At 46.4% G+C, this 123621-nt stretch overlaps 5 protein-coding genes across 9 annotated transcripts; 2 read left to right on the forward strand and 3 right to left on the reverse strand.

Moving 5' to 3' along the window:
* The first annotated feature begins 4660 nt into the window (after positions 1–4660).
* LOC8043607 (adenylate cyclase type 3) lies at positions 4661–82420 on the forward strand. The gene is made up of 17 exons (XM_029990129.4): positions 4661–4866; positions 16220–16673; positions 20219–20737; positions 22665–22951; positions 24164–24302; positions 27018–27160; positions 38755–38995; positions 40347–40463; positions 41278–41483; positions 45991–46069; positions 49809–49967; positions 55346–55492; positions 56007–56102; positions 74631–74754; positions 75887–76011; positions 79543–79797; positions 82035–82420. Exons 1-16 carry the CDS (start codon positions 4862–4864, stop codon positions 79759–79761), a joined length of 3060 nt encoding a protein of 1019 aa, XP_029845989.1. The 5' UTR covers positions 4661–4861; the 3' UTR covers positions 79762–79797; positions 82035–82420.
* Positions 82421–83762: 1342 nt separating this feature from the next.
* LOC8043596 (mediator of RNA polymerase II transcription subunit 30) lies at positions 83763–103907 on the reverse strand. Its single transcript, XM_029990128.4, has 6 exons — positions 103784–103907; positions 95161–95426; positions 89457–89621; positions 88396–88512; positions 87184–87278; positions 83763–83853 (listed from the first exon to the last, which is right to left on the reverse strand). The coding sequence occupies exons 2-6, from the start codon at positions 95404–95406 to the stop codon at positions 83805–83807; spliced, it is 672 nt and encodes a 223-aa protein (XP_029845988.1). The 5' UTR covers positions 95407–95426; positions 103784–103907; the 3' UTR covers positions 83763–83804.
* On the forward strand, positions 103845–107136 carry LOC115328740 (lysozyme-like protein 1). Of its 5 annotated transcripts, none has more exons than XM_042286577.1 (6): positions 103845–103967; positions 106072–106142; positions 106493–106581; positions 106689–106764; positions 106884–106959; positions 107019–107136. In XM_042286577.1, the coding sequence occupies exons 3-6, from the start codon at positions 106510–106512 to the stop codon at positions 107089–107091; spliced, it is 297 nt and encodes a 98-aa protein (XP_042142511.1). In that variant the 5' UTR covers positions 103845–103967; positions 106072–106142; positions 106493–106509; the 3' UTR covers positions 107092–107136. The 5 variants fall into 5 exon arrangements, with proteins under 5 accessions (XP_042142511.1, XP_042142512.1, XP_042142509.1 ...); XM_042286575.1 differs by lacking the exon at positions 103845–103967 and adding an exon at positions 105223–105347 and having other exon boundaries at positions 105835–106142; XM_042286576.1 differs by lacking the exon at positions 103845–103967 and adding an exon at positions 105312–105347.
* Positions 107137–107176: 40 nt separating this feature from the next.
* Positions 107177–113689, reverse strand: LOC8043597 (hydroxymethylglutaryl-CoA lyase, mitochondrial). The gene is made up of 9 exons (XM_002400208.5): positions 113415–113689; positions 112680–112751; positions 112458–112565; positions 111245–111340; positions 110799–110857; positions 110600–110689; positions 109660–109834; positions 108598–108801; positions 107177–107740 (listed from the first exon to the last, which is right to left on the reverse strand). The coding sequence occupies exons 1-9, from the start codon at positions 113493–113495 to the stop codon at positions 107639–107641; spliced, it is 987 nt and encodes a 328-aa protein (XP_002400252.4). The 5' UTR covers positions 113496–113689; the 3' UTR covers positions 107177–107638.
* Positions 113690–114278: 589 nt separating this feature from the next.
* Positions 114279–115948, reverse strand: LOC8043598. The gene has a single exon (XM_002400209.5). It carries the CDS (start codon positions 115836–115838, stop codon positions 114837–114839), a length of 1002 nt encoding a protein of 333 aa, XP_002400253.3. The 5' UTR covers positions 115839–115948; the 3' UTR covers positions 114279–114836.
* Positions 115949–123621: the final 7673 nt, after the last annotated feature.

Consider the following 123621-nt stretch of genomic DNA (forward strand, 5'->3'; position numbering starts at 1 on the left):
TTTAGAAAATTCATTATTTGAGAGTCGATGACGTCTTCCATGATTTTGCAGTGCACGCTTGTTAAAGATATGGGACGGTAATTTATTGGGGAATCTTTGTTACCTGATTTGAAGACTGGAACGACCTTTCCCATTTTCCAGTCCTCTGGGATGCTGCTTGTGGAAAGTGACTTAGAGAAAATTAAACACAAATATTCGTCAGCAACTTACTTTTCCTTTTAAGTTTTGAGTTGATCTCATCTACGCCGGCTGATGATGAAAAAATGTTTTAAATCACACAAGAATTACCATCTGCAACGAACGTGGTGGCAGGCATTGGTATCGGTATGTTAGACAGGTATATAGGAAGTGACACGCGAGTTGTGTGCACATTCAGCATCGCTGACGACTTTGAAGAATTCATTAGTGAGTGCAATGGTGTTCGTCTCCTTCGGGTTTAACACCTGCCAGAATTTTCCGGTGTTGTTTATTTATTTATTTGAACATACCCGGGCCTCAGAGCCCGAATGCATTATAGAGGGGGAGAGCAGATAAAAAAGGTGAGAGGAAAAATTGTAACAAATTAGCTATAGCAATAATATAACAAACAAACAATCAAACAGGTCGCGAATCATTAGATAAAACTGTTACCTTTCGAAACCTTTCGAAATAGATTAGTGTTTGTGATGGTAGCAATTAAACCGGGGAAGTTTTTTCATTCTTGTGCTGTGCGAAGAAGAAACGATGAGTGAAATGTTATTGACCTTGGGACTCCAACTTAATGCTGATGATTAACACGAGACGAAATGCAAAAGGGGAGAGTTATCATTTGATCGTGTAAGATGCGATTGTGAAAATTAATTTTCTGAAATAAACATAACCGTGAAATTTTACGGCGAAGAGAGAGAGAGAGATTATAAAGATAAACTACTTTTTATCGATGTGACACTAGCAGTGCGATGATTGTTCGACAGGATGAAACGAGCTGAGCGATTTTGAATAGCCTCTAGTGCCATGACGAGGGTATCGTGACCGGGATCCCCAGATAGAGGCTACATATTCCAGCTTTGGTCTGATTAATGTTTTATATAAAATCAATTTAAGTGAAAATGGAGGAGCGCAAACTATCACCAACTTATATGCTTTCGGGAGGAATGTTTGCGGGGTAGACAATGCTAAAATAAATAAAATAGTCAATATTTCTTCATTCATGCTTATTTGATGATGATAATAATAATAATAATAATAATAATAATAATAATAATAATAATAATAATAATGTTTTTATTCACTGTGCAAATACATATAAAAAATTCTGGCCTACAAAAGCAGTATCCTGCTTGTGCTTAGGACCAGACAATCCGGCGAAATGCATATCAATACATCATGATAAAAAATCGAACGAGTATAATGTGGCCATTGATACATATATTAATACAAAACAGAGCCAAAATTCGGCACAAAACAAAATGAACACAACTATCGAAATCATTAAGAGGCAAGTATACAGTGATGGGAGTAAAGCAGTGTTTATGGAGGTAATGAGAGGCACCGATTTTTTATTTATTTTTTTTAGTACTTTTATCGAATTTATTTTCATTAAAGGCTCAGTGAGCTCAATAAATAAGGTGGGAATAAAGTGATCTCTGCATCTTTTTGCGTATCGCGTGTAAATTCTGAGGATTTGAAACCTTTCTTTGCGCCTTAGGTCCCTAGGCTTGTCCCCTGGAACCTTGAACGTTGAATCGTAGAAATAATTTATAAACGTAACATATCTATGAACATTTTTAAAGACTAAAATTTGGAGCTTCTTTGCTTTATCTTTCATATCTAATGTTCCGTACGGAGTTCCGTATGTAATGTTTTTCACCATGTGTTTTAAAATTCTGGCTACTGCATTTGTCTTGTATGGAGAACAGTGCCCATATAAAGTGATTCCATATCGTAGAATTGATTCCGCTAACGACCTGTACACCAGTAGTCTTATCTTTACGCTGCACAAGCTTCTTATTCTGTACAGATATGCTGAAACGGCACGTAGGTCTTTTAGTCACAAATTCCACACGTTGATTCCATGATAAATGTTCGTCCACGTATAATCCGAGATATTTCACAGAATTATCGCATGGCAAAGGCTTACAAGTACAATTATTACACGGTGTCGAATGAGGTAATATTCTAGGTGACATATCAACACGTTTATGAGAATTTCGGAATGCGATTGGGATGCGGAATGGGATGCGGAACTTGATCCCAGACATATAGAGAACGGGTATTTCGAAACATTTATGGGGTGAAGAATAGCAATTTCAAGGCAAAGTATAACAAACTATCCTCACTAAAATACATATAATTAAATCAAACTAAAGTGGACATAATAAAACGCAAGGGAACTAGTGGAACATATGACGGCAGTGGAGTTTGCGGCGACTAGAAGAAGAATGCTTTGAAACATAACAAAAATGTTTTGGTCTTTTATCACTGCTGATATGAAGCAAAGATTTCCCTTATAAGAGGCCACATTCCTCGCTTTCACAAGAACTTTTTTTGGGGGTGTACCTTCGCACCTAATCAAGAAAGCTAAGAAAGTGCGCTTCCGAATCGGACGAAACATGAAGATCAAATATAATTTCAAGCTCATTGCCTTTTATTCATTTCTATTTTTTATTGAAACATCAATTTCAAGGCCCGTTTGGGGGACGGGGGCATATGCTTTCTTTTCAGCTTCTCACTAGCGTAGGTTAGGTAGGTTAGGTAGGTAGGTTAGGTAGGTTATCCCAGCACCCAGTGCAGCTGCACGTCCCACCTTCCTCAACGGGACACCTTAATTAATCACGCCAATTAAATCTTCTTTAAGAGTGTCTTCCCGTAAGAAACCCGCTCTGCCAACAAGTTGGCGAAGGCAGGTTACATTTTTAGCACTATATTTTTCCTTCGCTACAGAACGCCTGAAAAAGCGTCAGTTCGTTCTTGCCCTTGTCCAATTCTTCGCCGCTAGATCTTTTTTTTCTTCTCTCCTGCTGCCGACATCGGGTAGCGGGTTCAGAGGGACCACCTGATCACATGGCAAAATAAAAATTAAACATATGGCCGACAAGCGCGCACTGTTGAACTCTTACATTTTTGTAAACAGTGGAATGAATTACAAGGGTGCAATGTTCTTTGGCGCAGAAGAGCGGGGGGTGCGCGTCCACTGGCTCGAATTCGTCTGATCGGTGCTGTAGGAGCAAGTCTGCCTTTGAATGTTGAACCGAGTAGTGAATCTCCCCGCGGTGATGCCAGGGGATGGCAATATTCAGTATTTCTTCGGTTGGTCTATAAAGCGGTTCTTTTCGGGGGGTTCACAAATCAACAGAATGAATAAGGAGAAACTTGAGGCGAAATATGCCTCGATATCACGTAGATTTAGCATGGTAAGAAAATTCCCAGTTAGGAGCTAGAAGCTTACTTGCATAGCATCTCTCGAACACTGGACTTGTATGGCTTGTAGAGTTTGTCTTTATCTTATAACAAAATTATTAAAATATGTTGTCCTGAGGCCGGTTTTGTACACTGAGAGAAAAAAACAAAAACATTTATTGGCATCAAGTAAAAAAGAAAAGACGAGGTTTTACGGTACATCACTACAGGCGGTCCAGGAGACGGCAGGCACTGGGTCACTCGTATATGGAACTTGCGAAAAGCAAAGGAAACAAGACAGCTAGCAGCCAAGCGACGCAGACACAAAACAAGCTTGGCCCGAAATTTAGTTCGATCAGAGTTTATTATTTCAGTCGAACGTGTTTTAAGATATATGTGGAAGAAAAGAGAACCGTCTGTGGAAGTCCCTTCGACGTCACATGACTGCGGTGGTGCTGATGTCGGCACTGGGCATGCGCAGACGCCACACTTCTCCCGGATCTGGGTCCTGCGCACGCGCAGTGCCCACAACCTGTGTGGGCAAACGGGGGTTTGTTTGTAAACACTCCGTTAATGTATATGTAGAAGATAAAAGAACCGTATGTGGATGACATGAGTGGAAGAGAAGAGAACCATGTTTTTCTCGCCGGAAAAATAAACTTCGCGTCGCCGAACGCCAGATTTTCTCGCAAATGTAGCGCTACTAAGTGGTTTGCAACAGTATGTTTAAGTTACAGAACTTTTCATTGTCTGATTTCAGTAACTGGCGCCATTTAGCATTCCAAAGCTCCGTCGGCCGCCATTCTCTCATTGAATAATGATAATTATAATCTTCCGTGTATGTTTATAATACAGCCGGAAGTTAGTGAGCCTCAATGGACGTCATGTCCGTCAGTTGTAAATCGAAAATTACCGAAAGTCACCTAACGTTTGAACAATATAACGATTGCTCCGAAACTTTGGCCTTTCGGACTGATAACGCTACATTTCTTCGGCATTGCGTAATTTATTTTAGAAATAGCTTCTTTTTTTTTATTATTATTATTTGAAGAGGGGGGGGGGGGGGGGCATTGTATTTTGGTTCCTTCAGGTATGCTCACCCAGTCAGAGGTGTTTTAACAAAATGGAAAACAGACCGCTCTGCCCTATAATTGAAAACAAAACCTGTTGAGCGCGGGCTCCTCCCCGGAGAAAACCTCCAAGGATACGACCATTCGTCGTCTCGTAGTCGTCAATGAGAGAACACAATACAGGGTGGCAAGTGATGACTGCTTCGCTGTCAGTCAGTCATCCATCACTGGAATTCGCCGCACCGCTGCTACGGAGAACGTTCGGTCCCTGACAAAGGTCGCCCAGACGCGTAGGTATTTCTTGCCGATGACTGCGCAGAAGGACTTGCTGCGAGCACCCATGGACTAAATTCAGTGACGCAAAGACTACCAGGGGCAGCTGGACTATCTGCTGGCCACCTGCATCGAGCGTGATGGGGTAAGTACATGGCACGTCTGAAGTCCTGAGCGAAAAATGTCAGCATAGTTTACAGGCTGCACTACGTGGAGCGAATATGCGACCAACAACCGACGAATTTCGCTTGGCGTTCGCTTTTGCGCGCAGCGCATGATGTAGTGCGAAGAGCAAACGTAGCCAGGCGAAATTCGTTGCTTGTTCGCAGCATGTTCGCTACATGGAGTGGTCTTTCTGCTCAAATGCGGTTAATGCGATGTAGGAGCGGCCACCAGGTTTTATGCTTTTTTTTCTCTTTAACGCTTACTACAACTACTTATAGTGCAGCCAATATAAATGCTCCCATTTTATCCCGACAAAGTTAATTAAAAATTAAACCTCGCAAAAAAAAATATATATATATTTTTGGTTGTGTTTTTTGTTATATATTTTTACATAATAGTGGTGGTGAACCGCTAGCAGTAATTACGTATACTGACCAAAAACGTGACTACGTCAGGTCGATATCACCTGGCAAAGTTGTGAACCGCCATCGCGCGATGATGACAGCTCGCACCCTCTATGTTCCACGGTGTCAGGTTCTAGGCCTCGTCTCTAAATGAAGGCCTACATCTGTCGTGTTTCCTCCTTTCTCGGCCAACAGCTCATAGGCAGCAAGGCCGAAGTACTGACGTCACATACAAGAGGCCGGGCCACAGACCGGGCGTCGGTGCTGAGTCAGCACGTTCGGGCTAAAACTCGCGTTCCCACAGATTGAACACGAGCCTCTGAGGAACACTGACGCGCAGCGTTGGGGTCGAATTTGTGCCCCGCGTCGGCCTTCCATAGGGAACTCAGGTCACTCACGACCACGGCCTTACAATCAAGGAGGTGTTGTCTCGGCAGCCCACAATAAACAAACAATGGCACTTTCAGTTAAAGTGATGCTGAACCAAACATTTCGGTGTCTGTAATAAGTGGCGCACTATCTTTCCATCAGTGAGCAGCCGCCGGTGTGCGCGAGCTGACGCAACGAAATTGACGTTATTAGACAATTTTAGTGGACCGCACGCTATAGCTTTGCGTACGCAAGAAGATTGCGAGTCGTGAGTGCGCATGCGCAGAACGCAATAGAAGGGTTAGCGTATTGCGTACGCACGCAACGCTGGGGATTTTGCGTTGCTGGCTAGCGGGCCTTGCGGGACGCTCTCGAGAGATCTCGGACCCAACGAGAGCACCAGTTTCAAGATGGCGGTTGCCTCGACTGGCGCAGCAAGGGCGACGTGGTGTTCTCGAAGTTCTATGTTACGTGAAATTGCGTGTTCAGCTCGGCGATTCTTTCTGGGACCTACCGCGGTCGAATCAGATCGCCCTGCAGCTGAAGGAGTGCACAGTGGAAATGTTCGCCGCTCGCAGTGTGCGTCGACGCTGCGATCTGCTCAACGCTAAGCCTATTCCCACAGTTCATCGCCGACGGACGAACAACTCTAAACGAAATCGCCGAAGTTCTCGCTATGCACTGGACATCAGGGTCATGAATTTCATTCCGCGATAGCATTGATAAAAGGTGCCGTTTCCACGGAACGACTGACGGAGGCTCCGTGATCGAACTTGGCTACGCACTCGTACTCGTAGCCTCTGTACCCCGCAGAAAAGCGCACTTGACGAGGCAGCTGTGGCTTGGTTTAATCTGAAATAAAATGATTGGACACTTTTCCTTTTTTCAATATTTCTTTTCAGGAGCATGGTTGCGCTATAAGCACGCGGAATTCTACGGCTCGAGCAAATTTAATTAAGATCATGCGCGGTGTTCACTAGAAAACGTAACGCACAACTAAATTCGGTCCGAACAGGTCATTTTTAGCGTACGCTATACTATTGCGTATTGCGTACGTAAGATCCAGCAACGCTATACTAAAACTGTCTATTATATCCCCCATTCGCGCTTAATAAGCTTGAATGGGGAATATAATGACGTCAATTTCGTTGCGTGTGCTCGCGCAGACCGGCGGCTGCTCACTCATGGAAAGATAGTGCGCCACTTTATAGACACCGAAATGTTTGCTTCAGCATCCCTTTAACGCTTTAGGCTGAACCGTTTGCGTACCCATGGCTCCCATTCAGCTGCCTGTGGTGTTAGCAGATTTACGTCATGCAGGCCTGTTGCCATAATCCTAACTTTTACCCCTCTATCCGTTTCACCCTTTCCCTCTCTAGTTATAAACATCATCACATCAGTTTTATTCTATTCTTCGTTTCAGCTTAAGTACAGTAATGTGACCAATTAAGCTGCGTCAAAAGCGCAAGTCACTGGGCCTTTTCTGTTTTATTCGTTCAGCGATGGTAGAACATGTACAGAAACATGATAATCACCCTGATGGTGCGCTCTTGACCATGTATGATTAGTGGTCTCGGCAGGTCTCTTGATACTCAAAAGCACAGACGGCGGTAGGCTAGCAGGCGCTCTGGCGTAAGGATTTTTACCTACCTGCTTTTCCTGGCACGGTGCCGTGTGCGCACCTGTTTCGTGCCAATAAAGCACTTATTACCTATGCAAAATTTTTAATGTTTTGTCGGGCAGACACGAGCCAGGGGAAGGCGCTGTCTGCCCCAGCAAAAAACAGAAGTTTAAAAATGGCGAAGCTTACGTGTTCGCTAGAAGCACAGGTAAGCCTCTTCCGCGTGCCCGCAAAAGAAAGGGAGACGAGAGCACGGGGGGTCTGAACTCCGGTTGGAGTGATTAGTGGGTAAACCCATAGCCTCCTTTATACAGACTAAGCCTGGCAGAACGCCACGAGAAGCGGCCGCCGAAATAGAAAAGGTGGGGCGGCAGACAACGGATGAGAGGAGAGCCACGTGACTGGCGCCCCGCTGCGGCGAGACACCGAAACACACTTCTCCCGAGCGAACAAGTGTGTTTTGGATCCTCGCACCTGCAAAAGCTGTGCGCTGACGTCCAGGTTCCCCGAGGAATGGCCCTTTGACGCTCTGTGCTACCAGATCCTCGCACTCCAAATGTGCGAAGGGGCACTCTATGGCTCCGTCGTCGAACTGCCAGGCTTTGTGAGTATAGAGGAGGCTATGGTAGGCCTAAATCTATTGCTGGCCACTGCACTTGTCGAACGCGTTCGAATGCAGAGGCAAACGCCGGACGCCGGCGTTCGACGAGTCATTTCAAGCAGCTAGAGGTCATCGCGCTCTAGAGTCTCGCCTTTTTCTTTCCCTCGGTTTATTCGGCGCATAGCCGTGTTGCGCATACCCTGTTACAGGTTAAAATAAGCAAGCCAAAGTGAAAAGAGTGGCAGGAGCTTGTCTCTCAATTATCCATTTGTTGGTTCCAGTTGTGTAGAAAAGAGAAAAGATACTTGGAAGTTCGAAATGGTTTCAACAATAACATTACGCACAACTAACATAGATCAATACGTAATTAAAAGAAATAATTTGACTTGCCTGTTTTAAAAAATACGTTTAAAAAAAACTAGAAAAACAAAAACATGCAGCGCTGGTCCACGCGAGCGCTGCATCACCAATCGCAATGGTTGGATGCGTTATAACTTCGAACTGTGGACGTTTGCAAGCAGCTCCGCGCTTCGAGAGCTAGTCTGGCCACAGTGTATGAAAAACGCTTTGTTTGGGCGCCAGTCTGCAAACCGTGTGTACGCCTCAGCAATGCTTGACTACAGCCCACTGAATCAGCATTTTTTCGCCTGGGTGGTAGGCGCTGGAAAGGTGTGGCGGCCGCCATGCTGAATTCTGACGTAGCTAAGTTGGGGGAAAATAGTAAGCCACCTCGTTTGCCGATTGGAAGGTGTTAGCATTCAAGAGGTTCGTGCCAATAGTTCTGCTTTTTTTCCTTGGCTCAACTTTTTTTTTATAGTAGTTATGATGAAACTATCTACTTTATTTTTCGTCGCCCAACCCAACCACGTCATATATTAACATGGCTATCGTAACACAAAACCGCTTTTTCCCTCACATCCAAATTTGTTATAGAAAGCCAACAACATAAGTAGTTTGTTTTATTCTTTTATTATATGGACATGACCTTTAATATTTTTTATATAATATATTTGAACTTGACAAAAATTATGTACTACATACGTAGCAGTAGCACATGGTATACGCATTTTGTTTGCACTTTTGTTATCACAATTTCACGCTGCTTCTCTTCCCTCGGTCTCTTAGCCCGCGGGAGCAAAGTGCAGGAGCGAGTTCCCGCCGAAATCGTTCTTGCAGCGAATGTCACTGTCAGCTAATGCCATTAAACGTTCCCGCGTGGCAGCGAACAAATGAGATTCGGACGCGGGTGCCATTCGGCGGAAGTGACATTAATTTTTGTTTTGCTGTCTGACAAGGGGAGATTATAGAGGACTGCAAAGAGTGCATAAGATGGCGGCTTTGAACCGCGAGCTTCCACGAAACGAGCGCTCGCACGCGTTTCGCGTCATAACAGCTCGTCATAACAGAATTATTTGCAGACGGGCCCCAGCCACGCCTGTAGCACGTTCGCTTCGTATACTCAAACATGTCTGCAAAAAGTGTTTTCTTCTTTTTTCTACTTTTATGTAGAATCAACTGAGAGTTTTAGGGAACCGTTTTCGCACATCCGATACGGTGAGATGGGCTCTCCGGTACTGACTGCGCGTATGCGAGTCTTCTGCTACAGCGCATGCGCAGTTCGTACCGGAGGGCTCATCGTATCGTATGGGATGTGCAAAAACGGTTCCCTAAAACTCCCTAGTGACTGCAGACTGACTTTTGTGTGGTGCATTGCAGCGTGCGTGGGGGAATCGGCAACGTGTTCGGCTTCCACGCGGAGGAACGCGGTTCGAACCCCGCTCGGCCCACTCACTCATTTCTGTTATCACTCTTCGCTATTCCGATTTAAAAAAAATCATCTGCTCGTTTTTGATTTGTGACAGTATTAGCAGCGCGACACGGTACAAAATGGTACACCGAGGTACACCGAGGTACAAAACATCCGTCTCACAAAATAACTTGCGTGCTTATGCGTGAGAACGGGCAGTCCACTCAAATATGCATAGATGTAAAAAAGCAGTAAAATAAAAAAAGAAGATAACGATACGTACGAATTTAGTTTGTGCTCGCCATTCAATCTAGAACAATAGTTATAAGCGGGTGCTTACTACTTATAATCCTACAAACATTTGCTCCAAACATCTATTCCTTAAGGACAAAAAAAGAAAAAAAAAGAAAGAAAGAAAATAACAACAACAAATCTACGTTTATTACACCTCAAACAACACGCGCAAAGTATAGTATAAAGGAAGCAGTGAGAAAAGCGTAGAAGAGATCCACACTCTAAAATTACCGCGCACGAACAAAAGAACAGTCATGATTCCCACAAACTACAAAAGCGAGCACGAGTTATCGCAAGGGATAACACACAATGGCAATCGATAAACCAACACGTTTGATCAATATCATAACAAGATAAACCGTACATAATTGTGCGATATTTGTACTAAATGAAGTTTGAAGAACGTGGTAATTCTTCAATTCCGTGTTAATCTGGTGATAGGCAGGAGAGACATAATAAATAAATAAAAAAAGATCGCGAAAACGACTAGTTATTGCCTTCAGTCACCTGTGTACATCATTTCCTCATTTCCTTTTTTAAGGAGTGGAGGGTATGTAGATTTCGAGGAAGTTGGTTGAAGTATCTGGGCCCATAAAATTTACGGAGCCTACCTTCGTAGAGTATATATTTTCAGAATCTGAAACTTCTCCGTATTTCTCAGTTGCCTTTGTTTGCTGGTCTATATTTTGAACTTAGAAGTGAAGTAATGAGTCGCTAAAATCACAATGTTGCGCAGTTTACTAACTTAAATTCGCGCACTTCTGCCAGCTGTTCTTCAAACGCCATGTTTTCTAGCTGGGTTCCGTACGCGATGTTTCGCATGCCATCGTTTGGGAGTGCGCCCGAAATTGGCCCGGATCAATGCTTCTCAAAACGGCCATCAAACTCGTCCCGGCAAGCTTTCTTAAAAAAAAACTCAACTGTTTCTTTTTTTTTTCCTTGAAAGGAGGAGGGGGCAAGGATGCTTCCTTCTTCTTCTTCCCCCCCCCCCCCCCCCCCCTCCCCGTTTTCCTCAAGCCCTACACAGTGGCACAAGTTCCAATGCAATCGCAAAAAGAAATGAGAAAAATATTGCAAGCGCAGCTGCCTTTGTCGTATGCATCGCGATTGCACCGGACGTTTGTGAGGTAGATCAAAGGAAAACCTTTCTATGATAGAGATGATCATGATCATGGCATATTTTACGTTCCGTTTGATGCCAATCGCAAAAAAAATAAACACGAAAGCAAAAAAAAAAAAAAGAACATTTATTTGCATGAGAGCATGAAAGACAATGCGACGGGTGTAGTTAAGAGCATCGTAACAACGTAAAAACAAAACAAAAAAGCGTCTCCTAGCAACAGCAGGTATATACATATTTATTTTTTAATTGTTAGGCAGGATTGTTGTTAGAGTAATCGACCTTGTACGCTCGCGATAAAAAAAAAAAAAAAAGAGAAAATGAAATAAATGTCTCAGGACATGTTTTCACGGAATATTTACGAGCCAGCGGGGGGAGGGGCGATGTGAAATTAAGCGAAGCGAATAGGTTCCTCCTGGCAAAAGAAAGAAACTGCCGATGCAAACAGCGAAACAATGCCGAACCGAAACCAGAAATGCTGCAATATAGGGGTAATTTCGCGCAATGCAGAGAAGGACCCGGTTTGGGACCGCGCTTCTTTGCGCACTGCATAGAATTCAATCTTGCGTTTGCTTCTTCGGGATATTTTTTTTCTTCTTTTATTCTTAGGACACAAGAGCAACAGAGGTGAAAGTGGTTAAAGAAGAGATGAAAATACGAATGCGTGTTATACGTTGTCTTTATTTTCACTGTCCAAATTACATTTTACATGCGACAAAAACGGAACAAATGAACGAAGCCGGTAGTAAATTAACTACCGCTCCTTTTCACCCAAAGCAAAAAAAAAAATGCATTTCGATTGAGAAATACGGAGGTAATTTTAAACATTTCAAATGATGCAATTGCAACACATAAAATAGGTACACAAAACAATACTCATCAGATGCAAACGGACCACTTCTTGCCCCCCAAATTGATTAACTATTGCCCAATCTTTTTGCCGTTTGTATTATAGAGCCACTACAAACAAGCCACGTTTACAGTATCGGCACGTCTATCGTTAAATGTGTTGAGGGCGCCGCCGTTTTCTTGCCTAGAAAATGCGACTCCAGCAACGATTCCTTTGCTTTCCAGTTTTTAAATGCTCTAACAAACGCCCTCAGCCTCACACACGGCATTAGTAAGTACAAGCGATATCCTGTTGCTGGGTCGCGGAATGTTTTAACGTTTCCGGAGAACAAAGAAGTGTTTCCCGGCATTTCGGATAAAGCTTTCGATAACATGCAAGAATGATTTTAAACCAAACTTGGGTGAGTTTATACGTGCCGAGCCAGCAAAAGAGCATATAACATGCACCAGCGGAAGATTGAGGATTCATTTCGGTCACCTGACCTTTTGGCGTGCAACCGAAATCTGGGTTACACGGCGCGCCTGCTCCGCAATAAGCCTCCGGGAGGCTGATTCCGCGAGCACCTCGGCCGGGATTCGACCCCGCCACCTGGGGATCCGTAGCACCACTACCCTCGTATATTTCTCAGCGCTAAAAGGTCGCGTGATAATACAATAAACGCGTAAACAATTGGATTAAACGATATAGCGCAGTAACAATTCGGAGCGAAGCAATAGTCCCACACATAAACGAGTAAAACCATTAAAAAATTTCTTTGAAATTGTGGTTAAATGATTGCTCGCTACCTTCCAGGATTACAAATAAAACTAAAAATATCACCAATTCAGCGACGTCACTACGTTCTGACTCCTTCGCGAGTTTATACACAACGTGACACTGCTAGTGCGAACAAGCATTTTTTTCCTCGTTTTTGTCCTCAAAGTGAGTAGCTGTCATAAAAATGGTGTTTTACACTTTCCACCAAAACGGGAACGAAAGCTCGTTCCTCGTTTCTTCTCAACCTTGGTACGAATTCCTGTTACGAGTTTTAGCGGCTTGAAAGGAAGGCGTTTCCAGGGGTTTTCCCAGGAATTGAAACTAGGGGAGGGGGGGGGGGGGGGGGGGGATTGAGAACAGTGGAGTCGTTGCAAATTAAGGGGGTGCCTTCAGAAAAACAAGGGGCGGGGGGGTGTACCCCCCCTTCCCCCCCCCCCCCCCCCCCCCCCGCCTAAGGGTTGTGTAGGGAAATCACTGCCCGTTTCCGTTACACTTTTAGAGCGCAGCTCTTAGGTGCCGGTTTCCGGGTTGCGCTAAATTGAGCAGGAAAATCGACGTCACGTGACCCCAATACTTCATTCCCCACTAAATACAGCGGGGATTTGAATTGCTGTTGAGGTCACGTGGCGTCCATTTTTCAGCTAAATTTAGCGGGGAAACTGTGGGAGAAGGGAAGGGTATGGAGGAGGAGGGGAGGGGAGGGAGAAGGATGGGAGGGTACGCTGGAGGAGGAGGGGAGGGTACGAAGGAGGAAGAGGGGACGGTACGGAGGAGGAAGAGGGGAGAGGAGGAGGGGGAGGAGGAGGAGGAAAGGACGGTAGGAGGAGAGGGTACGGAGCAGGAAGAGGGGCGTACCCTCCCCTCATCCTCAAGAGCTGCGCTCTAATTTCGCGTTACAGAGATTTGTAAACGTCTTTAATTTTTAGTGCATCTGTATCGGTTTAGCGTGTGCACTAGCATTTGACTGCGTCCGGACTTATGATAAAACGAGTTATGGGAAATGGGTGCGTCAAGCGATGTATATTTTCCCGCTAAATTTAGCTGGGAAACTGAACGGTCGTATAGGTCACGTGACGTCGGGTCGCGTGACGCCTATCTCCCCCGCTAAATATAGCGGGGAAGCTGGATTGGTGACGGGGTCGCAAGACGGGAATTTTTTCACTAAATTTAGCGGGTAACTGAATTGGTGTACAGGTCACGTGATGTCGATTCCCCTCTAAATTTAGCGGGAAAACTGAATTGATGTTTTGCAACACACGACTTGAATTTTCCCCTCTAAATTTAGCGGAGAAACTGAGTCGACGTATAGGTAGCGCGACGTCGGGTGACGCCGCGTGACGCCACTTTTCCCGCTAAATTTAGCGGAAAATGCGCGGACCGAAGTACGGACGGACGGACAAAGTTTCGGCACTGCGGGGTAGCGTTAAAAAGCATTTCACGCTTTGAAAGCGCCGGTGTCGCTTTCGAGTTAACAGTGACTCGCGGTGTATACGTGTTGCATGCAGCTCAATAGGCAGTTGGACGAACCTTCACGCGGGTTTTCTAATGTCGTCACGCAGGTCGTTTTGCCAAACTTTGCTTTCGTTTACTTCTCGTGCCATCGTCCTCCTCTTCGTCCTCCTCGGGGGAGCCTCGGCACAAGACGCGCGATCAATCTCTGTCGAGTCGCGTCCGAGTGTGCCATCCCCCCCAAAAAAACCTACACGACACGACTCTCGCTCGAATTCTCCGGAGAGTTTGCGAGGAGTTTATCAAATCCCCGACCAGCGCCGCCACCACTCCGGGAGGAGTCCGCAAGCCGAGAACGTTACGCCCTGCATGTTCTTTCTTTTTTCTTCTCTTTTTTTCTTCTTATTTTGGTGATTGTCCTCCGCTTCACCTTGCGATATGGACCGCAGCAGACGCTACGAGCCAACTCAGCCAATCATGCGCTGCGAACGTACGTCACGTGATCACGTGACCCCGCGCTTCGCTCCTCCCTTCCCCTCTCTCTCTCTCTCTCTAGCCAAAAGTGCAACGTCATGGCATTCGTCGGGGTTCTGTATACCTGTTGTACCATCCTCGCCGCTAAACCTACCGTGTACAGGGAAGGCGCAGTGAATTGCGCTTTTGGTAGGTGTGTTCGCTGTTGTATGTGTTCGCACCCTTGACTTGCGGTCAAACTTCCGAGCAAACGAAGTATAGGGAGCCCAGATTTAGGAGAGGAAGCAACGGAAACACGAAGAGAGAGAGTTTAAAATTCAACGTGGACGTGAGCTCCTGCCAGGTGACCCTCATCGAGAAGTTGGAAACACTCTGAAATCCAGGCACGCCAATGGTTTTTCGATGGATCGTAGCGTTCCCAGCGGTCCATCGTGAGGTGAAACCGCGGAGTATTGCGTGCTCGACCGTGCTTTGCGTTGCCTAGGCGTGTGCGTGCCGCGCCCAAGGTCCGTCGCCCGGCGAGCTCAAACCGCGCGTTTTCGGCCCCCCCCCCCCCCCCGAGTGCCGCAGCGCCGCCGCAATTGAGGTCCGGAGGGGGGCGTCAGCGCCGGCGAGCCGAACGGATTCCCGTAGGGAGGGGGAGGGGGGAGGGGGGGGGGGGGTGGAGACAGGCCGGGGACACTTCCGATGCTTCGTGGCGCGGGCGCTAATGGCGCTGTCGTCGATCCGACGGCAGCGCCGCCGTGGTGGGGAGTGTCGTTGAATTTGGCGTCTTGGTGATGTGTCGGTGAGCCTACCTCAGATTAGAAACTGCAGTACAACTCCAATACAATTTAATATATTTGTTTTCTTACTGCGCATATTAAAGCAATTTTTCCGCTGTTTGGAATGTTCGTCGGATAGTAACGCAAAGTAGAGAATTGGCGAATTCAGTATGACTAAGGTGCCTAATAAACGCATAGACACAAAACCCTTTTTTTCCCCCTAAAAGGAACATTTGTTAGAGCTTGTTTTATTATTTCTAACTGTCGAATTCATGTTAGTGTGGATTTAGAGGCGGTTTCTCTAAGAATAACGAGTTAGTTATAGCTGTCGTTCATTGAGAGAAGTTTGTGCATCAGGATCTGTCCATAAATCACAGTTCCATGCACAAATTTCGATTCGCTGAAGGCTCGACACATCCGTCGACGTTTATGTCCGCAGTGCTATCATTCATTTCGCAGTTTTCTAACAACACTCGTTTTGCGTCGAAATTCATACCCCCAGCGTTCCCATACCGAGGGCAAGAACTAATCAATCAGTTAATTAATTAACGCACGGAGAATAACGCTCACATTTCCCCGCGCGTACCTTTCTCCGATAACACCCCGTTCTCTCCGCAAACAAACATACGGGACAAATACAAAAAAGAAAAAAAGAAAAATATTTAAACCGCCTCTACCCGCCGACCCGAAAGCGGGCGCTGCACGTGACCCCATGCGCAGACCCCGGCGGCCTCCCCAAGGTCCGCGCCAGGCGGGGTAGACCCAGGGCTCCCAACCCAGGGTCCGCAGCGTCCCGCATCGCGCGCGTGGCCGCATCGATCCAGCCGCGCCGCGGGCGCCGCGCACGGCGAGCGCGCTAAAAGCGGCGCCCGCCTGCCCCACAGGCGACCGCGCAGGGCCCCGGGCTCAGGCCAGCACGCAGCCATGGCGGCAGGGCCCGTGCGCCCGCTGCTCAAGCGCACCGACACCGAGCTCAGCATCGACCAGAGCGGCCTGCAGAGGTTCCTGCCGCGCCGGTTCCGGTTTCTGTTCGCGGACGCCCAGGCCGAGAGCCTGTACAGGGACTACTACCGCACCCAGAAGTGGCTCGACTTCAAGGCATGGCAGGCGGCGGCCGTGCTGTGCTGTCTGGCGCTCGCTGCCGTCGCGCTGCCGTTCTGGCTGGTGAAGGCCCCGCACTGGAGCGGGCCGGCCCTGCTCGGAGGACAGGGGGTAGCCCTCGTTGTGCTTCAAGTGGTGGCTTGGAGGTGGCCGGGGGGACAGTGGGCAGCGCTGCCGGCGGTCTTGGTGCAGCTGCTGCAGGGCTGCTGCGCTGCCCTGCTCATACCGGAGGCGACGGTGAGCCGCCCGGCCCCGATGTCTCGCTCGAGACGTATAGGGGACCCCCATGCCGCTATCGGTGCCAGCCTATATACGTGGCTCGCGTTGATGTCGCGTCAGCTGTTGTTGTGGTGGAGGCCCTGCTGCTGAGAAGGTACACTGCCCGACACTGTAAGCACGAACGAGCCATCGCCGGTTCGCTCCATCTTTCTCTGAGTATCGAAGGACTGCCATCAAAACTACTATAGTGGTGGACAGTGCTCAGCTAGGGTACTGAATGTTGGTGCCCGCCAGTATATTTTTAAAGCAAAATGCGAAAAAGCGCTCCAGTCGTGTTCGCGCTAACAGTGTCCTCCCAGTGTGCATTTGGCAGCATGCATCTGTCGTTCTCGGCAAGAACAAGTCGAAATGACTACCAGCATGGTACGATAACGTGACATGCAAGCCATGTATAAGTCTCGTCACCCTGTTCGTCTGCTCGTCGATGTTCGGTTCAACACTGCGGTAGAACGATGACACAACACGACCGCCGCACTTGCTCTGCACGAAACAGCATGGTGTGTACCATTGTCCGTCATATAAGAGCTGTCAGATATGAGCGCCCAGCACGACCGAAGGTTTCCCCAGGAATTGAAATTAGGGGGAGGGGGGGAGGGGGGGGGGGGGCATAAGAATAGAGCAGTCGTTGCGAACTAAGGGGTGCCTTCAGATAAACAAGGGGTGTGTAGGGAAATCACTGAGCACGACGACAGCTCCGTATTATTTGTACATAAAATTATTCGCTTTTTGATGTCGTATTCCGACATTTGGATCGATGATCGCTACTGCGTGATGCACGTTATAAAGTCCCCAGGCGAGCAGAGGTACTGCACTGGCTAAATATCTCACATACAATGGAGGTAGCAGCCGGCCGTATAGTGACTGACTATATAGTTCCTGTTGTCTAAACTTATACAAACAATATCATTTCGAACTAAAACATCACGTGCGAACTACGTTCGATCAGTGTTTTCTTTTTTCTTTTTTTGTCTGGCTACAGTTTTTGTTAAGCACTCTCAATTATATGAGTGATTAAGTTTCTGACGGTAGTTGTTTATTTGTCGGTCGATGAGATGTTTGCTCGCAACGCCTACTAGCCTCATTCTCGCAAGAAACATCCCAGAAACATATATGTCAGTCTCCAGGATTGACTGACAGACCCTCGGGCGGTTACTCTTGTTGCGAAAGAAAAAGAAACGCAGGCAAGGAGAGCAAACATTCGTGCTCGGGCTTTTGTTTGTTCTATTGTTTATTCTTCGTAGCAGCTTGCCGACAACTCAAGTAACGTCCCCCCCCCCCCCCCCCCCCGCCCCCCATTTTTAGGCGCAGCCGACACTACAAGATGATGGGACCAATCGCAGAGCGTCAAAAGCGCACCATCGTGATCAGTCATGTTGCTGTACGCGTTCATCGTCGCTGAACCAATCACAAACAGAAAAGCTTCAGTGATTTGCACTTTTGAAGCTGCTTGGTTGGTCCACCTAGCTCGTAGCGTCGGCAAGTACATACCTGTTTGCCTTGCAGCTGTGAATACGGGCGCGCCGTTGGCGGGTATCGCGGTCACGCGTTCCTGACAGGACAAAACATCGTTTCGATCGGTCTATAGATAGAAAGTTATATTTTAATGTCAAGGATCGTGCTATATTAATGTCACGGAGTGCGGAGTGTTCGTTGACAAGAGCAAAAGCGCGCTCCCTCTGCGGCTCGACATCGAGTTACAAAAAGGAAACGGATCAAAGTTTACCGATTATTCTGCAGTTTTTGGAGATAACGGGATTTTACGCAGCTATTTGCGTGCGGTCTCGCTTGTAACGTGCATCCGTTCGTTGATTAGGTCGGTTAAAGGTCAAGCGGGAAAGGAGCAACTAACGAGGCACTCTAGCTCTTCAGAAATAATTATATACGCACTTATCCGTAAAATCCAGAATGCAACCCAATAACAACTCGATGCAAATGAAAGCAAAGAAAAAAAAGAAACATGAAAAAAAAAAATCCATTGTGAACGAAACATTGGCACGAAATAAACTCAAAACCGGTATGTAAAAAAATGTATTCCAGTCCATTCCAGTCGTCAAGAATCGTAGTTAAAAAGAGTCCGCCTCTACGCGGAGCATTACTCAATTTCTGTTTTATGTAAATAATTAAGATATATGTAGGTGCATTTTATATTAGAAATATCCTTTCTTATCAAGATGAAAACGCTTCAAACGCCAAAAGCATCTCTTCTTCCTCCGCCAATCAAATCCCGTAAGAACTACTTCGCACGGCGTATGAACAATGCGCAAAACTTCCTTTTTTCTTGAGGTGAAAGCGCACATAGAGATAGTGAAAGAAAAAAAAGCTTATAAAACTGATCGTCGAAATTCGATACCAACAACGTCGCCGTAAAATTCATTCTCTTTCCTAACTCGCACCTTGTTGATTTTCAATTTGTGGATGAATCGATTGAAAATATATTTTCAGTTCTGAAATACTTAATACGATCGCTAGTGCCTCACGAGCTTCTGGCAAAATTTCATATTAATTACGTAACGTTTCCCCCTACATTAAGTGGACTGTCACGGTCACCCTGTTCTGCGGTTTTGCTGTTTTGTCTCTTGCAGTAGTCGCAGCTCTTTTTACTGCAGTAGTCGTACGAAAAAGTGAACGAAAAGTTTTATTATTAAATGGTTTAAAAAAATTCTAATTTATCTACGTTATTTGATATCCAGGCAATCGCTGTCCTCGGGAAAATTATAATATTTTTTTTTAACAAAAAAAAAAAAACAATTAAAAATTTTTGTAAAAAAAAAAAATCGTATGCAAAAAAATAAATATTGTAGAGCAGTGGAAGAAATAATATACACGTCCAAAAGTTCAATTACTGCTTAATTGATATTTTATGATTGTCATCTAAACCCTTTCCGGGGAACATAGTGATAGTCCGTTGTTGTTCAGCTAAAATTCTAATTTTAGTGCACGCGCCGAGGCTTTGATGTCCAAGAAAATTGGGGATACTACAGGAGGAGAGGGAGAGGGAGTTTCCTGTGACGAGCAATAAGATGCTACAGCGATGCATGTAGGCAAGTGTTTCAGGGATGATTTCTGCAAATACGTGAATTTGTTCCCTATTATAAATTAGATTTTTTTTAGGGGGAGGGGCAGGTCTCCATATAAAACGAGAAATGACCGTAGCACATTCTGCGTTGGTACTGAACGAAGTGGGCTTAGTCACACATGCTCATACATCATGCAGAAGAAAATGTGTTTGCTGCAGACACGATGACAAGAGTATCTACGGACACGCCTGAAGCATGTTTTCAGCATGTTTTCTCCATGTATTCATGTATGCTTCGAACATGTCTAAAAACACTTTCTGCATGTCCAATGTGACCGTCATATACGAGGAAAAAACGCACCTCGGGCAGTGTCTGGAGCCTGTCTTTCGTGTGATGAATGAGCATTGTTCGTGACAGCGGCCTTAGGGTTAACTTAGGCGATGAACAGGAGCCAACCTCACTAACTTGGTGCGGTAACTTCGACAGCGCTCCGAAGATGCACTGCCTTGGCTACTGCTCTACTCATTCGCGGCCCACGCCATGCTTCCGTGGCGCGTGCTGCCAGCACTGGCGGCTTCCGGCACCCTGCTCATCGCCCAGCTGGCCTTGTGGCAGGGCCGGCCACCCCTCGCGTCCGTCGCCCTGCTGGTGGGCGCCAACCTGCTCGGCCTGCTTGCCTTCCTGTGGACGGAGCGTCTGCAGCGGCGAGCTTTTCTCGAGACGCGCCAGTCCCTCGAGGCCAAGCTGGTCGTCGAGGAAGAGTCTCAAGAGCAAGAGAGACTCCTGCTGTCCGTGCTCCCCAAGCACGTGGCGGCCGAGCTCAAGCAGGACCTGGACGCCGTCGTGCAGGGTCCCTTCAAGAAGATCTACATGAGTCGGCACGAAAACGTGAGCATCTTGTTCGCCGACATCGTGGGCTTCACGGCCTTCTCGTCCACCTGTCCCGCCCCGGAGCTGGTACGGACTCTCAACGAGCTGTTCGCCCGCTTCGACAAGCTCTCAGACGTGAGTGGGAGCACTTGGTATTGCTGTCACCGGAGAACGGGATTTCTAGCTCCGACTACTGCCGTCCTACGGACATCATTGAGTGCTTGGGGCAGCAGTTGCTGGGCGGAGGCCTCCACCGTCTAATGCGCTGTGGCGCGTTGAAAAGTGTACAGTACTCTTCACAACGCCACTTACTGGAACACTAAGATATTTGAGATCAAGTTGTGATATCAAGCTGTGCGGTCAGGTTGATAACTTTAAAAATCGAATATGTTGGGGAGCCAGAAACGCCCGACCTGGCACCTTCAGCAGGAGCCTTCTTGTTAGGCAGAAGATATACGTTGTTTCACTTTAAGAGGGAGCGTAGCAGAGGCCACAACAGCGAGCCCCGGGCTTCTACCACATGTAAACTAACGCTTCTGAAACACTTCAGACGACCCGAAAAAAAAAAAAAACGGTTTCTCAACGTATCGAGCTGTGATTTACTACAGAAGTGCAACCACATGGTTGAAGCATAGGATGAAAATATAAACAAATGAGCTTACCTTGTTAAACAAAAAGAAAGAAAGAAAGAAATAAAGAAAGAAAGAAAGAAAGACCTGTTTTCGGGATATATGCCGCGGTATTCGCAGACGACGTCATGACCGGGCTCGCCTAGTTAATTCTGCCGCTGACAGAAATCGGAAGCGACCAGCGCGCCGGCAGAGACGCGCGCCCACAAAGTGATAAGCTTCCGAAGATCGTCTGCTAAACTCGGCGCAGGCGTGCTCAACGCTTCCGACATCTGTCGGAGGCAGATTTAACTAGGCGAGCCCGGCCGGTTACGACGTCGTCTGCGAACGCCACGGCAGATAGCCCAAAACAGATTTTTCTTGTTTTCCTTTTTTGAACGAGGTAAACTTATCCACTGATACTATGTGTGTGTTCACCCCACGCTTCCACCACGTGGTTGCTCCTCTAACGGTCTAACCGATTTCTGTGGGACGTCTAAAGTGCCTTAGAAGCGTTATAGCCTACATTCCAAAAAAGCCCGCGCGTCTGCTTTCCCGCACAACACTCGGAGAGCCAATCACCGCAACTTACGGATGCTGCTCAGCGAATGACGATGCTGAAACATCTGTTTAGACCAAAAAACGCAGTCTGAGTTGTGACATTAAGCAATGCAAGCGTGACGTTTTGCATTGCTTAATGTCACAACTCAGGCTGCGTTTTTTGGTCTAAACATATGTTTCAGCATCGTCATTCGCTGAGCAGCATCCGTAAGTTGCGGTGATTGGCTCTCCCAGTGTTGTGCGGGAAAGCAGACGCACGGGTGTTTTTTAGAGTGCGTATATATATGGCGGCATTTGAAGCTTTAGATTCGCATTATGTGAAACTTAGACTTGTACGGCTTCAGTTTCGCATAAAGTAAAACAAATAATACGCTCTATTAATCACAATGTAACCCCCGAGACTGTTGCGCGTAAAGAATTAAGAAACTTTCCAGTCGAAGAGAAAGACAACAGCGTAGGGAACGTCTCCTATACTGTTGTATTTTTCTTCGACTCGACCGTTTGTTAATTTTTCCACACCAGAGTTTCAGGTCTTACATTACGATTAATTATCACCAGTTCGCCCGCACAATCACCGTTATTTCGTTATACGCTCCAAGAAACTGGAAACCTCTGCTCTCCCCAAATCACAGGAGAACTAATTGCTGCATTCATACGAAGGGAGTTCGGCGAATGACGGAACAATAATGTGTTTAAACCTCCAAAAAGAGAGAAAAAAAAAGTTGCCTGTGTTGTAGCATTGAGCACGACGTTTTACCATGCTCAGTGCCTCTGTAGATTCCAGGGATTGGCAGTCCCAAGTGCTTTGCAGGAGAGCAGACGCTCCCGATTTCTCAAGAGTGTGTAGGGTGGCCTCCACGGCACTGCATGTCAGCACGCGCTCGGCCACGCAGAAGTTCCACCAGCTCCGCATCAAGATCCTGGGCGACTGTTACTACTGCATCAGCGGGGCCCCAGAGGAACGTCCGGACCACGCCGTGCTCTGCGTGCACATGGGGCTGAGCATGGTCGAGGCCATCCGCTCCGTCCGGGAGCAGACCAAGTCCGGAGTGGACATGCGCGTGGGCATCCACACGGGCGCCATCTTGGCCGGCGTGCTGGGCCAGAGGCAGTGGCAGTTCGACGTCTACAGCAAGGACGTCGTGCTCGCAAACAAGATGGAGAGTGGTGGCCTGCCAGGGTATGATCTAAAGCCGCGCTGCTATTGCATCGTACAAAAGACAGTCTGCTGATCGTGTCTGTGAGGTGTGCTTCTTCCTCCTACGACAACTGCCTGGAGTCATGTTCCTCGGAGTACACATATGTATGGAGAAAGCATGCTTCGAAGATGCTTCTTCAGGCGGGTTCCGCAGATAATTCCGCCATCTTGTCTGTAGTGAGCGCCGTGTCTTTTGTTTAATGTATGAGCGGTGGGACTTGAGGCTTGATGGTTTTAGTACACCATTACGAAATCCGATGAAGTCATCTCCGCGATTTGAGACCCAAGGACATTTCAACTATGACACGACAATCAGTTCGCACGCAGCATTATCTCGCGAGACATACTTCCCAGTTTACGTCTATAGGAAATGTGCACGCAGTGAATACACTGCGGGAGTGGACGACTGTGCCATTCAAATGTCGTTGATTCTTCGTTCCTGAACTATATACAGTTAGGATAAAAAAGTACACAAATAAGAAAGTATAAAGCGAGTCTGCTTCGACTCTTAAAGACGAAATACGAGTTCTAACGTCGCGTCAATTCACAACACGAATCCTCTGGTAAGCTCCGAGCAAGCTATATGTCTCACTGAAATAACGTGGGCAGCAACCTGAGGTTTCCCAGGAGATGCGTTTGTCCAGTTCCATTACAGGAAACGTTAAACTAATTGCGGCACAGTCTCCAACGAGGCGATCGGACCCATTCGATGAGGCAGTTTCGTGGAGCTGTGCTGGATTCGCTTTGTCGTAGGTTCACATATTGCTCCTGGGATGAGAAAATAAACGAACTTTCCTTCTATTCGTTCTCTCTCTAGAAATAAAGCGCCCTGTCTCAAAAATGGGCTTAGCACCGCCACAAGAACTTCGTCGGCGAATGAACGTCTTTCAAGGTGTGAGAGAGTCTATATACACTGCGCGGCAATGTAAGCGCGCGAACAAACGATTGCAGGATTTCCTGTTTGCATCCCAGGATCAAAGGGCACTCATCTAAAGTATACTAGTGTGATGGAAAGTACTAATTCAGGACACTAGCCTAAGCGGTACAGTTTGGTGCCCGTCAATATACCCTTTCGAAGTAATAAAACGCGGAAAAGCGTCAATGTCGTCTTCGAGGGCTAACAAAGCAACGTACACGTACGCGCGCTCAAACCACGAGTCTGCGTGGTCCCAGTTCCGCGTCCTCGTTGCGCAGGCGGGTGCACATCTCGGAGAAGACCCTGGCCTTCCTCAACGGAGAGTTCCAGGTCGGCCCAGGAGACGGGGGATCCCGGGAGGAAGCCCTGCGCCTGGCAGGCATCCAGACCTACTTCATCACCGAGGTTCTCAAACCGGTGAGCACCGGGCCACGCACGCGGGCTCCATTTGTCAGCCCGCTTAATTCCGCCCACCCAATATACACGCGGGCACGCGCGTGCGCGCGGGGACGGATTTAGGGTCAGTCTCCGCGCGTCATACTGCTCGAACGAAGAACGTAAACGCCGTCCGGGGAGCGGAAATAAGGAACTACGCGTGGGAAAGTTGAAGTCGTGGGCTGTCTCTGCGGTATGGTGGTTCCGAGTACTATACCTATAATCAAAGACCGCGCACTAGCATTTTGACCTCACCAGAGTGAAATCAAGCGCAGACTCGTGTAATGCATCGAAAAAAACTCGGCGTTGGGCACGGGCCCAAATACTGAGTTGGAATCATTCGAGTGTGATCACGTCACGTGGAGGTAGAGGAGGCTGTTCGCAGGCTTTGATTATTCTAGGTGGTGTTGGCTATCACGTTATGTGCGAGCGAAGCCGAAGATACAATCAGGAGCATGCTGCTGTGAACGATTCTTGTGCATATAGCCTCATCTTCTCTATGCTCACAAAAGCCTGGCAGTTCGACGACGGAGCCATAGAGTGCCCCGTCGCAGATTTGGAGCGCGAGGATTTGGTAGCAAAGAGCATCAAAACCATTTCTCGGGGAACCTTGACGTTAGCGCACAGCTTTTGCAGCGGCGAGGACGCGAAACAGACTTGTTCGCATGGGAGAAGTGTGTTTCGGCGTCTCGCCACAGCGGGGCGCCAGTCACGTGGCTGGTTATCAGCCAGGCTTGTCAGTATATAGGAGGGTATGTTGTGCAGCACGAGCGCGCGTGTTTGGAGGGGATGCTGTGAGCCCGCAGCTCGCTCTTGAGAGATGGTTTGAGCTAAAGTCACTGAATCCTGGAAAAGTAGCGCCAAGGTCCCTGCATGGTCGCCATTTTGGTCTATGGAATGAGCAGTTTCTTCTTGACGTCTTCATTTTCGGTGAGCCGATCCAAATTCGCGGCGACATTTTTTTTATTAAGACATTTCTTATATACAGAGATCTTGTTATCGACACACCGGCGAAACTAAGATCGCACATCTTCGCAACCACGCGCGGCGTCGGTGCTTGGCGGCCCTGAAAAATAACTTTCGCCTCTTGAAAGTTGAAATACGCAAAAAACAATATCATTGTGAGAGATCCGTAGAGATAAGCCAGATGGGTTAGTTGATTGCGTGTACACTGCCAAAGACACTTATTTTGGCGAGGAACGCTTTCAGTACGATAACAACGCTCCACAGAGATCTCGGCTCGGCTGGTTCAGAACGACCCTTTCGAAACCCCGAAGATTTTAAAGGACCAAAATTGCGACTGATATGGCGGCAACAGAGATGGGTCAGCCAACCGCCTTGAGAGGTTTTGGTCGCCCTTATGTTAGCATCTGTTTGGGTCTGGCTAGCAGGCGGGGAAGCCAATGGCGATATATTCCCGTGGATCCGGGGACCTTAGTTGGGGTCCAAGCTGTGGGTGATATTCACATGATGGCCGTTGTGCTGTAGGGAGGTCTGTGGTTTGCTCAGCGCGAGCTAACGGCGAGCTTCCAAAATGCTTTTGTGACGTGTATTCTACTGCAACAAGATTGCAGGTCTTAGCAGCCTATAAATGTGAGCTAGTTCTGAGCATGTGATATGAGCACGGCACCAAAACACGGTGTCCCGTGTGTGCGCCCTGTATAATATACGCTTCCAGGCCGTCCATAAAACTTGAGGAGCCGGCGCGAACACGCAGCGCACAGCTTCGCGTCTTGGAAGCGTGTTATACAGTACTCAATCTAGTATAAATAAAAGGAAGGATGACAGATTGCCGCATGTGCTTCCAATAGATGAACCGCAGACTGGAAATAAACACAAAAGCGGAAACAACAAGGTAGCCTCAAGCCTATGACTGAGCGACTCAATACAATCGATACTGCCATCTGTACAGTTCTTCGATCATCTATAGCTGCCTCCGGTTAGAAATTATTGATGAACACTGCGATCAGTGAGGCAGCGAAGCGCCGTTCAAATAAGCAACCGCTCGTGTTCCATTGGAAAGTAAAACAAGCTTTCTATAGAGAAACATTCCTGCTATACTTCGTTTTACCTTAAATCCGGACGCAGCCATTACTACGAGCTGATGGGACCAGTCATACAGCATCAAAAACGCATCAACGTAATGTTCGTCATGTTTCTGTATACGAGTTCTATCATGGCTGACCCAATCATGTCCAGGGAAGACCTAGAGACTTGCGCTCTTGAGACTGCATGATTGGTTCCATCAGCTCGCGTACCGTCGGCTGCGTCCAGACGTAAGCTGAGAAGAAGCATACACCAATTCTCTGATGTCACGCTACTGCGGTGGCGCCACTGTCGGCATTGCGCACGCGCAGACGCTTCATCTCACGCGAATCTATACGGAGGGCAAGTTCGTCTGCATCTTGAGCAGGGGTTGCGGTGACGTCACAACGCCGAGCTCTGATTGGCTCCGACTGGAAGGATAGTGGGTAGACCTCGAGGCAGCTAGCATCGAGGTCTACCCACTATTCTGACATCAGTGCAATCCCTGCGCAAAAAGCAGACGAACTTGCGCTAGTTTATGCGCACGCGCTGCACCCACATCTGGTGTGAGCAAACACGGACTTGTTTTTTCAAGAGCGCGTCGGTGTATAGGGGACATGACCTCCGAAGAGGCCCGACGCCGGTACAGGTTCCTCCCTTTGTCTCGTGCAGTACCCTCAGGGCACGCTGGATCAGAACAGGAAGCTGGAAGACGGCACTGCCGGGGGAAATTCCTCGGGACCGCAGGGTGACTCCGACGAAGAGGAGTACCGTCGGAGGCTGCACCGAGAGCTGCTCGAAAGGGACACCGAAAAGTGAGTGCACAACGCAGACGTCCCTCCTGTGCAGTCGCATCGTCGTGGTTGCGTGATGACGTCAATCGCGTCTGTAAACATAGACGCCGTTCGTGTCGTCAGACATGTGGCCCGAAATAAGTCAGCGTGTCCTCAGAAGGCAGGAGAGTTGTGAGGCTCGTGTGCGCCAGCCAGGTCAGGGTCGGCTTGCTAGAAGCAGCGTCTCAGCCGAGACTGGGCGGAAGAAAGCATTGCCAAGGCCAGCGCACGAGCTGAGCGGGACCGAAACCTCGTTTCAATTGACACTCGCGCGCCCCGGCCTTTGCAGTGCTTTCTTTCGCCCAGTTTCAGCTAAGTTTCAGCAAGACGCTGTTCTAGCAAGCTGACCCAGGTGTTATAGAAAGTGCTCGATAACACACTTATGTTGTTTGTAGGCAGTTTATAACACAAACTGACTACAAACAAAACGAGTGTGATAAAATTAAAATTAGCGCGATAACACCATAAAGGTCTAAAAGGCGTCATCGTGACGAAGAAAATTCGTTTTCGGTAACTCAACTGAATAGAAGACTGCCATTATCTATTCCTTCCGTCGAGCAGAGCAGGTTAGAAGCAGAGCAGGTTATTACAATTAGTTATGGTATTCACCACCCACCATCCACAGTTGAGACCATGGTACTGAGAACAGATCCAGAGCGGGTTTCTGTTTATCGACTGACAGAACGACATCCTTGCTCGAATAGGAAACACACGTTGCTGACAAGTTACAGGACCAGCGCAATGTCAGGGGACGCGTCACCGACCAACGGGCACAGCTACGAAGACAGCAATTCACGTTAGCAGTGTCTCCGGCGGATCGAACCCGCCGTCAGACAGACATCGGTTCTGTCAGCGTCCTTGAGCAATGTCTGCGACGTGCAGACATCGTCCAACGACACAGCCCGCACGCATTTACTCGAATCGTCGTCTCGGCGTTCGCTCGCCGTCAGCGGAACCATTACTCCGCCCAATACGGGCACTGTAGGCTGCGTGACCGGGATCCTCTACGTCGGGAGATTCTAAATGGAGGGGCCTCTAGCGTGACCGGGTTACCATAACGGCCGGATCTTTTTTGTTCGTTTTTATACGCTGTTTTAACGAACCGATAAGCAAAATGGCCTATGTTAGATCACTGTTATACCGGTTGTTTCATCGAAGACTTCCAAAAAATTCCTACCAATAGGGCGATTGAAACAAAGAAGAAAGAAAAGATGAAACTCTTTTCAGGAACAAACTGCCTGCCATTTCATATGTCGAGAGGATGTCGGTGGTTGCGCAGAAGAAAAAAAAAACAACTAAATAGATAAATAATTATCTCAAACTTTCTAATTACTTTTTAACGATACAAGTACGAGAACAGAGAAAGAATTATTGGCAGACTTAAAGTCTCTAGGCAATCCGAAATCGGGTCACGCCGTCTAAAGGCGGCAATGATAAACTGTCGCCGCCCTGCGGCGACATCATCCATTTAAGTGGGGACCCTGAGATACCTGACTGGAGTTGTAAATGATGCCTTTTCCTTTTTGAACGGCCGTGCTTTCGGCCACCGCGGTAAAACACTGCCAGTACTGCGGATGCGGCGAAATTAAAGGATTCGGTCCTCATAGCCGAGCATTTCTTGATATAAGAATTCGCGTCTGTCTCGGGGACGTCTGAGGACTCGACGACACTACAGCGGGTTGCGGTATATAAAAATATATAATTCACACGAAAACAAGCAAATCCTGAGAATGCAAGTAGATGTTTTGTTTCAATGAAACACGTATGTTGTTCCGGCCTTCGTAGTGTGGATAATCTAAAGTTGACACTTTCGTCAGTAGACAGTTCTAGTCTCCTTTTTTAAATTTATTTCATCGATGAGAAGCAATGTCTAGTAAAATGAAAAGGACGAAACGCGGCCGCATGAACATATCCAGGCAACATACGATATTCCGAACGTTTCCGGAGAGCACGGAATGTATTTTAACTCGCAACTCTCGAACGATCTGGCGTTTCAGAATTAATAATAAAGTTTCCCGAGAAAATGAAAGAGGAGGGGGAAGGATCCAATGCGCACACTAATTAAAGCGCGCATAAAACCACGAAAAAAAAAAATCAGAGCAGGTCACCTCATTGCAGAATTATATGTAAACCAAAAGGGAAATTGAAAAAGAAAAAAAAAAAAAGAGACATGACAACAGCGAGAGCAAGTTTTAGGGAAACACGGATATTAATTCCATGTTTCCCTAAAACGTGCTCTTCCTGTTGTCATGTGTCGTTTTTTTTTTTAATTTTTATTTTGTTTTACATTTAATTCTGCAAGGAGCTGACCTGCTCAGCTTTTATTTTTTTTATTGTTTGTGTGGTTTTATGGGCGTTTTCATTAGTGTGTGCACTGGATCCTTTCCCCTTCTCTTTCATTTTTTCGGGAAACTATATATATATATATATATATATATATATATATATATATATATATATATATATATATATATATATATATATATATATATATATATATATATATATTATTTCTTTATTCTATTTTCCATTTAACAATTTATTTTTGTGAGTTCTTGTGTTTTAAGTTCCACTTTTATTCCGTCCTTTCTTAATTTCCTTTTCCGAGTGACCGGCATTTTTGTGCCTAGCCTTCATTATTCTTGTAAACTAATACAACTTTTTTTTTCTCACTTCACCCCTTTTTTTTTCTTGCGTGAATTTTATCGCCATTAAATTAGAATTTTATTTTTATCATCCTGCGGCTGCTGTGTTCGCGCACTTTACTTTTGCCTGTATATCAACGGAAGCATGTGTAAGCCTTCGCCACTTTATATATATATATATATATATATATATATATATATATATATATATATATATATATATGTGTGTGTGTGTGTGTGTGTGTGTGTGTGTGTGTGTGTGTGTGTGTTCCCTTTGACGCAATTACAACGCATAGACAAGTGACAGAAAACATAATGACGCCATTCTTATTCGCGTAATTTGGAACTGCTGTAAAACCCTTAGTGTTCGCGAACCCTTATTTTTCGCAAATTTCGGGAATTGAAAAATTCGCGAAATTTAAGGGCACGCGAAAATTTCGGTCCCCAGAAAGTTTCAGTGCAGGCGCCTGGAATTTATGCGAAAGTTAGTTGCCGCGAATATGTCTTCTGCGACCGATTCGCGAAAAATAGGGGCCGCAAAAATAAAAGTTGGGGGACCGCGCTTTCTGCGCCAACACGGTCAGGGCTACAGAACCGAAGCACGCGACGTTTCACTGCGCAGCTAAATGTTTTTAACCAAACATATAAAATAGCGCAAAATAGGACAAGGACAACAAGTATACAGGATAGCGCCTGTCCTGTATATACTTTTTGTCCTTGTCTTTTTTTGCGCTATTTTATATGTTTTACTATAGATGAACCAACTAAGCCCAACAACGTACCCTACTAAATGTTTTTGCTCGCGTGTCGCTGTCGCGCACTGCCAACACATTGTACAAACGACAGTCGGCCAACACCGTCTTCGGACATGTTGGAAACAAACACGCTCGGAACATTCACGAGGCGCGTTCGCATGTAAATCTGCCCTCATGTCTGGCGCGAACACAGTGTCGTTCGTATGACACGTATCATGAGCCGTGTGACATGCGGCTTAACTTCTAGAGTTCGCTCGCGGACACCTTCTCTTCTTTAACGCGATATATATGTGTGTATATACTCGAGCTCTTCGTTATATAATCTCTCGGGCTTTAGTCGAGAAATGGGTAATGCCTCCATCTAACACTGACCCACAACGCCTCGTTCATTTTGTTGCGCGTCTTTCCCGTGAACGCGGCGGTTGCAGCTATATATATCAGCGATCCGTCTCGTTAATTTTAACGAGGATTTTCGCTGTCACGGACGTCGTCAAAGAGGATTTGGATGTGGGATTATACTTGTAACGATACGAAGCTGCACTGCTTCCCTGTGGAGAGAAATAGAGCCTAAGATGTCGGATTTAAAGCACCAGAAAGAATAACAAAATGTTTAAAAATATATCCAAACGTTACGCACTAAAAAAAATATGCATATTGCATTTTTCATACCTAGTCGCACTCTGAGCTTCGTCGTTCGCTGGGATTCTTCTGTTGTTTTCCGTGACGTGGCTTTCTCCGCGTTCTGTAAAAAAGTAAACATGCGGTTTTACTTTTTTTTTTTTTAGTGTGTAAAGTGTTTGAATCGAAAGGGCTAAAAAAAGAGAGAGAAAAAAAAAAGGCCTCTCATTTTGCTCTCTGCTACCTTTGAGTCGTGTTTAACGTCCTCTACATTCAACAAAAAGAAAAGGAACTCACCATTATTTTTTATTTTTAACGTCGCCATTACCATCTCTTTTTTTTAATATAAATAAATACGTGTTTGATAAATGCGGCATAACGACGTCATTACTGGGAGAGTATGATTAAAACAAAATGAGATTAAGAAAAAATAAGCACTTCTCTAAAAGAACGTGGATTCCTCCGTCTGCAACGATTCGCGTTTCTGAAGCGCAAAATCAAAAGATACTCGTTTACTGCAATAAAAAATTTAAATCATTAATATTTTTTTTTTTGCCGGGATTGTTGTTTTGGTTTAGCATGAGAACGAAATAAGAAAGAAAAAGAAAAAGCTTACAACGCGCACGGGGAACGCACACACACTTTGAATTCTGAAGAGACGTGGCACGTTCGCAAAATATGGAATTCCCACTCGCTGCTTGGCGGGATCTGACGGGTATATTGAAGACTATGCAGGAAATGAAACGATATTATTAAACAACGCGGCATCGCACGTCGCACGTACGGTCGAGCTATAGCACGACGGTAATAATGATTTCTTTCGAGAAACGCGCGTGACGGTTCAAAATATCGGAAGCAAGACAATTTTGCAACTTCAGCGGGCGACTTCAAACGTTACACGTGTTCAGATTTCCAACGATATATTCCGGATTCATTTCGTAAATATATTTTAGTGTGTTTTTTTTTTTTCCCCGTAAACGTCTTTTTTTTTTTTAAGACTGGGGAATTGATTACCTTTCCGAAGTGTGGCCGTCGAGGTATGATTTAATTACATCAAAAGAAATTAAAAAAAAAAAAAAGGTTGGTCGGCATAGACGAACATTGAACGTTCTGTACACCTACGTAAATATCGACACTAGGCAGATTCGGGAAAAGTGGCGGTTCTGCGCATGCGCAGTGCCGACAGCAGCGCCACCACAGCGAGGCGACGTCAGAGTGCCGATTTGTTTACATTCTGTCTCAAATAGCGCCCAGGCTCTTTAGATCGACCGCAAAAATCGGTTTCTTAACCTATCGCGCTACGATTTTGCGAACCGTTGCCCACAGGTGGTGCATTTTTTCTCTAAAATTTGCAAAGAGCGAATTTACCTAAGGAAAGAGTAAAAAAAAAAAAGTGGGCTTAACTCTGATAGAAACGCAGCGGCGCCACCGGTCTTCAAACAATAGGACGTCCTATTGTTTGAAGACCGGTGGCTTCGCTGCGTTTCCATAGGGAGTGAAGCCATTTTTCTTTTTTTACTTTTTCCTCGGTATCTTTACGTTTCGGGCCGGGGGCCGGCTGCCAGATAGATTGTCTAAAAGCCAACGAATCTGGCGCAACCTTCGATCTATAACATGAAACGTGTTACTTCACATTACTAGCGCACTCGGCCACGCTCAAACGCAAATGTGTGCACTATACCCTAACTTAGTGGCGGCCATATGTGCAGCTCTTCGTGGCTCGAAATGCGACTCTCGGTTGGAAACTAAACGAGCCGATCGCATATAGCCTTTACACCGACCGCATCTCATGAGCTATTGCTTCGCTGGCGGCGCCTTGTTTCCGGCCCCGCCATCCATCCATCACCGCGGATGTTTAGACACGTAAAGCGGGTTGGATCTATAAGCGATGTCCCACTTTTTTCCCGAGAACTGCACGCGGATCGATCGGGACGGCGAAACGGTAATAGTATGGGAACGTTCGCACGTTCGGCCCATTCCTCGTGGCCACGCGGGCAAGTCCGAATCGCGCTCGGCGTTGCCCCAAGCTGCCTCCAGAGGCTTCATTTGGAAATGGGGACCGCGCGAGACGCTATATTTGGCACCGCGCCGAGTCTCGTCGGAACACGGAAGAACGCGAAGCCATAAACCCATATGCCGCTTGCAGATCTTTCGAACGACTCGTGTTTTCGAGGCGAGATGTATACTCCCTTTCAGCTTATATAGGATGGACCGCAGCGGGACGCTAAGGGCCATAGGAGCCAATGCGTTTTACGTGTGAGTTTCTCAGGTGACCTTACGGAGCTGCGCAAGCGTTGTGCGGGACGGGAAGTCACGTGATGTGCTCAGAGCGCACGACTGGCTGGGATGGCCAGTAGCTTCCCTTGCGGTCCATCGTAGTCGGGGTGCTGCTCCGGCGGACAGCCGTCCGCTCTAATTAGGGACCAAGCGTCCAGCAATCGCGACATATATATCGTGCCACGAGAATCTGCGGCAAATGCGCGGCATATTGGACTCGCGTAAACACGTACCGCCATTTACATCACCTACAAATTTAAGATTATTTCTTAATAACGGGGGTCCGCGTGTCGCGTGTCTGCATATTTGTTCGTTTAAAGCGGAATCTCGTGATGTGTCTTCTTCTGCCAGTTTGCAGATTGGTCCGTTCCACTCTGTATCAGGCTCAGTCCTAAGTCAACAGTGCGGTGGAGGCTACGCCCTCGTTGGACCAGTCACGTGATCACGCTACCGCCCATACTTATGCGCAGAGAGCCGGGCCAGGTGATGAAAGGGTGGCGGTTGATTGATTCGGCGAGCTCGTAGCTTCAACCTCACTGTCAGCTTAGGAAGGGGGGCGGGGGCGAACGGACATTAGGCGGATGTTCTTTCGTACTAGCGTCACCATCGACATGTCTGTGTTTACGTTTTCCTGGTAGGTCGCGTCGTTGTATTTGGTCGTGCCAGTACGAGCACCGCACGCTCATTTTTGCACACCAAATATAAGACTGGTGCTCGAGTATTAAATAAAGCCTGGGCGCATTGAAAGAGTTCGCGCAATTTCAATCGTGTCAGCCGAATTCCGAACGAAAGCTCTTCTCTTTTACGTTGCCTCTTCTCCAACGCTCACGGGCACGTTCGATGCCGTGGAGTGTTTCTGGGGGATTTACAGAAATGACTCTTATAAGGACAGTTTGAATGAATAATTCGGAAGATATAAAGGAAGAAAGCTTACGAACGTTGTTAATCATTGTAGATAGTGTCAGGTAACTCAAGTTTCAAGTCCTAAGAAAAATAAATTAATGTTAATGATTACTTGAAGTCCGTTTTATTTTCTTCAAAATTGCGTTTGAAAACTGTAGTAATTTTAACCTATCACAAAAGGGCGCGGCAGCCAAATCATTCTTCGTTTACAAAAAAAGGTTGAAGTCCTGTGACTTGATAATGAACGAGACATAAAATTCCTTTAAGCTTTCTTTTAATGAAATGAGAAGATGACAATAGAAGTTTTCTCGAGAAAGAAGTTAACAGCGTTTCTTAAAAAGAAACTCTGGCAGATTTTTTTTTTAGCTGCCCGAAATATATATATATATATATTATACTTGAACTTTTTTTTTTTTTTTTCGGTAGTATCTCCAGATTTGAAAATCTATCAAGAAAACGGCTGATGAAAGTCATATCAAAACCAGCATTCAAATTTTCCCGCGCTTTCCAGCGGTGTGACGTTGCACATTTTAAAACTCGCAGATCGAGCAGGTTATTCTGAAGAAACGAAAACAAAAAACAAGAAAAAACACAGTATACTCGCGGTCAGCTATCTGTGGCAATGCCGTCAATGCTAGGGAAGAGGGTGCACCTACCGGCGTACACGCGCTTTCCTCCGCATCTTGCTGTGATACTGGAGTAAACTTCACGGCATTCGTTAATGCAAATAGTACATTCCAGTTACATAACGTTAAAATATAATAAATTTGAGCATCCAGTTTCACGTTTTCCCTAAGTTGTAATGTTGTAATAAAATTGCAGTCCTTACTTTATATAGAAAACCAAGCTTTTGCCATTTGATTATGATCAATGACATTTTAAAAGCAGAAGTTCATGATAACGAAAATCATCACGTAAACAACACATATGCTTTCTTTAAAAAAAACATAAAAAACGTCTGTATTATTCTCAGGCTTGCATTGACCGCACCAACTAAGTTTTAATTCACTGCATTCACTGTGCCACCGAACGGATGGAACAATAAATAAAGGAGAGTTGACATACAGAATAAACTCATCGATTAGTCCATAAACGTTTTCTCGCTATACTGAAGTGTCGTTGATGAATCTCAAATGTATATATATATATATCGCCAGAATATCGAAGTCTATCATATGTACTATACCTGATTTCAGGTAGGAGAAGCTCCTCAGGCGAAGCCCCCCGCTCTTTGCACTTTTATAAGCGAACGCTGGAGAGGAGGCGACCGGATTTACAACACCTCTCACCTCCTCTCCAGCGTTCGCTCGTCAAAATGGGGAGAGCAGAGGGCTTTGAGGGAGGAGTTTGTCCTGCCTCTTTTAACACGCAACAGGGTATAACCGCAGGGTTAGTCGAGACCGGTTATAACGAAGTCGGTTATAACGAAATAGCGGCAACAGCGAAGCGATCACGATTTCCCATTTCCTTCTGCACTTCGTTAGCCGAAGTCGGTTATAACGAAATAGCGGATATAGCGAAGTGATTTCCAATTCCCATTGACTTCAATTAAAACCGGTCTCGACCTCCAGAAACCGTGCGTAAAGCGCCGTTCACACTCTTGCGACCGAGTAAGACCGAGAGAGACCAGACCGGTTTTTACGCCTTTTGCGACTTCTTAGGACCGGATGCGATGCAGCGGAGCTGGTCCTAAGAGATCGCGAGAGGCTTAAAAACCGGTCTGGTCTCTCTCAGTCTTACTCGGTCGCAAGATTGTGAACGGGCCTTAACGCCCCGCACTGAAGGACGGCTTTCCCCTCAGCACGTGGGTGCGCTGCGGCCGAGCAAGATATGCAAAAATTGCGACGCCTACCATGCGGTTGCTTCACTGCTGTACACCGTGGCGCGGTTACAAGCGCCCTCAACGATGTGGCCATCCAACCAAAAAACGAGCACGAGAAATATTGCGAAACTTCCGAGTATACTGTCAATGTTTGATACAGAGATCAAATCGGATAGCATGTTATTTGAGGCGATAACCGAACGTTTTGGAAATTCGCAAGGATTGCCGTAAAGACCTAGAAGTGTATCGGAGCCTGATGTATTATATATTCGGTGCTAATAAAGTGGAAACAAGATTTGGAGCAACGTTAGCGCAAATTCCTCACATTTTGGCAAAATGTAGCAAGATGTAGCGTGGTAATTAAGCGCTTTGGCACACTTTGGCGCCAACAGTGCATGCAGTTCGGCGCAAATGGCTCAGTTCCGGCACAAATGGCGCAGCAATTATATCTCAATAGTTCACCAGTGTATATTGGTGTGTTCAACTGTACTCGTAGTCAGATCAAGAAATATGTTCAGTTTTCTGCATTATTCACGCGCTGACGCGCTGAGCGGAGTAGTCTCTACGAGGTTTGGTTGTCGAAGGAAAATAGAACGCTGCTTTTAAGCGTTTGGAACGTGTACTTCTTGATAAAAATACACCTAGATAAACTAAGGTGCAGCTACGGTTTGCCGACCGCCAAAGCACGAACTACTTACGCACGAAGCGCTTCCCGCTTCGCGTCAGACTGACGTCACGGACGCGCTCTAGAAACAACACAGCTGATTTCGTTTCACGATTGCTGCTAACCGCTTCTTCGTGCGGGAGAACCGAGTGGGTCTGCTCACGGGCGGGCTATTTCCGGAGAAAATATTTGCGAGGAGAGTCAGCTTGGGCCGAAAACACACACGTTCTATAATGGCGTCCGTCTGCGTAAGGAAGACGAGAAAACAAACGCTCTATTTCACCGTACGATGGCCATCGAAGCTAATCCAATGCGGAGAGCAGGGGCCCTAAACTCGTCAAACACAAAGTTGGAGCCGAAAGTTCGCAGAGCGCGCTGATTGGACGTTGGCGAAAAAAGCGCGAAGTCATCGTCGTAATAGACCAATCGGTGCGCTCCGTCAATTTCGGCCCCAACTTCGTGTTTGACGAGTTTAGGGGCCCAAGTCGTCTGCTTCTTGCGCAGGTGTTGTAGTGACGTCAGAAGGACGCGGAGCTCTGATTGGCTTTGATTGCCAATACGATCAGCCAATACGAGCTCGGCGTTGTGACGTCATCGCAACCCCTGAAAAAGAAGCAGACGAACTTGCGCTCCGCCTGTCGTGAGTGTCACGTGATTTTCGAGTTACGTGATATATACAGATTTCTGAATTGTCTGAAACTGCGCTGCGGTCCATCGTAAGGTAGAACGGAGTATAGTTGACCTCGAACAGTTTAACAATTGGAAGCAGTCCATATGGGCCACTGCTCAAAATTCAAAAGGTGCGACTTTAGTGCCCTTCACCGCTAGACGGTTTTGAATATAGACTACAGGGTAGGCCCACAGAGCCCCGTATATGGCATGCTATAGCCGTATCCCATGATGGTTACTTCCTAAGACAGAAAGTCCAAGTCGCGCTGGCCCTAGGTCATCTCCAAAACTGCGATGACTTCCAGAGATCATTCTGAGCCCGCGCGCTTTATCATTTATGAACACGTGACTTCACCGATGAAATACCAATCATGCTACAGCCATTCCCAAATATTAGTATCAGTGCGTTTTTCACATCAACTAAGTTCTGGGCGGAACCACTCACTGAAGAACGGATGCGTGTGCTTGCCTGATACCTTCCCAAGAAAGCCAAGAAAGTCTCTCAATATCATACACATGCCGCGTGTGAGCAAAACCTCGAAGTGCTCCCCTTTAATATTCACCTTCATATTTATCAACGACTTGTGTAACCAAGTACGTGGCTTGCGCGTGACATCATTGCACCATGCTGGCGGTAATCCCTACTTGTTCTTACCGAGAAAAACATATTCTGTGGTGTAAAAAGCAAGCTCCAAAAGATACGCGTTCAGCGGCAAGGCCACAACGATTGCCACTGGTGTGACATCAGCGCAAGCCGTGTATACTGCACTGCGAGCTGTAAACAACCGAAGCACACCACCGGACCAATAGGACAGCGCGCGTTGCCCAGTGTCATAGCCTCCTCTATGCTCACAAAAGATGTCAGTTCGACGACGAAGCCATAGAGTGCCCGGTCGCAGACTTGGAGCGCGAGTACCTGGTAGCCTTAGAGCATCAAAGAGCCATTTCTCGGAAAACCTTGACGTCAGCGCACAGCTTTTTCAGTGGCGAGGACCCGAAGCGCACTTGTTCGCTTGGGAGAACTGTGTTTCGGCGTCTCGCCGCAGCGGGGCGCCAGTCACGTGGCTCTCCTCTCATCCATTGTCTGCCGCTCCATCTTTTCCGTTTCGGCGGCCGCTTCTCATGGCGATCTGCCCGGCTTTGTCAGCATGTAGGAGGCTATGCCAGTGTACTCCCTAAAGAGGTCCAAAGTGTGATGCGCGGGCTTTTCCTGATCACCCCAGGGAACTCCGCGAGCACGCAAACCCGCTCAGCCTGTGCTTCCGCGACAACGAACTGGAGCGCCAATATGGCGGAACCTGCGACGTCAGCTGTTGCATCTCCGTAGCCGCCTGGCCCCTGGTGGCCCTGTGCTCGGCGGCGGCCTACCCGCTCGGTCACGTGACTGCCTTGGGCTCCTACATGGCCGGCCTGGTGGCACTACTGGCCCTGGCTGCGGCCTGCCTTCTTCCATTCCTCGCACAGGTAATGGCGCGCAGAGGACGCTGCCAGAGCACGCAGCAGTCAATTGTCTAATAGGGCACTTGTCCAATAAGAACGTCAAGTTGGATAATGAGCCCTGAGCTTGCACAATGAGCGATGAGCTTCGGGTGCCATCAGTTCGGACTCATCACAATACTGTTAAAAAGTCAAGTCCGAGAATAGGTAACTATGTTCTAAGAACTAATTTCATTTTTGCCTTGGTCGTGGGCACCACGACAGAACAGCACACACGAAAACAGCACGAAACAAAACAGAACGGTCAAAACAGCGCGCGTCAAAACAGCACGCGACAGAACAGCACGGCGTCAACGCAGCAGAGGGACAGAAGGGCACGTGCCAAAACAGTCAGTGACAAGACAGCGCAGCAACAAAACAGCATGCACGTAATGCATGCTGTTTTTTCGCTGTAAGAAGTTCCTACAGCGAAAAAAAAAAAAAAACCGGCATGCACAGTTTACGTGCGTGCCGTTTCGTTGGAGTGCTGTTTTGTCGAGTGCTGTTTTGGCACGTGCTTTTCTGTCGCTCTGATGCTTTGACGCCGTGCTGTTTTATCGCGTGCTGTCTTCACGCGTGCTGTTTTGTCGCTGTGTTGTTTTGACGCGGTGCTGTTCTGACCGTGCTGCTTTATCACGTGCTGTTCTGTCGCTTTCTCTTCGTCGTGACGTCATAGGTATGAGATGCGAGACGACGCCACTTGAACTCTGCCGGAGTGTGCGGAACAGTTAAACCGTGTCTCCGAGTTAAATCGGCAACAACTTCTCCGCTCGGCCTGCCTTGGAATAGATTTCACGTGACCAGGCCAGTTATAATTCCCTCCCAACTCAGTCAGCACAGCGAAAATTCATATCGGGTATGACTTGCTCGAAAACATCCACCCGCAGTTGTGTTGTGTCAGTGTGCATGTTTAGACATGCGCGAAGTGAGCCAGCCCCAATGGACGTTTGATGTCTCCGCTGTAGATGAAAACTTCTGCCAGGGCAGTACCACTTCTAGCCTGGTGTCTAACGTGAATGACGCCGATGTGATGCACGACCGCACGCCGGTATCGGCTACCCTACAGGCCCCTACGCACAGTTGTGTCTGAGAGCGTTTGAGTGACTTTGACTGCGTTTAATTATACGGTATACGGCTGCGAGAAACCAGGAAATCTCTGACTTTCATATCGCGTGCCAAGCTATTCCTTGAATTGGATTCCAGACTTCGTACGAAGCACAGGTGTGCCGGCGACTCGCTCTCGTTTCTCGACGCAGTGCAGTCGAATGCACTCAAACGCAAATGTGTATATCGGCCTTGAAAGGCCTATAGAGTTAACAGTTGGCGCATTCTTGCACAGACAGCACCTCGTCCGGCGTCTATGCTGTCTTCAGCTGTGCAGAGAAGAACCTGGGCCCGACTCCTGGTCGCTCTGCTGGCCGTCCTCCTCTGGGCTGCCATGCACTTGGCCACAACGGTGAGCCCGTCAGCCGCCTTTAAGCCCTTCAAATCACTGAGAATTGGATTCAACGCAGGACTTAGAGTTGGTTTCGCACAATCATACTGCGAGTCACGTATTGCTCATTTCTGTTGTCGCTATTTCATGCTCTAAGTTCTTGACGTCCTTCCTTACACTCCGCCCGCCTGTAAAGGTTGCGTGATTCCGACGTGCAAAAACTCCCGATTAGACCGACAATGTTAACCAGGTAGTTTAAGTTCAATCTCAGTTTTTAATTAGTTTTTCGACCAGAGCCTGCTTACAAGTCTCGTAATGTAGTCGTGCAGTCATCGTTCACAGTTATTTGCCTCCAATGTTAACAATGCGATTTCAGTTCACATGCTGGGCCTATGTCATCACGCTACACCTTGCATCGATTTTCTTGTTATGTTGCAGCTTGCTAAATGTCCGTAATTATACGCGCCTTGCTAAAATCCCATAGAGGGACTGCAGTATTTATAAAAAAAATTAATCAAATAAGATATCAGTTTAACTAACCCCTGAGTCTCCAGACAACGATAGGGTCAAGATCTTTTCAACAAAACGATGCCACTCTCATTAGGTAAGTGTAAAACCTCCAGAGACAACAATTGCGTCAAGGACGACAAAGGATCTTGATCATTTGTTCCAACCCCGCTCACCCCCGCGTGATCACCAATCATTATTTCGGTGTGACGGCTGTCGATCTTATTCGAAGCAACTATACCATTAAAAAATAAAAATAAAAACTGAACTGAAAGTGACTGCAACAGACGCCGAGAGTAAGACCGTGAAGGTCCCGACCCCCTCGCAGCTCCTGGGGGCCTCTGAAGAGCCCGAGCTCGGGAGGACCGCGCGTCACACGACAAGCGTGGCGGTGCTCGCCCTGCTGGCCGTGGCCGTCCTCGTCCGGCTCAGCTACCTCACCAAGCTCGCCTTCCTGTTGCTCATAACGGCGCTGCAGTGCGCCGTCAACCAGGTCGGGCCCATTCTGACGCAGTTCCTGGCCGCGATGCCTCGGTGAGCTTGCATGCGTTGACCATAGCTAGATGTTCAAGAAACTGGACTGTAGCAATGGTAGACTATAGAAGCTACACCGTAGCTACGATGGGCCAAACGACTGTCTAAGCAATGGTGGGCTAGGAGGTTGATCATTGCTTTGGTCAGCTGTAGAAGGCCGACGATAGAAATGGTGGGCTAGAAGCTTGACCATAGCCATGGTGGGCGAGAGGGCTGACGATACCAATGTTGGTCTCTAAGGTTGACTATAGCTATGGTGTACTAGAAGGTTGACAAGAGCAACGGAGGGCTAAAAGGTTGACCATAGATGTGGTGAGCTAGAAGGCTGACCATAGCAAGGTGGGCTATGGTGCATAGCCCGGGGGATCGGCGGCCGAGTGCGTTCACCACAGCTCGGAGTACGTGGGTCGAAAGCTCATTCGGCAGAACCCAGACATCCTGAGTTCAATCTACACCCCTGCCCGTTTCTATCTGGATGAGCATCGTAGCCAGGTGCGACCGTGTAACCTTTACTGAGTTTTGCATCTTTAAAGGGACACTGACAGGGTATTTATAATCGCCGAGGTTTTTCCGGCCAGTTCTCGATCGGCGGTTTTCGAGCGGAAAGAAACCGAATTTCGAGCCGCAAATTCGGTTTTGGGTAGTTGGGCTCTTATATGTCACGTAACTTGTACGTCACATATAAGAGCCCAACTAACCAAAACCGAATTTGCAGCTCGAAATTCGGTTTCTTTCCGCTCGAAAACCGCCGATCAAGAACTGGCCGGTTTGAGTCGCGCTCACTCTCTTTTCCGTGGTCACGGGCCGTTTTCTAAGGTTTCGACGCGACCACCAAATTTAATCAAAGTCGTGGGTCATTGAAGGCACACAGTCAATACTAAAAATAGAAAAAAAAATATGAAACCCATATTTGTGGCTTCCAAAAAGCTGCAAATACGTTGATTGAAAAACTTTCAGCCGTTCGACTCTGGTGAAGAAGGTAGACCAGCGAAGCTGTACTATGGTGGGACGATCTCAAGGACGACTTCTTGGACGACCTCAAATACGACCTCAGGGACGACATTTAGGACGACCTCAAGGATGATGCATAGGACGACCTCAGGGACGACGTCTAGCACGACCTCAAGGACGACCTCCAGGACCACGTCAAGGACGACCTCAAGAATGACCTCTCGGACAACCTCTAGGACGACCTCAAAGGCGACTTCTAGGACGACCTCGAGCACGACATCTAGGACGGCACCTAAAGAAATTCAGTCCTTCCACTCTGGTGAAAATCAGAGTGGAAAGGCTGAAAAAGTTGCCGCCATCTATGAGCGAGGCCGGCAAGCCGGTTGTCTGGTTGCCGCCGTCGCTCATAGATAGCGGTAGCTGTCCAGAGTTTTGTGTTTACATTTGTTTGGTACCGGACGCAATCCTAGAGAACCAAGCCCTTAACAGCTCCGCTGTAAAAAAAGGTTGCACAGACAACCGGAAGCATTCTGTGCGTTCACTGCATAATTCTCAACATGGCGTCTTTTCGCGTTTCGTGGGACTCGCGGGTGGCAGCGGACGACAGGCGTGGGACCTCTACTTCAGAACTGTTGTTCATGGTACCGGCAAATTATGTCTTCCTTTGAAAGAGAAATTTTGGACCGATCAAAAGAATTGATATTCATCCCGTACGACACTCCCGACCAGCAAGCCGATTGCACAGAGCCGTCGCCGAGCCGTCGTCCCTTCTCGTGGCTGAAGACATTGCTCGCTCAAACGTCAAGCACGAAGTGCGTACATCGAGTTGAATACGCACGCGTACGCTTTCTTTACTTGGTGCGAATGCGGCCAATGCGTGCTGCCGTGGTGCTGCCCGACTTCAATCCGGGAGTGCATGTACTGAGGAAAATCGACAGCCAACTTTCCGACATACACTCGACCAGATGCATTACTACAAACGAAGGAGTTCCTTCAGTAGCTTGGGGGAGGGGGGCGGGGGGCTGCGATTTATTTCAATAACAGGGGCTCGGGGCTCCCCCGGGTTCTCTCTTTGCCTAAACGACACTGTAAGGTGGCCAAGTCACCTACGAGAGGAAAGATGAGCTCCAGCGGGAACAGTACGACGGCATTTGATGGCCAGGTTTACAAGACGACATCGGAATCTTCAGACTACAAGGTTATACTTCCAAGACTACCGCAAGGTATGCTCGTCACTAACTCACTATTCTTACATGCTGACATCACTGGAAGGCCGTACAAGGCAAGCGACTTTAAGGACGCAATATTTTCTATCGTTGGTTGGAAGGACGTCTTGGGCTTAGGCCAGTATCAAATGAGCCACGTATGGATGGTGACCTTCGGAAATGCTGCAGCAAAGCTCAAGATCAAAGCTTACGAAAATTTCATTATCAAAGTAACTATAGTAATCGATCCATGCAAAGAAGAGATCAAGATTAAGCTTTTATGGCTGCCAATTCCTATGCCAGACTCCGAGGTCAGGGAGGTTCTAGAGTCGTTCAGGACAGTCAAGGACATGAGAAGAGAAACCTGGAGATTTTCAGGACTAGAGGATCTCGAAACAACCCGAGAAGTGACCCTCGTCCTGAAGCAGGACCTGACGGTGGACAAGATCCCACATCTCTTGAACGTGTATGGGTCCCATACGCTCGTCGTCATCCCTGGAAGACTACCACTCTGCCTGAGGTGCAAAGGAATCGGGCACATCCGCCGGCATAGTTGCACTCCTCGCTGCAGGCAGTGTTGGAGATTTGGTCACACAAATGAAGAATGTGTAGCGACGTACGCCTCAAAGCTTCAGGGGAACGCAACACCAGACGCTGATCATAGCGAACATATCATGGATGTGGAGGAAATGTTCAATGAGGAAGTCGAACGGACGCAAACGTGGGATGACCCAGCAATCCAGAATAACTACCCTCCTTGCAGCCTCAACGCAAGCCCATCGGAGGTACAAAGGTGCAACGAAAGCACCTCCCCAACACCGCACCCAGAACCAGGAGAAGCTACTGCAAGCAAAGAAAAGGGCTGAGAAAGCAATCCCTGCAAACCAAGAAGGTGGCCGAGACTAAGAAGGAAGAACATCATTGCAAAAGAGTCAAAGTTGACATCAGCGAGAACTTGACGGGAGAACCGGAAGCCATAAATATGCTGCTGGACTCCACCTAGCCGCAAATACGGCTGGAACCCAAAGAGCAGCAGGTGAAACCCAAATTCAAAGACCGAAAAACAACCTCCCCGGCAGCTTCCGAACTCGACCCAACGCACGTATAAGAATCCCCTCACGACCACCCAGATAAGTCCCATCAAAATTTCCACCATAAATGTGCGAGGGATAAATTCGAGAAAAAAACAATACCGACTTTTTCGTTTTGTACAAGAACATGACAGCGACATTGTGACCTTGCAAGAAACAAAAGTATGCGAACAAAACACCTTATTTTCGGGATGCAGCTTGTGGAAGGATTCCTGCAATCTCTTTCACTGCCTTGATGTTGACTACTCTGCAGGGTGCGCAGTTCTGAAAGATCTAAAGTACAAAATGTGTAGTATTCCCCAAGGTGCTGACAGTGGTCGTCTAATGGTAGCTAACATTATTTTGCAAGATCAGCCCTGGCGCATAATTGTTGTGTATGCATACAATAACGCAGCGCAAAGGGAAAGCCTTTTCTGTCAAGCTAGAATTCATGCCAACACAAGATTTAACGTGATTCTGCTTGGGGACTTCAATTGTGTAATAAATAAGAAAGATAGAGTTCCATCACTAACCATCGTAGATCCAAGCGCTGAAGCCTTAAAAGCACCGGTTCAAGACTGCGACCTGATAGATTCAGCAACAGATTACGCACTCTGTTTTACACACTTTCAATGGTCTTCCCATGCACGTTTAGATAGAATATATATACCTGGGTCAGTTAATACTGCACTAAGAAACTACAACGTGATCCGTGCATTCTATTCTAATCACTGCATGGTGCAAGTGCGTGTAGGTATAAAAACGCCCCAGGAAAAATAGAAGAACAACCTTCTTGGTCACTTCGGAAACGACTTTATAAAAGGTGTAGGATCAGCGCTAGAGATACTTGAATGCACCAAAGAAGGCTGGTGTTAAAAATGGGAATCTTTTAAATTGGAGATAAGAAAAATTGCAATAGAAATATCATTAATTGTTGCGCATCAGGAAAAAATACGAGAAAGCCGTCTGAACAATGACATCCTTTACCTGTACCGTTTGGAGTGCCAAGAGCCCGAAAAATACAAGGATAATATAAAGAATATAAAAACACAAATGAAAGAACACGATAAAATACGCTATGAAGGCGCCTGAGTTCTGCAGCGCGAGCTTTCGCTCCACGTGCTCAGAGCTGGTGTGGCTAGCCCACTCGGCCCCCTCATTTGAGAGTGTTCTCCAAGTAGTCAATGCTGTCATAAATCCGTACTAACCAAGAGCTTCCGCGTTATTCACCTGCACGACGATTGTTCTCGAACTTTCGCTAACTGCCGCCTTCCCGCCCAGGGCACCGCTGACTCACGGCGACGCGCAGAGCATCTACCTGGCCGTCATTGCTCTGGCGCTGGCCCTCGTCTCCAGACAGGCGAGTACCTGCCCAACACCTCCTAGACAACGAGTGCCTATTAGCGCCGAGATGTTTCGGTGGCGCCCTCTTATGGTTTCTCTCCGTGAAGTCACGACTGAGATTTGCCTGGCCGTGACGTCACCAGTTGTTATTCTGGCTACTTACCATCGGGTGCCACGACGAGTTCGATGGTGTGTTTAAAAAGCAGAGTAAAAGCTAGGAGCCATCGCAATCCGAAACTAACACCGTCAAAGTTGACAATCTGACAGTGCTCATATGCCCATGGTTTGGCCAATCGTGGAAAGCTGACCACAGCGACGCTTTTGGCCGCGCACATCGCTAATAGTGCTAGGTTTTCTACGCGTCACGTGACCGGGGGACAGTGCAGGCCACACATTGGACGGGAGTGCCACGTCAGCGTTCGGGTACGATTCGTGCCCTCGCCGATTGGATGCGAGTCCCAGCCCGATCGCCAAAGGCACCCCTTATGTCCAATCAGCGTCATTTTCACAATGACCAGCTCATTTCGACGATGGCCGAAAATGGAACACGTACAGGAACAAAGTAGCCCCAAAGTGCCCTATATCCTCACAACGTCCAAAAGCACGAAGTCCGTTGAGCGTTCAACGCCGTGAAATGTGCCAGATCGTCGCAACCAAAACCCGCGCGTCTGTGAGGAATCTGGGACGCAAACGTCTCGCCGAATCGCTCCTCATGTCGGGCATCTTCTAAAGTAAGGACACGTTCGAAGGACGCCCTGCCAAGTTCCCATTTCGGGACGATATCGCAGCCGACGCGCGCATCGCAGATCCCGATCCGGGATAGTTCTCTGGCAACTATTCATGCGAACAGGGCCATAAAACTCGCTTTCCTAACCGTCCATCCGTGAGAAAAGCGCAAACACCTCTATAGATTCGTCAGCGTAAGGCGCACGCGCGCGCTTTCGGAGCGAAAATAGAACTTCCGCAAATTCGAAATCGGGCATAAAACTCCAACGGCCCGGAAAACACCGTCGTGAATTTACGCCCGTCATAAAGCCGAAACCAAGTTTACGGCGAAAACAGAGCGAACAAAGGGCCGCCGTGCGGAGGAGCAGCCTGCATGGCTCCCTCGGCCGAAGCCAGCTTCCGCCACCGCCTGTATCCTCCGCCGCACTCTCCACGCTGCTTTCCTTGGCACGGTTCCCCGGGTGCCGCTTCCAACCGAGTCCGGAAAAAGCCTCCGGGGAGAGCGCGATCCGTCGAGCGACACGACTACCCTTGGATACATGCGCACCTGCCCCGGCCGTGCCAAGACCGAAGCTGTCAGCCGCGTCGTCCCTGGCCCGTGTACATGTGCCAACTCATAAAGCCGTACTGGTGTCCACACCTCCTTTGTGTGAGTGTGCTGCATTCCGTGGCGCGTGCTGGGAACGAACAGAGTTCAATCGTTGTTTAATCACTCGCTGTCTCGTTAACCCCGATTAAATTAGTCGAGCCGAGCTCCGAGGTTCCGTATACAAGGACGTCGTCTCTCCAAAACCACTGACTCATTTTAAAGCGTGGAATACGTTTTATCACGGAAGTACCTCTTCTAGATGCTTGTCTGTTCGTGCATCCGCGCAAACCCTATGACACGTGACGTCACGGAGTTACGTGACACCGTGTCGTGACGTCACACATGAACTAACGGTGACATGCTGACATCGTCACGTCACAGTGTGTGGGTGGCGACGCTGTCGGCGCGGCGCATGCCCAGATGCTTGGCCTCGTGCAAATCTGGTTTCCGCGCATCCGCAGTGCCCACACCTGGTGTGAGCGAACGCGGACATGTTCGTCAACAGTGTGTTTGGCGTTATAATCTATAGACCATAGTCGACGAACTGGGATTGCACGGCGGAGGCCCGAACCCTCCAGTTGCTTCTCGGAAGGAACATTTTACGAGCTTTCTCGCTTAACTCTCAGTCGGAAGCGACTAAGCGAAAAGGACGAAAGTGATCAGTCTCGCGCGCTAAACGGTAGAAGAGCAAAATATATATATATAATCACAACGTACTAAAAAGAAAAAAATGTCAAATTGCGTGATTATAACTGACCTTTTCAAGAACAGAACGTAAGGGCGCAAGTGAGCTGGTCTATATCGAACATTTTAGTGAAAAACCCGAGACTGATGTAATGACAGATGACGACAAGGAAGACACGGAGAACTTCTCAAACAGAGCTAAACCTTTGTTGAGGACAGGACCCTTTATATAGGGTTCCTTCTCTTCCTTGTCGTCATCTGCCAATCCCCCAGTCTCGGGCTTTTTCACTAAAAAGACCTTTTCACATTGCTCGTTGGGAAGGCACTGACAGAATGTTTGCGATTAACCAAAGAGAGAATAGACTGCTCTGGGAAAAGGGAAGACCACTTTAATTCTTACTAAAAATCATCAATCTAAAAGCAAAAAGAAAAAAATTGGTTACAATTTTAGGCGAAAGAAGGAACCGAGAGGTTACAAAGTTCGGCAAAAGGATAAACTATCTATTCACTGAGGTCTACAGGGAAAGATGCCTAGCTCAGCTTTCTAACATTTTTGGACTGAAGAAGAAAAACCGTGGCAAGACCCCCACAAAACCGTCACAGGTCCCTCGAAGACCGTCGCAAGACTGCATCAAGTCCTGCAAAAAATGAGGATAAACACGACGGAATCTGGACACAGTTCATCGTAGAGAAAAATTGGTACTTCATGCGCGTAAATATACGGACGTGCGGATTCGAATAAACGTGAACGCCGTAAGCGAAAAAAAAAAAAAATGCAAGTTTTGGTCTGATTTAGAAATGCGGCATATTCGGAGGTTACGGATATAAAGACTGCGTCATATAATCGTGAAACAGCGTCAAACATATTTCTAAAAAAAAAAAAAAAAAAGACAAAAAAAAAAAAAAAAAAAAAAGTCCGCCTATTGCTTTGCTTTTCGAAAGACCAAATTAAAAATAGTTCAGGAGCGCAAGCCCGCTAAGACCATTGCGGAAGCTCGTTTAAAAATACGGCCTGCGGGCTCCTAAAAATAAGGCCGTTTCGACAGCAGTAAAACGTTCGGCCGTCAACGTTTCGACAGCGGCAAACGCATTTAGCGCGCGCCTCGCTGTTTACAAACAGACGCATTGTCCGCGGAGCACTTGACACCTCCCGTCCGTCGGAGCAAAGTGTCGTTCGCGGGGTGCTTCGATCCCGCGCTGACGCGTCGACAAGTAAAAGGCCAAGCGCTGCGCATGCGCGCAGAACGTGCATTCCGTCTTCGTCCTAAATTGTACGTCACGTGCAACTAAAGACCGTCGGAAAGGAAGTAAATATCAGCGATTGCTTTTCCGATTCGGGGACGTCATCGATGGAGACCAGTCGGTGACAGACGAAAACACCGCACAAGTTCGTCTGCTTCTTTTGCAAGGGTTGTAGTGACGTCAGAATACCGAGGTGTGATTGGCTCGATTGGAAGGATAGTGGGTAGACCTCAAGGCAGATGGCTTTGAGGTCTACCCGCTATCCTTCCAATCGAGCCAATCAGAGCTCAGCGTCGTTCTGACGTCACCATAACCCCTGCAAAAGAAGCAGACGAACTGGCGCTCCGCGTCTAGCTGATCTAGGGCAAACTCGCTGATTGCGTCATTCCGCGAGCGATTACATCACGGCAGAGGAGCAGACCACAAGAAAAAGAACGGACGAGACGGGTATACCGTAGAGACGATGTCTGTCGGGAGAGGGTGCGCTTCATCGGAAGCCATTGTTCTTTCGCAGCTGGAGGTAACGTCCCGGCGGCTGTTCCTGTGGCGCAAGGACGTCGAGGAGCAGAAGGAGAAGGTGGCCGACATGAGGCGCAAAAACGAGGCCCTCGTCTACAACGTGCTGCCGCTGCACGTGGCCAAGCACTTCCTCGGACGACGGAGGCACGACGACGTGAGCATGCCGTTTGAGTCCAGTCATATCGATGTATTTTACCGCGTATCTGGCGATCGCCAGGTCACTCGGTCAGTGCCAATGGAGCGCGCCCGGATGTGTGTTCGGAGAAGTTTGTGGACTAAGTCAATGAGTCTATTTTGGCATCTGATTGGCGCGCTTCCATGTCTTCAACTCAAACGATGGGGAGGGCTAGTCTCTAACTGGCGGATTTCAAAAGAATGAATATGAAAAAATGAATAAACATAGAGCAAACTGGATATAAGAAATTTAGAGCAGAAAGACTGCGATTTCAATGCCAAATTTTCCGGTGGACACAAGTGCCCGCGAGTCACCTCTTATTACCTAGGGCTGCAAAGTGTGGCAGCGGAATTAATGTTGCCCGGCAAGCGACAAAATCCAAGAAGGTTAAAATCTATCTGTTACTGTGTTACAAAAAAGGGGATGGGTGGGGAATAACTAATTTTATTTATTTTTTATCAATTGCGTAGAATATACGAGCATCTCCATCGGTCCATTACGTTGGAAAGCCACTCGTGGTGGCCTCACTGAACCCCAGCAGTGGTCAGATGTCACAAACCAACAATGACCTCGCAAAGTCCGAGCGAACCTACATAAAGGTGTCTCGGCAGTCGTTTCAATGCACTCAAAGTATTGTCTGCTTTACTTTACCGGGCCCAACATAAGCGGCGTGTCCGAAAAAAAATACACACACGCACGCACGCACACACACACACATGCACAGGCTGTGGAAAGTGTCACGTGTCTCTGCATGCTGGAACCAGCAGAAAAAGCTCGTACAGGGCTCACAGTGTCGCGCTGCGTGCACTTTCCTAAACACAGATGTTCGTAAGGAGTCAAGAAAAGCGTTCAGGCTGCATAATCCGAGTGACGTATCTACATGCTTAACAGTATGTATAGAGGTTTAGTCTAAACATCGGGACCGGTGCACTAGCAGGTTACAAACATACTTTAATTGCGAAGCAAGCGATCGCGTAGCATTAATAAATAATATTGATAAACTGACGGACGGCTCGTGTCACGTTGAAGAGAAAAAAATGCCGAAGCGGCAAAATTTAGGTAGGCTTCACCGTTTCGGCGTGCACACGCGAGTCAATCTTCACCGCTTTGCACCGGTGCGTTCGGAGAAGAGGCGCGAAGGGGCAGCTCGGTTAGCGAGGCGGGAGTTAGAGAAGCAGACTTGTATACGTAACAAGTTACATGTAACTGGTAACTTGTAATCAATTACATTTTATCGTAGTTTTTTAACGCCTCAATTAGTTTTATTCTTTCTGCAATAACGTTCGCTGTAATCCAATTACTATTTTTTTTCTGCAATCAATTACAAGTAATAAATGTTATGTTTCCGAAAGAGCGAAAATTATTGAGTTGCGTTTTTTTTACGCAAAACGTATCGCTCTGTCTGCCTCTGCGTCACTCGTCTACGTTGCACCAACGTTTGACACTTTTTTTTCCAACCCCGAAACAACTAAAGAAGGATACCAAGATACCAGAAGGTGGGGTTGTCAACGCGCTCAGCGACGTTTTTTTTTTTTTGACAGTCGAGCTGTCGAGAGTCTCTCGTTTCCTGTGTACAGGTTGTTACGATCCGAGTTTGCCTCGGCATACACGACTGCGTTCTGCACGGATCTCATCTAGCCACGACAAAGGCCCTCCCCATTCCATCTAGAAAAATAAATAAAACTAAAAATGTAACTCCTTTGATGCATTGTATGCACCAAAAATGCTGTGTGTGCATTTTTGATTACGTAAAAAAAAAAAAAAAGTTAAAATAGTAACGTGAAAGTGATCAATTACTTTCTGGTAACTTTTCGATCACTTTTGAGATGCGGTAATCGATTACTGTAATCAGTGACGTTTTTCAATGAAGTAATCGTAATTGCAATCGGTTACTTTTTTTTTCAGTAGCGCGTACAAGACTATACAAACTTCGTCTCCCCTTACGATGGACTAAAGACAACAGTTACGGACCGCCAGATCCGATCACGAGTCACTTAGAAATTGTGAGGTATTTTCCTTCGATGCACGTATCACTGCCCGCGTCTCGGATCACTAATGGGGATGGGCGGACAGTGGTTTAAATCGAATAGCACTGAGTGACTCGTCAATTTTACATTGCAAAGAAAGCCACGACATGCAGGCTCTTTGCAGTGTCAAAGCTATAGAAATGATGCGGCGCTCTTTGATTCGGAGCATTATTCGTCCACCCCTAATCAATGTTAAGCATGTCATAGCTTATCGTGGAGCGTCATTGGGCATGGCGGACCTGGCTTTGGCCTTTAGTCCATCGTAGGATGGGACAAAGTGTAGAAGTCTTGGCGCGTTCTTTGCTTGTTTATTAAACGTTCCAAAAGTAGCGGGTGCGAGCTTGTTGTAACATGGGAGGTTTATGTAACGGAACGCGGACACCTTTTTCAACGGTGACCGCGTTTCCTTACATAATCCTAGGGAGAAGTGAAAAAGTCACAAAGCAACACGGATATTTCGGGCACAGGGTATGCCGTACAATATTGCGATGTATCAAGACCATAATTATTGCCGCGAACATGCAGTGAACCGAAGTACATAGTCTCGGATAGTTGCCAGTTTCCTTTTTTTTTTTTTTATCACAACAAGCCTGAACAAGCTGACGGCCCTGTCTGTGAGTGAAGCTGTAATTCTAGCAATTAGCCCGAATAACCAGGTACGAAAACGTCAGATCAAAGCCAGACGGAAGAATTTCATATCAAGTCTAGATCTGAGATTGGGCACTAAAACATGTCAAGTCCGATCGAGGTCAGATTCCAGTCTAAATTTGGTGTGAATTATTTTCTTCGAATAGATGAACATGTCATTTCTTCCTAATAAAGCTATTTATTAATGTATCCAATAAACATGACAGAACACATAAGATCATATAATAAATTATGTCTATATAATTTAAATAAAATTTGACATTCTTTTTGGACAAAGCCAGACGGAAGAATGCCATATCAAGTTTGAATCTGTGACTGGGCACGAAGAAATGCCAGGCCTCAATCAGGTCTGAATCTATAGCCTAATTAAAATTGTTTTTTTTTTTTTTTTTCAAATAGATCAAGATGTTAATTTTCCCAAAAATAGCTTTACGAATCTCCCCTATAAACATGCCAGAACATGTATAAGTAATAACTAATATGTGTTATATAATTTATATAAGATCTGATATGTGTATTGGACATTTACGAAATTTTTCTGTTTTCAACAAGATTGTATTATACTGTTCTACAGCACTTCGGCGCCGATGAAGTATGTGCCGAACTAGATGTCGCCTCCAAAACAATGGCGGCGGCGAAAGCATGTGCCGGCCAAACGATACGTGGGGGCCCATAACCGCGCGTCCATTAATCGATGGTTCGCGTCGCGAGATGACGCAAACGACCGGATGCCAGGAGAGAACAGCGCCAAGCAGCCAATGGAGGGGGCGACGGGGCGACCGCAGAGTGCATCGTTTGTTCCCCCACTCGAAAAATGAGAGTGCTCTAAATATACGGCGGTGGGCCCTCGATTTCCCCGCACTCGAGCTAATGGCGTGTTATATCGGTGATAGAGGGGCCGCCGCCGCGTGCTCCGAGCCGCACTTCTCGTTAGCGTCGCAAGCATGCAGCAAAGGCGACGACGCGCATCTCGGAGAGATGCGCGTCGTCCCCGGATGTTCCGGATAATGCTGCGACAAGAGCGAACTGCCATCATCAACCAGAAGGATCGAGGTTATTATGCCTCGTCGCTTTGACGAGGACTCTTTTCTACTTTGTTTCACGATGAAGGCCCGCTCACGCACTCGCGTTTGCCTTAGGACCGAGTTCGTGCGACGTCTTACGGTGAGTGGTCCGCTGGCGCCATCTACAAGGTGCTCCTGGAACTTCATTTCACCAGAGCGAGACCGAGTTGCCAGATCAAATGCACGCAACATCTATCTGAGAGATAATCGTTTATACCGCCGCCAAAAGCTTTTCAAGCCAAGAAAGAAAGAATAATGCGCGAAAGAAATAGGAAATGATCAAATATACAGAATAAAGAAGAAAAAAAAAAGTGCATGATTACGGCGCGTTCACTGCTTGTGATGGGTTTTAGCCGATGACAGCAAGCTTGCAAAGACGACGAGAGCCATGACGATGCATTTTTGGCGTTGCTTGATTATCACCATCTGGTCGTAGCGTCAGCTGCGTTCGGGACCTAATGTGAAACAGAGTATAGGAACTGTTTCTTCGTTAAATATATCAACGAATAGAACTGTCCCTCCACGAATGCGGTATATTAGTGCAAACGTGTCTGCTTTTCTCATGATATTGCGAATCTGTCTGCTTTTTACCAACCTGCTTTGGCCACACGGTTGGCCATTATGTTCAAAATAAATAAATAGCCTAAATACCCCGCTAACCCAAAGAACAACGAACTACGAAGTAGAAAGAGAGAGAGAGCGAGGAAGAATACGTTTCGTTATACGAGCGATAATGTAACCAACTTGTATAGTGGATTATGACATCTGAAGCTGAGTTGTGGAGCTTGTCCCCCAGTTCGAACCGTTTTTTTAGCCAATATCGGGACTTGGCTTCCGAGACTGCCGGAGTGCAAAAGTTATCCGGGGACCCTATAGGAAAGAGTAAAGTTTGGTCCGGTATTTACAACCGGTAGGCCCCAAACTCGGAGTATTTCAGATAAATACGATTCCGCAAAATATTTCTACCGGTCGAGTGTTTTATAGAAATATACTCATTCTATAAAAATAAGAACATTACACAAGCTTGATCGCAGTGAAAAAGACCGGGAAGAAGAGAACGCATTGAGCGCGAACCACGTGGGACGTGACGTCATGGTACGACGTGACGTCACAGGGCACATGACCCCACGACGACACGCGACGGCACGGTACAGGTGGCGTCAGAGTCACGCGAAGCCACGGCATCACGTGACGTCAGGGTATCGCGTGACGTCACGATTTGATGTCGACGTCACATCATGACGTCCCAATGGGCACTGCGCATAATATGTAACTCTGGAATCTGACACCTGGGACGTCGAGCCGTAGTCGCACCGCTCATACGTCCTACAAAAGACGCGGAGTTCTCCGCACACATGGCGACAGAATTCTCTGCGGTGCCCGCAGATTACTCTGTCAGCGTGAAAAACGAGTGTATGAACACATACCGTGTTGCCAAACACGCAACATTACGTACAATACGCGTTTTGCGCATTTTACGTGTGTAGGCGTCTCTCTTCAATACATACTGTGCCTAGAGTTTTTTTTTTTTTTTTTTTTTTCATTTTTGCTCAACTGGACTTTTTGTTAGAGCGCGTGTATATACCGAGCGTATTATCTGTTCCGCACACGTCCGCAGGAGTTGTACAGCAAGAGCCACGAGTCCGTGGGCGTGCTGTTCGCGGCCATGCCCAACTTCTCGGACTTCTACACGGAGGAGTCCGTGAACAACCAGGGCCTGGAGTGCCTTCGCTTCCTCAACGAGGTCATCTCCGACTTCGACGCGGTGAGAATATCCATCGGCCTGGGGCGGCAACGGAACGTCGAAACTCAATTCTCTAGTCGTATGTCATACGGTCGCACCGCTAACGCATCGTACGAAAGACGGTCTGCAAACGCTGCCTGAGGCACGTTTCTTTTAAGAGTTAACGCGAGGTGGTGCAAGCTACCGCCCGTTACAAAGGGTAGAGCCATTAACATCCATCCATTCATCTTCCTCGCAGACATATTTCAAGTGTACATATGTGTGAAGCAGACACGTTTCGAAGCCGCTTGAGACCTGTCCGTGGATATTTCTATCATTGCCATAGTCCATCTGCATCTTTGCAGTAAATTAAAGTAGCGCTTTGCGAAACCAACTGTTGTGGTCTATTTCACGTGGACGCACTTTAGTACTGAAAGTCTGACTGTATGATTTACAAGATAATGTCAAAGGGCAAATCGGGCGCCAGACGCCCAGTGTTGCCCACGTGCCCTTTACCCCTCTCTCTCTCTCTTTCCTTCTTTTCGCACGTCCTCAGCTTCTGGAACAGCCTCGTTTCAAGGACATCCTAAAGATCAAGACCATCGGGTCCAGCTACATGGCGGCCAGCGGTCTCAGTAAAGAAGACGAGCCGGTGAGTGCACGGCGACGATACGCAGAAAACTCTTATATCTAAAGTCCTTAATTAAAGAACAATTCCGCATCATTTTTGTTCCTGAAAAAAAAAATGCAGTCTTTTTCAGTATAACCTAGGAAGACCACACGTCAAATATTACGACCTGGTTCTGTCTAAATGTTTCTTAAACCGACCGGCAAACTTTGCAGCACGCTATGTTGCCGAAATCGGCTGACTCGAGCGGGGGCAAATTGAGGCGCAGCCAACAGCGCAATCAAGGCTACGGCGTTGGCGTAGCCAACAATGGGCGAAACGTCATCACCAGTGCCCCTTTTTGTTTGTTTTTACTTCTCGGGGTAAGGGGTGACGTCAGCAACGTTTCCTCTCGGGGCTCAGCGGTGTCCAAACCAACGCGTTTTCGTGCGCGCGTAGGCCGCCCGGCTCCCGGAAATTGCGCACGCTGATTCCGTGCGCCTTTCGGGCGACTGAAGTTCGACTGAAGTTTGACTTTTGTGCGCATGCGCGAAAATTACAAGAAACAGTGACTCCATCTGGTGGAGGAAAAGTTCAATAGTTGTTGGGTGTGTTGGCATCACTGGATCACACTGCTAACTAACGAAAGCATTTAAAGCGCATATTTTTCGCTTTTATACGGTGTCAAAATTAGTAACCATGTTATAAAATATAAAATAAACTACTTTCACATTTATTTGTTTCCCAGTGTTCGAAATATCCGTGTAGAAGCCGGGCAACACTGTTCATAATTTGAACTTCTTCGAACTTCGTGTATGGTCGAAGGTACGGCGAACCGGTCCAACTTTCAGGTTCGACAAACGTTCGCGACAGCCCTATTTATGTTTGTCCCGGGACGTCACGTCACGTGACATTCCATATTTCGGCACTGCGGAAAAATCGAATTCACCCCCTCCCCGCCCCCTCTCAGAATTTTGTAGGTCCCAAGCGACTCCCGGCCGCTCCGTCTCTGCAAGCCTGTCGAGCTTGCTGATGTGACCAGTGCTAGAAAGCATACATGCTACACGGAAAACACCTTTGGAGATTTAGCGGGCCTTCGGCTGTACGATTCGAAACGTCTTGGGGGAGACAAGTTGGGTTACAAGAATATCCGAAAAATGTGACCAGATCTCGCGCTTCTTGGTTCTTTTGGCGTTTGCCTGAAGAATCGGTGGTTAAATGTTGCATCGACATTTCAAGCAGCGGTCTTGAAGGGACACTGACGGGGTATTTATGCTCGCCAAGGTTTTTGTTTATAGACGCTTTGCAGCAGCTGTGCATGGGCACCGCCATAACTGGCCTTCAGTTTTTGTTTCCCCTTATTAAGTTTACTTCACTTCATCATTACCATAGTAGGCTAGGTTATTGCCATCTTAGATTTTATTCTGTCTTTCTCCCCAGCATTGGCCTTTGTGGAGGCTCGTCCACACCAATTTCAGTGCCTCGGTGTCTCGGTAAAACAATAGAAGGTCAGCAATGGCGGCTGTATTCTGGCGCATGAGTAAAGCGTCTATACATGACATGCGTACAAAGAAAACCGATTTGGCGATTAGATCATGTGCCTTTTATTAGTGCTTTTTAATTAAAAATAACTTATTATCCCGAAATATTAGGGAATCAAGCGGACTTGCCAAACTACCCAGAAAACAATTTGCGGCTCGAAACTCGTTTTCTTTCCGATCGAGAACTCGCCGGTTTGAGTCGCGCTCACTCTCTTCTCCGTGGTCACGTGCCCTTTTCTATGGTTTAAACCCAACCACCAAAGAAAATCAAAGTCGTGGGTCATCGAAGGCACTCACTCAATACTAAAAATAGACAAAAGATATGATACCCATTTTTTCTGACTTCTAAAAATCTGCAAATACGTTGTTTGGAAAAAAAAAAAAAGTAGCACAGCCACGTGACCTTTGGTAACTTTCTCCTCTATATTTGTTCTTCCTCCCCAGTGCAGTTTGGTTGTATTTTTTTTTCTACTTTATTAAAAAAGATACGTGACGCTGCAGCAAAATATTGATTGGGTACTCTTCTGACACCATAATAGATGACGGTGCTATCTCTGTCCTTCTTGGGCCATGTCTTCGGTTTTATTATGTTGTTTATTATTCACCAGCTCGCCTGTGCCCTAACTCTTCTTTCATAATCGATCGCCTGGCAAAACATAAACAACATTTTTTGGGAGGTGTCAGTGTCTCTTTAAGGTAGGCTTTGCTCATTCTTTTTATGAACCGGAAGTTCGCTGGGCCGTCAAAGACTGGAACACCGCCGGGTGGCGTTTGCAAAGAAAAGCGTCTATAGACCAACGCGCACTCTTAAAAAAAAAAAGAGAAAAAGCCCGCGTTTGGCTACACTAGGTGAGGGAGTGCGCAGAAACCAGACTCGCGCCAGAGGAAGAGCCAACGCATGCGCAGTACCGCCGACAGCAGCGCCACCGCCGCGGGTCGATGTCAGAGACTTGAGTTAGTCTATAGACCAGTGTCCGAAATCTTAGCCCCGAACGATAAAAAAAGCCAGATAATGATCTCCAACGCAGGCTCTTGTAAAGAAAAGAATTGCGCATAATTTTTTTTTTTTTTTGCTTTTTACGGCATTTTTGGCATCGGTGTTCATAGAGCTTCGTGACTATGCATTTCTGACGTTCTTGCGCTATACGCGATGTGCGAAAGTTTCTAAAAAAAAAAAAACGGAGTCTCGCAAAAGCGCAGTCGCCCCCTACTGTGTCATGGCGTCAGCATAAACAAACATGGCGGCGCCCATGCAACAGAGCAGATACTGGTCTATGTTATCTGCCGCTTCAGAAAAAAAAAAAAAAAAGAAAAAGAATAAAGTTTTGAGTAGTGTGCATCCCGCTTGGTTGTCAGAAAGCTTTTTGTGTTTGATACGTGCACGTTTTTATATAAAAATCTCACATTAAATGCTTATACATATCTTAATTCACTTTATCAGGAGAAGAATTAACAGCGCTTCGAAAAAAGCAATGTTTTTTTGTTTGTTTTTTGGCTTTTGAGGAGAAATTTAGTAGACAAAAACAGTCCTTTATCGAAACTTTTCTCTCGAAAGAATTCGGAATGGAAGAGTTCGTCCAACTCGAAGAAGGGTTTTGCGTCGCTCTACCACATCCATTTGTTTCCCCCGTTGACAATAAGCGTCAGTCTTCGTCAGAATAACCATAAGGGCCAAAAATAGACCCCCGAAGAACACATCCATTAGGTACGATTTTTGCTTCTTATCGCGAGCGTGTCGAAAAAAAACGCTTTTGGGACGATCGATACAACCATACTGTGATGCATGCATTGTTCTAATGCGCATCCGTGAAGAGAGAAGCTCCCCAAAGCTTCTACTACACCATACCAAAGCTCTCTATGCAGTGCTCGGATGGCCAGACAATCCAACAATCGCAAAAAGAAGAAGAAAAAACAGTACGTTAGTGTCACCCTTTTTCCCCCGTGGGGCCGCGTATCTAGAAGCTCATATGCACGTTCCTCGCTCTTTTTATTCGTTACCGTTATTTGTTCTACGGCAGGAAATTGGAGCTCCGCGTTGAGCAAAGAAAGGGGTAAACATGGTGTAAGTGAGGCGTCGGAAATCAACAAGAAGCAAACAAAAAAAAAAAAAAAAAAAAAGGTCCAGATTGCGCAGTAAAGCAAACGGAGCACATACCTGGACACGGAGCGAGTTCGGGGTTTTATGGTGTTTAGCTTGCCCCATTCCCCGAGGAATACAGAGAACAAAGTTCGCAAGGCCCTATTCTTCGGAGCCCACGTAGCGGCGTAAAAAGTTGCATCCTTTCGTTCTGGTTTTCTTTTTCCTTAGTATTTTTTTTTTTCTCTATTTAGGCTTAGGCCTATGTCAGCGAGTAAAACAACAGCAAAGAAGCTGCGCGCTGATACATAGCTTGCAAGTGTCACCATTGCTGGGTATAAACTGCCGGTTGTTTTTATGTCCTGGTTTCTTTGGAACCATCCGGAGAGCAAGTCGTCTGCTTCTTGCGCAGGAGTGGCAGTGACGTCAGAACGACGCCATACTCTGATTGGCTGATTGAAAAAAAAAAATAGTGGGTAGACTTCAAAGCGTCTAACAATGAGATCTACCCACTATTTTTCTTTTTTCAGTCGGCCAATAAGAGTTGGGCGTCGTTTTGACGTCACCGCAACTCCTGCGCAGAAGCAGACGACTTGCTGTCCGCATACGTACGACTTCTGCGGCGATGAACCGAACGCTCGTTGCACATGGAATACCGGCATGGCCGCGAATGAGGTTACGGGCAAGCTATATATGTATCTGTTTGCATCGACGCTGTCTAGAAAAAAATAAATTCACGTTTTATCGACAACAAGTAAAAAACCAAAAGGGAGAAAAACGACGCCAACAGTAAAGACGCGGAATCGGTTCGAACGATAGTCACCGACAACTTAAGGAACGCAGGGCGTGGCGAACTCCGAGCATCTCATTATCCCTCAGCAGCTAATCAGATTGCAGCATCGGTCCATAGGAATGCCCAAGAACCAATCAGGAAGCGAAGGAAGACTGATCATAATGACCACACTCTGCGTCTGGTAGGCTCAGTGACTAAAGGCGGAAGACACCGCTTACAAACGAATCCGCGTTTGCCCACACCAGGCCGTTTCTGCCCATACCGAGAGAGCAGAAACCGGATCCGCGTGAAGTGAAGCGTCTGCGCCTCGCAGACATCAGTGCCACCATAGTCCACCACAAGAAGCCATAGAGATCATACATACTAACTCTAGAGGAAAAGGTCCGCCATTTTCCCATACATTCTGGCTGCCGCAAGCGGCGGATCATGCAGGCAGACCCTCGGGGTCCCAAACACGGTTACATCATCAGAGCAGTTCCGTGAACTTCAACAATCCACGAACTTACCGGTGGAAAGATATTCGCGTTCCTTTCGAAGGTTTCTTTTTGCATAGCGCGCAGATGTACGGCCTCGCGTTAACGCTAAACTAAACCATATACCCGGCTTCGCCGGTGGGGCGCGGGTGGGCGCGGTTGAGGAATACGAAACTGCGCAACCACCAGATTTCCGAGATTTCGACAGAAGGGAAGTTAATGCAGCGTAATGACTTTATTGCTTTTGATAAGCGTTAGAATAGCTCAGAATTTAGTTTACAACGTTAAATTATCACTGTTTATATTGCTGAGAGTTTTCACTCTTTGCGTTTACCATGGCAACGTTGCTTTCTTTCTCTCGTGTTCTGTCGCTCTCTTTTGCGATCGTTCACTCGGGACCCCGGGTGTCGGCGCACGGGATTTGCCACTCCTCCTCACCCACCTTTACCCCCCTGCAAGAAGCGGCCACCGAAACGGAAAAGGTGGAGCGGCAGACAACGGATGAAGGGAGAGCCAGCCACGTGACTGGCGCCCCGCTGCGGCAAAACGCCGAAACACACTTCTCCCAAGCAAACAAGTGTGTTTCGGGTCCTCGCCACTGCAAAAGCTGTGCGCTGACGTCCAGGTTCCCCTAGAGTTCCTGTATATGCTACCTACGGTAGCAGAGTTGCGCATTCAGCCTCGGCGCGTGGCCGTAGCGCCGGCTTTCCCGCACGAGGTGGATGCTTTGCTCTTCACGTGGCTAAATTTGGCGAATAGCGGCGCCGCGCGCGCCGCCGCGCATGGAAAACAGGAGAGGAGGAAAAGGAGGCGGAAAGCAGGGAAACATACGCCGGGGCAAGAGAAACGTCGGCGGAGCGACCGTAAAGGTGGCTTTCTTGCACGCCACCGGATGCTTTGCTCCTCACGTGATGGATCTCGGCGAATAGCGGCGTGGCGGCGCGGGGAAAACAAATGCGCAACTCTGGCTCCCGTAGGGACTCTAGGTTCCCCGAGGAATGGCTCTTCGATGTTCTGTGCTACCAGATCCTCACGCTCCAAATATGCCACCGGGAACTCTATGGCTCTGTCATCGAACTGCCAGGCTTTATAGTGCCACCCAACGTTATCAGATTAGCTCAGACGAAACTAGCAGTGCACCCCCCACTCACCACGGCTGGCCTCCCGTAACGTCCCTAAAGCGCGATCCAAACCAAAGCTTCTTTTTGCGCCTGTAGGTCGTGCGGCTGCGGATGTGACGCATTTTCGTGACGTCGCGCCACTTCTTCGCTCCTTCCGGTCTCAACGCGCACAAAAACGCGCGGTGACGTATAGGGCGCTCCTGTGTCCCGGCCTATCGGTGGAGGGCAAGCTAGTTCCGGCTCCGCGTTTCTTCGCCGCCTTCTCAGAACAAAGTGACAAAAGCGCCCGGTGCGCATCCACAATTGGCCCTCTCCTCTCCCACTTTCATTCTCTTCCAACATAACGACGCGATCTCTCTCTCTCTCCCTCTCTCTCGCCACCTTCTGGCTGCGACAGACTGGCCTGTCCGGCCAGTCTGTTGCGCGCGTGCGCGCTCGTCCGAAGCTGGCCCGTCCAAACCAAAGCGCACGGTTCTGACTCAGAAAGCGCGCCCGGAAACAGCAAAAATGTCACGAAATGCGTCACATCCGCAGCCGCACGACCTACAGGCGCAAAAACAAGCGCTGGTTTGGATCGCGCTTTAACAGAAAAAATACAAAACTTGAAAGTATAAAACAGAGAGGACGAGGACGAGAACAGGACATCTTTCATTTAGCAACAACATAGAATGGCACAACGATAAAAAACCGCCCCCAAGGGTCTCAGCGTTCTCAAAGAGGGAAAGGAGATACTAGTTATGAAGGAAAGGGAATACACTAAACGAAAAGTTTGAAAAGCGCATCAGTAATCAAGTTATTTTCGATTAGTTAGAATTAACCTTGGTCATTGTCAGTGATAATGCAGAATTATTCTTGTTTGTAGTCCAAAAAGAGAATTGTACTATAAATATAAGAGTTTAAAAATCTGTAGCGTCACGACGAGGTGTCAATATTCTAGTTATCTCTGGTGTTAAGAATTCGACCTCTGTCTTTGTCAATGATAATGACGGTGCAGAAATGTTGTTGTTAACAGTCCCCATGGCAAATGACTCGATGATTTCTCTCCCAAATCTGTTGTTGTGCCCTCCCAGTATCTTAGTATTAGAAAAATGAGGAGTACAGTCATCGCGTGTGCGGCTGTGAACGACAATAGGGTGATACGACTCAGTTGAAGCCTTTGATGCTTCCAAGTTATGTTCTCTGAGTCGGTGGTTGACGCATCTCCCAGTCTGTCCAATGTACTGGCTGCCACAACTTAAGGTCTATTCACACGATGCATCTTGTTGGCGAATCTTGTGTCGCGAAACTAGGTTTCGGGAAACAGATTCCCCGTCTGAACGCCACCGAAAAAGTGGCGCGCCTCCGAAAAAAGTGGCGCGTCTTCCTCGCTTCTGGAGCAATTTCTCGCTGAAACCTCACCGAGGCCTGTCCATCACCCGAAGGAGAAACACGGGCGCTGCCAATGGCCGCTCGACTTTGCTATGACGTCTGACCTTCGAGGAGGAGCGAGCTTTTGGAGGAGTTTGATTTTCGGCCGATTCCGTATCCGAGCCAAAGCCGAAAGAAAATAAACAAACATGGCGAGCGACAAGCGGAGAAGCGGTGCGTACGGGCGTACGGGCGACGTCCTACTCGGCGTCAGGTGTGTGAACGGCGCCTAGAGTGCGGGTTGGTGGCGCGGTACAGATTCATCAATAGTCGCGACGAGTGCAAGCACCGGATATAAACCTGGTGACTGGGAATAACTTTCTTTATTAGCGATGCAAAAATGTCCGAAATGCTTCGAGATCATCTGCCTGTTTGACGTTCGCGGTCTTTTCCGGGTTTGGCAGGACTAGTAAACCCAGTGAGCCGAATCTGACGAAGTTCATTGAGTGGTATTAATAAAACAGGCTGTCCTTTCACACTGTGCGTACTTCATATCATTTTGATGAGAAACGCTTGGTATTCCAGGTGCAGATGACAAGGTTTGGCGAAATTCTCGTGAGTCAATACGTCACAGGTTTCGCGCGTCATACTCCACGTGTGAACTGGCTGATTTCGCGAAATCTTGGTTTCGCTAAACTGTGGCGCGTTGAAAAGATGCATCGTGTGAATAAGCCTTTAGTGGAATCGAATACACCTTCCTTTCTTCGCATTCTACGAACTTTTTTGCATGTTTTACATTGCACCCTCGGGGACTGTCGCTCCCATTAACCTTTTTGCACATCTGTTTGAGGCGCATACGACAAGAAAAAACCACACTCGTGTCGAACTTGGACGCAATAGACCTTAGACGGTGCGCGGAATTGTGCATGTAGGGAATCACAGCGAAACGACCTTTCTTTTTTAAAACAACTTGCGGAAGTTGTGGTTTGATAATGAACCTCTCAAGGGTGGAGCGAAGTAGGTCAGCAGGAAAGCCTGCTTTTTCTAACCTCTGCTGCTGCAACTTGAGGCTACTTTCGGAGAAATGCGTGCATGACTTGGAGAATGAGGACTTGAAAAGTGACCTTACTATTCCATGCTTAACGGACTTGGAGTGAGCACTGGTGAAAGGGAGGACTGGCTTCTCCGACCTCTGCTGGAAGGCCCAACAAACACCTGAGGAATGAGGATGCAATCGTAAATCCAGAAATTGTAATCCTTCCACTGAAGGATTTTCCCGGGTAAAAGTAAGCCCCGCCGCACAGTCTTTGAAAACTTCAAAGATGCTGTCAGCGGACGCAGCATCTGGATAAATGACCAAGTAATCGTCAACATACCTAAAAACTAGGCAACCCTGGAAGGACTTTTTCAACTGATCGTTGATAGCCCTGTCAACAAAAAGAAGAAATATTTCGCTAAGGACAGGTGCGAGGCAAGAGCCTATACAAACTCCTTTCTTTTGTCTGTAAATATTTCCTTCGTATTCTACCAAAGTGGACTGTAAATAAGTATCTATCAGGTCGATGAAGCCCTCAACCGAAACACCGGAGGAATTTTGAAAGTTGCAAATTCCGTGTTCATGGATTGCATTAGTCACAGAATCTAAGATGAGTTTTGGTTCTAGGCTGTAATACATATCTTCAATGTCGAAGGACATAACTGAGTGCGGGATGGAACAAAAATGAAGCGAATCGAAGCGGGGGATTAATTCAAGGGAGTTTTGGACTCTGAAAGGCTGAGGGAGGATGATATTAGACAAATGTTTTTGTAGATAACGACCCAGGGGCTTTTGCCAACACCCAATTTCTGAAATTATGCTCCTGAAGGGAACTCCATACTTGTGAGTCTTCATTCTCATTCCTCATTCTCCAAGTCATGCACGCATTTCTCCGAAAGTAGCCTCAAGTTGCAGCAGCAGAGGTTAGAAAAAGCAGGCTTTCCTGCTGACCTACTTCGCTCCACCCTTGAGAGGTTCATTATCAAACCACAACTTCCGCAAGTTGTTTTAAAAAAGAAAGGTCGTTTCGCTGTGATTCCCTACATGCACAATTCCGCGCACCGTCTAAGGTCTATTGCGTCCAAGTTCGACACGAGTGTGGTTTTTTCTTGTCGTATGCGCCTCAAACAGATGTGCAAAAAGGTTAATGGGAGCGACAGTCCCCGAGGGTGCAATGTAAAACATGCAAAAAAGTTCGTAGAATGCGAAGAAAGGAAGGTGTATTCGATTCCACTAAGTTGTGGCAGCCAGTACATTGGACAGACTGGGAGATGCGTCAACCACCGACTCAGAGAACATAACTTGGAAGCATCAAAGGCTTCAACTGAGTCGTATCACCCTATTGTCGTTCACAGCCGCACATGCGATGACTGTACTCCTCATTTTTCTAATACTAAGATACTGGGAGGGCACAACAACAGATTTGGGAGAGAAATCATCGAGTCATTTGCCATGGGGACTGTTAACAACAACATTTCTGCACCGTCATTATCATTGACAAAGACAGAGGTCGAATTCTTAACACCAGAGATAACTAGAATATTGACACCTCGTCGTGACGCTACAGATTTTTAAACTCTTATATTTATAGTACAATTCTCTTTTTGGACTACAAACAAGAATAATTCTGCATTATCACTGACAATGACCAAGGTTAATTCTAACTAATCGAAAATAACTTGATTACTGATGCGCTTTTCAAACTTTTCGTTTAGTGTATTCCCTTTCCTTCATAACTAGTATCTCCTTTCCCTCTTTGAGAACGCTGAGACCCTTGGGGGCGGTTTTTTATCGTTGTGCCATTCTATGTTGTTGCTAAATGAAAGATGTCCTGTTCTCGTCCTCGTCCTCTCTGTTTTATACTTTCAAGTTTTGTATCTATTAACCAACACGCTCGTTTTCAATTGTAACTAACATAAAAACATCGAGGGAGTTTAGCGTCTCGTCGTTCGACGCGCCGGACGGCTGCTATGGGACCTGCAGTGTATTCTATGGAATACGTACGTTTCGAAGCGCAGCGTCTACAATGCTTTCCACCATACTCTTTGAACATGGCCTCCGAGATCCCAAAGCGTGCGAACGCTCCTCCAGCCGTCCCATTCGTGCGGAGAGGCCATAATCGGAAAAAAAGAAGGAGGCGGCGTCTCCCCGAAAAAGTCTTGTTACGTTGAGTAACTGCAGCTTTTACTTACAAATTTCTGTCTTTTGGTAGAATGGTGAATAGCTGCTCTGGAGATGTGGTGCTCATTTAATTTTAGACACGCATCGGAACATGTCGCGGCTTTTGGTATATTTGACTGCAATCTGTAGCGCGCATAAAACAAAAAAAAACAACAATAAGAAATATCTTTTTACATAAAAAAATATTTGAATTTCCCTAAATAAAAGTTATCATGCCGTGCTTTTTCTTTTTCTTTTTTTTTTTTTTTTTTCTTTTTCGCGCGTTGTTTACGTAGCTTTTTGAGCCTGAGCACGAGGTCGGATACTATCTAGTGCAGTATGTGTTGTCCTTATTTTAATATTTTTATTATTTATTACACAATTTATGCGGGTCATATTGTGGTGTTTGTTTCTACTAGAAGCCCCTCTAAGCCGAAGTCACACTACTAATGCATCATACAAAAGACAGTCTGCACATATCAGTCACCACGATATCCATGGTTCGAATGCAGCGTGGCAAGTGTCTCCTTGAACTCGTTGCCATGAGGCATTCGAAGCTCAGATCTCGCGGTGACTCGCGTTAGAATCTTTTTGCAGACTGCCTTTTGTGTAATGTATAAGCAGTGCGACCCCGACTTTAGCGAAAAAATTGTGGAGGTAAGATATCACCACCCTGCAATGATTTCGCCATTTTTTTTATAAACTTCGTGATAATTGTAGGTACTGATTCAAAAGGTGGGGCGTTATCTTTTAAACGTCTAGTTTTTGGCGCATGTAACATAGACCACTGTGTCCCTTTATGCATCTTGTGATGTAACTTAATTGATATGCAAACAGAAAATGGCATCTCAAGAAAAAGAACTCTGGTTTATGTATAAATTCTAACCTTTTTCCATCTTGATTTATTCGGTATTCCAACCTGCTATATTTACAGATTCCAAGCCTTGAAATTTTAGATTAGACGCGAAGTACTTAGCGACGCAGTGGCTTCAATCAGTTTCTTTCGATACGCTACCCTGTCTGCCAGTCATGCCTGTGTTGACCAGGAATGGCCGTACAAACTTCTACATTACAATCCTATAGAATTCTTTTATGTCATGGTTATCTCTTGTAGCGCAAATAGAACTGCAGAAAAAAATTATCTTCATACAGAAAACAAATAATTATATTTCTCTAAATAAAAACAACCATGCTGTTTTTTTTTTGTTTTTTTTTTGTTTTTTACGTGTTGTTAGACGTATATATAGCTTTTCGATCTTGAGTACAAGGTTTGATCCTACAAAAGTGCAGTCCTCGTGTCATCCTTCTTGTCACATTTTGTTATTATTTATTACGTAAATTATGCAGGACATATTGTTGTTTGCTTGTACTATAAGCACGTTTAGGGCAAAAATTATGGTGGTAAGATACGACCGCCTCGCAATAATTTTGCCATTTTTTATCAACTTCGTGATATCTGTAGGTGCTGATTCAACAGGTAGGTAATTTTCGAGTAACCGTCTATATCTTGGCACATTTAGCACGAACCACCACATCCCGTTATGTGGCTGGCACTTTGTGGTGTAACTTGTTGTGCAAAAAAAATTATATCTAAAAAAAATAGTCATTTATTTTTAATTTTTAACCTTGTTCCAACCTGGTTTCTTCGGTGTTCCAACTTTCAACCTGGTTTATACACACATTCCAAACCTCGAATTTTGAGATTAGACACGAAGTACTTCGCGATGCAGTAGCTTCGAACACAGTTTCTTTCGATAGGCTACCCTGTCTGTCACAGTCATGCCTACGTTGACCAAGAATGGCCGTACAAACTTCTCTATTACTATCTTCCAAGATTGTCTCGCATGGACATCTCTTGCTGGGCACGCTATAAAGGGGCACTTCTCTATACGGCGAAATCAGTGCTGTCAACTTTTTTAAGCACTCCGACAGCCGGCCCGTCCCGGCCCGACGCTAATTTTCACGTGCCAGCTGCCGCTTTATTTTTGCCCAGTATGAATAGCTCACAAATTGCGCGGCATGGCATCTCGCTCGCCACTGCTACACATAAGTTGATTACGATACCCAATAGTCAATGCTGGAAGCATTTTGTTTTTGCTGCTATTATTATATTATTAGTTGGATTAATCTGCAGGCCTGGGCAGCTTGTTAAAACAAATCATCCCGATTGTCCTTTTCTGCGACCAAATCCGCGCAGAAGGGCGGAAAAACAAAAATATGACAAGCAGTAGTAAACAAAATCGTGTGTCACAGTTGAAAAGGAAGGGAAACGTTGCGACGGGTTTGCACAAAAGACAAAGTTCTAAATTAGCCACTCTCGCTGCGCACAACCATAATAAAAATTAAAACAACAACAATGGTGCCGTCTTTTGTGGTGGCCTGCAAAAAATTGTTCAGAAAAAGTACCCTTCAGGGGAACCTCTTCACCCATGTTGGGGATGCACTTTGCTTGCTTGCGAGTATGGCTGCATCTATAAATTTTCTCCCCGTTTCCGACGCGAGGAAGGTGACCGCCAGAGTGCGCTTGCCTGCGTGCGCGCGTGCGCGCTTGCCCGAAGCTGGCCCGTCCGAAACAAAGCGCACGGTTCTGACTCAGAAAACGCGCCGGAAACGACAAAAACGTAACGAAATACGTCACATCTGGGGCGCGCACGACCTAGGGCGGCCACGTTTCAGTACTGCCGAAGTAGCGGCCGACGGTCGAGCTCGCGCTCTTGTGAGCCGTGCTGTGCTCGGCTGTACTAAAATCACTGGATCTGGGAAAGTAGAGCCATTGCCTTCCGACCTGCTAGCCGGACACAAACAAATACCAACATGCAGACTACAAAACCACTCAAGGCAATTGGCTCATCGCTGTCGGTTGCCATGGTGACCGCCACTTTGGACCCTTTCAAAGCTGCGAAGCTTCGAAAGAGTCATTAAAACCAGTCGCACCAAGAGCGCTATGGAGCATCATCGTACTGAAAGCGTTCCTCGCCCAATATGAGCGTCTTTGGCACTGTGCATGCAATAAATTTATCACTCATGCTTATTTCCCAAGATCTCTTACAATTATGTTGCTTTTCTTGCGTGTTTCAAGACAGTAAAATTATTTTACAGTGCCTCCAAACACTAACGTTGCGGGTGGTGGCGGTACGAGGAGCTACGGTATCACACGCGGCGCCTGTGCTTGGGAGCATTGAAAGATAATTTTTGCTGCCTTGAAACACGCAAGAGGAGCAACATAATTGTAAGAGATCTGTGGAAATAAGCATGAGTGATAAGTTTATTGCATGCACAGTGCCAAAAACGCTCATATTAGCCGAGGAACGCTTTCAGTACGATGATGGTCCATAGCAATCTTCGTGCCACTGGTTTTAACAACCCTTTCGAAGCGTCAGAGCTGAGAGCGATGAGCCAATCGCCTTGAGAGGTTTTGTCGTCTGTGTGTTGGTATTTGTTTGTGTCCGGCTAGCAGGTGGGAAGGCAATGGCGCTACTTTCCCAGATTCAGTAACTTTAGGCTGTACAAACTCCTCCGAGCTTGCCAGAAAGGGCTCTGTGACCAGGCCAGCCAGGCGGCCAGGCGGCCCGGCTCGCATCGCACCGGCGCACATCGCCGGGTCGCCGCATGCGCAGCGCCGCCAGGGAAAGGGCTTCTCTGGTGGCGACTTTTGGAACCACGCCGCACGAGTTCCACAACTGAGGTCATCTAGTAACGTTGGTTTTACCGCAGCGCGGCGTGACGTGAGAGCGCAAGGAATAGCTACACAAAGCGCAGGTTCCTCTGCTTCTTGCACAGGAGGGGCGATGCTGTCAGGACGCTTTCCTTTTAATCAAATTCAATCAGAACTCGGCGTAGTTCTGACCTCACCGCCAGCCACCCTTGCGCAAGAAGCAGACGACTTGATTTCCGCATAGGGATCAAGGACTATTATTCTTAGCCTGCGTGCTCGAAATCACGCTTTCTGTTCGCGAGGCCATAGGGAATTAAGTAGGATCGATCTCTGCGCAAGCTCCCCTCGACTGCGGGAAAACAAAAGGAACGATATCGACGGCGTGCGTATATATACCCACGCAAGGCCGGACACGCAGAAGCACGTATACCTGCTTTATCAAAGAATTACTCATCAGATGCCGGCTGCTTCATAAATTATACGAACGGAAGCGCACCACCGCATATCAGGTCCGTCGCAGTCACATTCGTCGAACATTTAGACGTTTGTGGGCCCTCGAAGCGGAAGCCGATATCAGGGATCAAACAAAATGGCGCTGATCATGTATATGCGCAGCTATAATACACCTTTCTTTTCGTTCTACGAAGCTAATTATTTCCCCCCTTTGTTCCCCTCAAGAATCAGGCAACCTAAGCTTGTCCCGAAGCGTTTCAGCGAAGACAGCAACGAAACTTCTACCCCCGCAGGTGTTGCGTAATATTTTGTTTAAACCAACACTCGTATAACTCTCACCTTCTTTTTAATCTGTTTGAATGAGAATCAAACACCCCGTATGGAAAGATTAAAAGGTAAAATCAATCTAAAGTGTCCTCAAAAGAAGCCCCTGTTCTCTGGTTGGCCGCGCAGGTAATTTGATCAGCTCCCCGAAGTCCGCCATGTTATAGCTTGGATTTCAAAAAGTGCGCTGTGAACGAACTGCAACCAGGTATGTTAATTTTAGGCAACGAAACACTTCCCCCCCCCCCCCCACACACACACACACACGCACGCCATCAATCTCCAGGCATAATAAAAGGTGCAGCAGACACACTTTCTTGCTAAAAAAAAAAAAAAACACAAAGATTTTTTTTTTTTTTTTTTTTTTTTTTTTGCATTACAACAGTTGTAGGAAGGCAGGCGCCCGACCACACTTCCGCGAATAATAGTTATCGATTGATTTTTGGAGCTCGCTGTATAGTTTGCTTTCGCGCAGCCATTGCATGTTCAGTCACCGCTGTGATAAAATAAAACGAGAAATAATAATAAAACTAGGGGATTTTTCGTACACCGTTCCGATACCTCCGATAACGATAGACGTGCTCCCCTGACGCCTTTGCGTATACGTCGTATCGTTATCGGAGGTATTCAAACGCTCTATACTCAAACTCGATCCCGACTATCAGCATCGATCCCCTCCGCTTCCAGCGTCGACGGACGCGCATTCATTTCGTTCCAGGGGTAGGGCGGAATACGTACCTAAGAACGTAGCACGTCACTCGATCCGGGATCTCCTTTCATCGTGTAGACTTCTTTTCTTTGAACACCGCGACGTTTTCGCGACCGTCGTCTCGAGCAACGTTTCATCCAACAGAAACTGCGGCGTTTCGACTTCGGGAAAAGACGCATCACGCCCTGCGACGCTAATTCAATTAGGTATAAGAAACAAAACTTGAAAGTATAAAACAGAGAGGACGAGGACGGGAACAGGACATCTGTTCGTCCTCGTCCTCTCTGTTTTATACTTTCAACTTTTGTATCAATTGACCAACACGCTCGTTTTCAATTGTAAGGTGTATGGAGGCCCCGCACTCCAACGACGGCCATCTTGAACGCGAACGGCTTTCGTTTCGAAATGAACTGCTGGGCTGGTTGGATAAACATCGTAAAAACAATTAGAGCGAAAGACAAGACGAAGAGCGCTTGTCCTGTTCGTATTTTCATCTTGTTCTTCGAGTTGTTTTCACCAAGGCTTCGTGTATAAATGCAGTTCAGTTTAAGACAGACATTTGAATTCATACGGGTAGCTTTCCCTCCCAAATCGATATATTACCCATCCATCAACCGAGCATATACCTGTGGCGACGCGGGCGATTGCGGGGAAGGAGGGAAACGCGCTTGTGAAGTTAAGTTTCTGCTGCCGTCGCCTGCGATATCCCTCAACATCATTTAGATAAACCAGCCCGGCAACCACTGCCTCCCCCCCCCCCCCCCTCCCCGTGCCCACGCCGGTGTTGCCCCTGCGCACTCTTCTTCACCCCCCGTCAGTGCACTTTCACAGACATACGAGCGTGCGCTGATTGGACGACGGTGACGCAACGCTCGCGACCAACTGGTGTTCTGATGTGGGACAAAGTGCGCTGACGCTTCGTGGTGAGCGAGGAGGAGCCTAAACTAGTGACGTCACGGCCGCAGGGCTGGATTGACGACGTCACCTACCGGAGTTCAGCGCGGGGCACGCATTGGACGCGAGTCAACGTTACTGACACACTCAGTTGGGAAACTCGCCGTCGAAGCCTGGGCCGCTGGCGTCCACCGAGACCGAGCTAAATGCGACAACAGCGCCACCCCTTTCCGTTTGTCTGCACTGTGGGCACCTCGAGCTTTTTGAAAGCCTGTTTTTGCGTAAAAACAAAAGGAAAAGACTCTTTTTGTATGAAATTTATTGGAGTTTAGTACCAAATGATGGGCGCGTGATGTTTTTATCATCTTTAATTCGCAAAGTTTTGCGGAACAATTAATATTGTTTTTATACAACCTTGCCTCAGCGGGCCTTTCAGGTAGCGCGTCCCGCCCTAGGTGCATTTTAACTTCGGTGGTAGAACGCGGCGCGTCCGCCGGGGGGGACGGGGGTGGCGCCCCATAGTTATGTTTTTTTTTTCGTTACCTCCGTCCCTGCATCTTTGTAGCGTACATGTTCCTATTGTATACCGGTGTGATTTACGTCTTGCAGTTTACAGTGTCAATAAACTTTTCTTTAAACCCTGTAACCTCTACCGCTGTATCTGATTTTAAAGCCTAAATAGTAGCCACGTGCAGTTCCTCGAGTGGCCGCTGCGAGAGAAATGTGGCGTTGTGTTCGTTATTAGCTCGGTGGTCGGAGACAGATTGGGGCCACTTTTTCAAAGTTGTCTCTATGGGAGTTTCCCAGCTGAGTGTTTTAGTAACGTTGACGCGAGTGCTGCGTCAGCGTTCGGTTGGAACTCGAGTCCAATGAGTAAAGACACAATGGATGGATGGATGCTAATGGCAGCACCACTTATAACGGGCGGTAGCTTGCGTCACCTGGCTTAGAAACCAAAAGTATGATTCATCCCCTCGCCGTTCCAAGACAATTTGCTCCCCGTCTGCAATTTTCTAACTGACACCAGGCAGTGTGGGATATCTGCAGAATGACCTTTAAGAATATCGAAAAAAACAAAAAAACTAAACACATCACTCTTCCCCCCCCCCCCCCCCCCCCTTCCAACCCCGGGCCTCCTTTCCCCGGCGAGGGAGTCGCCACGGATCTCAGCCAATCGATCATGTCTAAACTATTTTGCGGGCGCTTCGTTTCGGCAAGAGGCGAAAGTCGAAGAACAACACCGAAACGCGAGCTCCCTGTAGTGGAGTTCACACGGAAGCACGATATTTATTCATTCACCTAACAGCACCCCTATCCCCTTGCCTAAGGGCACACAACCATCCCAAACTTTTTTGGACATCAACGCGTCGGAGCATGCACTAAGATGAGCATTTTAACTGAACAACAAACATTGCAATGTTCCCGGGGAATTACTAAAGCTTACTTTTGGACGCGTATAATTTTTATTCCATAGCTCTACAATGTTTTTTTTCATTGAATCTTATAGGTTACACTTGTTAGTGAGTGTGTTGGTAATGGTGTAGGTTTAGAAAGCGTTATATACGTAAATACAGGGGACGGGACAACACAACACATGTGTTGTCCCGTCCCCTGTCTTTACGTATATAACTTTTTCTAAACCTACATTATAGGTAACATTCACAAAATTGTTTATCCCTGCTTTTCTTGACAAAAGATCGTAATGATCCCGAGGAATGTAATTGCCTGTGTATCATAGAACGCAATTCAATTAGGATTTTGCTATTTCATTGAACACTTTTAACTCCACGAAATGACTGAGAAAGTCGGCCATGCCATAGACGAGGAACATTATTGTCACGAAAAAGACATGCTTTCAATCAATGTATAAAACTTTTTTTTTAACTACCTAATTTGCGACTTTTCTTTTTGACGGTACAACTATATCCGCGTGTGGCAGCTATGACACATGCCAGTGTCCGGTTCTTATGTCGCTTACGTCTTCCGTCAGGCTGGCGCCAGCCTGCAGGATCGCTGGGGCCACCTGGCACAGCTGACGGATTTCGCGCTTGCTCTCAAGGACACGCTGAACAACATCAACCGGGAGAGCTTCAACAACTTCGTCCTCAAGATGGGTACGCATGTCCTTTCGTACTTGTAGCTAGAAGCCTTGTCCGGAAAGCAGACTCCAAGCAAGCGGACCCCCTGACCTGTGGCCACTCGGCTTGCTCGTGCAAGCCTTCCGGGAGGTTTCCTTGAAGGGGCTCTCTTCTGGACTTTCTCGTCTTTTCTGAAGGGTTTTTTGGAGTGGCTTTCTTGTAGGGGCTTTCCTAGAGGCCTTCTTGAATGGGCTTTCTTAGGGTGCCTTCATGTGCGCTTCGCATAGAGTGATGCCAACTGCCTGTTTCCCTTTCCCACACCCTCTTCCACCGCCATTTTGTTCCTCTCATTGTTTCCCCGAGCACCGGAAAGTGCCCTTTCCTCCGAGGGGGGAAATGCTAATCCTCCCTCCGTGGGTTCCACAACGCTGCTCCGAACTTGTGAGATAAGGTACTTGTTTCCGGGAGGGTTATAAGCCCCACGAATTATCGCCGAGAACCAAAATGGCTGTTGGTTTGTCGGCGAGTGGTATTACAAAGGGTGGCATCACCCAAGCGCACATGAAGGCTCCCTAGGCTTTCTTGTAGACCTCCTCGTAGGGGCCTTCTTGCTGACTTTCTTGTAAAGGCTTCCATAAACACTTTCTTGAGGTAGGGAAAAGAGGGGGGGGGTGCCGGGAGACTTTTGTCAAAGGAGCTTTCCTGGATACTTACTTTTCCGCGGAGGTTTTCCTGCGGATTTTTTTGAGAGGATTTCCTAGAGATTTTTGCGGAAATGGAAATATGTACGTGGAATCGATGATGTGGAACCGCACTCCACAAAGCGCGGGGAAATTTGAATTTTGTTCTCGAGTACCGAGAAAACATTCTTCGGGTAGCTCAAATAATCAGTGGCGTTCACCTTTAACGCATAGGAAGGAAACAGAAACGTCACCCGAGATAAAGCATTGTTATGTAGTATTGGCGTTATTTTCCAAACCTTCTATAAAATTCCATACTATAAGCTTGTATAGAAGGTTTTACAGCCTAACCATAGTAAACATGTGTGTTTCATCGAAACAGTGACAGCAGCAACCTTAGTTACAGAAGGGAGAGACCACTGTCACAGGAGTTGGTGTTTTGTGTTCTTCCCAATATCTATATCAGCGATTGCCGCACTTTCCGGCAGGCATCAACCATGGTCCCATCACGTCAGGGGTCATCGGGGCACGCAAGCCCCATTTCGACATCTGGGGAAACACAGTCAATGTGGCCAGCCGCATGGAAAGCACGGGCAAGGCAGGGAACATTCAGGTAAGAAACTCCACAGCGGGAAGAACGGTCTTGTCAGCGGTGCACGCCAATGAAATCGTCTTTTTTCATTGTTACTGATCCACCAAGATTGGGCTTGCAGTATACCGTAAATAGAAAGAAATAATTAATTCATTAATAAAATATATGCCAGTCTCGAGAGATATTCACGAAGTCGCTGGAAAGCGGATGTCTCCCCGAAGATTAGGAAGTCGGAAATGTAGCTCCGGATACATAAAACTGATCAGAAAAGCTGTGTCCAAATTTATAGACCTACGCATCTTTAATGAGCGAATGCTGCAAAGTAGTGGAACATGTAATGTATTCTAATCTTGTCTGTCATATTAACGATTTTTTTTTTTACTTCTGTTCAGCATGGGTTTTGAAGTGGATTATCATGTAGCACAAAACTGCTCGTACTTTATCACAATCTTTCTTGTTCATTCGATAAAGGTCGTCAAACTGCTTGCATATTTCTGGATTTTAAGAAAGCTGTTGATGTGGCTAATCACCCCCTTTTACTTGATTAGCCAGACAGCTTAAACAATGATGAAAACGTTTTACAGTGGATAGCCAATTAGTTTGATAAGATAAAACGACGCGTTGTCATGAATTAATTCATTGCATGTAGATGTCACGTCAGGTGTACCGCAAGGTTCCGTCTTAAGCCCTCCTCTTTTTTCTTTTTTTTTTAACTCCCTCTTCTTGTTTTTAAAATGTATATAAATGATATTACACATGAAATATCTTCGAACATAAGGCTGTACGCGGACGACTAAAACGCTCTTAGGCCGCCGCCATGTTGCTGATGCGGCTGGCGTGACTCTCGCGCCCTCTATCAGCTAGAAATTTTCTGCCACTCTCTTGGACTGCGAAGACCCGCTCAGCGCGGTTCTCTACCTAGGTTTTTGCTCTTTTGCATTCGACGTTTTCTCGCCCTTTTCTAAAGTTCCTACATTTTTTTTTTTTTTTTTTTATGTGTGCTGCGTATTTTTTTTTTTTTTTTTGTCTGTTATCTGGTATAATTCTTTCTCAAGAACCCGGGAAAATGCATGCACCACGAAACACAAAGTACAGCAAGACAAGAATTTAGCCGCCAGCAGTGTTTGAAACTGCGCCTATGCAGGCTACGCCTATCGAAATCAGTCAACTCGGTTAGGGTTAGCAGGGACGCCGGTGAAAGTGAATCCCGGAGAAAAGCTCACCGGAGAAAAGCTCACCGGAGAAAAGCTCACCGGAGATAAGCTCACCGGAGATAAACTCACCGGAGAAAAGCTCACCGCAAAACCGGCGGATGCGGAGCGTATGCGGAGAAAGGCTTACCGATTTTTTTTTTCTTCTATTTATATAAAGGCTGTTGGATCATGCGTAACATATATCAATTTATCATTAAAATTCGTCAACTTTCTAAAAAAGAAAATCTAATTGTTTGTAATATTTGTTAAGCTTATTGGGTATACTGCTCCCAAAATAATAATTGCGGGCGAGTGTTTTTGTGGCCTGCTCTCTAGGCAACGAAAGCCTAATTGAGAGCTTTATGAACTTGAAGAACAGGAAAAAGTTGAAAACTTAATGTCTGCCTAAAACCTAAAAAAACAATGTTGTAAATGCCGAATATCCGGAAGTGGATGCGCAACAACGCGCCGCTTGAAATTCTCTTTGAAGCTTTTGTTAACTTTTGAAAAAAGTATAAAACAGTCAGTAGAATATCGAGGCTTCTTTCTTCCACGGACATGCACGTTTTCTAGCCGTTCGTGCTGGCGATCCGCACGTTGCCTTTGTGGAATAGTGCTTCTTCAACGGTGAGCCACCCATGACCTTCAGAGCCGCACACTGGCATTGTTGTTACTCGTGAACTATATAAGAACTCGTATTATGTAAAGGAGAAAATTGGGCGAGTTGGCAAATGTTATACATGATGAAAACCGCTCAAATGACGGCGACTGAGTGAAGACAACAAACACAAGACGAAGCTGTTCTCGCAACTAAAGGTTTGTTAGTGAAATTAATAGAAAGAAAACATGTAGCGGACTCTGATTAAATCAACAAACGCCTTTTTTTCTATTAGGCAGTGCACAATATTCGGAGCTGAAACGGTTCATATTAGCTCGCAAAGAACAAACCTTTTCATCTGACAGAGCTACCGACGGCATACTGTCAGCTGTCAATAAATTGCTGTCTTTTTTACCGGTGTACGATGTTCTGGACATATGTTAAATGAAGTGACGAATGCGAATTGTGTTAAATTGCCAGGTTTGGCGCGGAATCCGCTAAGTTAAAAACAAAATCGGTGAGCTTTTCTCCGCATCTGCCGGTTTTGCGGTGAGCTTTTCTCCGGTGAGCTTTTCTCCGGTGAGCTTTTCTCCGGTGAGCTTTTCTCCGCCGCCCGGTGAAAGTCACCCAGTGAATGGGCTCGAAAACGGTTTGCTACCCTTGGGGTCAAGTGCTTCTTGGAAAGGTGTATAAACGGCTCTGAACTGCTTATCACCAGGGAGGCGACTTACGACCAGCTGCGCAGTCGGTCGTAAGTAGTCGCAATTTAAAACGGGGTTTAGGCAACACCACCAAGGTAACCAGAAGGCCTCCTTACCGTCATCACAGTCAGATCGATCGAGGCCAGAGATTGGGCACGAGTGCTGCGTCAGTGTTCGGCCGGGGCTCGTGTTCAATCAGCGCGTCGAAGGTCAGACGGTTAGCGCGAGTCCACTGTGATGACGTTTTATGAAGGGAGGGGAGGCTTTAATTATTCTAGGTAGTATTGGTTTAGGCCTCTTGTGACTGCTCAAGGCCCCATTCTCACTCACTCACTCACCCACTCCAAACACACACACACACGAACGCACGCACACACACACACTTGTGTTTCACTGCGACCGAATGAGGCAAGACCGGTTTTTAAGCCTCTTGTGACGACTTACGACAGGCTCCGCAGCGGTGCATCCGGCCGTAAGCCATGCAAGAGGCTTAAAAACCGCTCTTGTCTCATTCGGTCGCAAGTGTGTGAAGTGGCCTTTTAGGACTGTTTGTGCAACGGTCAGCAAAATAGGGCTGGGGCGATAGGCGGGACGCTGCAGAACCCAAAAACACCACTCATACAGTAATATCCCTAACAAATAAAAATGATTTTTCAAAAAAAAAAATGCGCGATTGAACGCGGTTAATGAGACATGTGACGTCACGATTCTCATTTCCTCTCCTCCTCACTTCGTCCCGTCGAAGCCAGGAGGAGAGAAGCGAGGCCGCTTCCGCTCATTCTCAACTCTTCCAGAAAAATGGTGACGTCAGGGTCCTCGCTTGATCGCGCGCTTCTTTAAAAAAAAAAAAAAATGCGGCCATCCCTTTGAGATATTGATGTATGAGAGAGGTATTGGAGTTAATAGAGTCGCGTTCAACGCTTCTGCATCCATATTTCGCAATACAAATTTCATTTCAGTATTCCTTTAATAACGGTTTTAGCCTCTCCGGTCGTAAGCAGTCGCAACTGTGCGAACCAGCCGGAGTACAGTCACATGTCAGAGTTGCCATGTGCTCCAGGTGGTGAAGGAGACGGCGGACATCCTGGAGGCGTTTGGCTTCAGCCTGGAGCAGAGGGGCCTGGTGTCCGTCAAGGGCAAGGGCATGCTCATGACCTTCTACCTCCTGGGCAGGCGGGGCAGCGTGCGCACCAACCCACTGGCCGACGACGACGTCGCCACCGCCCTCCCCAACGGGGCACCCCACCCCGCGGGGCCGGACCCCGCAAGCCCCAGCTGAGGGGCTTAGGCCCCACGCTCACTCTCTCGCGTCACGGTGCGTACGTACCTCTACCACAGCTAGGTCCCCAAGCAGGGTGAAAGCCTTTAAAGCCACTCCTGCCACCATCTGTCGGTTGTTGCGTCAGTCAGAAGGGGCGCGGTTAGCAGACGGACGCCGTAGGTAGAGAAAAGGGATTATAACTTCTTTTTTTTTTTTTTACTTTTTACTCAGTTAAGTGTTTCTTTAAAATTTTGAAGCGATACTTCCACCACCTTGGGACACCTTTGTGGTAAACAGTGGCGGATCCAAGGGGGTTGGGGCGACGGGGGCGGCCGCCCCCCCCCCCCCCCTCCCCCCTTCTCGGAGGGCAATTTGCCATTGGTGGACCCCCTGGTGCACAAGAAAGAATAGAATAGTATCCTTACAAATTTTCCGCCCCCGCCCCGCCCGTCCCCCCCCCCCCCCCCCCCCAAAAAAAAAAAAAAAGAAAAAAAGAAAAGGGAGTGCTGGATTTGCCCCTGGTGATAAATCAAAGTGTAATATTTCACCAACCTCCTCACCCGGCTTCGGGTCTTCGTTGTAGATCACAAGGCAATAGTGCGTAATTTTTTACGCCACAGACTTAACACGACGGTTGTGTCAGCGTTCGCTGGGACTGTGTGCTATCAGCAAGAACACGAGTCCAAGTTGAACACTGATGCAGCACTCATAGTCATGTTCATCTTGTGTCCCCTGCTTGCCTGCGGAAGATGACGTAGAATATGCAGCAATACGGCCTTGGAGTGTTGCACTCACGTGTGGGAGTCCCTAGCCGTTTTGGGAGTGAGGGAGACCTGACCCTGCCTGCCCTACCAAGCCTGACTTAACTCAGCTAACCAGCTTTCCCTCCAAACTGACTTAAGGCGAACAACCTGCCCTTAATGCAGCGACGCCTCGAAGTTGAAAAATTGAAGGCTAAAGTGGAGTGCACAACAAATGAGACAAAAATTTGCCCCCATTGGTTTGCGGTGACCTACTTCTGAAATTTCTCCAGTTTCAATTGCTGGTTAGGGTGGGACACGGGGTTTAGAAAAGCCGGACAAGATTACGAGATCGGGCCCTTCAGACATCACAACTAAGTTGGGAAAATAAAAAGTGCCGATAAAAATGTGGAGGCCATGTTAAAGTTAAGGACTCACTTAAGGCCTTAGTCATTCTGATCCACTAATACTATACATAGTTTGGCTGCTGCAATGGTGAGGTAGAGCAAACCAGCAATTGTGAAGAGAAACAGAAACACCACCAAAAAGTTCATAGACAACTGCAAGCATAAATCGAAAGTATAACTATGCAGGTAATGCAGAAGAGCTGGTGATGGTCGGCCAGAACTATGCTTTTGCCGTCGTTTCCAATTACAGTAAATGCCCTTACAAGCCCCGACATTTCATGGTGGGAAGGCACCATACCCACAAAACCATATACACACAAACATGAAAAATAGATGAGGGCCTTATGAGGAGGAATTTCATACAATCGCCTCTTTCCCGTTAATATCCTCTAAACGAGCAGTGTAATTCCCATGCAAATGCAGCTGGCTTGATGCGTACTGGACACAACATATGCTGCATGAAATTGCAAACATGTTTAGTGGGTCTGAAGTCAACCCACTATGAGCCCATCAACGATGAAGGCAAGATAGCTAGCTTAGTTGATTTTCTACCGTGTCCGCCATGTCCTATCATCCTCTCTTGTTTTGTTCGAGTTTTTCTTTTTTACATAACACACCAAAAATGGAAAGCCACTGACATGAGGAAAACAGCAGGGCCTCTCTTTCGAACGCCCTGCCTCCAGTGCATGCTCGCTGCCTTTTATTGTGCTTTGGCTGTGTGTGCATGCCAAAAGCTCACGAGATGCCGTTGTCAAAGGTAGGAAGCTCAGGGCATGGAGGCGGAACAACTGAAGGGCCACCTTGCAATTTTGATACTGCCAGCAACCTTTCACACATTTCAGCGATGTGAGAATCGTGCTCCCTAGTTCTTCAAAACTAAGGTGCTTGATCACACCTTCCCGACATGGAGATAGGAGATAAGGCTCTTATATTGCTTGTAGTTTACAAAATTAGAATCACAGGTAGCGGACATGACCTCTTGCTGTTGTTCTACAATAATCTCCCGGACGACAGCCGTTTCAATAGGAAACGGTGCTCCCCCTATAGGCCGCGAAAGTTGCAAGCAACAACCGAAAGGGTAGCACATAAAACAGGGTACAATCACCGGTCAGGAGTGTTGGAAAGGGTTCTTCCGTCCACGCAGGGGCTGCTTCCCGGTGCTACTGACCCCGCAGCTCTGTGGGCCCCCCCCAAGATCCGGGGCCTGCCCCAAAGAGGTGCCAGGTCCCCCAACGGGGACAGCAAGAAGACCCCCCCGACCCTTTCCGCAATGACGGCAGCAAGCAGTGCCGCATCCGGCGGAAGGGCGCTCCGACGGGGGGCACAGCCTGGCACCCCCGTCTCCCTTCTTCTGCTCTAGGCAGCCACGTCGTCAAAAGCGTCAAAGTACCGCCCGGAGAAATGCCTTCGGCCCCAGCAGCCCAAAAGTGTTTGCACAGACACAACACTATGCAAAGCAAGGAACCCCCCTCGTCGCCCTCCCCCACCTCCCTCTAGCAGGTTCGAAAATAAAGGCTTGGTGTCCTCTTCCATGGTGTACCAGACTGCGCTCAATGTCGCCAGAGTTTCAACTCATGCACTAAATTGTTACAGGTACCTAGCTTCTCTGCATATAAGAGCCGTTTCTAAACGAAAACTTCCATTCAGGCTTTTTTTTTGTAAGCACCAATAATGTCTAGATCCCCAAGAATGATGTGCCGTGGTATACTGAGCATTACCTACATTCATATGTTCGCAATCCTTGCACAGAGTGCATTTTTGAGCCCTAACCTTTATAGGTGCTTTCTACTTGAATCGTGTAATTCTGTATGTGAAAACTGAGCTTCTGCATGCTCTACTTAGAAAGAGATGCACACACCGTGCCGGTAAAAAGATTCTATCATTTCCAATATGATACGGTGCCATTCTGCAAATGTTCCCCTGTACCTTAATGCTCTATTTCTGGATGTTTCCCTGAACTTTGAACAATCTCTACCCTTTCTTGGGAATTAGTAGGTGTAGCATTGCAAAGACATAAGGGAAAAGCTATGAAAAGAGCTTTGAAAGTTGGTTAACATAAGAATAAACTCTTTTTGGGTTAAGCGTTTGCCCTTCTGCAGCATCGCTAGAAATTGGTAAGAAAGAAGGTGAAGGGTCAAAAATTTCACAAGACAAAAGTCTAATAACAGAGAAAGACTCGTCTTCTTTTCCACCTCTTGTCGTGCAAAATATCATGATCCTTAACTCGATTTAAACTAGATCTAGCCGAGACCATACCCCTCATTCAATGAAGGTGGGGTTCTCAAAGCTGATGTAGAACCAGTGTCATGAATGATGTATCAACATGCTTGATTGAATGGTCACAAGGGTGAGTGCCCATCTTATCAGCAGGCCATGATCAAATGGCAAAATATAATTTATAGGTGGACGGAAGCACCCAACAAACAAGGATGAAGAAGAAAAAAGACGTGGCACACTCACAATTGAAGGTTTGTTAAAAAAAAAACATACAATTAATACCGCCTATTTGGCTGCTTGCATAAAAAGAAAAACTCTCTATCTGTCAGGTGTAGTACTTCTTCGTCCCTGTTTGTTCCACGCTTCCATCCAACGATGTACCAATTAGCCTATCTTTTAATCTTAATATCATCAAAGTGAAAAAAAAAAATCTTCAAATTAGCTAAATGTGCTAGGGAGGCTACTGCTGGTTTGTATCTAAAAATCACCCACACACATACACCCAAGTTGTTACCGAAGTACCAAAACAGTTCTTACTTGATTTCAAGGTGATCTGCCAAAGCTACCCAAAGCATTCCAGGAGAAAACATGTAACGCACTGCACCTCAGAGTCTTGTGCCATTGCCCATCAACGTCAGCAGCACTGAAACTCGGATAAGGTTTCTAACCCAAGTTTTATTGTGCCGTTCCTGCGGTGTCACTTGGGTGGATTCAGGGATGATACCCGGTGGCTGAACTGCAAGTGCCTGCATCAGACAGAGTCCCTCTTGTGGCATCCTTTGCATAATGCGTTCAACACTAGTTGTGGCACTCGCCTACTGTTCTAGAATACAACCATTCCAAGAGCACTAGTCTGTATGTGCGTGCATCCTCAGTTCAAGAAACCTCTTCCACTTACTCAGACAGGTCAATACATCAAGAAAAAGGGGGGGCATGAGGTTTATGGACTTAACAGCAAGGCTGAATTCTCCACAATCATAATCTACCAATATAAATTGATATCAACAAGATCCAGATTACAACCCACAATTTCAGGATTTATAGGTACGGCAGTTAGAAAGTCAACCTTGCAACCTACAGCATAACTTTCATATTTTACAACAGTCGTTCTCAAATGGGATTTGCAGACCCTTTGGGGTCCGCGAAGGCATCCTAAGGGTCTGCGAAGCCCTGCCTCATCAGTCAAGCCTGTCAGTAAAATTTGCTTGTTTTCAGATTGAGAAGAAACGTTCCAGTTTTCGCGGTATATTAATGTGAAAAGTCTACTTCACACACTTCCACTTCACAAGCGGTCCACAAAACATCAACGGCTGAGAACCACTGATCTACAAGATCAAAGCTGATCACGATTATGCTCCACAGGAACGACGTCTGAAGATTGTAGGGACCCTTTTAGCCGCCCCACCCTCAGATCCCGTCGTTCCTGCCTTCCTCTCGCCCATTCTTCCCGCACCCTGTCAAGGCCAAACAGCTGGGCCCCATTTCCTGCTCACCCAAATCCCTGGACGAGTGAGCATCATCACATGATGCATCACCTACACTCGGGGATCGTGGGAGGACCGTGGTCAGGGCGTAAGGGGCATGTGGACAAGTCGAGGGCATACACGTGATCAGCGGGGGCGAGGGTATTAAAAGGGGAAGCGGGACACTGGCGGCGCTCTCGACGTGTGAACAGGACAGCGGCAGGACGGCGACAGACGGGGGACAACGGACAGCCATGACAGTGGCATGAGTGTTGGAGTAAACTGTTCTAGCAATGTGCATTGTTGGGCGACTTCTTGGGGAGCGAGCGAAGCACGTCCCAATCGGGCGTCGTTTAGGTGACGACCCACAAGATAAAGCCTGTGGCTTAATGGATTTAGATGCACAGGGCCAGCCTAAGACCTAAAGGCCGAGAAGAGGATTTACAGTAACAAGATTTGAGGGTAGTAGTATCTAGGTCCACAAGACCAAGACGAAGGGACAAGAATTGGAAGCATGTGAGTAGGAGACTACAAAGTATCTCCAAGTAGTAGGTAGTTATTATATGAGACCTTCTCATTATTTAGAAAGAATGCCTGTAAACATTCCCCAGTTGGAGGAAAAGCTTACATTATAAAGCACCGTTCCATGGTGATTGCAAAATTTGAGGTTTCACCGACATATTTTTTTAAGATACAAAGTTTTTAAGTGTCACAATGGTCTACATGACATTTAAACAGGCCTGGGCTGTTTACACACAGTCCCACTTCCTGAAATTGTGTCTTTTAGTAGGCACTAAGCAGGTTTCAAGTAGACTTCATTTGGCTCATAAAAACTGCAGCACAATATTTCGCTCTTATACATACAGTCAAACCTCGATGTAATGAACTTCTATGTAACGAAACCCCCAATGAGACAAGTATTTAACTTTCTCTAACCGCAAGTGTATGCATGCCATGTATTTTTGACCTGTATGTAACGAGTCCCGTTTGCCAAAATTTCTACACAACAAAATTTCATGGACAATTCATCACAAACTTTTAAACCCCAAAGGAGATTTTCGGAAGCACATGCGCTGAGACGGGCCCCCGATAAAGTGCAAAGGCTGAAACAGGCCAAATCTGGTGAGCGTGGTGTACAGAACGGCCACTAAAGAACACTAGAGCCACCGCCGTTTCGTCCGTCGGCCTTTCGTTTCGAGGCCTAACTAAATGCATGCATTTCTCGTTGTCCTGGGCAATGGAGCCTTGAAGGTGATGAAGCCACCCCTGGCCCAGAAAAAGGTGACGGACTACTTTGAACCGAAATAAAGGCATCCTCGGTGAGTTTTGTGCATCCGAGAAACATTTGTGGAAACTTTTTTTATTGTTAGCCCCGAACTTCTATGTAGCGAAATTTCAATGTAACGGAGTAAATTCCGAATTTTACCGACTTCGTTACATCGAGGTTTGACTGTATAGGGTGTCCCAAGTCACCAAGCTCTATCTAAAATGGACCATAAAAATCGATGCCTGCACATTGCAATCTAAACTTTTTGTCAAAGGTATATTTAACAGGTCGGTTTTTTCTTGTAAAATTACAAAGCATAGCTCCCCTTCTGTAATATGTAGGGCCAACAGACCTGCCAGGGTCAACGGCGGTCAGCGACACAGACGACAGAGTCGAGCTGCGTTCATATTTATAGATGGTGTCGGGAGCAGCATCCGAAGGTGCAGCTGACCAGCGAAAGAAAGCAGATGACACGCAGACGAAATCCGCTGGCAGCAAAAGCGTCATTGCTATGCAGACACATTTTTTTTTTACTTATAAGTTTTGCTTTTATTGTCCGCATTTATTTTTCAACCAAAGGTACATAGCAAAAAAATTATGTTCATTTTAATAAACCACAAAGGTTGCAAACCGTCTCGATAAGGAGGTAGCACCATCTATCAATACGAGCGCCAAGCGCACCCCGCCACTCGACTTGGTCTGCATTGCCACCCACCGTTGATCCTGGCAAGTTTCTTGGCCTTATTTTTCACAGAAAGGGAGCAACGCTTTGTAATTTTACAAGAAAAAACCGACCTGTGAAATGCACCTCTGACGAAAAGTTTAGATTGCTACGTGCAGGCATCGATTTTTTACGGTCCATTGTAGATCGAGCCTGGTGACTTGGGACACCCTATATACTAGACACCCAAACTATAATCATGTAAAAAAATAGTAAAAAGATAAATAAAAAGCCTTTGTAATGAGCAGAAAAGCCAAACCAATCTCTTGTGGACATTCACAGAACATTCAACAACATGCATAGAAAACAGAGCACGCAGATATTTAATCTATGCCTTTCGAACCAGACGAACACCAGGCATAAAGTAATCTTTGCAGTTCTTGAAAAAGATTAGCGAATAATTTATGCTTACGATATTTCGCAGATATCCATAAAATTAAGACAAAGTCAATAACTCCTGCTGCAAGGAATAAGATTAGAAACCCACACAAGCCTGAAAAGACTCGTATCCTACGCCACACGCCCCCACAGCCAAGAACTTGCAACGAGAGCGGTGTCAATCCTAAAAAGTTTCTCAAGGTAGTACAGCAGAACTGCTGAGCCTCAAAACACAGGTGTCCTTTACCTTTTCCTCATGGCCAGCATGGTGTTGATTTCCCAGATGATGTTGCGCAAGGCATCCAGCACTTCCTTGAGCTGCCTGTTCTTGATCACCACTTGCTGCATGCCGCATGGGAAAAAACAAAAGAAAGAAGCATTTAGAAATGCTAAAGGCACTCAACAGACTCTCCGAGAGGTTAATATTGGAGGGACTATAGGCCATAGACAGGATGATAATGACAAGGAATCTCTTTCGAATGTCCAACATCTGGCAAGCGCTCGCTGCACTCTGCCGTGCTTTGCTCATGTATGCACGCTCGAGGCTCAAGACACCAAGGCGTTATCGATGGTATGAAGCTCGTGCTGGTGGCGGGACTACCGAAACTTCTTCCTGCCGGTCTCATCCTGTTGGTGTCTATGGCTATAGCTGTAAATAAGAGAAGTTGATGTTCCGATGTGGAAGGGAGGGGCAAAGCTACTTGACATGTGCGAGCTTTCTGCCATGCAAGTTCCAAACCGCGTAAAAAGTGACATGGGCAAACACACATCACACACACTACAGCCACATTGTTTCTTTATGCGATTCCCCAGCGCTGTTTAAGGAGAGGAGCTCTGCTTTCAAGGGTAAATAAGAGACGAAAAATTGGTGTCTTCATTTGGAATCACGGGGACGAGGTGCACAAATTTATTCGCTTTGCTGGAAACACGACGGGCTTTTCTTATTTTTACCAACTTTTCGTATCTTCACTTTCTAGGGACTCGATTTGCTGGCCAATTTTTGCCAGAATTTTCGAACCAACGCCCTTATACAGAATTACACGTAAAATCTAGCAGAAAGTGCTGAAACCATCTCAAAAGCTTCTGCTGACAATCGAAGAAAAAGAGAGACAACAAAGAAACAACATATCTGTCTCTCTGAGCACAGCTAACTCAGGGCTGTGCACACCACTACGCTCGTCTCCCTTTACTTCCACCTCCCTGCATGGCATCAGTGATATGCTAGGTTCACTGACCGTAATCAATTCCTTGAACAAGGGATGCCCATTTTGGTCTACAGGGTGGTTTGTATTGCCCGAGGATACCCCTCCCCCACCACAACTGTGGATGAGATTATAAAATTTGCCTATGTGCCTTATGTCTTCCTCATGCAACTGGCTCAGATAAAAGTGTTCCAGAACACTGCTGGTATTCCACGGCTCTAGACATGGCTGGAGGCATACAGTTGACATGAACTCACCTCCGTAAGCCTCGCCCTTTCTTCTTGGAGGCTGCGGGTGACCTCTGATGGCTTTTTCTCTTCGCTGGTCTTGGCCTCGTCTTTCATTGGAACGAGGCTTTGAAGAGTCACGTCGGGCTGCGCACGAGAGAGCGGACACACTCGAGTGCTGCTGAATAACAGGAGGGCATCCTTTCCCCAACACCTTTCTCATCAAAGTACATCTTTGGCCATATTGAACAGTGTTTCATTGGTAATTACACCGATGACCGTGGACGTTGTTAGGGGCCTCAAGAGTATGATGGCAACCACCAAAACTCTCGAGCGGAGTTAGGAATATTTCAAACTTGGAATGTAACAGGGTCCCTTTTGGCTTGATCCATTCGTCACTGTCATTTGTACGCTCAGTAATCAGTCTACAGAGACACCTCTAAACCAGGAAACTTCAAGAACACGCACGGTCCACCCGGCTTGGGGCAGTGTTCAAGTTAGAGATGTGTTCATCACAGGACATGTGCTAAGTCGCTGCTGATATCTATGTTAAGAGAGTGACTAATTTCGGAAGCTTTACTGCACATCCTCGTTTCTGCCTAGGATGCAATAAAGAAAAACGAGATATGAGAGACTGATAACTTCCAATACCTGACCAGCTAAAGACACCCAAGAGTGTCTGACAAGTTAACTGCAAGCCTCAAAAGACATCCGACAGGTAGCTGGCAACAACATGCACGGTTAGAGTTAAATAGTATCGCAGATAGTCGAAGAACACTACAAAGAAAACACAAATACCAATATCACGAAGTCTGAGATGTTAAAATCAGGAGCTGATATCTTCCACATAAGATGGGAGACTCTGAATTCACCTAATGAGAAAAAATCCTGTTAACAATGATGCATGCTAAAAGATAACCTGGGCCCTCACTTCGAAAGGAAGTACGGATCAAGAACATCCGGACAGAACACCTCGAAAGGGAGTCGAGATCCTCACCTCTATGGGCATGTAATACACAGGCTCACTTCAAAGCAGAGTATGGATTAAGAACGTCTGGACGAGACGTCTTGCGGGGGAGCCAAGCCCTCACCTCGATGGGTGTGTATTGGCTCCCTGCACTGGGGCCGCAGTCGCTGCAGATATTGTAGACGCGGTGCAGCCTCTTGAAAAGCATGCCCACCGTACGGAGCGTGTCCTGCAGCTTGAGCCGCCGTTCCTCTTGGCCGGCCATGCTGGACGCCACGCCCGTCGGGGGCTGCCAAGAAAACAATTCAATTCAATGCAATTTATTTCACTTCCAGAGTATGCAATGGGGGTGTGGGAAGAGGGTGAAAAAAGCTGCACCACTTGACAAACCCTCTGCTTTCTACAGGGTGTTTTCGAGTGCTATTCTGGCAAAAAATGTTTTTTTATAAATAAACCATTTAAACTTCTTAGAAAGATGCCTTCAGGTGGAATTTATCATACTCCAATCTAACAAATATGGTACTAAAAAAACAATCTTTTCTTTTATGCAAAGGAAGGAAAACGATAAGAACCATCTGATTGACGTTCCTACTCATAGAGGATAAATAACACACAAGCTCGGAGCTGCTGGATCCATTTTCGGGTATTCATCGCAAAGAAGCTTTCATGTTATTATTCAGTTTTTATTTTATTTTAATAATACTACCGGTTCCTTTCAGAACCTTAGTAGAGTGGTTACATAGGTTTGAAGATCATACGTTACTTGGTGGAGCAGCTAAAGAATAATCAGTAAGGGGGAGCAACTCAGGGCAAATTACAGAATCAACATAAATGTGCTACACAGATGAATGCACATATCCGAACCATAATACAATGTAACACATCATATAATGCCGTGACATCTGTGGGTAGCAGCGTCAACCAGGTGGCTTTTACCACCTTTCTCCCAGCGCGCAGAAAAAAAAAAAGGATTTTTTTTCCGGCTTAAATTTTTTTTATTAAAGGGACACTGACAGGGTATTTCTGCTCACCGAGGTTTTTAGTTGTACGTGACATATGAGAGCTCAACTACCCAGGACAGAATTTGCGGCTCGAAATTCGGTTTCTTTCCGCCCGAAAACCGCCGATCAAGAACTGGCCGGTTCGAGTCTCGCTCACTCTCCTTTCCACGGTCATGGGCCGTTTTCCAAGGTATCGATGCGACCACCAAATTTAATCAAAGTCGTGGGTCACTGAAGGCACACACTCCATATTAAAAATAGAAAAAAAATATGAAACCCATTTTTCGTGGCTTCTAAAAAGCTGCAAATACGTTGATTGAAAAAAAAAGTTCCACAGACAACCGGAAGCATTCTGTGCGTTCGTCGTTTCGCGTATCGTGGGACTCGCGGGGACGGCGATGGCAGCGGACAACGGGCGTGGGACCTCTATTTCAGAACTGTCGTTCGCGGTACCGGCGAATTCTGTCTACCTTTAAAGGAGAAATTTGGGACTGATCAAAATAATTGGTATTTATCCCGTACGACACGCCCGACCACCAAGCCGATTTGCACGAAGACCTCGCCGAGCCGTCGCTCCCTTCTCGTGGCTGAAGACATCGCTCGCGCAAACGTCAAGCACGACGTGTGTACTTTGAGTTGAATATGCATGCGTACGATTTCTTTACTAGGTGCGAATGTCGCCAATGCGTGGTGCTTCCCGACTTCGACCCGGGAGTGCTTTTGCTAGAGGAAAATCGGCAGCAAACTTTCCAACTTACAGTTTACCGGCTGAATTATTACTAGGGAAAGAGATCCACCAGTTAAGAGATGCCCCAGTAGCTCAGTGGGAAGACGTCCACTTCACACGCGGTACGACCGGGTTTAATCTCCCGTGAAACCTTTTTTTTTTTTTTTTTTTATTTTTTGATGTTTACTTTTTTTTTTTTTTTTCATTTTCTAATGCTTACATATCTTTTTTTTTTTTTTTACAATTATTACTGAAGAAACAAACAAAAAAATAACAATCAAATGTTGTGGACGACACTTCACTGAATTATATTGTATGGGATTTCCTTTTTGACCCCTGCGAACTCAATGTAATCACTTTCCACAAAATGCAAGGAGCATATGAATCAGGTAGCGTCCGCTTTCCGAGGTGCCCATATATGTTCTACAGGAATTGCAGCCAGCCATTGGTCCCAATCCCGTTGATCTTTCGGAAACTCTGTCGCACAATGCCCCTTTTTTTCGGACGCAGGACATGTGAGCCAGCTCTTCACGCAACATCCTGGGTGTATTCTCTTCGTAGCCGATCATGGAAATTCGCCACAGGCACCCTCTACTCATCTCCAACTCCTCAATGTACAAAACAACTCATCTTGGAGTACAGAACAACGAGCAGAACAAACATAACTGCAAAAGAATCGCACAGCGAACAGTTCCCGCACGCCGCATCGCACGTCGCATGTCGTGTCGTCTGCTACGGAGAGGAGGAAAAAAAAAAAAAACGCACGGTTGGGTGTAGTTACGTGACTTCCGCCACTCACTCTCTTCTCTCCACTTCTCCGACCTCCGTCGGGTTTCGGTTTCGAGCAGTTGCGTCTTTTGACTTTAATAAAAAAATATGCTACTCTGTTGCAAAATATTAATTGGGTAGTCCTCCGACACCATAATGAAGCGCCTGGCGAAAAATTAAAGAAAAATTTTGGGGGTGCCAGTGTCCCTTTAATACTTACACAGGGTGTCTAGCAAATTATTCTTCTGTAATTCCCTAACTTTTCAAGGTTTTCCCTAAAAAGTTTGGGTGACATTCCCTGACCACTCTAAAGGCAATTAAATATATCAGACCATTACAGCACAAGGCACTGAGCATTGAGCACAATGAGGATTATTTTGCACGGGCCTAATCTAACTTGCATATACCGAAATATTTGGGTTCGTCCAGTCCGGGTAAAATGAGCACTTTCTTGCTGCTGACACTGTCAGTGAAGAGGCCACTTCCGGAAACACGATGAAAACATGACGCTCAACCATACACGTCAATAACCAAATGGCAACATGGCCGCCAGATGCACTTTCGGATACTTTCGGCTTAAGGCTCGGATTAAATTGGAGTTTGCGGCTTTCCCATTTGTTACCAAATCTAGAAGCTCTAACTGGATCTAGTTTAGTGTTGCACTCTCAATCCAATATAATCCAACCCATGGCTTCGACTGGATTTGTCGGTTCTCTTTGCATCAAGTAGCACACTGCACATCGGGGGAGCAGAGCCCGCGCTTCACTCTAAGCAGAATTTATTGCCTATATTTCTGCCTTCAAGTCCTCAAGTCTCTGCTCAAGGCACTCGATGGCCTTTCCGGCTCATTTTCCCTGACTGGGCTCGCTTTTTGACAATTTCCCCGATTTTTCCCGGTAATTAAAATTTCCCTGACGATTCCCGGTTTTCCAAGTCGCTAGACACCCTGCTACACTTACGAAATTTGAGTGTAATAAATGCACCACATAAAACACTCTTGTGAGAAGTTTCATCACACTCAGCTCATTGATTTATTTATACAAAGTTTTCACGTCCCAATTGCGCTCGGAAACGCCCTTACGTCTGCCAAATGGGCAGACGGGAAAGTAATAAAAACATTCCAACAGAAAAAAAGAGGTCACAAACAAGAATACTTCTACACGTTGAGAGAAAAAAAGATGGTACAACACCCTTTCGCAAACTTAAGAAGCCTCAACAACCCGTGTCCATACTAGTAGTATGCCCAGGAGCCCAGGAGTCACTGCACTGGCTAAGCTTCTGTAACAACGAAACTGTTCGCCATTCACTCTGCAGGCCGAAATACTGGCCCGCAGCCTTAGGTGCTGTTCACACAAAAAAAAGTCATTTGGTGGGGTTCGCGTGCTGAACCTACGAAGGGTGACAGCGCACCCCAGCAGAGGACCGAGTAATGTAGACATTGGGCGAGTTGGTTCAACATTTAAAAGTAAAAACAGCGCAACACAGACAGACTAAAAGAAGACAGACCAACACCAGCACTGGTCTCTGTCTATTTTTTTTTCATTCTGTCCGTGTCGTTGTGCTGTTGGCACTTTTAATGGAAGACCGAGGTTTAACCTCGACCATGTTATAATCTTTGACGTAAAATCGAAGTCTCAGTTACGCGACGCCTTTCGTCAAATTGCGAGCGCCTCGGCCAGAAATGGTGCCCACTGCTCGAAGCGCCATAGGCCAGCACTGGGCGCTGGGCGGCACTAGCTAGAGGCCGCCGAAACAATAAAGAGTGTCACGCCACAAGCGGAGGGTAACTGTGTTGCAGGCCGAGTCGGCTGACGCGCCTTCATAACCGTGCTAATCGAGCTATAAACGCTGTCATCCGTGCAAGAAATTGTGTAAGTGCACCACGTGCCATAAAAGGCGGAAAATAACCTCAAAATGGATCGACAAGTTTTCCAATAATGACCATGGTATTTTAGACCTTGTAGACACTACTTTTCAAAGCAAAAAAAAAACATTCTGTTGACGGAGGTTACTACTGCTTCTGAAATTTCGAGCAACCTAAAGTTTCCAGTCAAGCATCTTTTAAAATTTTAAGCGAGGTTTTCTCTGGGTTCACATTTCCCGCACCTTCCGTGCTTTCACTTCGCGTCCCCCCTCCCCGAGGGCAGGGTGCCGCGGCACTTAGTCTTCCCGACCACGGCGCCCGGAACGTGTCTTCGACCGGCGCGTTTGGCATCCCATTCCACCCAAGCGTCACAAGTGGTTCCAAAGTGGCAACAAATAACATCGCAAAAACCATAGTGTCATGCTGTCAGATGTCACGACTGGTCGAAGAAGCTCCTGCAAAAGGCACGAGCAAACGCGATTGTCGTCATCGTCGCGGTGTCCCAACTCCTTGCTGCGAAAGCTTTCGGGGGCTGCCAAGCCGAAGAGCGATTTGCGGCAGAACAGGGGTCCGCCACATCCACCACCACTGCCGTAACGCCGCCAGAATTGCAGCCGGCGACCACACAACGCTTCTACGACATCACCAGGTGGAAATCGATGGACCACACCAGTCGGAGCCACGTTGCGGGTGCCATTAGAGCCGTATATATAGAGAGCTTGATAATTAATTGGTAAGAATAGGGCGAAAATAAGGGCACGTCATTGGCCAAACTTGTTTCAATGACCTTGGCGCGATGATTGACAGCTCTTGCGACCAACCACTAGCCCCAAATAATCCCCTAGCGGATGCAATGAGCCTAACAAAGACACTCCAATCACAATTTCTAGGTAAGGATGTATTCGAGTGTTTCGTTTCAGCACGCTAGAGTTGAAATTTGCGACTCTTCGTAACTGAAAAGGCAATGCACGTGATGTCACGCCGACACACAGAATGCACTCAATCTTCCTCTTGATTGCCCTCGCTGCCGCAGCCACTGCCGCGACGAAGTGGACGACAAAAATTGGGGGTTCGGCTCCGTGAGGGTTTTGACCTAAACCTTGAAGCGAAACTGTGAATGTGGGGTGCGCACCCCACATTCACAGTTTCGCCTCATATTTCTGGAAATTTTTCTCGCCAATGTCACCTTTCTGGGTTAAGTAAACACACTCATCACGTTGAAACTCTCCTTTTCTACTAATCTCTTACAATTATACATTCATGTACTTTCAGCCTCAACCAGAAACAAAAAATGCCTGCGCCGCGCCCCAGCTTATCGTTACTTTGCAAGTTCATCACGGGGGGAATATGCGGCGCTGGCGGCGGCGACGCCTTTCGCCGCTCCCCCCCCCCCCCCAGCTCCCCCTATTGACCATACTTTCTCAATATACAGCTCTGGGTGCCGTACCCCGACGACAGCTGCCCTCACCTGCAATGCCTTGAGGTTCTGGAAGAGTTCGATGGCCTTGGCCACCACCTCCTGCACGGTCTCCTGCCCCACGCGGCACATCATCACCGTGTTCAGGTCCTTGTGCTGCAGGGCCTGCACAGGCTCCCCGGCGTCGGGAGCCCCCGCAAAGCCGGGGCCCCCCTGCTGCTGCGGGGACAGCAGGGGGGGCCCCATCCCGGTCCCCATGGGGCCGCCCAGCACCTGCTGCTGGTAGGGCGACGCCATCGACGCCTCGCCAAGGTGCCCTGTGGCATTTTTTGAGGATAGATTTTGGGGAAGGAAATTCCGAGGTACGTACTTGGTGATTTTTGAGGCTTATAGTCAAGTGCAGATCTTATGAAAGTGTGGACAAGCTTCACGCTTGCTTTTAATCTTTCGTAGCGTTGCCCCGATTACTTCTATCATGCCAACTCCCGGCACTTGTTGCTGGTAAGGTGATGTCATGGATGCTTCACCGAAGAGCCCTGTTGCATTTTTTGAGGATAGATTTTTGGGAAGGAAATTCCGAGGTAGGCACTTGGTGATTTTTGAGGCTTATAGTCAAGTGCAAATCTTACGAAAGTGTGGAAGGGCTTCACGCTTGCTTTTAATCTTTCGTAGCGTTGCCCCGATTACTTCTATCACACCACCTCCCAGCACTTGTTGCTGGTAAGGTGATGTCATGGATGCTTCACCAAAAAGCCCTGTTGCATTTTACGGAACAATGTTTACAATACTTCCCTAAATTTCTTTTTCTTCTTTAAGCCTCCGGCTGGTAACCAAAAAGAATATATATATATATATATATATATATATATATATATATATATATATATATATCTTTTTGGTAAGAATGACTGAAACATTCTCATTGTGAAAAAAATTGTACACAAGACTAACCAGCCTAAATTCTGATATTTTCTTAATGCCCACTTTAAGTGTTTTCATTAATCAAAATGTTCTATTGATAATACTTAGTTATTTATTGTGTGTCTGTAATTTATCCAACTGTTATTCATCATGCCTCACTGTCAAAGTTTGTGTATCAGATCCTCCTTTAGTGTAATTCACTTCACTAGATATGGCCTTGAGGCCTGATAAACTGGACGCTAACTCTTCAGTGCAGTTTCCTCGGTAACCAGACAAAAGCTCACTGGACAGAAGCTCACCAAACAAATGCTCACCCATTTTTTTATGCGGACAAAAACTCACCTCTCTCTTTTGGTTACCCAAATGAAAGCTCACCAGGAGAAGCACAGGCTGGGCTACGGTGCAACTGATATGAATAATGCGCTGTTTTCGGAGAAACTGCTCATTCCTAAACTTGTTGACAAGATAAGCCACAATAGGCACTGAGGCAACATTTTGGGACAAAAATCTAGGTCACCGCAACTAAGACCTGATGGCTTTTTTGTTTCGACTTAGTTGCCACACCCAAGCAAGTTCAAACCGAAAAGCCCTACTGCACTGCCCTTTGTGATAAGCCACAATTGGCACTGAAGCAACATTTTGGGACAAAAGTCTAGGTCACCGCAACTTGGGTCCAATAGCTTTTTTGTTCTAAATTAGTTGCCATGCCCAAGCAAGTTCAAACTGAAAGTCCCCAGTGTCCTGCCCTTTCCGATATGTTAGAATAGGCACCGAGCAAATGTTTTGGGACAAAAATCTAAGTCACTGCAACAAGGCTCTGACAGCTTTTTTGTTTTGACTTAGTTGCCACACCCAAGCAAGTTCAAACCGAAAAGCCCTACTGCACTGCCCTTTGTGATAAGCCACAATTGGCACTGAAGCAACATTTTGGGACAAAAGTCTAGGTCACCGCAAATAGGGTCCAATAGCTTTTTTGTTTTAAATTAGTTGCCATGCCCAAGCAAGTTCAAACTGAAAGTCCCCAGTGTCCTGCCCTTTCCGATATGTTAGAATAGGCACCGAGCAAATGTTTTGGGACAAAAATCTAAGTCACCGCAACAAGGCTCTGACAGCTTTTTTGTTTCGACTTAGTTGCCACACCCAAGCAAGTTCAAACCGAAAAGCCCTACTGCACTGCCCTTTGTGATAAGCCACAATGGGCACTGAAGCAACATTTTGGGACAAAAGTCTAAGTCACTGCAGCTATGTTCTGAGGGATTTTTTTATTTCGACTTAGTTGCCACGCCTAAGCAAGTTCAGACCGAAAAGCCCAAGTGCCCTTTGGCAGCCTGTGCCTATGCCATTCAGTGAATTTGTCACCAAGCTGCAGTTTCTGGACTAAATTCCTCGAACTTGGTAACTTCGAGGTATTGAGCTTATGCCTTGGGGCACTATACAGTAGGCTCGCAATAATTCACGCTCAAATATTTTAAACAGATTTGAAAATTTTGGTTGTCCCGCTATGTCTTTAATGTATTTATAAGCCACTTAATTCAAACGGCGTTTTCGCTTAATTCACACTTTTTTGTTCTCGTGGCCCCGTTGAGTGCACTTCTCTCCGAGCACCGGTGCACAGCAGAGAAGCAATACCCGCGGAGCTTGCTTTTGCAAGTGTTGCTTCTCCGCAGTGGGTCCATATCACAAGAGCGAATGACATTTTAGCGAACGGCGAACATTTGAGCGAATGGTCGTTTTAGCGAATAACGGGGGGCGCGCGTTAACCCATCCGTCGCGCTGCGCTTTACGCCGCTTCGCGGCGACAGTCTGCGGCAACTCATTACAAAAATATGAACTCATTTGGCCCACCCGAAAACGCCGCTTCGCGGCGTCCGACTATTCGCTAAAGGGTCGTTCGATGAAACGTGGGCGTTCGCTAAAACGTCATTCGATCAAGTGAGTGCCTCCCCTCCGCAGTATACCAGTGCTCAGAAAGAAGCGCACTCAACGGGGCTCAAGCGGGCACACATTAGCGGAAAACGGTGTTCAGATTATGTGCTTCAAGACAACATCGAGGATGAGGAACAGCTCACTGGCCATGCTTTCTGGCCTTGAAGTACATAATGTGAACGCCGAGCTGGCGGAATATGCTAGTCTTGACGATGATCTGTGTGTTTGTCGTCATGACTCATTAGAGGACATAGTACAGGAAGTAGCACAGTGTAGCAGTGAGAGTGAGGATGATGAAGAAAGGGATGACCCACTACCAACTGTCACAGCCGCAAAGGCCTTTGAGCACATCGCTCAGCTCTGGAAGTTTCTGTCTGCAAAGGAAGAGTCCCATAAACAGCTACTTGCATTGGCTGGTATTGAAAATTTGGTTTCGAGATCTCATGTCACTAAACAGCCCACAATCGCAACTTTTTCGCCGCATGAATAAACTTAATGTCACAGTTCTTTCACCAATGTGTTATGCCTGTACTTGCTTATAATTAGGCCTATGTAGAAGAAACTGGCAAAAATCTGCTTTGTATGTGTAGCTATCCATGTAACAAATCATAATGTTGAATGGTATCATCTTTATATGAATTTCTGATAATTAAAACTTCTGATAATTCCAACTAAGATCTGTGACTTCCAGGACTTTGATTTAGTAAGAGTCTACCGTATAATGCAGTTATGCGGCACTTTTGGTTACACTTTTCTACGATGAAGGCAACTCTGTCCAACAATGGGAAGAAAAAGGTTTTGCTTAATAGCTGCGAGTATGTGCAGATCTAGAAAAATGACTGGACCTGATGGCAGTATCGATATCAAAGGACTTTGGGGTGCAATGGAGCTATTACTACAGACCTTGCTACGAGTACCTGCTAATTATTTTTATTGGCTGCGTTCTTTACAGGGGTTTGTGCCTACATGCTTGGAAAAGTATTTTGAATCTCAATGTTTTTTTACGGTATCAATATTGAGAAATGTTGATATGTCTTTTTATATTCTATTGCGTAGAATTGGGGGGGGGGGGGGGGGGGGGGGGACAGCATGTTTTCAATTGCTTCTTTCCTACAACTATAGGTTTCAATTTAAAGCTATTCAACATTTTTTATCTTTCTTCTGCAGATCACTCAGCACTGGTCCCCAGCCGAACACAATCATGTGACGGATGCAAGCACGACCGAAACAACGAAGCTGAGGAGAAAAGCCACCAAACTTCCCAACCCCCAAGTCAACTTCTAGCCAAAGCTCTCACTGCAACATCGGAACAAGTGCATCATAAACGTTGGAGACCCAGAAACTGTTCGTCGAGACTTGCATCGACAGCGAAGCAAGGTGCGCCCAACAAAGCCGTCAACAACAAGGGACCTGCATGTTCAGGACGCCTGGGCAAGAACCGAAGAAGCACAACAAAGCCATTTCTACTCTATGACAATGGGAAAGAGTGCCAAAACTGCATGCTGGTTTTTCCACCCCAAGCAACTTGCAGTGTTAAAGGAGCTGTGCAACAATTTTTGTACTGTGCACAAATACCGCTTAAAACGGATCACTAACATTAATGACCTATGAAACACACGTTCGTTTTTCACCCCACGCAATAGAAGTCCCAGAAAAAAATTTACGAAAAACGAGCAGCGTTCACCCCCTCAACTCGCAGCCAGAACAAGCGGCCACGTGATCTGGAGCCGATTATATGCCGCCAGTGTTGATCATAGCCACGCGCTGGGGTTGGCAAAGCGCAGGACACGCGCTGAGTTCCAGACATTGTTATGGCTCGGCTGTTGTCGTCGTTGCAGCGATTGGACACGGGCCACAACCCGAATGCTTCTCGAGCTAGCAATTGTCACGAGCCCAAATCAAGTGTCCACGCAATGCTCGGGTCCAATCTATGAACCGCATTCAAATATCGTCACTTGGGTGTACTGCGATCCCCGAGTTACGTCATCAAATTTTGCAAAGGAGAGATTGAATGAAAATGATTGCTTTTGTCCTTGAAATTACACCGCAACAAAGGAGTTTCTTGGCCAATGGCGTTGCGTGTGAGTATCCTTGAGTCCCAGGTGTGCCAGTAAGCTCGTGTAGAGAGAAAAACATTCCAATTGAATATCGTTGCACAGCTCCTTTAAGCAGTAGCCAGACCTGGTATATGGATGGCACGTTCTCAGTGTGCCCGCGGATATTCAAGCAGCTCTACGTCCTGCGCCGCAAAGTAGAAGACAGTTCATCGGCCTGCATGAACATACTTCTTTCAAGAAAGAGCTTGGCGACGTATGAGGAACTCTTTCAAGCAATTGTGAAAAGCTGTGAGGAGAGGGGGTACCATCCGGACCCTACTGTTATCATAAGCGACCATGAGATCGCTGCCATGAAAGCCATGAAGGACGTCTTCGGGGAACATGCTATTTCCAGAGGCTGTTTCTTTCACCTATGCCAAAGCACACACAGAAAAGCGAGCCGAATTTAGCAGCTATACTTTTCTGATATTGTAATCAAAATTCGCCTGAGAGACAGCTGTGTGGAATGGTATCAAGCTTCCGAGAAAAGATGCCGAAACGTTTAACTACATGAGCATAAAAGTGGCAAGTGGCTGGAACATATGGGTCTTGATTGCCTATGAATGTACTGTCGTGGCATTCAAGGAGTGCATGCTAAGATAATAGGATTGCTCTCGTTACGAGAGAGCTGTTCAGCGCATTGTTCCTAATAATTCTCAGGTTCGGGAGTTGGGTCTCTTGGACCAGTACATGACCGACGGCCAGTTCAGAAAGCTGCGCAGGATGCTAAATGGCCAGCCACTCCTCCCACCACTGTTTGTGCCCGAAGGACTCAGCTACATCAAGGGGAACGCTACCGGGGACATCGGGGACCCACTCGACTACTTCGATTCGACATACGTCAACGGTCCCTTCCGTAATACTTCTGCCGCGACAAGCGCCATGAGAGCTCTCCTAGCTGTGACCATGCGCCGACGACGACCGGAGTTTCACCCAGAACTGTGGAATGTGCACGATACTAGACTTCAAGATGAAGATCGGACCAACAATGCCTGCGAAGGATGGAACAATGGTTTCCAGAAGCTGGTTGGGCATGCTCACCCATGCGTCTGGAGGATGACTGAATGCCTGCGACAATACCAAGCACTTGTTGCCACAGCTTTGATCAAAGAACAGAGAGGTGAGCCGTCAGTGAAGAGCGTTCGCAAGTCAATGAAGCGTCTCCAGAATTGCTTAAAGAACATCTGCGAGCACTTCAAACTGCACAGGGATCTCCCAAGGCTGGTGGAGGCAGTAGGGAAATGTATCTGTTTTTAAGCCATAGATAAATCAACATGTTTTTAATCCTCAACAAACCATGAGCAAAATTATATTTCTGTTATCATTGCCTCTGAAGGTTGCATGGATGCATTGAAGCTGTTCGAGCTCAAGAGTCAAGGACCACGTGAAACTTTCCCTGGTGAGCTTTTGTCCGGGTTTGTGAAGACAGTGGTGAGCTTTTGTCCGGGTTCGTGAAGAGTGGTGAGCTTTTGTCCCGAGTTCATGAAAAAAAGTGGTGAGCTTTTGTCCCGAGTTCATGAAAAAAAGTGGTGAGCTATTGTCCTGGATTCCGTTTCCTCACCTTGTGTTAACTGAACAATCAACAACTCTGAGGTTGAACTGGCATAGCAACTGTAATGGCGCATTCACACTGGAAGCGAATCTGCGTTCGCGAAGCGATTGCGGATGCGGTTCGCAAGCGACCCCGTTCAGACACACCGAGAAGCGGTTGGCGGTTTCTCGGCGATCACGCGTGATCTTTTGAGACTTGCGTTTGGCAACCCTGTTTTACAATCCAAAATCCACTTTACTTCAAGATCCAAAGCCATACTTTTGCTATTTTGGCACTCGGAAGATTTTTCTCCGGGATGTTCGCATGCATCACGAGTTCAAGCAGCGAAAAAAGAAGCATGAACCCGCCAAACTCGCCTGGGATTCCCCTCGACTTCGCTCACAAGCAAAGCCCAGCTAGGCGCGCCTTGCTGACTGGGAACAGGATGCCCCTGACCTTTTCTTCAAAGTGGACTCTTCCCGCATGAATAGCTGACCTTGTTTTCCGAATAAAGGGCCAGTTTTCCCCCCTCGTTGTTTGCTCTTATCATTTTCAAAGTTGTGAGCGGTGGGGTGGACCGTGGTGCGGGGGCATGTGTTCGGTGTTAGCCGGTCGTGGCTTCGTTGGTGGTGGACTCTCTTTCGTCACTCGCTCGTCGATCGAGTCTACTGTTTGTTTGACATCAAGCTCAAATAAACGCCGTATGGATTACCTCTGCATTATCTGGTACACACAATTTATTTCTTAGGTATGTTCCCTTTATTTCTTTAATTAGGAATAAACGTTACGGGTCGAGCTAGCGCAGATAGCCTGCCCTCTCCGCGGTAGTGCGTTGGATATGCAATCAAGCTCACGACGTCTCTATCGGCCTTCGTGGTGGTCATGTACGGTGTCGAAATTTCTTTCAATAGTTTACGCGACTATCTTAGTAAGTAGAAAAGCTGACATTTCGGTCGATCAGGGGTGAGTTCCGACGTTCTACGGGCAGAGACTAACAAGGCAGTGAGCTTGGGCTGTGGCACCCGGAATAATAAACAAACTCTTACCTGAACCAAATCACCGGTGCAAATCTCGTTAAACTTACGAGCCAATTCTTTTCGCGAAGGATTCAAGGGATGGACGTGAACATCAAGTTTCTCCGTTGATTTGTTGAAAGCCAGCACTAGGACTACAGCACCTTGGACGCCTCACCAGCGACCGGTGCCATCTTGTTTCGAAAGTCACTGATGTCACGTCGGCGTCGCGTTCTGATTGGTTGCCGCTTTGCGGTTCGTGAAAGCGGTTGGGAGAAATTTATCCCGAAGCGGTTGGCAAAAACGCACTCCAACTGCTCAATCCTAGCCACTTTGCGGTTGAGAACGCGCGGATCCAGTTTGTGTTTGCGGATCCGCTTTTAGTGTGAACCCGCCATTAACGGGAACAAGCGATCGCCGGTATCTTTTTCTTGATTCTTTTCGGAATCCGAAAGCTGTTTTCTCAATTTCTAAAAACTCTTTCGAAGTAAAATGCGAAAAAGTGCCATGTCGTGTTTGTGAAACCAGAAAGTGAATGCTCTTCACTAAATACATATATATATATATATTTATTTTTTTTACGGAAGAGCTATTTATAAATTTTTTCCTGACATTTCTGAACCCAAAAGGCACAAACGTAAATATCCGCCACTCTGCCTATGTTCCTTTTAGTTCCATGATAGTGGATTGTTTGCTTCATGACACGTCTGGGCTGTCAGACGGTTGAAGGCACTTATATTGTCACGGGTGGTGATCAGGAGGAAACAGGAGGAAATAAACGTTTACTGGGGCAAACTTGTGCCCAAAACAAAAAGGAAACAGAAGATAACAGAACGTTGCGGGCGTCGAAGTCGGCGTAACAGCAGGATCGAGCGCTGGGGCGAGACTAACCCCGGCTCGCCACGCGGAGCACCTTTCGTACCGGCGTGGGTTTCTGGAACATTCGGCCTAGAACGTTCGGCGCGTAGAACATTCGTAGCTCAATAAGACGAGAAAGTTTTCGAATTTGCAAGAACGACAAGTAGAAAGAATAAATAACAGAACATTTGCTACCTGGAATCGAACTCAGATCTTCCGCGCGACAGCCAAGCGCGGTAACCGTTCGGCCAGGCACGCTCTCGCTCGGCGACGCGCGTGGCAATATGAATAATGAACGTCAAATATGAAACAGGTGAGTGTTGCATTACCTTTCAAGATGTCTCCGACTAATGAAAGGTTACAAATTCATCATAAAAGTTACGCGACAAACATAAGGACGAAAGTAACGCAGAAACGAAAATACTAATCCATCGCCATCTTAAAAACAGTGTTGTATACTTAAATCCATCTCTTACGGAATTAAGCCGAGCGAAGATGAAGAGCTGAGATTTGGTAATGTATTAAATACACGCTTTTATGCGCTCTTTTGCGTTGATATTTGGACTATAAAACTATTTTTTTAAATAAATAATCTAAGAATTGTAATAGTGATTGAATTTATTGTTTCGAGACTTACGCAAGTTTCAGTTTCGTTGAGGGGACGCGTGGAACATGTCTTGTCGCGTACGGAATGTCTGCAACGAATTGGCAGCGTCATGACCTAATTAAACATGAAAAAAAAAAAAAATCAATTGCGTAGATTTTAGTTTTATTTCTTGCGTCACCAAACATGGATGTGGATTAGTTCTGACGGGCGAGTCGAAATAAGGTACAGATTCTGCCAAAACACGTAATTCATCACTGGTTGTGCCTAGGATTTCGTGCTTTCGGAGTTTATTTTTCGTCGAATTTGGAGGGTGTTTATTTTTTCTGGGAATTCGGATTTTATAGGAGTTTACTTTTGTTTGATTCTAAAATCTCCGAAATTCTGAGATTTTAGAATGAACCTTTCGAAATTCGGAGCATTTCCTATGAGAAATAAATATATACGTCTAACCCCTGGTTAGCTCAGTTGGTAGAGCGCTCCACTTGTAATGGAGAGGTCCCGGGTTCGATACCCGGTCCAGTAGGTTTTTTTCGGTCGCTCACCAGTCACCTAGCTGTGTTTGGAGATTTATGTTTGTCCCTTGTCCCTCTTGTTCCCTTTCTCCAGTGATTATTTTCATCATTATTGTCCAGCTCGCTTGCCCCTTTGCATTTAATTGCACTATAATTATAACATTAAATTGCAAGCTTCACCCTTGTTGGTGTTAGACTGGTGGCAGCTGATAAAACCCGTTTGCTCTACTGACATCTAACCCCTGGTTAGCTCAGTTGGTAGAGCGCTCCACTTGTAATGGAGAGGTCCCGGGTTCGATACCCGGACCAGGCGGATTTTTTCGGTCGCTCACCAGTCACCTAGCTGTGTTTGGGGATTCATGTTTGTCCCTTGTCCCTCTTGTTCCCCTTCTCCAGGGATTATTTGCATCATTATTGTCCAGCTCGCTTGCCCCTTTGCATTTAATTGCACTACAAGTAAACGTATGCTAGATAAATAAAAATAAAACGAGCTTATATCAACTCATATTTCTTCAGCTGGGTTTGGTGATGGTGCCATTGCCACTGGCAATACTAATTTGTCCCACGGCAAAAGTTGCACAGATGCGTGGCTTAGATAAACGTCGATACCTTACCAATAAACTCCCGGAGGCAGTCGCTGGGAAGCACGTTTTCTTCCCATCCTATTCCATGCTACCCCGCGGCCGCGCGAGTTGGAGTGGTAAAGGATGCAATAGGGAAGTTTCAACCCCAAAGTACACTGACACCTCGTCCTGAAACTTGACGAGATAAGCGGTAAGAACGGTTTTGTCAATGATCCGAGATTAGAAAGAAAACTGTGGTGGCATTTTCCCGGGACCATTGATCCTGTGCGTTGTTCAAAATTAATTGTAGATTACCGTCTTCATCTATTTTTGTTTGTGTGTGTGTGTGTGTGTGGGGGGGGGGGGGGGGCATTGGCACATCAAAATTATTTTACCGGCGGGTGTTTTCGGGTGTCTTCGGATTTATCCGAAAACACAGGACCCTACTTGTGCCTTATCACGTCAAGCGCCAAGTTTAAGATGCATGCAGATCAGCACGCATGTATACGCACAACGTTAAATGAGAACAAAGAAACCGTGCCCTAATGCCCATCCTGTCTGGTCGAATAAAATTAGACATAAATAGGAAAAAAACCTCTGACATAACAATATACAAAAAAAAAAAAAAAATAGAACACATTAAGGCAGCGCGTGCTGTTTGATCAGCCGCAACTGCCGCCATTTTGCTCACCTCGCAGATCATGGGACATTTCTGCGAGAAACCAGCTTACTCAAACTTGGTCATCCTCAAACCTCGAGTAGATGTGATTAACGAAAAGAAAAACAACCGAAGTAAATGTTTAGTGACAATCATAAAAGTGCATCCTTGACCGCAAGACAAAGACAGGCATGAGAACCACAGTGCCGACCAAGCGGGTCTTTTTGATCGCTGTCGTCCTCCTCTTTGGTGTTCTCATTCCGAGTGCTCCTGCCAGACGAGTGCATCGATGCTTTCTGGCCAGAAAATTGCGGCAGGCCGGCTTTGATCGAACCAAGATTTTACAGTGTAAGTGTTTATCTGTAGATGTATCCCCGATATCATAACCGCACATACTTACCTGAACTTACACCTGTACAGATTTTATCCCTCACAATCGTTGAAAGTTTAGATGTACAAACATGTAATCCTAGCAAAAAAAATAAAAAATAAATAAAAAAAAGTTAGCACAGGCATGAATACGAACGGGACAAATTAACGTTTGTCTTTGCAATGATTGCATGACACGTATCCACAAGGAGGCTAAATGCAAAAGTGTAGCTTTGTTAACCCTCACATCAAATGAAAGTGGACATTCGTTTTTGTCTAGTGAATATTCGGGGTGCTATATTCAGTGAACAGCCTTTCTTCCTCTTCAGTTTTATGCATCGCAAAAATGGTGAGCAAGTTTAACATGACACTCTCCGTCAAGCGAGAGGGAGGCCAGCGAACGGTTGGCATATTCCAGGCAAGTCAGTATTCACTCTGCATTTGATACACAGTTAACACAGTTAACCTTGCATTAACCAAACTACAGGAACGTCACCCTCTAACTGCACTTTCAATGTTCCCCAGCTGACAAGCTACTTTTCCTGCTATGACAAGTATGTTCCAGGGAAACGAAACGGTCGCTGTCACGAACTATGCGACGGTAGGTTGGTTGGCTCATTTACTTTTCAATACAAAACTATATATTAAAGTTATATAAGTAGAGGCTGGAATTATTCGAGAGTGGACGGTAACAATAAGCATTCGCATATTAATTCACAGCCTTCCTGGATGAGTACCTTGAAGATGACATTCGTTGCGCATCCATGATACTGCGCCAATGGGGCTTCAAGTATTGGTATGCATTCAGACCACTGATCGTCTACACACATAATAATGCGGAAACTTTCTTTGCAGGACTGGTTGGGAGAGAAAGTGTCTTTATGCAAAAGTATCGCCACTTCTTGACGGCTGCGACTACGAAAACTGAGCACAACAAAGGAATCAAGCGATTGCTATGTATTCGTCGAAGCAATAGCACAATCAATAAAATAAATTGCAAGAAAGACAGACCGTAACATTTTACTTTTAATTTATTCAAACATAAAATCCTATACAGTATGTACAAAGGAATGAACTCGGTAGAGCTCAGATTGTCGAAGCATAGACGGTAAAATTGGCAGCCTGACTCAAAGTGGAATGCCAGTGAGCCATCGCATCAGGCACACAATGTTCTCTGTGCCGTAATAAATAAGCAAAACAAAAACACTATCGTCCAAGGAGACGCTCGCACATTCTTTCGTAACGTATTGCTGCGAACGCCGCTTGTTGGCAGAAAACATTCACAATACCGGCTCCTGCCCCCAAAGCACATCTTCAAAAAAACCTTCATCTCGGTCCTCAGTTGTACAATAAGTTAAATCGCCTCATCCCATCAATAAATAAGCTGAAAGCTTGTCATAAATATTAAAACACTCGGAATCATCCCTCCCCTAGGTAGGTGCGAGAGCATGCTGATGGAATGGCAGGTGGCTTGGTTAAAGTCGACTAAGGGCACGGGCCACTTTGGAGTTGTTCGGCCTGTTCAGAGCCTTGCAGATGAACTCTCCTGCACCAATCACCTTCTGCAGATCCACGCCCTTTGAGAAAGGAAGAGAAATGACACCATGTCAACGAAAGTTCTTGAGAGAGTTCTACGAGAAAACACTTATGCCTTCACCTGGAAGTAGCAAAGTGAAATTGGGTACCCACAGCGGCTAAATTAACAACTAAATAATGAATATCTTGCGCATATATGATAGAATTAAAAGCTGCGTTCAATCTTTTCCCTGCTGTGGGAAGCTTTCCAGAACGCTCGACCAACCTCGGGCACGGTATACCGTCCCAGAAAAAAGTCTGGAAGCTTCCACTTGCATACTTTATTATTTGGTTCCTTTAGAACAGCAATGAAAGTGCAACAATACTCATGCTAGAGATTCAAGTTGAGCTTGTTTTTGACCTCCAACTTAAAATTGTGTAGCAATGTCTCCAGACTTCATCAAAGGCCACGAATAATATACAGTACCAGCGGCCAAAGTAGCCACCAGGGTTTCTAAGCAAAGCATAACCGCAATGTGCGCAAAGCTGTGCTACATAGAAAAAAAATCCTGAAATGTCTGGAGGAAAATTAGCATTCCCGTGCGAATCCACGTTAATGTTGCAGCGACGACACCCTATCATACCCCAATGTCTCCTTATGTATAGTATTGCACTTCACGTGGAGGGACCATCACCAATGTCTGCTCGGAGAGTAACATGCCGATCTAAATCTATAAAACTACCTGGATAGACATGCATCACATGATTATACCACCATAGTCACGTGACACCGTCATGTGATGTCACAGTAACACGACGCAATGTCACCGTGTCATGCGACGATATTGACGACGACCTCTAACGGCCGTTGCCGTAAAAGTGTCCCACACCATTTGAGGCAGGCAGAGAGGGCACTCACAGTGGGTATCCCCATGCCATGGAGCATGTAGAGCACGTCCTCGGTGGCCACGTTTCCGGAGGCCCCCCTGGCGTACGGACACCCGCCGAGGCCGGCCACCGAGCTGTCCACGGTCGCTATGCCCATGGCCATGGCAGTCAGAATGTTGGCTAACGCCTGGCCGTAGGTGTCGTGGCAGTGAACTGCTAGTGCGCTGGCGGGAACCTGGAACGAGACGAGAGCGACGCTTTGTGAGCACTTCCCTGGCACAACGACGGCGCTTATTACTGTATAGAGCTTTCAAGCTTCTGACGCACCAAGATGAAATTAGAAATCAAGAGGCAGGGCTTGTTTCTAAAAAATACAATGGTTCCGTACTTACACGAGCCTCGCTCGAACCGAACCACGTGCTACTTTGGCAAACCTAAACAATGAATGCCTTTTGTCCCAGTAAAGGCTATCAATACAACAAAACCAAAAAAAAGAGATTGAATAATATTTTCGTTTTATGTTTTTGTGCAAGTGGCTTCATTATATTATAGTAGAGAGTCATGACCAACACACAAACTGCTCTAAGATGCCTCGTCTTAAAACTGTAGGTAAGCTTGCCAAAACTTCGAACAGCGTCCAACAAAGCTCACTGCTAGTAGATGAATCCTGAAGAATCTAACTATTAGCAATGATTTTTGAGGCTCGTATTCCTTTACAACTACACTCCATTTTGTCTACTCAGAAGTAAAAAAAAGAAATCGTTAGGCAAAAAATATTGGTGGCAAGCCTTCACCTACAAAGTAATATAATGCATAGAATTGTATAAATTGGTTTAGAAGACATTATAAACATGATGTCAACTCATGGTGTCATGGGACATCATGCAACGAGTGACCACCATATAATGTTCCATGGAGCATGCATGAAACAACAGAATGATACATTTTTGGTCATACTGACTTTCATTATAAAACATTCCCAACTTAAAAAAAAAGCAAGTTTAAAGAATCTTTGGTCGGAAACATGAGCAACAGGAGTCAAATCCTTCACAGCCTGAAAGAGACAGAGAGTGTCCACAAAGGGAAAGCCCACCTGTTGCAGAACCGCCTGCAGCATGGGCCTCATGGTGCCAGGGGTGCCGACCCCGATGGTGTCCCCCAGGGAGATCTCGTAGCATCCGGCCCTGTACAGCATGCCGGCCACCTTGGCCACCACCTCAGGGGCCACCGGGCCCTCGTAGGGACAGCCCACCACACAGGACACGTACCTGCGCATCCGAAAGGACACCCTCAAAGTTTAGCAGAGGAAACCTCAAGTGTAGCGCTCATAACTAACTAGAGCAACTGTGAACGTAGCTGAAGGCCTGTTCATAAGGATAACAGGTAACTGAGTAGGTAATGACCACTAGCAAGTATGGAGGACACTATACATTTTGCTTGTAAGTAACAAGAACTGCAGCATAGTTCAAGGCCTGCTTATGAGGAAAGGGATCCATATAAGGGCCATAAGTTAAGCTGCATGGATGTTTGCAGTCCCATAACTAAGCTAGCAGTGTGGCTGTAAAGGTAAGTAAAGATGCCTGCAAAAAGCCCTGCAAGGGCTTTTTGCAGGCATCTTTATTTACCTTTACAGCCACACTGATTTCAGGCCAAGGACACAGCTGATTTCATTGCTGCATTTACCTATCTGATCTGCTGAGTAAGAACCCCCGATAGTAAAACAGGGGCATGTATGCTGTGTGACACGGTTAGCATGAATGTGTGATACCGGCACCTTTTTGCGTTTTACTCTGACACAGCCCTGACGGGCATCAAATTTCACTCTGTTCGTGTCCTGAACGAACACTTTCAACAAAACCAGTCATTTTGATGACAAGCTTTAAATTCCAAGAGGAAGAAAAAAGAAAAAAAGTGGCGATTGCTTGTTTTTGACAACTGTGTCGCACACCGTACACATATGCCAAACCCTAAGTACACTACGCAGGTGTGTCTCGGCAAACGATTGCCGGCATTCAAATGAAAATGCAGCTCACCCTCTAACTTTGATCCCATTGTCCCTGGCTGCTTCGAGCACATCCGAGAACTTCTTAATGCTCTCCTCAATGCTGCAGTTGATGTTTTTCCTGAAAAGGTTGCATGTTCATTAGATTCTGTGATGGCAGATTATCTCTCAAGGATAAAACAATCTGATAATAATGGCAACTGCACAATCACAAAAAAAAAGGAGCTTACTGAGTGAATGTTTCTGATGCGGCACCAAAAACTGCTATCTCTTTGGCTCCTGCTGCGAGCTGGAAGAAAGAAAAAAAAAGGATAAATGGGAGGATCAGAATATACGGGAATGAAACAAGAAATTACTTTTACTACAAAGATACCTCACAGAGCAGTAAGAATATTAATGTATTCATTTATAGCTGCTGCGCGACATATAAACAATGCGCAAAACTTCCTTCTATTCTTGAGGTGGAAACGAGTATAGGTACTCATACTTAGTAAAACTACTGACATACTAATAACGAGTTGGGTAGGGGAAATTTATTTCACTACAGAGAGGTTTGACTGATAAAAAAAAAATTACCCATGATTATAAAAGACAAAATAAACAAAAAAGAAGAAAAACAAAAAAAAAGTGCAAAACATTAATTAAAGATAGTTTTAAAAATTGTAAAGAAGCTTACTGCATCTTTGAAACCTTTCATGTTTGGAACCAGGACAGGGTAACTGACGCCTTTCTGCATTTGAATGCCTGTCAACACTTCTGTGTGGTCTGCCATCTGAAAAACACAAAAAGACATAATGAGTTAGGAGTATGACAACATGACACAAGCTACACATATCCAATGTTCGGTTGTGCCTAGCAATAAACTTTTTGCTGCTCTTAGAAGTGTTTGAGTCAAAGATCCTCAGCGATGAGTTGCTTTCTTGGACGGCACTGAACTAAATAGAAAACCAAGAGTCTCAAGGGCAGAGGAGATAAGGCAGCGAGACTAACGCCAGACAATCTCCCAACCCCAACCGTGTCGACCGAGCCTAGCGCGATGTCACGCCGTTCCCTTATCGGACGATGGGCAACTCACATCCTTGACACACTAAATACGTTGTACGTCGGTATGGTGATTGGCACCTGTAAGTAATGACGTAGGTACTTTTGTAAACTAGAAAAGGGAAGGTTAAAAAACTCTAGTAACAACTGCAGTTCATTGTTGGGGCTGTCTTTAAAAATGAGCCTATAAACGGCATTGGTGTGCAAGTAACACATCTCTTTTTTGTTCCTCGGTTTCAAGCTTTCAAGATATCGGATGTCCACCAACCTGCCTCTATGTTCCCTGCTATTTCTACAAGGCCTATATTTTTATCACAAAATAGATAATTTAATCATTGACAGAGTATTGTTTAAAAAAAAATAACACATGCTGAATTTTTTTTTTTTTTTTGTGGACATAGAGATTTGGTTTTGTACTCTTAGGATGCGTGCTCCCATAGAGAGGTCTGAAATGTCACATGACAGAACTAAATGTCTATCAAGCAAAGCCGGGAATAATGCTGGTTTTCTCAGGTTTATAAAAGAAAGAACAGTCAAAAGTACATATTCCTCGTTCAAGTTTTGCTTTGTGGTTAGTAATGCACTATCCGAAATTTCGTACTACATTATTCTATGGCTGCACCAAAAAACTGTAAATGTAAAGATTACAATTTTTTTTTTTTCTTTCAAGAATTTAGCGAACTTTTACAGCAGGTGATATGAGAATCAACAAAAAACAAACACAGCTACAATTTCAGCAAAACATCACAGGAAATTAGAATAGCATTAACAAAAAAACAAGTCCGGCTTCGACTCTAGCAAAGCGTCACAGGAAATGGTGTGAGCATTAGAAAAAAAGAAATGCTCACCTGCGGAACCCATTTCGGAGAAACAAAGCTAGTAGCCTCAACAACAGGGAGTCCCGAGCCAGAGAGCCGATTGATGAGTTCAATCTTGGTTTGAGTTGGAACTATCTCCTGCAAGGGACGCATGCACACAACCTGTCAGTCACTCCATCAATCAACATAGCTAACGAGCAATTAAAGGGGCAAAAGGGACCAACTGAGTATAGTAGTAACACACAGACTGACCTTCTCGTTTTGTAGTCCATCTCGAGCTCCTACTTCCACCACTTTGACATAATCCGGAAAGCTGCCGATGTTCTGGAAAAGGGGGTTAACGTAATGGTTAGCGCATGTGTGAAATTAGATGCTAAGTTAACTAACTTAAAAAAAAAAAAAAATATATATGAATGCACTGGAGTTTGCTGAATTCAGCAAAGCCGCAACTAAATTACTTGCTCAAGAAAGTCGAGAAGGAATTCCACAACCCCGCGATCGTACACATACCCTGTGCTGCGTGAACGGCTGCGTGGTAGGTCCGAAGTTTTCGACAACCATTGTGGCTAAAAAGCGGTTATGATATTTTCACAAGCACGGACGCGTTGAGGGGTAAACGTAGAGGCAATCACTTCGAGCACAGCGCAGCACGACCGATCACAGGAAGACGCGACGACCTAATAGCATTTCGCCATTCCCGGGCTGCCCTCAAATATACACGCTTATTTTTATTTTCCTGGTTTCGCTTTCACTCGGATTAATGACGTCAACGTCACGCATTCGAGAACGGACCAATCCACGTTCCTTGCGCACGACACGTGATACTGACGCAGGTAGCGCCACTTTCCCCCACAAAATGGGCCCCCGGGGAAGGGGAAAATCGGCTGAGGCCCAACGATTTACATAATAAATCAAACACAAGCTCACATCGACGATGACGATGAACTTTTCGTCAGGGGAGAAACCCGAGAAAAGTTGGTTACCCACCTTGGCCGTAGTGTAGGTCCGGCACATGCGACGAGCGAGGCCGGCGCCTAGGTTCATGAACCCGCCGCATACCGTGAACATGGTCGTTAGTTGTAGCGTCTGAACTTTGCGTTTGTATGCCAATTAAGTATGTTTGTGTCGGTGGAATGCGCGTCCAGCCGGTAACGCTCGACCGACGATACACAGATCAACGGATACACTTTAACGACGACAAGCAGATGGCGAGCAAAAAATCGCCCGATACTTTCTTTGCCGAGGTTGCCAGATGGGACTGCAAAATTGGTCAGTTTCGACTACGTCCACATAGAGCTCGTAAGTGTGCTTAGAGGCAACGTCAGATGAGATAAACGAGCTTTGAAAGATACAGAATGCCGGTATACACGTTTGCAGCACAGGTTTTAGTGTATATTGCGTCGGTGCGTGCTAAGAAAGAGGGAGGGGGAAAGAAGGAAGAATGCAAATAAAAACGAAACTGAAAGTGCGCCTCCGTGTGCTAGTTTCATGCGAGCCAATGTTGATGCGATCGTATGGTCAATATGGTTAATTGCATTCTCGATACGTTTTTAATAGATTTCCGTGTATGTTGTTGCTTTTATCGTTGGAACAAATAACCGTGTTTGTGGTGAACTGCTTTACTGTAAATTACTGTTGTTTCTGTTTTTCCACATAGTTGCAACCAGAGGAATAACAAATAATCTAAAAAAAAAAAAAAATGAAATGAAAATTGAAAGATTTCAATAAATGGTTACATAATATGAAAAGGCGTTGATGGCACTTTCATTGTCGTAGTGCCACCTAAATATAAGACAGAGTCTAAAAAATAGAAGAACCTAAAATGAGTAAAATATATACGTTGTATGCTTTGTACTGAAACAATTATATTTATTTCATCCGAGTCGATCACACATAAAAATATATATTTGCTTAGTGCCTTCTGCGAAAACTTAGGTGTAGCAATTAACTCCCAGTGTCCTTAATTCATCTGGCTAAAGCGCCTAACAAAAAAAAAAAAGTATAAATAGGGAATATGGTTTAAAATCCCAGTCCTTACTAACAAGAAGACCAAAGCACAGAAGTTTTTCCTTGAGAGTTGACTGGACCTTGCAAAGTTCCAAGCACGTATCCTTAGAGTACATAACTAGATATTTATGCCCACTAAAGAAAATCTCATAATTTCTCAGCGTGAGCGATTCCCGCTGAACAATATTCCATCAACGAGAAACCATGATGCCAATATCCACAATAACAACGTCGTGCCAAATTATATTTGACAGTGGCGCACGTAGAAGGCAGATTTCGAGGGCACGTAGCGCGATATCGTAACGAACAACCAGACGCAGCCAGATGCTCGTAGATACTAGACGATTTTCAACTGTGGGCGCAAGGTTCATCTGATGAACGAAAGACAAGAAGCAGATTTTCTCAAGTACAGCGAGGGTACTTCGGTTCGTGGTCGAGAAACCACCGCACATCTTTCAGCTCGGACGCACCGAGTTTGGTGGTACCGAAGAGCACCAACCGCGCCATCTGACCGAAAGTCCGGTTGTAGTGTGCCACAGTATGCACGTCTAGTTTGCCGAACCTGTCCGACGGCACCAGGTACTCCCGATGGCGGAACAGGAGGTGAATAGCGTAATAGCCTCGCCACTGACCCGTGCACACAGCGTAGAGCAGATGCGCCAGATTGTGGACACCAAAGTCGAAAGGGACGCGATGTACCAGGTAAGGTCTAGGTACCAGGATCATCTCGGTCGGCAGCTGACCAGCGTTCCAGTACCAGCGATCCGGTCGATAGTACCGGTACGAATCCTGCCAGAACTTGAGGAACCGCGCGTTCCTGTGGGCAACGAGCACTTGGGTACCCAATGACTGCCCCGGATACCAACCCAGTGTCATCTCGTAGTGACGAAACGAGTCTAGAGATTTGACGAGATACGAATCACCGTCCAGAAAGATGCCGCCGTACTGGCGAAGTACCCGGAGTCGCGCAATGTCCGACGCGTGGTAGACTGAGCTCAGAGTCTTGCCGAAGATGTAGCGGGGCCGCCGAAGCAGTTTGAGTGACAGACCCGGAATGTCGCTGACCAACGGCCAGTGTGGGCCCTTCCTGGCGGCGTCGCACTCGTCGCAGTGGATCATGAGGGATTCGGGTCGCTGGTGAATCCAAGCAGCGCGGATGCAGACTGCATTGACGAACGACAGCGACGCGTTGCCCAGTCGCACGAAATGCACCACGTTGGGCACCACGAAGTGACTGAAGCCCGTCACGTTGTTGGCGTAAGTGAAGTCCACAAGATCGCCCGCCCACCAGTTCCTCGTGTCCACCAAAAGACGATCCGGTCCAACTCTTACGAGATACAGCACGATAAGGAAGCCGGTTAGTAGAACGATCCAAACGACAACAAATCGACGAAGGCGGACCATTGTAAATAGACATGGCGTACGCGTGCAAGCGTCGAGTGCGCAGGCCGCCGCCCCTCCAACGCGAACGCGCAAACCGGCTTCCACGCCCGCGTACAGTTGATCGGCAGCTCCCGCCAGGAAAGACTACATGATACGCTAGACTCCACGCCTTCGCCTATGACTGGCGTTTTTAGCGGCTGCGAGGATGGCGCCATTATTCATGAGGGCAAATTTAAACGTTGCTGATTTCGTTTACTGAGTTGGCTGCAGTGGCTAGCTCCGCGTTTGAAGCAGACGCAGTGTCTTGTCGGGGGGAAAAGGATATGCATTCTGGAAGACGCATAAAGTTCCACAAACATGATAATCCCAAATAGTAGTCGCTGTCAATCATTCACTGAATGGCGACTGCGAAAGGCAGAAACCGATCTACTGAAAGAGAAAAATGCATACAAGGACCTTTCCAAACGCGCCCGAAACCGAGAAGTAGCACCCTACTTTTCCACCTGACAGTAGACAAAGGCTCAAGGCTTCTTTTGACGTCATCGACGTTCCATTAAGAGCTTGGCGAAAGGAACATAGTTCTGGTAAGTCTACTCCAGGGTCAAATTGTGCAACATGTAGCCTCGGACATCAACAAAAACAAAACGACGCAGATCCTGTTTATATTTACGGCTATTTGTTTGGATTCCTTCGAAGGGGCCAGTTGACCTTTGATATCTGCTGTGTCTTGTCGGCGAGACCAAATCGGCAAAAACCGGATTTGCGAAACTTGCCTCTTCGTATATTATTTCCTTCACTCTCTCTCTCTCTCTCTCTCTCGTTTGAAAACCAGGCAAGAGGATGTTGCCCCCTATTCCCCTACCGGGTTCATGGTGTCGTTTTTTTAAGCGGCGCGCGTGTGCTTCGGAAAGGGGCAGAGCAGAAAAATAGAGAAGAAATTCTGTATTTGGGTGAACTCAGATTGGGGAGGGAGGAAAAAGGGGGGGGGGGGGGGGGGGGCATTCGGATGGAAGGTAGGGCAAAAGGCCACAAAATCGAACGAGAGCTCCCTTACAAAGTTATCGGTGCAGATCAGCCAGCAATCAGGCCGTACACAAAAGCAGCACAACTTGATCGAGGTTGAGTTCGAGGGAATGATCATTAAACAGAAATGACCAGAGGTTAGAACATATGTATATATTCACTCTATCGATGCGATGGCCACCAGACCTGGCATCTTCGTTTCTTTATGGCGATGAGATAATGGTTGTGGCGGTGAAGATCCTCATATGGAGTGTGTTCCAGTTTACCTCCGGCAACGTAAGCCAAGGGCTATCTAAGAACGTTAGTTCTTTGTTGGGAGTCACCAGCCGGGTACGTCCAATCCATAAGGCTCCAGTGTATTAAATCTTTTTGGAGAGGCTTCCAGGAATCTTCTCTTTGACTAGGCAGAGCGAGCTTGCACTCCCACAGGATGTGGTGTAGTTTGGGGACGGTCCCCTCTTCTTTGCACTTTTGACACTTACGTCCAGGGGGAGGGGCAAAGGGCTCCAATCTTTGGAGTCTAGCTAGGTATATATGACTTATGTAGACTGACGAGCGTGTTGGTTGAGTTGAGGAACAGCGAAAGAATAGGACAGAGGTGGGACGAGGGCCGACGTACTCTTTCTTTCATGAAAGAAAGTGTACGTTTTCCCTCGTCCCACCACCGGTGTCTTATTCTTTCGGTGCTTTTCTGAAAGTAATTCTTACGTAACATTTTTTTTAATCTTTGTTATATTTTATTCTACACAAGAACAAAATCACTCGCATAAAACAAAAAAAAAAAAACAAGACGGTGATTAAAGAAGAGTTGCGGCATGAAATTGTGTGCTACAGGGAATTGAGCTTGAACTAATATGCAAAATCATGCAGGTGTGAAAGCAGCAGCAAAAACCAATGACAGTCAATTCTGCTTATTTGTTTAACATACTGCAGTAGATCGAATATTATGCTGAGTCCGTTGCAACCTAAGAACGAAGGGCGAGGGTAAGACGGGCTGGGGAGGAGGAAGCAGACGGAACGCTAAAGAAGAGAGGGGGAGACCTCCTTCTCTCTTTAGCGTTCCGTCTGCTTCCGTCTGCTTCCGTTTCCCCGGCCCGTCTTACCCTCGCCCTTCGTTCTTAGGTTGCAACAGACAGTATGTAAACTGTGACGTGGTATCAACTCTTACGCCGGGCCCGTATCACTGGTCATGTTAGGATCGAGCAATAACGCGAAGGTCGTACAACACCTGCATACGTGTGAGATCTAGATCGTGTCGAAACCGCTGGCAGAGTTGAAGCTTCAACTGCCGGCAAATTAAAAATCAATTGACGCGCTGTCGGATTCCATGACGTCAAGGAAGAGCGGAGATAATCGGAATTTTCTTGCATTCCGCTTCCAATGCCTGCAGCGCCGGGAGGAGGAAGTTGTGTAAGCACGCATGCGGTATGGCTTCCTACGCGTTGTTGCTTCATGTCACTTTGCCCCTTGTCTTCTTGCTTCACCGTCAGCGTACGGCGAAACATGACGTTGAGAAAGCTAGACACGCGCGCGGTGAGGAAGTACCATCTACACACAAAGCTTCATTTTGCAATCGAAATAAAACCCGACCACGACCTACATACCTGCGTACATACTTCGCCCCCAAGCAACTTCTTCGGCATTCGTTGTCTTCGTGGGCTTTGCTCTACTCCCGGCTAAACCAATCACTCATAAAGAGAAAAAGCGCAGGATCGCGACTCATTCACAGCGCGTGATTGGCTTAAGTCGATCGATGAAAGTGAATGGACAAAGAGGAGGAACGCCGTGACGAGGCACTTTTGGCACTGCTTGGTTGGCGGATCGTGCGTAAGCTGCGGTAGGACTTGGACAAGAATCGCGTTCTGCGCGCTGCCATCTTTGTCTGCTGAGCTGTGGAACGCCTTGTGAGCATGCGCTGTTGTCTGCAGATGCTGCGCATGCGTCCACAACTCAGTGACTCGACTTTTTTTTCCCGCGATGGAATGGTCTATATACCACGAATAATATCACGCAAATCCGTTTGCCAATTTTTCTGATGTGCTGTTGGTGATGTTGTTGGGGAGGCAGAGGCTTTGTCAAGCAACTAAAAAGTTGCTTTTTTTCTCTTCTTCCCCTCTCCATTTTGGAAAAAAAAAAAAATTGGAGTTTGAATTGAAAATGAAGTTTTACACACAAAACAAATTTTACTCTCTTAAAACGCGTGTGCTGAAGACATGCACCCATGGCTACACACTTTTAGCAGCCTTATTTTGAGCGATGCACCCATTTTAATCGTAGGATAGCGTGCTTTTGCATGGAACAGCCTTCGTATGTTAAAGGGTGCGAAAAGGGGAAAGGGGGAAAAAGTGATACAGTAAAGTCGCACTTTAAAACAGCTTTAGCGGAGGTTGTTTTAGATACTATGTCGAATTATAACAGTCTGTACCAATTCCTTTTACTAGGAGATACATTCTTAGAACTTAGATATGTCATGCTTTACGCGAAGTATTGACGAGAACAATGCGTACTTGTAACATTTTTAATTGCGGTGACGGTCGTCTGCGAATAAGCGCCTCTGAATTGTCGAATATATAAGACAGTCAACGGGGTCGCGATTTGCTGCAGTATCGAGCAACACGGTCGGGGTCGGGGTCGTGATTCCTCTCTTATGCCTGACTTACTGCGTCTGTACTGGCCTTTTCTGTGCACGAGCGAACTGCACGTGGCACTTGTTGCTCGTAAAACAATATCCCTAGAAGACTACTAGGATTGCCATCACCTTACACCCTTCTTGTAACACCCTTGTAACACCTAATACAAACTACAATGTTTTTTTTTTTTTTTTTTTTTTTTTTTGCGTGTAGGTATATTTTGCGCATACGAAGGTTGTTAAAAGACACAAGTTAACGATCCCACGTCCACCTTTTTTGATCTGGATTAGTATGATACACCGGCGTGCGATTGTGTATATGATTACTGCGCAGCTGCCATATAGTCCACTGGCTAAATTACAAATTTAGCAGCGGGGACATCAGACGCTGGTTGGCCAGACCAACTACACGCTCTCTAGCTTCCATAAAACAGATGCCTTTTTGCAAGTTAGTGATTTGATAATTCTCAAAATTCAAACTAATGTACTACATCCAGTGGGGTCGCAACAGGGGGAGGGGGTTTGTATTCTTCCACCATATATATATGGGTGGTTTCATCTCAAATCGTGCAGGCAAAAAGGGTCGAATTTTTAATTTCGATGAAAAAAATATATGTTATGGCGCCGTTTCTAAAACCGCAGTCACCACAAACCGCAAGTTTGTCGGATTTTTTGTTCTCGACTTATGAATTTTTAAAGAGGCCGCGGCGAAAAGCAGTGTTTTTCACACTCGCCGTGGGTCGGATGTTTCGCTTGATCTCCCGCCGTGGATTTTCAGTCCACATTATATTATATTTTTTAAAGCACTCTGTGGACACATTTAAAAGGCTCCAATACCATGAAATAATTTTAGGCGTTTTGCTTTTTTTCTGTAAAAATGTCAAAAACGCCTCCTCGGTCAATTGTTGACGAACTTTGACAATTAATTACTGGCGATCTACTTGGGTTACACCGATTTTTTTTATGTCCACGGAGAGCCCAAAACACGCTCTTTATATTTATTATAAAATGACTCGGCTGTATAAAATATCCTTTGCGGTACGTTAACGTTAATATTATGCAAAAACCACAAAGTACCATTTTTGAAATCGATTTTCTCAAAAAACCCATTTTTTATTTTTTTTATTTTTTGTTCAAATGTAGATATGATAGTTGTCTACACGAAAATCAACCCTAGAAAGTGTATATTTTGTTTGTATGTTTTATATTTAGGCCTCAATATCGGAAAAAAAACGTCTTTGTTTTGCGAGACCTAAGTCAGACATTGCGACCCATGCGTCTCTATGAATTGTGAAAAAGTTTTCTTGAATTTTCTTCTGCATTTTGTAATCAATTATAAACGAATTTTGTGGTATTGATTATTTATGTATGTTTTGATAAGAGCGGGAACCACGAGATACATATCTAACCAAATCAGCAGGCCTAGTAGACTTTCAATAACCAAAAGGCACAGACGTTCTATTGTTTCGATTTATAAAGCTTTCACAGTAAACTAGCACGACTAGCTTTTAGCTGTCATATTACTAAGACAAAGAAAGTCACCACATCCGTCGATATGTTATATACAATTCTTTCCGAAACCAAACACTGGGGGTTTGTTCACCGCACATCGCACAGGTCACCAGGGGATGTCCTTTCACTTCCGTAATACACAAAAGTGGTGACACAGAAACGGTCCGAAACACACAGAGAGTGTGTCATGGAGAGGGGTAGGAAATAAAAATAAATAAATAGGAATTAAATTGCCCAACTGCGATCTTAACGAAAATTGCGTTTAAAAAAAATAAAGTATTTAGTTTCGAGTGGTGGCAAGGCGATAGGTCCACGCCTGGTGGAGAGTCAGACAAAGAAGTCGACGGCACGTAAAGGTAAAACAAAAAAAAAAAATCAATAATTTAATAAAGACGGGAAAACTCAGCCGCACATGGCAAGAACATAAACCAACTCCTCCGGGCATTCCCTAAATGGGACGCAACCAAATGCGTGCGAACACGCTCTCTACATCACCACCTAGGCCGCTACGCCATGACAAAATAGACCCAACAACTGAACAGTGCTAACAAACAGTTAGCAAGAAAACATTGAAAAAAAAAAAAAAACGTTCAAAAACGCACCCGAGAAACTAAGTTCAGCGGGGCGAAGAAACACACACGAGTCGGTCCCACGACACTGAAGTCTGGCAGGATGACGGCGTCCAGATGATGCTCGAATCTGTTTTTCCCTCTATTACGCACATCCACGACGGCTTTTAGGAACAGTGGCTGTGCGAAAGAAAGTGAAGAATAGATTCGAGCAGGCGATGCGCGAGAAGGTAACCGAGACTATGCCTGAAGCTTCATATCGGGAGAGGAGCTTTCGAGGTAGTTTCTGCAGCTACTCAAACTTTCTCTTTCCCCTTCCCTTTTTCAAAAGAACACGTCAGCCGGCGCTGACTTTTCATCTCGGGAGAAGCCCACTCTTCACAAACGGTTATAGTTGACAAGGAGGCTGACTTCGACCCAACTAGTCTCCGGGCAAAATACAAACACAAGTATATTTACCAACACGCTCGTTTTAATGTCAGTCTCCGGGCTTTGCTGTTTCCAAAAGAGATAGCCCTTTATAAGGACAGAATGAGCGGGTTGGTGGGGATAATTAAACTTAAACAGCCCCTTCTCGTTTTCTTCCTCAAGTTTAATAGATAACCTTTCGGTGCTATCGGATCTCCCCGGAGAGAGAGAGAGAGAGAGAGAGCACGGCCGTTTCAAGGTAAGGATAGGGCGCTCGAAGCTGGGGCAAACAGGCGGTATCGTTTATCGTTTCACGCATGCACAGATGGCTGGTTTCAAATTTCCCCACATCCCTAACGAAACCGGCCCATCTTCGTGTGTGCGTCTGTGGGATTTCTGTCCCGCGCCGCCGGTTTTAGCGCGCACGCGGTGTTGTTTTGGCTGGCAGAACAGTTGTTGACCGTCGATATTGTAAGGCCATGGTGTCCTCATCCTTTCAGGCAACGATTCCTTTGCTTTCCCTTGTGCAATACTCTGACTGACTCCTCCTGAGTGGCTGTCACTGCTCGCCGCGTCAACGACACAATCGTACCATTTCACTCCTCGTGACACAGGGTGCGCTGCTCGCTTTACTGTCACGGGCCGTCCTATCTAACACAACGAGCGCGAAAGGTCGTGGTCATCTGCTGGCTCCGAAAGGGCGGGACGTTCATGCAGGCCAATGAGGGCCCCGAATCAATACGACGTCTGCCGACTCCTACACGTTAAAAATTTACGACACCTGGTGGTCTGTTAAGAAGTGTTGCTTTCTCTTTTTGGAACTCCTCCGATGTAGCTTGCCGCCTATAATAAAATTTAAATAATCAATAAATATAACAGGGTGGAAATACTGTATTTCATTTTTATGTGGGAACGTTGAAAAACATAAAAAAACTATTTCCAAGCTTGTGAAGACGCGCAATTCGTAAGTCCATTTCGTGCCGTAAAAACACGTTTTTGTACGATATTGATGCTTAAATATAAAACATACAAACAAAATATACACTTTCTAGACTTGATTTTCGCGTAGAAAACTATCACATCTACATTTTAACAAAAAATAAAAAAAATAAAAAATGGGTTTTTTGAGAAAATCAATTTCAAAAATGGTACTTTTTGGTTTTCACATAACATTAACGTAAACGTACCGGAAAGAATATTTTATGCAGCCAAGTCATTTTATTATACATATAAAGAACGTGTTTTGGGCTCTCCGTGGACATAAAAAGTATTGATGTAACCCAAGTAGATCGCCGGTAATTAATTGTCAAAGTTCGTCAACAATTGACCGAGGGGGCGTTTTTGACATTTTTACAGAAAAAAAGCAAAACGCCTAAAATTATTTTATGGTATTGGAGCTTTTTAAATGTGTCCACAGAGTGCTTTAAAAAAGATAATATAATGTGGACTGAAAATCCACGGCGGGAGATCAAGCGAAACATCCGACCCACGACGGGTGTGAAAAACACTGCTTTTCGCCGCGGCCTCTTTAAAAATTCATAAGTCGAGAACAAAAAATCCGACGAACTTGCGGTCTGCGGCGACTGCGTTTTTAAAAACGGCTCCAGAACATATATTTTTTTCATCGAAATTAAAAATTCGACCCTTTTTGCCTGCACGATTT

The sequence above is a fragment of the Ixodes scapularis genome, unplaced genomic scaffold (genome assembly GCF_016920785.2).
Source record: "Ixodes scapularis isolate PalLabHiFi unplaced genomic scaffold, ASM1692078v2 PGA_scaffold7__128_contigs__length_106722199, whole genome shotgun sequence".
NCBI lineage: Eukaryota > Metazoa > Arthropoda > Arachnida > Ixodida > Ixodidae > Ixodes > Ixodes scapularis.

Coding starts and splice junctions, on each gene's coding strand:
- LOC8043597 (XM_002400208.5), bottom strand. CDS start 113,495: ATGTTCACGGTATGCGGCGGGTTCATGAACCTAGGCGCCGGCCTCGCT. Junction 111,341..112,457: donor CTCCGAAATGGGTTCCGCAG/GTGAGCATTTCT, acceptor TGTGTTTTTCAG/ATGGCAGACCACACAGAAGT. Junction 109,835..110,599: donor AATGGGATCAAAGTTAGAGG/GTGAGCTGCATT, acceptor TCGGATGCGCAG/GTACGTGTCCTGTGTGGTGG.
- LOC115328740 (XM_042286575.1), top strand. CDS start 105,986: ATGAGAACCACAGTGCCGACCAAGCGGGTCTTTTTGATCGCTGTCGTC. Junction 106,765..106,883: donor CTGTCACGAACTATGCGACG/GTAGGTTGGTTG, acceptor ATTAATTCACAG/CCTTCCTGGATGAGTACCTT. Junction 106,960..107,018: donor CAATGGGGCTTCAAGTATTG/GTATGCATTCAG, acceptor CTTTCTTTGCAG/GACTGGTTGGGAGAGAAAGT.
- LOC8043607 (XM_029990129.4), top strand. Junction 16,674..20,218: donor TGCTCATACCGGAGGCGACG/GTGAGCCGCCCG, acceptor TAACTTCGACAG/CGCTCCGAAGATGCACTGCC. Junction 20,738..22,664: donor GCTTCGACAAGCTCTCAGAC/GTGAGTGGGAGC, acceptor TCGGCCACGCAG/AAGTTCCACCAGCTCCGCAT.
- LOC8043598 (XM_002400209.5), bottom strand. CDS start 115,838: ATGGTCCGCCTTCGTCGATTTGTTGTCGTTTGGATCGTTCTACTAACC.
- LOC8043596 (XM_029990128.4), bottom strand. CDS start 95,406: ATGGCGTCGCCCTACCAGCAGCAGGTGCTGGGCGGCCCCATGGGGACC. Junction 89,622..95,160: donor AGAACCTCAAGGCATTGCAG/GTGAGGGCAGCT, acceptor TTTTCTTGGCAG/CCCCCGACGGGCGTGGCGTC. Junction 88,513..89,456: donor GCCAATACACACCCATCGAG/GTGAGGGCTTGG, acceptor TCTCGTGCGCAG/CCCGACGTGACTCTTCAAAG.